This window comes from Nelumbo lutea, chromosome 8 (assembly GCF_056320005.1).
Source record: "Nelumbo lutea isolate HS-2025 chromosome 8, American lotus-T2T, whole genome shotgun sequence".
Taxonomy (NCBI): Eukaryota; Viridiplantae; Streptophyta; class Magnoliopsida; order Proteales; family Nelumbonaceae; genus Nelumbo; species Nelumbo lutea.
This window is the reverse complement of record NC_142691.1, coordinates 23,607,227-23,751,405: the sequence shown is the minus strand read 5'-3', so window position 1 is coordinate 23,751,405 and position 144,179 is coordinate 23,607,227. Positions and strand designations below refer to the sequence as shown.

Genomic DNA, 144,179 nt, shown 5'->3' with positions numbered 1-144,179 from the left:
AGTGGTGTTAAGCAAGCTGAACTGACGATTTGAAGAGTGGATACAAGTGTTATTAGTAGAACCTAGGCCCCGTTTGGCTCGCTGGAATAGGAGTTTAGAATCGGAAATGGAATGAACTACTCTGATTCCAACTATTTGATTGGGTGAAATCAGAACCCATTCCCGTTCCTATTGGAATGGCATTCCCCCATTTGAAGGAATGGCCAATGAAATTTCATTTCTGCTGATTCCAATTCTCATTCTCATTCTTATTTGAAACAAATAGACTATGGGAATAGACCACTCCATTTCCAATTCTGATTTCAACCACAAACCAAATGGATCCTTACAAGAATCTGCAATCTACTTTTTTAGTTGTGCTTTACAGAAAATCAAACCCCACATGCCACAGCTAGGTTGGAAAACAGTGAAGACATGTTCTGTTTCCTTGGATATCTTCTTTTTTGAAAATTGAAACCATATATGAGTTTGTCAATTTCTATTTCAGAAAACAGAATCCCTAATTTGGATCATACAAACAGAAAGTCCTAGAAGCATTTGTTTTTTTCGTTTCTGAAAACTTAGAAATTGGGCTTTCAGAAATGGTAAACAATTTTATGGAATTTGAAAAAGTTGGTATTAAGTTTCAAATTGTCTAAAAACAATATTTATAGATAGAACTTGTTTGCCTGCGTGAAACATTAATTTACCCTGTGTGCAATACATCCAGTGATGTTGTTAAAGTAGGTGTTTGGTTTCATTTTCGTCTTTTCATTCAACATTTGTACTTTATTTGCTTGCAAAATCAATAAAGGTAATAATTACAACCTTATATGACAATTAGGCGCCACTAGGCACAAACATCAGTATAATAGTGAATAAAACGCTTAACCATTGAAAAAGCTTTAAAAAATAATATCCCCAAACGGTAAACATGCACAGAAATCGAAGCTATCTTTTAACTATTCTCAATGTGTACAAAAAAACATGAGAAAAGAACTGCTAAAATGGCACGTGCGTTTATTGAATAAATGCCCATGATTCCTAACACCCTAAAAAAAGAATCTGCATGAACTAATATGACATGTCATACAGGGAGAGCCCTGTTGGCAGTCCAGGCTGTGAAAACCCCTTTCAAATCTTAAAAGAACTTTTTCCAACTTTTTATTTCTTATTTTCTATCAAATCAAACATAGCCTCACTGTAAATTATCAACATTTTGTATGGTTTTCTTTATACTGTTACAGTTGGATTGTATCTTCTCCATGAGATTTCTCCTTTACAACAAATCTTTTTGTGCAGGGGCTCTTTGGTATATCTGAAGGATGAGTAAAAGGAAAGGAAATCTATCAGTGTCTTGTGCTTGGGGCGCATAATTTGTAAGCATGTATGCAAAGGATAAGGAATCGTCACCATTTCATAGGCCTGACGGAAGAGAGCCATCACATAAAATTTCAGCGTGAAGCCACGGACAGAACTTGTAACCATGAGATTTATGCATCACTCTTGGAGCTTTTTAAGAGTTGGTAAGATGTGATTTGTCCATCCTCCCAAATATGGATCAAAAGCTAAAATCAAGGTTTCTGGACAGTGAACCACAAGCATACAGCCCCACCCCCAGAATTTGCCCATTGTGAAATAATGCAATAAGTAGTCAGAACAAATAAATGGCATTATCAAAAGACCTATCTAAGAAGTAAGAACCTCATTCCATGGAGAAGAAAAACCTGTAATTCTTTTTACACATGGTAGGCTGAAGTGGCAGCTCAAATTGGGTTACTGTGATAATTCCTGTGAACCCCATTCTATGCGGCTAGACTCACCTTTTCTCCTTATGCAGTATTCAGTATCATATCATCTTATAAGTATTATATTTATATCTGACACCAGTATGCTAGACATGTGCTGGTCTCAGGGTGTCATAGATATCCAATGTGCTCTTTCCTTTTGATCAGTAAGTGAATAACTCAAACCACATTTTCATTCATTGTAGCTTTACTGTAAAAATATGCCATCACTTTCTAGAGGCATTTCATTATCAATGGTGTCAACATTAAACACCGGAATCTCTTCACTGTTAATGGCACATCAAGCGGTTAAACAATTCTTCAACAGTGTGGTCTTCAGGCATACAAGCAGGACAAACAACAGCAAGATTGCCCTTTCTTCGAGTATTTCTTGTGCTCACAAAGGAAATGGATCTTTCTTTCTTTCTTTTTCTTTTCTTTTTTTTTATTTTTGCCTTGATTAGCTTTGCGATGTAAATGTAATGGGAAATCTCTCTTGCTCACAAAGGAAATCTCTTTCTTTCTTGCCTTGATTAGTTGAACTCACTCTTGTGGGATTTCTGTTTGTTTTTACCATCTACCCCTTGCCATCTTATAGTCATGGTCAGTTTTGCTAGAAAGGAACTCTAATAATTTTGGCCAAAAATGAAAAAAGAAAGGAATTATGGCAGCAAATATCAACATTATAGGAGACTCTTTGGTAATGGATTGTCCAGGGATGTTCCTTCTCCCAATATTTTTGAAACTCTTTGTACATTGGAAGGTTGTAATATGACTGATTATACTTACATCAATACAATCTTTACTTTCTTTTTAAACAGAAAAAGACTTGCAAAGAAAAATGCATCCTGTAAGTTTCTTTTTGCTTAGGATATAGATCATCCTTCTTCACTTTATACACCATTTAGGCCATCCACAACTTTTCTTTTCTTTTTTTAACTTCTTTATATATGTGGTAACAGCAGTGAAAAGAGCCCTGAAATTAATCACAAGTTTCTATCTTTTTCAGATCCTGGCGCATTAAAAAGATGGTCTGAACAGCCCAAAATTTTGTTTATGTCAATCTCAAACTACCCCACCAATAAATGCATCAGGATAATATAGAGAAATATCAAAGGGTTCAATGTCAGCATTCTCAACCACAGAATGATCAGATATCATTTTTTCACTGGAAAATGACCCTAGAATCTTCCTCAAAGTAATATTTCTCAAGTAGTAATGCAATAAGTCCTTTCCTCAGCCCTAAGTGTACGAGAAACATAGAAATTACAGCTTACCATCCCAGCATTTTCCCAAGGTGCATCTAGTTGGACATTGTCCAGAGAACCCTTGCCTGTCCCAATTGTTGATTTACTTGCATGCAATATTGCATTTACCATCCCAGCATTTTCCCAAGGTGCATCTAGTTGGACATTGTCCAGAGAACCCTTGCCTGTCCCAATTGTTGATTTACTTGCATGCAATATTGCATTGAATTTGCTTTTTCCAACAGTTCACTAGCAACTTCATAACAGTAGCAAAAGGATAACCAAAAACAGCTTCTTCTATAATTTCCAACTTCATGTCACATATCCAATAACAGGTTTGCCCATCTATAGTTAGAGCAGAAGAATTGTAGGGCATGTCTATAGTTAGAGCAGAAGAATTGTAGGGCATGAGTACAGATAGGAAAATTAACAAAAATATTGGTTAAGTATCTTGCTTTGGCTCATTAACCAGATTAAAGGGCTAAAGTTAACAAAAATTAACAAGAGAAGTTGCAATAAGGCAGTCAAACAATTAGGGCAATAACTAGTTGCAAGATCTTCTCAATTGTAAAAGGCAATCAAAAACATACAATAACAGAAGACCGCCAGTAAAGAATCTTTTTGCCCTTGAATCCATTTCCAAATCGCATGGATAGATTTCTATCTAGCTTGCATTAGGCACTCATAACACTGAGTATCACCCACCGAGGAAAAGTGAGGAAGTCTCTTCTATTCAAATAAATAAATTTTGAAAACATAATTCTTCTCTCTCTCTTAGGAACAACCTAAATAGGACTATGAATTGCTTCCCAACAAGTCTCTTTGGCTCATCTAGAATCAATTAACCAGTGAACACATTAACAAAATTAATTGACAGAACAAAAAGTCCTACACCATCTGAGGAAGTCCAAAAGTTATTTCTTAGGATGGTATTGTAATAATGGGACACCTCGACTATCGGACCTTCGTTACCTAATAATAGATTATTAGAAATAGGAATTTCCCTAGATATGAATTGCTGGTTAACTGACGCAGCGTGGAAGCAATGAGAAACTGGGATGGCTATGCAAACACCGGGCGATCACTAGCTTCTAGCGAAAAACACCGAATTCTCTAGGAGAGAGAAAAGGTGGCAAAAATAGGAAGAAGAAAACTTGGAGAAATTCTGAAAATATGAGGTATGAATTGATGAATAATTTTGGGAAAATAGCAGTATTTATAATACATTTGAAAATTGTAAAAGAACTAGGAAATAACAACTAGGATAGATCCAAATATCTAATCTGATAGGATCGAGCTCTCCTTGGTTTGATCTCTACCGTCCGATCTCCCTAGATGCATGAATCTTGGATTATCTTGCTAATCTTGATGCTTCTTGGAGTCTTTCTTGATAATCTTGGAAGAGTCTTGCTTTATCTTGCTAATCTTGGAAGAGTCTTGCTTTATCTTGCTAATCTTGGAAGAGTCTTGCTAATCTTGGATTCTTGGATCTTAGTTAGACTTATCCTCATCCTAGGAGCTGCTGCCCCTAGAGGTGAGATGGGCCTTATGATGGGCCTCCATCATTCTCCCCCACTTGGAGAGAACTCGACCCCGAGTCGTGACTAGGATAGCCAAGTGTTATTTCCGGCAGGTACCGATGAAGGTCAGCAACATTGAAGGTCTTAGATATACCCATATGATCTGGTAAATCCACTACATAGGCATTGTCATTAATCTTCTTCACGATCTTATATGGACCATACTTCCGAGGCTTCAACTTGCTGTAAGTACCTACGGGAATCCTTTCCTTCCTTAAGAAGACCATAACCTCATCACCTACATCAAACACTTGAGGTCGGCGGTGCTTGTTTGCGGCCATCTTGTACTTGGCGTTGGATTGCTCTAGCTTCTGCTTCACGGCCTCTTGGACGGACTGGATTCGTTCTGCCATCTGTTCTGCTGAGATACTGGTGCTGGGTACTCTGGGTAGCTTCACTAAATCCAGTGCATGGTTAGGGACCTTCATGTATACGATGGAGAATGGGGACCTACCTGTAGAACTGTGCACTACATTGTCATAGGCGAACTCAACATGAGCAATGGCAAAGTCCCACTGTTTTGGCCTCTCCCGGCATATGCTGCGAATTAAATTCCCTAAGGTCCGGTTTACCACTTCTGTCTGTCCATCTGTCTGCGGATGGGCTGTACTGCTGAAATTAAGTGATGAATCAAACAACCACCACAGGGTCATCCAAAAGTGACTGAGGAACCGTGTGTCACGATCTGATGTAATGGTCTTGGGTACCCCATGCAAGCGGACAATCTCCCTGAAAAATAGCTTCGCTGTTGCAGATGCATCTACTGTTTTTTTGCAGAGGAGATAGTGAGCCATTTTTGAGAATCTATCAACCACCACGAAGACGGAGTCTATGTTTCTTTGAGTCTTTGGCAAGCCTAGCACAAAATCCATTGACAGGTCTTTCCATATAGCAGTAGGAACGGGTAGGGGCATGTAGAGACCAGTATTTTGGGTTTGTCCCTTAGTTGTCTGACAAATATAACATCTGCTTACAATAGTGGACACATCTCTTCTTAATTTCGACCAATAATATCGCCCCTTAACTGCTTCTACTGTTTTATCCCTTCCCAAGTGTCCTGCTAATCCACCCCCATGAAAATCCCTAATGATCTTTTCGCGGAGGGAAGTGCAAGGGATACACAGTTGTTCCCCTTTCATAAGGAACCCATCATAAATAAAGAAGTCCTCTGCTGGCTGCTTATTCACACATTTCTTCCATACCTGTTGGAAGTCTTCATCTTGGGCATATAAGTCTTTTAGGCACTCAAAACCCACAATCTCAACACTGAGGGTCTTGATGAGATCCACACGCCTGCTAAGTGTATCAGCCACCTTATTTTGTTGTCCTATCTTATACACGGTTTTATATGAGAACTTGTCTAGGAAAACAGACCATCTAGCATGTAAATCACTTCTTAATTGCTTTTGTCCACTAAGATATTTTAGGGTCTGGTGGTCAGTATAGAGAACAAATTCTTTTGCAATTAAATAGTGTTCCCATGTTTTCAAGGCTCTAACCACAGCATAGAACTCCTTGTCATAAGTAGACCACTTTCTCTTGGCTTCACATAACTTTTCACTGAAGAAAGCAATGGATCTTTTCTCTTGGGACAATACAGCCCCTATGCCAACTCCACTGGCATCACATTCAACTTCAAATAATTTATTAAAGTCTGGCAAGGCAAGAACAGGAGCAATACATAATTTTTCTTTTATGAGAGCAAAACTTTACTCTTGTTCTTCTCCCCATTGAAATTTACCATTTTTCAAACATTCAGTAATGAGAGCCAATGATACTACTAAAATTTTTAATAAAGCGCCTATAGAAGGTTGCCAATCCATGAAATCGCTTGACATTTGTGACAGTGGATGGGGTCGGCCACTCCCTAATGGCTTTCACTTTTTCCCCATCTACTTTCACACCATCCTTGTTTATAATAAATCACAGGAATAATAAATTATCATAAATAAAGATGCATTTATTCAAATTAGCATATAATTTATTTTCCCTCAATGTTTTCAAGACCTCCCTAGTATGTCCCACATGCTCAGTGATAGATTTGTTGTATATCAAAATATCATCAAAATAGACTACCACAAATTTACTAATGAAGGGGCGCAATACCTGGTTCATCAGCCTCATGAATGTGCTGAGTGCATTGGTTAGTCCAAAGGGCATGACTAACCACTCGAACAAGCCATCTCTAGTCTTGAAGGCTGTCTTCCATTCATCTCTGGGACGGATCCTGATTTGATGATATCCACTCCTGAGATCTATTTTTGAGAAAACTACAGCTCCGCTCAGTTGGTCCAACATGTCGTCGAGCCTAAGAATGGGAAATTTGTACCCAATAGTAATCTTGTTAATAGCCCTGCTGTCGACACACATTTTCCAACTGCCATTCTTCTTAGGTGTAAGTAAGGCAGATACTGCACAAGGACTCATGTTGATCTGAATGTATCCCTTTTTCAATAATTCTTCTACCTTTTCCCGTAAGATTTCATTCTCCTTAAGACTCATCCTATGATGTGGAAAGTTAGATAGACTAGCACATGGAACAAAATCAATATGATGCTGTATATCTTTCATGGGAGGGAGTTCATTTGGTAGAGTTCATTTGATAACTCCTTTGAAACTACATCATTGAATTCATCCAGTAGTTCTTGTATTTCAACTGGAATTTTATTTTCATCATTAACATCTTCTCCTTTTACTACTAACAAATGTATTTCATGAGTATCCTTACATTCTTTAACAAATTCAGCATGATGATGGGTGATGGTAAGGAAATTCTTCTCATGTGCCTTTGGAGTATTTGTAATATTTTTTTCTGCTATGGGTAACAAAGTATAATGTGTAGACTCTTTTTCAAGTTGGTAGGTATTCTTCCTACCTATATGTCTTGCATCTGTATCAAACTGCCAAGGCCTCCCTAACAAAATATGGCAAGCATCCATATATACAATATCACAATATACTTCATCATGGTACTTACCAATAAAAAAAGGTACCTTGCAGCGTTCTTCCACTCGTACGCCGCCTCATTCCTTGATCCACCCAATTGTGTATAGGTTGGGATGTTTTTTAGGGATCAGCTATAATTGTTGGATGACATCCCTGCAAATAATATTTTCTTAACTGGCACTATCAATAATTAAATTAAATAATTTTCCCTTGACAGTACATCTAGTACGAAATAATCTATGCCTTTGAGAAGTATCCTTATTTTTCTAGGACAACATTAATTTTCTTACCACACAAGTATACTCTTCATGTTCATATGGACCCTCTTCATCCTTCCCATTAGGTCCACAGTATATTTCCTCCTCGATATCTTCTTCCTCCTCCCTTTCTATCATATTAACTGCCTTCCTCCTGGGACAGTCACTGGATCTATGTCCCACCTCATTACATTCAAAACATTTAATAGGAGCAGGCCTTGCATAAGGGATACTGGGTTTAGGAGGGTTGGAAGGATTACCTCGAGTATGTCCTCCTGTAGTAGCTATACTGGCGTTACTTGTGCTTGTCGGGTGAGAGGGTGGTACTGTCGGGACTGATTTGTTCCTGTCGATAGTTGTCGGTCTGTTGTCGCTCCCGTTGTACCGGCGGTAATTATCATTGCGTGCCTTGTCTTGGAACATTAATTCTACTTTCAAGGCTATGTTCCTTGCTTCCTGTACACTAAGAACCATCTGTACACCAATTTTGTCCCTAATAGACGGTCTCAACTGGCTCAGATAACGAGCTGCATGCTGGTTATCACTTTCAAACAACTGATTTCTTTCTGTTAATCTTAAAAATTCTGATATGTATTCATTAACACTACGTGAACCCTGCGTATACCGCTGATTAGATTCAAACATATATTGTTCATAGTCAGGAGGTAAAAATCTACCTCTGATTAATTGTTTCATGCGCCTCCAGGTTCGGACAGGACCCCTTCCTTCTCTCATCCGAGTCTCTCTCATCCGTTCCCACTAAACAGATGCGCCTCCCTTTAATCAGAAAGCTACCAATTTTACCCTTCGTTCCTCTAGTATCTCCATGTAATAAAAACACCTATCGACTTCTGTGATCCAATCCAGAAGTCCCTCTATGCCAAGATCTCCACTAAAAGGAATATCTACCTTGAGCTTAAATTCATCATTATTCTTACGGGGATTGAAATTACCTTGATTGTGTCAATTTCTACCATTTCTGTCGTTGTCGGGAAGAACTGAAGCACCACCAAATTCCAGATCATCATCACTGCCGTCGTCCAGGACTAGTCGTCGTAGCACAATATGGACGGGTGGTCTGTCGTGGTCGTCTCCCTCGATTTGCTGTGGATGTTCCCGGTTCCGTGGAGAAACCTCCCGTAACAAGGTTCGCAGTTGTTCAGCCATCTCTGCCAACTGTTACTCGATGTTACGTGTGGCTGTACGCTGCTCTTCGATTGCTCTCCAAATAGCTGGAAACCCATGATCTCCGTTACGGGGTGGGTTGCGACTGCTACCGTCTGGGTTGGACATGACTGGGCGAATTCCCTGCTCTGATACCACCTAACGCAACGTGGAAGCAATGAGAAACTGGGCTAGCTATGCAAGCATCGGGCAATCGCTAACTTCTAGCGTAGAACACCAAATTCTTTAGGAGAGAGAAAAGGTGGCGAAAATAGGAAGAAGAGAACTTTGAGAAATTCTGAAAATATGAAGTATGAATTGATGAATAATTTTGGGAAAATAGCAGTATTTATAATACATTTGGAAATTGTAAAGGAACTAGGAAATGACAACTAGGATAGATCCAAATATCAAATTAAATAGGATCGAACTCTCCTTGGTTTGATCTCCACCGTCCGATCTCCCTAGATGCATGAATCTTGGATTATCTTGCTAATCTTGATGCTTCTTAGAGTCTTTCTTGATAATCTTGGAAGAGTCTTGCTTTATCTTGCTAATCTTGAAAGTGTCTTGCTTTATCTTGCTAATCTTGGATTCTTGGATCTTAGTTAGACTTATCCTCATCGTAGGAGCTGCCGCCCTTAGGGGTGAGATGGGCTTCTATCATTAACCATTGATTCTCATACAATGATTCATTGATCTGTATATATCTAGGATCCGGTAAGCGAGAAAACCCACCTAACTGACTAATGTAAAAACAATCCCACCACTGAATCAACCATTAACCCATGGATCTAAACTGTACAGTGGATTCGAAAATGAATTCTACAACTCCAATATAAGTAAAACCAAATTCCTCAAAACCAGAGATGGTCAAAACAAAAATAAATCTAAGAATAAAAAATCATTGTTGATCATAGTTGTTATTTCTCTTAATTTGGAAATTGGGGCTAAAACAAGAAATATACTGAAATAAAACGATACATGTATTTTAATTAAGAAAGAGCAATAGAGAGTCTGAAATACATTACAGTGAAAACAGCAAGAAGAGAAATGAGACATAGAAAGAAAAGGGGGGTGAGTTAGTTGATGGGTTCCCAATAATCAGCTCTGTACCTATCGTGATCCACCACAACGATCGCATAGATGGCGTATATTATACCTGGTATATAACCTAACATGGTCAAGAGCAAGCAGATGCAGAACTCTACCTGCAGCAACAACAATGGGAAATCAGCAATCATTTTGAAAAATCAATAACAATTCTTTTAGAAGTAAACATGCAGAGAGAGAGGGAAAGGACTATGGAGCTTACACTGCAACAACCATGTCGGAGGAAGACACCCAACGGGGGAAGCAAGATCGCTATCAGGATTTCACAGAACATCTCGGTCCTGGTCGCCATCTCACCGCCACCAGGAGCCTTACAGAAGTCCTCAACCGCAGACGAGAGGTGGAGAACGAAAATACGAAATCTCAAACACGAGATCGGTGACACTTAACGCCCCTCCCTCTCTGACTTTCTCTCTTCAGTGGCTTTGGAGGTTTGCTCATTAATAATTACTTAGCTGGCTTGGCTGTCGGGAAGGGGGAAAGACCAGTCCAGGCTGTTTGGGGAGACAAACTCCGGTTATCCACGTTCGATAGCCCAGGCTGTCAAATTTAGACAGCCAAATGGCATCTGGCCAACCCAGTCAGAGGAGAAAACTTGCGTTATTTTAAAGCTTCATATGCATAACTCATATAGTCATATGCATAAAGTGATAAAACGTTAGCGTGGCTGTGACCTGTGAGGTAAAATAATAATTACGATTAATTTAGTGAACTAAGTCAGATAACTGCAATGGAAAAACGAAAAACTAAAAGGTTGAACCGAATTGATGAAACAAACAGAAAAATCTAGTTAATCAAACATTCAAACCCGTCCATTCAAATTGACCCGTATATATATATATATATATATAGTATTTATATTTTTGTATATATTTTTATATTATAAATCTATAAGACAAACACTATATCTATATCTATATTTTAGTAAAAGTGCAAATTAGTCTTATTTTTTTTAATATTCATTGAATAAAATTTGTTCTTTTTGATCAATTTGGAAGGAGTACAATATAAATACATACAATATAATAAAAAAATATAATATTTCCTTCCAAACAGAGCTTCTATTTCTAGTTCTTTCATAAACAAATTTGTAATTTGATAAAAAAACTTTATTTCAGGCGGTTCAAGTTTGAAATAATGTTAAAGTCACAAATAACACCACCTCATCTTCATCCTCTTATTAATAATATCAGATTAGCACCTCACATACACATCTCAGCATGCATTGAGAACATCCAATCAAACCTTGTCTAAAATCAAACCTTGCAACTTCATTAAAACTAGAAGACGATTGAACTTTTACTAAGTTGCTTTGCTTGTTGGGCGATTCTCTTCATGAGGTGGAACCCACATTATAAAGGCAAATGTAAAGAAAAACAGAAGGAAGAAAATAAAAGAAAAGGGGTTTTTATGTAATACACTTTTTGGCTTTCAATGAATTGGGGTTTTGCTTTCCATCTCTTTTTTTCTTTTTAAGGTTTTTGCAGAAGGAACAAGGTTTTGGTGGAAAAGAATTTGAAAAAGGTTGAATAAGACATGTAAGGATTGTATAAGAAAAAGGAAGAATCTAACGACATCTTTTGGTTCTCTCTTTTGCATTTCATCTTTTCTATTTGTTTATTTTATCCACATAGATGGTGTTTGCTGTTGTCCGAAATCAAGAATTGTTCGCCTGATGTTATCATTTAGTTATTTTTAGATTCTGAGGTTATGATTTTTTTAGGTTGTGAAGAATTTGTTTTAGTCTTACATGCATAGGTACAGATTCGATCATTGACAATGGTGCTTCATTAAAACTAATACAAAACTTTATAACAATTAATAGTTTTACAATTAATTTTTATTAATTCAAAATCAATTTAAGTTCCATTGAAAAAATAAAAAACTTAATATATATATATATATAGTTAATTAAATTTAATAACAATAAATAAAAATAAAAACTAGTAAGAAATTATTAATTTTTAAATATAGTTTAATTAATTTAAATTCCATTTAAAAATAGGGAAATTTATAAAATCCTGCTTGGGTTTTTTAACAATCCTATAGAATTCCCCTATGTTTTGACATTAACAAAAAACTCTTTTGTTGTTTTAAAAAAAATGCGCAAATAACTTGCTTTTGTTGGCATTCCAAATAAAATATGTTAATGTAATGTATTATTTTTTAAATACCAAATTTACCCTTAACCAACTTCATTCATATGTAAATTTACTAAAATACCTTGAAAACAAAAAATAGATTTGCTTCATTTTACATCAACCTTTTTACCCTACTTCATCTAAGAAGAGTTGAGATAATTACTCTTTCAAAGTTGTCTAGCAAAATAAATTAGTAGTGGGTAAAATTGAAACTTTAAATTATGTATGATAATGTCTTTATTATTGAAAAGCTGAGGAAAATGATGTATTTGCACTTTTTTTTTTTTTCAAAACTATAGGGAGATATTTGTTAGGATCAAAACACAAAGATGGTTTGTAAATATGAGAGGATGTTTCTTTATAATATTACCTAAAAATAATAACAAAGCAATAAAAATTAATAAAACATAAACATTAAAATACAAAAAAACAATAAAAATTTATCTAAAACATAATAAATTGGGAACTTTCACAAAATGCACAAATTAGGTTGTAATTGTATAAAAAAATAATACTTTAATTAGACTTAAATGAGAATCACTTAATTTAAAATATCATAAAACTCCGGCCTTAATTTTAATTATAAATAAACCCATGCATCGCATGGATACTGATTGATAGATAAAGATATTCAGACCATGATCATCCATGTATGTCATCCATCCAAAGCTTGGTTTACTGGAAGACTAGAATGCCTTATGCTAACAGACCTTTTAGTAAGTGCTATTTGAAACCATTATGTTTCCAATTTGATGGTTTTGCATAAGATATCAATACACTGGATCTATTTTATCACGATTGGTCTCCATTAAAACACAATGATTTGAACTCTTCTACTTATCACTTGGCGGATGTAACAGTCTAATAGATCAAAGATGAAGACCCCCTCCTCAAAGCCATTAATGTTAACCTAGATTTTGGTGAGAAAATCTCAACCCAACAATTAACACATAGTGTGTCACCTTTCGACATGTCCCCACCAAGCTTGCAAATAAGGGTGAATTTCTTATACTACTTTTATGGTTTAGCAAATTGGTTAACTATATCCCTACTATTTAATTATTATCTTGCACTATCCCTATTATTTATAACAATTGCCATCGACGTTAAATCACAATAGAAAAGATAAAATGATAGTTTTACCCTTAAATAATAATGACGAAATATAAAAACGGGCCAATACACATTACGTATTAATCAAATTTAAATTTTCTCTCTTTTTAAAATCAAATTTAAATTTAATTCATCTCTTCTCTCTCTCATTAATATCAATTTTAATTAAGCCTTTGAATCTGAGACATCATTAAATGCTAATATTATTTAATTAAATGGTCATTTGAGTTACATTTAATTAAGGCATTTCATACGTCATTAAATGTTATTTAAGTCAAAATAACTTGTTAAAAATCACAAACTTAATGTAACAAGTTGGAAACCTTACTCATTTATTTACAACAACAATTAATTGACGAATATGCCAACCTTAATTGCTTATCATAACAACATATTTTTGTGCTAAAAATTATAAAATAATAAGATGAATACAAATTATATTTATTTATTAAAAATTAAGATATATATTAACTTGTATTCATAATAAATATTAACTAATAAATATTAATATACACTCACAAACATACATTTTAGTTGTTCTATTATTTTTCAACTATTACTAATTATATCCAGATACTTTACATAAATCATTAAAGAATGATTTTTATGTTTAAATAAATTAGTTATAATCACATAAAACTCATTTTTATTGTTGTTCATATTTTTTAAGGACTTTTTTATTTTCTACCACAACAATGCGTATCTTGATTTTTCATTTGTATCTATGTGTTTCCAATGCATATGTCGATATGTTTTTTAAAATTACCTTTTTGATACACTTTGTATTTTCGATACTTTGAACCTTGCCTAAGATTAATGGTTTGGATTTGGAACTTGGGAGGCCACTATAGAATGTTCCTGTTTCGTCAATCCTATTCCAGATTGTTCCTATGCAAGGTAATCACCCCAATCATTATTGATTCCAAGAGGGGAATCACATGTGGCTAGAATTCCTAAGTTTGATGGATTAGATTTATTTTTTGTTGGGAATTGGTGATTTAAGCTACAGTATTGAGATCTAGGGTTCACATTATATTTTGATTCCTCTCTAATTCGAGTTTGTTCTCAACATCAAAGTTCTTCCCCAAGGCTTTCACATAATCCATGCTCAATTGCCTTTTCTTCTTGCAGATTTGGCTCTATTATTCACTTCTAAATAGTCTTCTTTGTCTAAGCCATCCAACATGGATTGGAAGCTCCTCCTATATACATGGCTATTTGCTCCCAAGCTGTTCTCTTCTAGAATAAAGAACCAAGAGAGAAATAGAGGTAGAGACTAGAGAGTTTTAGTCATGTCCACGTTAGATCTAATTGCCAAGAATGGGAAAGAGAAAGAGAAAAACATAGAACAAACAAGAAGATGAATGATAATGGATTGAAGCAACTTACACCCAAAAGCAAACCTTAGGCACTATATGTCTGAAATTTGCAACTAGGCCTTCAAAATTTTGAGCTTTACATGTGTAGTGCATGAATTTACTTGCAGATAGGCAGATGGAAATCATAGTACCAAGTGATCCTGAGATGCCAAACTCAAATGAAATGAACCCAAATTCAAGTCAATCAACAATCTCAATTGCTTATTACTGCTTCGCTGAGAAGCTAAGCAATAAACAATCTCTCTCTCTCTCTCTCTCTCTCTCTCTCTCTCTCTCTCACTTCCTCTGTTCTACCACTGCAGCTTGCAATGGCAGACCTCTCTTTCCCTCTAGTGTCCCTATCTCCCGTTTTCTCTTTCCCACTATCTCTCTCTCTCTCATTTTTTCTCTCCCTTCCTCTTTCACTTCCCCTATTCTGCCATCGTAGTTGCAGCAGTGGATTTGGTAGTGCCTCTCTCTCACTTTCCACTACCTCTTTCTCACTCTTGTTGAATTTTCCATCCTCACTCTCTCTAGACTTCTATTAATAGTCCATTTGGTTGCCGAGAAGGGATGGGATGAGAATGGAAAATTTTATTTTCTCAATTAGGGTGCCTATTTTGTTTGCCAAGACCTATTATCCCATAGAATTTGCTTTTCTAATGTTTGATTGATGTGAAAATTTTGTAGGATGTTTGATTTTAGCAACAATGGTATCCAATTCCACAACAAATCCCTACCCTATTTACAACATGACATGGCATAATATGGTTTGATTCTTGCCACATGGCAAGTTGACATAGATATATTAAAAACATGTGTTTTTAAAATACAGCATATCCATACTATTTTAAAGTTAGAAAAAGTAACTCCCAAGATCATTTCAAAGCAAGCAAATACCTGTGGCACCATTTAAGAAAATATAAAACTATCATAACCACCAAACTGACTATCAAAACAAAAATGACTATTGATTGATTGTGAATGGGGTTTTTTCAACGCCTACACCTCCATGTCAATATCCTCTATGTAGATCCTAGAGGTGTTACCAATTGTAGGTTGTTTGGGTGGTGGATGCATATTACGCTGGTATTGCTACAATTTAGATGCGACCTCTTCATAAGTGATATACAAACAAAAAATTGCTCTACTAAATTTGTGTACTTGGGCATTGCACTCTACCCATGTGAAATAAATTCTTGGTTGGTGCCTTTGAACACAACATAATATTTTGCCATTTTAGACCTATAACCATATAAGCACATATTCCATCAAACCCATGTCTAATTAACCTATAATTGAATTTACAAATAAATCAACCACCAAATCCAATATGAAATCAACATATGCTATATATGGAACCACTGAAACCCAAATTCATAAACTCAACTAATAATTAATTTTATCAACATAGGAACCTCTGAACCCTCTATGTTGACTTAAAACCTACCATTCAATGAGTTGAACACCTATTCAAAGTAAATATTTAATCACCCACACTACTCAAGAGAAACATTCATACAAATCTCAATGAAAAAAAAAACATGCTTAAATTCAAAAACTCAACTACTATATCATTCATCAACATGGGAACCTTTTAATCCCATATGTTGATTTAATGTCATCAATTCAACAAAACCAATTATCTACATGAGAACCTCTGAATCCCATATATTGAGTTAAAATCCTTCAATCAAAGAGTCAGAATATCCATTCATCTTAAGTTGGAAAACCCCATATAAATTCATCAATCTAATTATGCCAAATCAGCATTCGCATGGGAACTTGTGAATCCCATATATTGAGTGAAAAAATTTACTTAAAAAATAGATTAACACATGTTCAAACTAAATATTCATCCAGCATTCATGAACCATTAGTATCTTCATTTACCCACTCGGGTAATGTTCAAGACTTTAACAAAAAATGATTGTTTCTATTGACTGGTCAAGACAAAGCTAGTTAAGACATGTTTGAGTCATATGTCAATCTAAGGAATGTTCAAGTTTTCCAAAACATGAAAATGTAGCCAAGGAATAACCCACAAAACATAACAAAAAAGTGGGGTGTTAGTAAACCATACATTCATCAATGTTTCCAAAAAGGGGCTTTACCAAAGTAACTTCAATTAAGTGGGCCCAACTTCAAATCTAACCATGCCTTCCCCAATTTCAGAGCCAAGGCATAAAACTCTATTGCCCGATTTTTAGACTTAGATAATTAATTGCCCTTATGAGGAAGGAGGGGTTGTGATCCCTAAGCTCAACACATCATCATTAATATTTTCCTTCTTCAACAACTCGATTCCTTTCTTAATACTAGAAGCCAATAACTTAATTCTATATGCAATCCCATGCACTTTTTTAGCAACTACAACTGCGTACAATTTTCTCTTCCCTAGACCCCTCCACTTAGTTGAATTACCAACATTGTTTCCATCAACCTCATCAAATATAATCTCTTGCGCTATTACCAAAGTAACTTCATTCATTGATGCTGCCTCACACCTATTTAGTTCCCTTGCAGTGAATGCCCCAATGCCAGTTACTTGATCATTTCCACATACTATAGCTAATTGGTCATAGTTGTGGATGGATTTTCTACTAAACTACTTTGATTCTAGATGTCCTTGTTTAGTTGTAATGGATCAATTGCTACGAGTTCATATCTTATTTGTGTATTATAATATTTAGAGTGAATATTATATTGAAGATTACCTAAATATATTCATTCCACACATGGGGCTCTATATCGATAGTTTTAGTTATGTCATTCTAGGAAAAACCACTAGAGTTGATGATGTGTTATCCTAGAGAATTTTTTCTTTATTATCTTCATTCGATTCCTAATGTGGTTCTATCTACACTCCGTTTCATATTTCAGACTTTATGGCTCTTGTAGTTGTAGTGTATGTCAGAGCCTTAAAGCTCTTGCCAACCTTGTGTCCAATGGTGATTTGCTCCATTAGAGTTTCAACCAATGTGTTATCCATCTCACTTGCCTAGATCATATTCACCTTATTTGCTCTACCATCAGTTTTGATAGATTGAGTATCTATGCCTAATTCTAACCAAACAACAATAACTCAAGTTACATAATGAACATAATAAAATTCATACATCTAGCATGCCACCTCAATTAGTTCATAGTAGTATTTCAACCACTATCAACCAAATTTATACCAAGTTCCATCATTCCAGTCATCTATAAAAAGAAAAAGCACACATAGTACAACTAAAAATAATAATGTCCAACACAAGATAGTTGTGTTCTTAACATAAACCAGTGAAGGAACAAATAATACAAAAGTGCTAAAATAAAGAGTATATGTACATTGTGAAGTCAAACATAGAAAGACATGTGAAGATTAAACAAAGAAAGTTAACATTGATGCCTAGACCGAGCCAATTGATAGTCTGCCCACATTTGATTTGTTATCTCCTCTCTAAGACAATGTCCTCTGACAAACTCATTTCTACTAATGTGTTGAGATACTTGAGTATCATCAATTACATCATCTACCACTTTCCCGTCATCTGCATCAATCTTTGCACCTTTGGCAACACCGTGATCGTATTGAGACATGATTCGGTCATACAGAACGGATCCACACCTATGACATGGTTATGTAATATGCAACATGCAGAGACAATCTTGACTTGTGTTTTGAATGGGTAATGCTGCTTAGAAACAAATAGTGGAAATTGCTTCTTGAGAACCCCAAAAATTCTCCCAACTGCATTTCTTAGTGAAGCATGATGGAGGTTGAATAACTCTTTGGGATTCTCAGGTTGATGTGCGCTCCATTCCTTCAAATGGTATCTTGCGCTTCAATATGGTGTTAAGAAGCCAAACTTTAGAGCAAATCCAACATTTATCAAGTAATATTTAACTATTTCAACATACAAGAAAATGGTTAGATACTAATTTCCACATTTACACCTGAAATGACCTATATGGATATGTATTAGCACCTTATGAGACATGTAGTTTGTGTTCTCTTGCCATTGCGTTACTTAACATATGTGAGTTTGATGCAAAACCCTCCCATCCAAGTAATACATAGGTGAAAAATAAGTCAAAAGAACATGCGACAAGGATATTTTGTGTTGGGTAGGACTTACGACCATGAAATCTAAATACATCTGCTAACGCAACCTTCATAGGTATGTGTGTCCCGTCAATTGCCCCAATACAAGCTTGCCAAGCAAAAGCTTATTAATTGTATTATGTGATTCATTGCCTAAATCAATGCAAATAATTGATATATGTAATATTGACACTTTCCTTACTTGAAAATATGGCTAAAAGTTGTGTTGATTTCTAATCTCTAGTGGTGTGTCAAGACTAATTGGTTGGACCAGGTATCTATCTTCTAAACTCAAAACTACATCTAACATAGTCCTATTCCTAACATTATTTGCTAAAATGAAATCCCATAGTCCTATTCCTAACATTATGTGCTAAACTGTGTAGGAATCTAGCAATTTGTTCTTCTACACTAATCCTCAATGTATCATGAAGTCATCTAGTCTCCTGTAGAATTTTACACAACCTGTAGAAGGATTCCTTCCCCATTCTTAGTTGGATGTAACAATTAATCTGTCATCCCTTATACAACTGATCCAATAGATCTTGTCTTTGTAAGTCTCGATTAACAGAAGGTTCCCTATCAACATAGTCCAACCATTCTTGTACAAGGGTCAATGCAATTCCAACTACATTAGTTGTAGCTCAATCAACATCTCATTATCCATTATGATCTAACTTTGCTTGGTATTTATGTCTTTAATGAAGGGATAGTTTAATCAAACAATGGGGAAAAAGTTAATAATAATCAATTGTCACACAATGTATTTGAGATAATAGCATTAATAGAAATATTTGAAGGTTCACTAGGTACTATGGCCCATTCGGCCCAATCACACACTCTCTCTCCCTCTCCCCCTCCCCTCCTTCACTCTCTCTCCACCTATCTCTACCACTCTCTCCCTTGGAATCCTACAGGAAACCAGCCCAGACACTCCTCTCTCCCTCCCTCTCTACCTATCTCTCTTTACTCTCATCCTCTCTCCCTCCACCTATCTCTCCCATTCTCTTTCCCTTGGAAGCATACAAGAAACCAACCAATAAGAGCATTCAAAAAACAATTAGAATCTTACAGAGCATTCAAAATCTTGCGCAACATCACACTCTCTCTCCCTCTCTATCTCACCCTCTCTCCCACTATTCCTCTCTCTCCCTCTCCCTCTCCCTATGTGCATGTGTGTGTCTCATGCTTTCTATAAGGTTTTACACACAAATCAAACATATTGAATAAAAAACACATTAAATAAACAAAATTCAACAAAATAACAAGACAAATATAACACAAACCAGTTGAAGATATATATGGACACCATTGTTAGGTTTGATTATATGAAGAGAGCCAATGCCAACTATAGAAATGAAGTACTGGAGGACCCTCTTAGCATAAACAAAAATATAGTATTGAATAGTTTACAGATTTAGATTTGGATAAAACATATCAACACACATGGTTTAGATGTTTATATGCATTATCTAGAACAATTGGAGATGTTCATAATATTTGTAGAGTATACAGATAGAGAGTTCTTCTATTACATTTATTAAGGATCATAATAACGTGACTATTTAATAAAGCAATCTACTTGGTTTACTAGGGCAGTAAAAACCAACTCTTTCTAGCCTAATTACAAACTAACTAAGTCGAGCTTGGCCATGGTTAGGGGTGAGCATTATTTAGTTAAAATCAAATAACCAAACTGAAAATTTCGATTTCAGTTTTCTCGGTTTGGTTTTTTTGATCAGTTCGGTTATTTTAGTTTTTGGATCAGTCTTCCATGATCACCTTTAGCCCTTGTTCACTTCAGAATGTTTGTCACTTTTTGCCTTTGTTCTTTGCTTGCTTCTTATCGGAAGAGGGTTGAACAACCACCTTGTCTCCTTTTTGCTTCAGATTTTGCAAAGAAGTCCATCCATTCATCAGTCATTACAAATACAAGTTCTTCCTCTTCTTTCTCTTCTTCTTCTTCTTCCATCAAGTCCTCTTCCCCCTACTTATTAGAAAATACCCATTATAACAGCTCAATGCACCTTACCATTAGTTAGATAAATAAAAATTTTAATTAATAGAAAAAAGTTATAACTTATAATTGAGAAACAAAATCAATTTTTTGAGAAATACCCATTATAACAACTCAATGCACCTTACCATTAGCTATTTTAGGCTTTCAGCTTCTACTTTCTTTGTGTTTCTGACAAGCCCTTTTAACATATATTCCAAATCTACAAAGAAAAAGGTAAGAAAAGCTTCTACCAGGCCATAAGCAATGCAAACTATAAAAAGAGTACTTTCTTTTTCACCTTATGGAAAGGGACCCCTTTTGATGGTCAAGTCTTTCAGGGTTCCTTTGGACTTCTTGTTTAAAAACACTAAGAAGACAAGAAAAGAAATTTTGCAAAAGATTCTATACATATTGCTATGACATCATGCATTCTTAATTCATCAAATATAATACTTAGATACTCAAAAATAATCATCCAAATTCTCTAGATATATTGGCCCCACTTCTCAATGGTACCAACTACTAACCAAAGCCAGGTGGTATTTCACCATCACTTCATCTTCATCTTCGGGAGGTTGTGTTTCATCTACATCTCTAATTTGGGTGTTGGTTGCATTTTCCTCCATGATTCCCCATTGCTCAATGAAAAATTCATCATCATCTAAAGAATGAAAATAGAAAATTAGAATTCAAAAAATAGCTAAAATAATCAAGTATGAAAATGTCGTTTGAGATAATATCAATGATAGTTACCATCAGTCCTAGCTCCTTTTCTGGATGGTGATTCCATTATTGGAAAATGTTGTCTTATCAGTTTTAAACATATCATCTTTCTCATTACCATCAAGTAATAGAGGATCCTCATCATCGTGCACTATCCAATCTTCCACAACATCAATGTGTTCATGCCCAATTAGGTAAAAACTTTCAGTTTTTCTCCTACAAATCAATAAATGATACATTAGATGCAATGCAAGTATAAAAAAAAGCAATCATGAAACATAAAAGTTAAAACACTTATCTATCCATCACATGCAGGTAGAAATGAACATATACTAGGTCATTGAGCCTTTGGTGCTCTAATCTATTCCTTATCTTCGTGTGTATATGTTAAAAAACACTCCAATTGCGTTCACATCCGAATGAGCTACACGTCTAATTAAGGATCCGTACAACAATCCTTTTCAAATTTGGAGTGTCACAACCAAATCTCGACCACCATTCATCTATATACAATGAAATAAAGTTGATTTCATTTATAAAATAAAATAAAAATTTGAATCAATAAACATGTTTATAAGAAAAAAATATTTATTACCTGGAGGCATTGACTTAAATGTCTTCACTAAGAAAGGTCTTCCAAAATTACCACGATAATTTTCAAAAAGAGTAAGCTCTTTGTTTAGCTTTATTTCTACATCATCTGATTTGATTGCAGGTTTTTCAATGATATCAAAAATTGCGAACATAACGGTCGGGGATTCAACTTTTGATTTCAGATCCTATTGGAAGACTGTGTTAAAATAATACCCTACAAGATGAAGCCTCTGACCCATTTGTTTGTTCCATCTTCTATCAATAATGTCCATGATTGGGCCATATTCAACTTTTTATAATTAAAAAACTTTTTCATCGATTCTCTTGCCTTCAACATTGCATGATACATATACCACATAACAAGAGGTGATGTGAAACCCATAATCATTTTGCATTGTGCCCAAAATTCAGAATCCAAAACTATTTGTATTACTTCCTTCCCCTTTACATCTTTTGCATACCTAGAATTAATCCCTCCCCCTTTAAAAGTCTTTTGACAATAAAGACATATCATTGACTTTGATCCATTAAGAGGGTTAGCTTTAAGGGAAACATGCTCCCAAGTAGAATCAGTTTTTCCCCTAACATTTGATGAAATGGACTCTTATGATGGAGCTGGATCAGATGTATTAGCATTTGGACTTTGTGACTCCATCATCTTAGTTCAATTAAAGAAACCTAACTCAAAAATAAATTCTTTCATACAAACATAAAATATAAAATTTAAAATATTGCATTGACTAAAAGAACCAACCAAAATGTAAAATCGTGCCATATAAGCAAAAAATAATTAAGCAAAAAATTAACCAAAATGTAAAAACACTCCATTAAAAATGAGAGTAAATTGCTTGCAAAAATTTAAGCAAAACTTTCACCATCTAATCATCATATGAAAATTAAGCAAAATATGCATATGAAAATTAAAAACAAATTAAGATTAATTAAACAAAGAACTAAGCATCTGATCATCAAATGAAGTTTGAGGATTTAACAAGGCATATAATCAACAAGAAACTGATACATAAATACAAGTAGCAACTTTCTGCTAGTAAATCTATCAACTTATCGTCTACTGCTCCTAATTATAAACTATAAAGTATTCACTAAAAGCCTCTTTGCCTAGCAAGTCCAAAGCAAAATGATGAACCAAATGAAGAACAAACATGGGTTGATGAACCAAATGAATAAAAAAAATTCAAAAAATCAATTAAATCACAAAAAAAAAAATTATACCTTCAGGGTTTCACTGCTGAGTGCCGGTAATGGTGGTGAGACAGTGGATTTGCTATTGGTGGGCTCGAGCAGTCGGGCTTGGTTGCAGGCAAATTTCCATTGCAAGCCTGCAAGTGCCGAGTAACGAGTGGATTCGCTGCTGCTACATGCCTGCAAGTCAGGCTTGGGCTCCCTAATGCCGAGTGTCGAGTGCTGCTGCAAGCTTGCCATCCGCCCATGCAAGTCGCCGTTGCAAGTTTTGGATCTTCTCGCTGTTGGACGTTGCTGCAAGTGCTAGGGTGAGGGTGACTTTTCGCCACTGCAAGCTCACTGATTGCCGTCGGTGTGTATCACCATCGGATGCTGGAGGTGATGGCCGCCGCAAGTGATCGGTTGGTAGGGTGTGAGGGTTGAGAGGACTGAGGAGTGAGGAGGGAACTCGGGAAAATGGGAAATAACCCTAAAACTAAAGGGAAAACCGAAAAGGGATTCAAACTGGTTGGGATATAATAGGTATTTTATTTTTATTTTTATTTTTTTATTTAAAACATTATAAATAAAAATATTAACCACACGAACTGCTGCCCGGGTCAAATGGTTTAGCGGTCCGATCGCCCGGGTCAGCGGTTTTTTGACTTTTCAACTTTTTTTTCAATTTTCCGGTTTCTAGTAAAACTGGACCCCGATGGCTGACCGATTGCCGGTTTTCCGGTCCGACCGTCCGGTCCGATCCGGTTTTGAAAACCATGAAAATAATACTTAAACATTAAGGATATAGTTAACCAATTAATTAAATCATTAAGGGTAATTTAATAAATTTGCCCTATAAGTAATTTGGCCAAACCCACGAGTGACAGGTCCTTCAATGACGACGACAGGGAGAGAGAGGGAGTCTCCACGATTCCCGGCGGTGACATCTCCTTTCATCTTTTAACCAAACGACCGGTTTCTTCCATTCCTCTCTAACTCCTTGTAGTTGCAGGATTCATTTCCTCAAAATTCTCTTTCCCCCTAGAACGATCCTTCTTTCGTTGCTTACACATTAGATCCTTATCTGAGAACACTAACCCTAACCCTAATCAGCACAGAACCTTCCTTACGTCTCTGCATTCGTCATGGAATTCCGGTATCAACCAGTCGAAGACAGGCCTTCGACGTTCTTTTCTTCAACAACTACCAATAGTTACTTCACTGAACAGGCATTGCGCGGTAAATGTTCACAAACCCATCTTTCGTTCTCAATGATTTCGTTTCTTGTTTTCGAAGTTAAATGGTTTTGATTCTTTTTTTTTTTTTTGAGTTGTTGGGTTCAGTGGGATTGATCAGTGACAATAGAAGCAATGAAGTTGTGAGGGATGCGGTCGGTGTTAGAGAAGCGGTTAATAGGGAGCTGGAGAAAGAGAGGATTAGAGCGGAGCTTATCGCCGCAGAGGTGGGGCGTAGACGGGTTCTTGAGGTAGAGGTAAGGATGGAATTACAAATGGAGCGAGAGTTAGCAGCGCTGCGTAGACGAGAAGGGGTTTCCTCTATTCTTTCGGATCCAAGGATCCCGTTGATGCATCACCCCAACGGTGGTAGAGTTGAGGAGAGAATACCCTTAACGTCATTCAGCGAAGTTGACATGCGTTATCCGGAAGGTAGTAGGCTGGAGGAGAGATTGTCTTTTCCGAGCCGCCTAGAAATTGGGAAGATGCATCCAGAGGGTAGTAGGGCAGAAGGTAGCAGGGTTGCTGATAGATTGTATTTCCCGGGTCGCCCTCAAATTGTCGAGGGGTTGCAATTCCAGAGCCATCCCGAGACAACTGAAATTAGTAAGGGAAAAGCTGTTTTCTTGGTGAGTGCCTTACCCCTACATTGCTTGGATTGTTTGATAGGTGGATTCTTTGCTCGATATTGATAGCTTGTATGCATAGCAAATAAAAAAACAGTCTTTTTTGATAGTTTATACTGATAACTATTAGTTTGGGTTGTTATTCTCGTGACTGATCTATGGATTCATATCTTCTGTTCTCTTGTTCTTGCTTTTATGGCCGAGTACAAGTTATCTTTCTTTCTTCTTTTAAATATATTTTCTAATATTAGGTTTTACTGTTCTTAAGTGAAAAAAAATATTAGGTTTTACCGTTAGTTTTAAGCTGTAACACTACTCCATTTAGTGTAGTTGAGTATGAATTGAAGCTCTTTGTTGCTTATGTAGTCTCCTTGAATTCTTTTAGTGGCATTGCTTTGGCTGCTGTCTTTGACTCTTCTCTATTCTATTTCACAACTATAGTACAAGGCATTCTTCTTCCTTGCTCAAAAGAGATGTTGGGAAAATAAAAGATTTCATCATATGTGGACCTTGACTGTATGCTTTTTAAACTTTGGTGTGTTTGACAGTTTGAGTGACTGCATACAAGGTTCAAAGTATTGATTGTATTGGTTTTCAGGGCCACCACAACGCCTAATATAAATATTTATAAGTTTTGATTTTTATTTTTTAAAAGTCTAATGTGTGATGTGACGGGTCACCTGCCAAAACGTTAAGACCAAAAGATAAAAAAATAAGCCAAAACTGTCAATATGCAAATTTTGCATATCAAGAGTATCAATACTTTGAACCATGATTGCATATGTTATAACAGTTCATATTGTTCATCATCCTTGTTTCCTAAATGTGTTAGTTTTTGATTTCTTAGGATAAGCATACCTTTTCTAATCAAGGTCCATTTATCATCAAGCATTCATTGCCCACATTTTTTTTTTGATAATTCATTCATTACCCACATTTCTACTTATACTTTGAATGCATTACTCTTAATGTAGACCCTGTTCTGTTTTATTCACAAATATTACTTCTACTACTTGTCTTCTTTGATTAATCTCATTCTCAGATGGTATATGTTGAGAAGGTAGTTGGCATCAATCAATAAAGACAGTTAACTTTTTAGATGGGTTTTTTTGCAGGCACAACTTAGAGAATGATTAGTAATTTTCTCCCAGAAAAAAGATTAGTTAGAGAGTTGTTTTTGAAGTGGGAAAGCTAGGGTAAGGGCTGGCTATATATAAATGTGGAGGATCCTTTATTAGAAAATAGAAATTGAAAAAAGTCATTACAGAAGGGAATCCCACCTTTAGGAGAAACCTAAATGATTGGGAGGTAGAGCCTTACATGTAGGTCTGCAACTTGGTCTGGATGGATCCAGCCCAAACCTGACCCAGAAAAGTTGGGTTGGGTTGGTTCAATCCAATTTCACTTTGGGTTGTTATAGACAATCTACTTGCAACATGTGCACAAGTGTATTGAATCGTTGGATCATTTTTTACTGCATTATGGGTTTACTAGGAAGATGTGGGCCAGAATGTTGGGCATCTTTGGAGTACAGACCTGTTTCCCAGCAACTAAGGAGGCTTTCCTATGGAGTTAGCAGTTGACGGGGTTGAGCAGAAGAGGGGCAGTGATTTGGAGTGTTATACCTTTGGCCCCGGTATAAAGGCCCTATGGGGCAGGATATTTTCCTGGGTAGCAGTACATAGAAGCATTATGCCATTGGGGATATCTTTTGTTAGTTCCTTACTTTCCTTTACATCCTTTGTTTTTTTGATAGATTTTACATCCTTGTTTATTATGTGTTATGCATATACTTTTTATAACTAACAGACATCATGGTTGATGTATCCTAGGAATTGCATTAAATGCAACCCCTATGGGGAGTAAGTGAGACCTGTTCACCCCTTGCTTAGCTAGTAGGTCTGCCAGTCCATGAGCCGCTATCCCATTGAACTCTTACTTGTTAAATTAGAAGTTAGCCACTTGAATCTTCTCCACACCCCCTGAAAGACCAAGCTACAGTCTCCGGTTCTTTCAAATTCAGCCACCCAGTTACCGCTTTAGAGTCTTCTTCAATGACCAAACTCCTGGAGCTCAACTCTCTAGCAATTTGTGCTCCCTGTAAAACAGCTTGTACCTCTGCACTAGCCACTAACCACATCCCTCATTCCAGTTGGACCAGAGAATGAAGCAACAATCTGGCCCTCTGCATTCCTGAATACACCTCCAATACCAGAAGGCCTAGGATTATCGAGGCTGCTTCCATCAAAGTTTAGTTTTATGAAGCCTTCTCCTGGGGGCTTCTATTTTTAATGTTCTAATTTATACTTTTATATATTCTATCTTGTTACTATTGGTTTAAGTTTTTGGTTCTTAAAATAACTTTTTCTAGACCTCATATTCCAGCATAAACCAACCTTTTGTTTCTTCAAGTGATTAGACCAATCAACCGCTAATTCTTCCTCTTGATTTTTTTCCCTATTAATGATATGACAACATTCAGCAATACGTTGGATTGTTTTGTACTTACGAACTACTTTCTTCTTCAATCATCCTGACATAAATCTTGTATACAATACCTCTCTGTACCTTTAAACTCTCTTACACATGATGCCTGCGAACACCTATTTCAGCCATCTGTGTGTTCCTGTTCAGATATCCTGCAATCCTGTTACAACTAATATTTATCAGGTTTTACTTTTTCAGTAGTACAAGAGTAGTATCTACCTATATCTGCATATTTAGATGATCTCATAGGCCCTAAGTATCTGAATCAGATCATCAGGTGGTTAATTCATTATATTTTAAATAATTTATAAACCATTTCTGTTGGATCGTTAGAGAAGTTCTTTTCTTATTACATAGATAGTGTCAGGGGTTAATATGTTTTAGGACTCTTTTTCATCAATGTGTTGATTCTTAATCCAATTCTTATCTATGTCATCATCATCGCCATCAAGTCTGGAGCAAGGTTTAAAATTTCGACACAATATACCTGATACGGGGTGCACGGTATCATATCTTTGAAGGACCAATATGGGATATGGTGGGAAATAGGTAGTATCATCTTTTTCCACCATATCATACCTGTATTGGCCATGTATTAGGCGTATTGATGGCATGTTGGGCATATTGGTTGAACTGCTAAGTAAAAGATATAGACAAAAAGAAAAAAAGGGGGGAGGGGGAATGAAGGCTTCTTTCCCCCAAAATAAGCCATTTCACCCTCAAACAACTCTAAAACTTGAAATCTCATTCTTTGCAAAAAGGCACAAGAAACAAGTGTGAATCATCAAGGTTTTTGAATAATTTTTCAAGTTTTGGAAAATATTGCAAAAATAGATAAGTTTTTTTCAAATTTTCTCTTAATATCTTGTGATTTATTGTTTTCTTTTTGCTTGAATGCTTGAAAATGTTTAAATGTATGTTGATCTACATTTTTGTGTTGAAAATCATAGTTTTTTTTGGTGTTCTATGGAAATTTTATGAAGAAATTTGGGAGAAGTATAAAATAACAAAAAATGAAAAATGGATGATCTATATTGAAATTTCTTGTTCAAGTTTTTTGTTTTTATTTTTTTTTTGTAATATTTGGAATTAAATAATAAATATTAGTTATTTATATTTTCTTGTGATCTGCCCATAAAGACTATGTATGTTATTGATTTAATGATCTATCATATCCATAGAGCAATTGAAAGTTTTTCTTCAATAATTAGTTTTTTGATTTTTTATAATTTTTAGAGTTAAAAAATAAATAATACTTAATTATATTTTTATGATTTAATCATAAGGGTTGAATATATTGTAGATCTATGGATGATCTATCTTATCCATAGAGTTTTTTTTTCTTCAATAATGTTTTTGAATACATTGTACAATGGTTTTTTATTTTTGATTTTTTGTAATTTTTGGAATTAAAAAATGGATAGTAATTATTTAAATAAGAAATAATTATTCATTATTATTTCACTTAGAAGTTGTGCCAATGTATGCTTTATGGTTGCATAGGATAGTTGGGCTTTTCCCATCCCTTAAAAACGTAAGAATTACAATTTATAAATTATAGTTAAGCATAGTGTTTTTTTAATGAAAATTATAATTGACTATTTACCCATCTTGCTGCTATCTGTGTTATCCAGTAATGAGGACTTCTGTTTATTCATTAAGTGGGTGTTTGACAACACAAATGGTTTTGTTTTTCTAAAACAAATCACTACATCATAAAAAACAATACAGTTTTGCTGATGTGGAAGTTGTTTTTATTTTGAAAACAAAACCATTCACGTTGTCAAGTGTCACCCCCTAAGTAGTCTGTTGAGTTCCATTTTTCGTGTGTTTTGTCAGACAAAACCAGTTTTTTCCCCTTTTCCTTCAAGTACTTTTGTGTGTGTTTGCTGTAGCCTTTGTGGTTTGAATATGGTCTGTCAAAATGGTAATGAATACTCCCAGTAATTCCTACATAGAATGCATTGACAGTACCTCTAGATTTGTGGTAATGAATACTTGGAGTAACTTCCTCCAATAGGAACCATACATTACATTTAGGATGACTTTTCCACCATTTAAGTGCTTTTGTGTGTTTTCTGGAGCCTGTGGACTGAGTAAGTCTGACAGTGGTAATAAATGCTCAGAGTAATTCCAACATAGCATTCATTGACACCACCTCTGTAGTTGTGGTAATGAATACTTGGAGTAATTCCTACAGTGGCCTTTTTTTTCCCTTTTCCATTTAAGTACACTTTTATATGTGTTTACTGGAGCCTTATGGGTGAATACTGTCGGGCAAAGTGGTAATAAATACTTGGAGTAATTCCTATATAGCATGCATTGACACCACCTCTGGATTTGTGTTAATGAATAGTCTTGAGTAATTCCCAGAATAGGGACCATATATGCATTTATGATGACCTTTTGTTCTCTTTTTATCCTTCTCCTTTTAAGTACTTCAGTGTGTGTTTTGCTGGAGCTTTTGTGGATTGAATATGGCCTGGCAAAGTGGTAATGAATACTTGCAGTAATTCCTACATAGCATGCATCGACACCACTGGATTTGTGGTAATTTACAGTTTTATGTCTTTCTGCAATATGGATCCAGTATTTTTTGTTATCCTCCTTGGAATCATGTTTCTACATTTTTTGTTCTAAGCAATATGCCGTGATTGTTGCACATGGACTCGTTTAGATGGTTACATTGTATATATGGATATAGAGGATCTCTCACCAGGACTGAAAAGAAAAGGATCTCCTGTAAGGAAGTAAATCCCTTGACTGTGGTCCTTTGCAGGATGGACAGTCTGGGGAAAGAATCCTACAAGAACATCTAAATTATCTTTTCTAAGGTTTATTTATCATAAAAAATAAATATTTTCTAAGGTTTATTTATCAAAAAAAAAATTATCTTTTCTAAGGTTGTCATTTTTTCAAGGTTAAAACCAGTTGAAAATGTGTTGCTTCACCATTATTGGAAAGAAGGGAGGAAAAAGAAACAGATGATGCAGTCACATGTTGGACGTTGCAATGGCCTTCATCGTCCACCAGAAATAATTAATCTTGGTTTCTTACTGATGGACGGTTTCTGATTTTCCATTGCAGGCTAAGCCCTTGAAAACTAGTCTTGCAGGAATGAGGAGGAAACAAATAGCACTGGCAGCAACAGGTGCTGGTGAGCTTTCTATGGCAGGTTCAAAGAAGAAATCCCAGAAAGAATGAAGCTGTGCTATGTGTCAAGTTAGTACAACAAGTGAACAAGATTTAAATGATCACCTCCAAGGGAGAAAACACAGGGCGATGGAAGCAGAGTTAAAAGCTAAAAATGTAACAGGAAAGAATACTGGCATCTCCACTTCGTTGCCAAAGAAAATGGTGAAGCCCACTAAGCTATTCACTAGTAGTCGGAAAATAAAGCAAGGTAAGCAAAAAGGAGCGAGGAAGCAGCATATCAAGCAAAATGAGAAGATGTTAACGCAGAGAAAACATAAGATAGAGGATTCAAAGAAGCAAAATGGGGACGAACCATTACTAAAGAAGCAAAAGACGGAAGATTCTAAAATGAAAAATGCGGAAGCACCAGTTCCTAAAAAGCGAAAGAGAAAAGCTTCCAAGAAAAAATTTACACTATGGTGTGAAATGTGCAAGGTGGGGGCAAATAATGAATCTGTGATGGCTTCTCACAGAACAGGAAAAAAGCACATGACGCAGCTAATGCAACTTGAGCAAAATGTTGGGGCTGCCTCTGCAACCACCACCGCTACAAGGCCAGAGGCAACTGAAAGAAAAACCAATGTTGAATTGGCAACCAAAGAAACTGATAAAACAAAGGAAAGGGTTAATGGGGAAGAAGAGGTAGGTGGGGTGGAGGCTCATGATGTGGAACCAGTAGAAAATTTGACAGAAGTTGAAGCAACTGGTAGGCCACTGGGGGTTGGAACCAGCAGAGACACCAGTTGATGGTTCAGGGCGGTCTTCATGAGTAATGGAGAGGTGCAGGGAAATTATCAAAGATTATTCTTCACATATAACCAGACAAAAGGGACTGCTATGGTCAGCATGTTCATAATTTGACACCTCGTTTATAGTTTCTTATTTTATTTCATCCAAGATCATCATCGTCGGTGCCAGAATTGATATCTTTACCATTGGAGGGCTCTGGTAGCCTCACTTCACATCCTGAACCCGCGATTAGCGTGGTCTGGTCTCCCATAGTTTCTCAATTTTCTTCCGAATTCACATGTGAGTGAATTTAGGAGGTAGGATTCCAAGGATGCATTTGCCTTTTTTCATTTTTAAGGTTTGACGCGATCAATGCATAAAGTTGATCAAAATAGGATTCTAAGTTTGTTGTCTGAAGTACAAACAACAATTCAAGTATTCAACATATCTCCCTGTTGGCCTAATTAATTAGTGTAAACTCAGTTGCTTGAATGTCAATGCAGTATCCTAAATTTTAATGGGTTATAACTTGATCAGGTAGGCAGTTGTCCTGTCATGGATATAAACTAAATAACAAATAATCTACGGGTCTCGGTGGCCATCTCATATTTTACATTAGGGTACCCTTTATTATTTATTAATTCCTAAAGGCTACGTGAACTCATGCACCGTTGCGTAGGGACCAACGACCAAATGAGAAATGAAACTAATGAATCAAAACCATGTTTCTATCCATAATCCAGTTGAGAAATTTCAAGTCAGCGAAGCTTTATATTTTTATTCCTCTTCTGTTTTTCTGTTTCCCATCTGTAAGGATTGTTCTGCTACTATATATATATATAATGGTGGACGTAGAGATCAATAATCAGACTCCTTGACATGGCAACGCTAACTAGTCTCCTGTATTCTTTGGCCTTCTATGCAACCCTTCTCATCATTCCCACAGCCTGCACCTGCAGCCTGGGTTATGATCTGGGGAAGGCGAAAAATCATGTGCCCTTCTTCATCTTTGGCGATTCCTTCTCGGATGCCGGAAACAACAATTACATCAATACCAGCACTATCGTCCAGGTAAATTACTGGCCATATGGAGAAACCTTATTCTAGTACCCCAGTGGGCGCTTCTCTGATGGTCGCCTATCGGCGGATTTTATTGGTGCAATCCTCTCTCTCTCTCTCTCTCTCTCTCTCTCTCTCGTTGAAGCTGATAAAACTAGTAATAATAAACATGAATAAGTACGTAGTTGTGTTGTGATGATCGATGGTGCTTATATTGCAGCGGAATATGCAAATATACCGTTCATTCCACCATTTCTACATCCTGGCGTTCATCGGTTCAGTGACGGAGCAAACTTCGCCTCTTCTGGAGCTGGTGTTCTTGTTGAAACCTATCGAGGACTGGTAATCAACCTCAAAACGCAGCTGAGCTACTTTAAGAAGGTGGCAAGAGGGTTGAAACAGGAACTGGGGGATGATGAAGCTAAGAAACTGTTGTCAAGAGCAGTTTACTTAATTAGCATTGGAAGCAACGATTACATGTTTCCTTTCTTGACCAACTCCACCATTCCAGCGTCTTCTCAGATACAATATGTGGGCAGGGTGATTGCCAACTTCAGCAGTTTCATACAAGTAAGGGCGAAAGAATTTTGACTCCCTTTAGAAAGGAGAGGGAGTGCTACACTCCTGTTTTTTTTTTTTTGGTTTCTTTCGTTTGCTAATTTGAAAAATCGGTGGCTGCATATGATTTGGCAGGAAATATACAAGATAGGAGGCAGAAAATTTGGTTTCATCATAATAGGGACGTTGGGTTGTCTTCCAGCTCTAAGAATAATCAAACCAGAAAATAAAGGAAGCTGCTTAGAAGAAGTCTTAACACTTTGCAAATTGCATAATAAAGCTCTACCGAAACTCCTCATAAAACTTGAGAGAGAGTTGGCAGAGTTCAAATATTCAAATTACGATTTCTATACATTCCTCAGCCAACTAATGAAGTACCCCTCAAAATATGGTACGTTAGTTCAATCGAAATTTCCCCAAATTTCTTCTCTTCTGTTGAATATATGCTAACATCTGTGCTTAATGAAAATAAAAAGGTTTCAAGGAAGGAGAAAATGCATGTTGCGGTACAGGACGCTTTGGGGGAGTCCCCAGTTGCGGTGGAAGAAGAGCAGTGAAAGAATATCAGTTATGTGATGATCCCAATGACTATGTGTTTTGGGATTCTTTCCATCTTACTGATAGAGCATACCAACAAATGGCAGAGCAGATGTGGAACGGAACCAGTCCTATGGTGGAAGGAAATTACAATATGAAGAGTTTCTTCGAGTCTGTTGCACCATAATCATAGCTCTTAGCTAATCTATTTCTCTCTCTCCGAGATATCAAATTAAAATAATGGTGCATTCCTCTAGGCCAGGTATTACATCAATAAATGAATTGAGCCAAATATGTAATTTCTTCCATCTCTCTATTGTGTGTGTGTGGTATCATCAATGAATTGAGCCAAAAATGTTATTTCTTGTGCAATTGATTTTTGGTGAGTTCTATGTTCAAATTGCATGCTAGTGTGTCATTACTCATTAACACTCTTGTGGGAATCCCAACTTAAATGTGAAATTCGCGTGCGAATCTGGGTGGATTGTGTGAATCCATTTTGGTAGTGAAAAGGTCAAATATACGTAAAATCTCAAATGGTGCGAGCCCCTAAGATACACAGTGTAGAATCACAGGTGCCAAGGCCCAAGACTACAGATTAATTCACAGTGATAAGCCAAAAGAATGCAAAGTCTCGAAGGCAATTCAAAATTAAATAAATTAAGAGATACTAAGAATGAAATAAAAAGGAAGAAAAGTGGACCACACCTGAACCCACCGTTAGCATAGGCTAGCCGGTTGAACCGGCCACAAAAAGAAAAAACAGGACTCAAAAACACTCGGCCCGCATTCCTCCTCATTCTCCCTCTATTTTGCAGAGTTTTGCTGCGTTTCGTCCACCGAACCCTATCCATACACCGGCGACTATACTACACCGGACGGTGATTCGTACCAGCGGCCATCGGCAGCGAAAGCTCCGGCGGTACGCCTTCTAACCTCTTTACCTCTTTTTCTCCTCCTCCTCCTCCTCCTCTTCTTCTTCTTCTTCTTCTTCTTCTTCTTCTAACCTCTTTACCTCTTTTTCTCCTCCTCCTCCTCCTCCTCTTCTTCTTCTTCTTCTTCTTCTTCTTCTTCTAACCTCTTTACCTCTTTTTCTCCTCCTCCTCCTCCTCCTCTTCTTCTTCTTCTTCTTCTTCTTCTTCTTCTTCTTACCCATCTTCTGCGCTACCGTTGCTGGTGGTGGTGGTGATGCTGGACATGTGATATTTCAGTTAGAAGCTTTTCTTTTTTACTGTTTTTTTTTTTTGGCTGAGCAGTTGGAAGCTTTAAGAGCATGGGTTATACTTAAATAGCGGACGACAAGGGCTGTCTTCACAAAATTTTCTGTTACGTCCGCATGCTACGGATGTGGTGATCTAGTTTGCACCTGCACCCTGCACCCTGCAGTTCTGGTTTATTTATTGTTCTCGATCCGGGTTGACTTCGAAAATCAAAATCTCCAACCCGGTAATTAGTTGACTTGCTAGAAGCACAACCGCAGAACAGAAGAAGAGGAAAAGAAGAAGAAGAACGAGGAGGAACGCGCGGGTTGTGTGTAGTCCTGTTTTCTCTTTTTGTGGCCGGTTGAAGCAGTTAACCCATGCTAACGGTGGATTCACGCACTAATGTTTTGAAACAGCGGGGCTGGGCGACGTGGTCGATTAAGATTGGTGGGTTCACGCGTCCAGTGAACCCACCGGTGCACAGAATGCAGACTCCAAAAAAGAGTATTTATAGGAAGCAGGAAATGGACTTTTAGGATAAATTTGGAAGGAATACAAATACAAACGTATAGAATGCAAAAACTTATATTTTGTATTATTTTATATGTATTCCTATTATTTTGTATTTATACAATGCAAATAAATTTGTATTGATGCAAAATTATGGCAGTGCATATGATTTAGTATAAATTCTGATCTAATTTTGTTTCAAACTTTAGCTTATTTTGTTTGATTGTAATACAAATGAAATAAATTAAGATATAAAACAGAATAAAGTAAAACCTAAAATAAAATTAAACGAAAATTTGTATTTTTTCATATGCGTTTCTATGCATTTGTATTAATACAAATAAATTGCATTGCAACCAAACACATAGGAACATAATATAATGAGTCAGCAGATCCTCATGTTGAATATGAATTGGATTCGTACTGCTGCATCCACCACAGATTTCAATCAAAATTTCCTTTTGATTTTTTCCCGATCAAAACATGGAATACATCGCAACAAAAATTCAAGCCACAACATGTAAATGGGTATAAAGTTGGAAGCCAACCCTAAGCCACCCATTTTGATCCACTTAAATATTTAAACTCATGTTGACATTAGAAAAATGGGTTCCACTATGATATGGGAAAAATAACTGACCAATAAACTGGAATCATAAAGGTGGGAGGAAATAAGGTGTTATTTATCGAAATTCATGGATGGGTTTTGATTTATCAAAACTCTTTTCATATCATATCTTTTCTGCATCATAGATTTTCCCAATTATGTTTATTGCCTTATTGGTGAAGTTGATTTATTTGTTTCATTAATTAAAGAATTATAGTTGGTTCAAGTCTCATGGAAGTGATATTAAACTCGGTTTAGCATCACCAAATTGCGTGATTACTGTGTTAACCATGAAGCAACATTGTTAAAACTCTTGCTACATGTCTAGAATAAGCTCCTTTTGATGAAAATTTTTTGGTTGAAATACATAAGCTTTTAGTCCCTAATATCACCAGGAAAATCTCCATATACAAACTACAAAATACGTTATAAGGTTGACACAGATATGTGGAATAAATATATTGTTGATTCAAAAGTTTCCACAAAACCACAAAAATTCATAAAGAAAGCGTCAATCTCTCCTGTTGCCTTGTAAGAGCACTCTATCAAAAATGACAGAAGATTTGTTAAATTCAGTCTTTATAGGTTTCATACAAAAAATAAATTGCTTATGTACCTCTGATATACAAGAGACAACAAAAGAACAATAAGACATAAGCGCAAAAGAACCAACAGCAACCTCACCTTTGTTGAATTCTGATCCTCTTCATACCTGCAATTTATAAATATCCATTTCTTTCTTTCCATGTTTCAGACAAGTCAAATTCCTCCAAGTCTTTCCATATATATTTCTTTTTGGGTAGGTAAATTCTTCTGGGCCTGGGTCATTTAATTGATTAATCTATCTATATCTTACCTCAGTTTTATGACTTTCCTGTGCGTTTATTAGTCCTCAGAGACCTTGGATTCACTCCAACAGTTTCAAAATTTTGAATGTTGAAGACATATATAGCACCAATTTTTACTCATCTAAATATTTATTTATCAACATATTTTCACAATGTATTAACTGATGTTTTCATTTTTCTTACAGTATATTCCATGGAGAAGATATATCAAATTACTAATTATAACTAAACGATATTTTCGTGTACTCTCTTTTAATTCAAGTTTTCCATTTATTCTCCATCTTTCATGAGAAGTATTTGAGTGAGCCGGACAACACAAGTACACAACCCATTACATGACCTCTTAAAATTTGTAGAAAATATAAAAGACCATGGGCCCATGATTTTTTAATATTAAAAGGGTTATTTACTAGAACACCACCTCTAGGTAAGGATGTTAATGGATTGGTTTTGGATTGGAACCTGCCCAATCCAAAATCAATTCGGACGGATTGAACAAACCAACAAGATATATTGGATTGAACCAATTCAGTCTAAAATATTTATTAGATTGGATTGGACATGGCCTATTTGTAACAAATTTATATTGGATTGGATTGGATTAAGTCAATATCTGATCCATTAATATAAGATAAGAATATATTATCAATGGACCGGGTTTGAATTAAAACCAATCTAAATTAAAATGAATTTAATCAAATTGGACGGTCCAGACACCGATCCGAATTGTAATTGCTCCAAAACATTCATTGAACTGGATTGGACCTGGTCCATTTCTAATAGACTTACATTAGACTGGATCAGATTGGAAGCCCTATTAAAAAGGGTGTTTCAATAAAAGACCCTATTAAAAAATTATCCCTTTCATATCAACATTTTAAAAACCAGAATTGGGGCCAAAATCAACATTTTATTTATTTTTTTAACTGATTTGGCCAAATGATAGGGTTAAAAATGTTATTTCCTACTACCAGTGATAAATAAAGCGGTTTCAAACTATAGCGGGTGCCTCAATGATATGCAAAACATAGGGCGGATTTTAGTCAACACGTGAAAATATAGAGGGTGTCTTAATTTTTATTTTTAAATGACCCATATTAAAATGCACGTCTAAGCATTTAATATGAATGTGTGTATGAAGTTGAATGCAAAAAAAAAAAAAATGTACGATGGGGCACAATAGTAAGTTTGCATTCTTATCATATAAAAATGTGGGGCAATTTTAATTAATTTTTAGTTTTCTACTCATATTGTAATGGGCCTCATTTAAATTGTAATATTTTTATTCTAGAAAAACTCCCCTTGAGCTGTCAGAAAATAACCGTGCAGGGCCCTTGCCCCTTCCCTAAGCCAAATTCTTCTAATTGGACAAAACTCATTCCTTGCTACTTACACCAACAACTTGACTGAAATTGGGTATCTACATAAGCTTGGGTACTTATACCTATTAGGTAACCAGTTATCAGGTTCCATACCTCAGTAGATTGGAAACTTGAGATTGTGTTAAGTTAAAATACATCAAATCAACTAACAAGAGAAATTCCTGTGTACCTTGTCCATTCAAGTTCACTTGTAAATGTGAGCAACAATCTGCTTTGAGGCTAGATACCAGTAGGGATTGGAAGGTTGTCGTATCTGAAAATTCTGGATTTATCACAACAGTTCAAGTGATATGATCCAATACAAGGGGATCTTGGGGATTGTCAAGAACTAATATTCTTGAAACTCAATGGAAACAAATTAATTGGGGAGATCCCATACAGGATTGGGAATCAAGTGTTTCTACAAACTGGAGTTAATCTTGATCTATCAAAATGTTCTCACAGGAAGCATATCACCACAGCTTGGGATTCTAAGCTCACTAGATTATTTGAATCTTTCTATTTTCTAACAACAGGTGTGATGGAGGGTGATTTGACCCGACCTCTTAAGAAGGCGACATGTGGACGTGATTCAACGTAAACAACAACTCAGCATGATAGTCTGGATACAATTAAGTAATGAGCTTGTTAAAGTCCTTGTAGGACAGCTTGCTACATTACAGCTCATCACAAAATGAGCTCGTTATAGCGCAAGCTCAAGAACCCCGGTATGTGGAAAGGGAATACTCCAAGCCAAGTCTATCCCAACTCGCGAGTTGAGGGAATCAACTCACTCCAATACTTAGGCCAGAAGACTACCCCAAAGGGGACCTAAGGTGGAATCACCTCGGGATACCTTCAGGAGCTCGCTACAAGGTAACTTGCAATGGGATAGCTCGCTACGAAGCAGCTCGCTGTTAAGCGATGCGACGTTTTCAGGAATCTTCTTTCTAACGAGACCCATCAGACTGCATCACGTCTCCTGACTGACGGCGCAGTCCCTACCAGCCTAGCAGATTGCACCCACGTCTCTTGGCAGGTGGTGGCGTGTCTGTCCTTTCCGGGTCGTGTCTCTCATCCGATTGGGCAGTACTATGCAACAGTTACCTGCACAACCCTAGAAAATAACGACTGCAACAGAGGGCCAGTGGCGGTTATGCCTGAGTTGACAAGAACATCTGCATTTAAAAGCCCCAGGGTCGAAAGGGCAAAGGTATCTTGGTTTATCTGATCTAGCGCTATCTGCACTCTTAGCTTTCTTTGCATCCTTTATAGATCTCTCGAGTGTTCTAACTTAAGCATCGGAGTATTCCCACCGGGTGAGCTCCCCGGGAATACTTCACCATCCTCTCCTCAGGTACTGTCCATCGCCAGTTAGGAGCCAGACATCCACCAGCTAGGACTTCCTTTAATCTCTGCAACTTTCTCTAAGAACTCAACATTCTTGGCTTCCTCTAGCAATGCCGGACATGGTGCCGACTAGAATGCTTATGGGGAGCAACCCCAGCTCCCCATTGTCTGCATTGGACAGTTCACCATCCCCCTCTTTGTGGACAGAGTTCCCAGCCTGAATGTGCCTCCGATAGTGGCACCTGTGAATGCTCCACTCCCTTCCACAGTTGGAGCAACCTTCACTGAACCTTCCATTGTTCCACCCAGTGATCAACCAAAACTAGCTCGAAGACCTGGTGCAGTGCATGCGAGCCATGCAAGCTCAAATGCAACAGTTCCAACAGTTTCAACTCTACCAGCAGCAAGTACTACATCAAGTTTCTCAGTACCAGTACCAACAGCAGTTCCCTTCACTGCCTCAGGCCTAGCAGCCGCTTCCTCCTTAGGATCCGGCCATAAAGCAAGCCAAGCCCTCCCGTCGGAGTGAACGTCCTCACCGAGGAGAGGCCTCTCAAACCTAGAATCCTTCCAAGAGCCAAGCCTCATCCCACGGTAGGAAGGAGAGACCAGTCACCCCCGCCTCACAGCCTGCAAGCAGGTCGAAGGCCTCTCATCCGGTTAAGCCTGCATCGCCTCAACACTCTTAGTTCGAGCTCCTGCTCGCTGAAAACCAGTTTGAGGTCCTATCCGCAGATTACAGGCAGAGCCCTTTGGTTCACAGCTATCATCAGCAGTCCGACCCCATCGAGCTCGGTAATACTGAAGCAAGCAGCACCAACGCCGAGCCGACGAAGAAGCAGCGGAGGTGCCGACGAGCTCGTCGAACTGCTACTCGTGTCCTGCTCGAGATCAAGGGTAAGGAGGAGGTAAGCTCTGATGAGGTAAAATTTACTCCTCTCCTTTCAGTTCCTTCCTCTCTGTTGGCAAAACTTCTTGTTATTCCTATGCCAAAGGACTTCAAGCTTCCTCCCCTGGATAAGTATGACGGATCCTTCGATCCGAACGACCATGTTGATGCCTTCTAGTCCCAAATGCACCTGGTAAGGGCCAGTGAATCCTATATCTGCATGGCTTTCTCCACCACCTTCAAAGGAGTGGCCCGCACATGGTACCAGAATCTTGCACCCGGATCAATAAGAAGCTGGGCGTAGTTTGTGCAAGTCTTCACCTTCCATTTTGTCACCAGCAAGAGGTGTCCAACAACTCAGGAGAGCCTCCTTGGCATAATCCAGAAGGAAGGGCAGCCCATTCGGAGTTATATCAAGCGGTTCAATGACGCTTGTTTGCAAATACCCAATCTGGACCCCGCAATTCGGCTCACTGCGGCTAAGCGAGGCATTACCCATAAAGATTTCAAGTGGCATGTGGTTGTTAACCAGCCCAAGACTGTGACCGAATTCCTCAAGCTCGTGGATCAGTTTATAGGGACGGAGGAGGAGATCAACCAGAAAGGTGAACATGCCCTCGAGAAAAGAAAAAGGAAAACAGAGTCCTCAACTCAGGGTAATAGCAAGGAGAAGAAAGACCCAGCTTGGGGGGCAAAGCCGAGTCAGCCTTTCCGAGCTCCAATAGCAGAGAGGACGAACTACACGCCCCTGAACACGAAGTGGACCGAGATCCTCATGGCGATCAAGGACGCCCCGTATGTGAAGTAGCCATCTCGGTTGAAGGCAGATCCTAGTGTAAGAAATAAAAATTTGTATTGTAATTTCCATAAAGACCATGATCACAACACCGAAAATTGTAAAACCTTCGCGACGAAATAGAGGAGCTCATTCATCGTAGATATTTGAGAAATTTTGTACATAATAATAATAATAATAATAATAATAATAATAATAAAGCAGGTCGGCAGGGGGAGCCGAGTAGAGATGCTCCCAAATCCAGCAGACAGGCAGAGCCACCGCAGAGGCAGCCCCCTGAAGAGAGACCAGTTCGGGGGAGTATCCACGTGATCGTTGGAGGTTCCATTGTTGCGGGTTGCACTTCGGCTGCAACTCAGACATCAGCTCGTGAGGCCACTAGGGAAGATCAGAATCCTCCGAAGTGGCTAAGGATGGAAGACTCGATATTCTTCATAGAGGACGATGCGTGCGGGGTCCACTACCCCCATGATGACGTGCTCGTCATAAAGATAAAGATTAATGACTTTGAAGTTAGGAGTGTCCTCGTTGACTTCGACAGCTCGGCAGATATCCTCTTCAAAGCAACATTCGACCAGCTCCGACTCCAAGAAAGTGACCTGAAGCCCGCGAATACTCCCCTAGTAGGCTTCAGCGAAGAGGAAGTCATGCCCCTAGGAAGGATTATAGTACCTGTGGAAGTTGACACCTGGCCTAGCATAGTGAGGCTCAACCACGACTTCTTAGTGGTCGCAACCCCCTCCCCGTACAATGCCATAGTAGGTCGGCTGATCACCCATGCCCTACGTGATGTGGTCTCCACTTACTACTTGGCAATGAAGTTCTCCACGGATTTTGGAATTGGGATAGCGCGAGGTGACCAGTTTGAGTCTCGCAAGTGCTACGTCACCGCCCTCAAAGGGAAAGCCAAGGTGGCCGACGACCTCGAGCTGGAGCGACCTACGGAGCAGTACGAGGAGCGAACTGCACCCGTAGAAGAGACTGCCTCCATCCCGGCATCGATGGAGAACCCAAGTCGGACACTTCAAATCGGCGCTTCCATTGAGGAGCCCATGCGATCTCAACTGGTACGCCCCTAGCATCATAACTCACAAGCTTAATATTGATCCTGTAGTTAGGCCTGTTAGACAGAAGAAACACAACTTAGCCCCAGAGCGATGGAGGGCAGTCGACGAGAAGGTCGGGAAGCTCCTCGCAACTGACTTTATCAAGGAAGTCCATTATCCGAGGTGGGTGGCCAACCCCGTTCTGGTAAAAAAGGCTAACGATAAATGGCGCATGTGCGTCGTCTACACCGACCTGAACTGAGCTTGTCCAAAGGACTGCTTCCTACTCCCCAGGATCGACCGTCTGGTGGACGCGACCTCAGGGAATGAGTTGTTGAGTTTCCTAGACGCCTATTCGGACTACAACCAGATCAGGATGGACCCAACTGATGAAGAAAGGACTACCTTCATAACCAAGCTTGGCCTGTACTATTACACGGTCATGCCCTTTGAGCTAAAGAATGCCGGGGCAACCTTTCAGAGACTTGTAAATAAATTGTTTGAGCCATTGATTGGTAGAAAAATAGAATGTTATGTAGACGACATGGTCGTCAAAACCCAATTTTTGCATGATTTAATACAAGACTTGCATTCGGTTTTTGAAATTTTGCATAAATTTAACATGAAATTGAACCCAAATAAGTGTGTCTTCAGTGTTACCTTGGGTAAATTCCTAGGGTACATCGTCAACCGGCATGGCATTGCAGGGAGTAGAGACGAGATATCCAAAGATAGAAAAGTTGGCCTATGCACTAGTTATTGTAACCCGGAAGCTTCCTCCGTATTTCCAAGCTCACACTGTCATCGTCATCACCAACAAACCTCTGAGGAAATTTCTGCTCAAGCCCGAGGTCTCTGATAGACTGACAAAGTGGGCCGTTGAGCTCAGTGAGTACGACCTCCAATACAAGCTGTGAACTGCTATCAAGGCCCAAGCCTTGGCAGACTTCGTCGCGGAATGCACTTTTAGCTCCGAAGTCCCTAGGCCAGTCGAGCACGAGTTCCCCAGCTCGGGCGAGCCCAAAGTTCCCAGGCCGGTTGAGCTCGAGCACCGTGAGGTAGCAACCAGTGCGACATCTCTCCTAGTTAGGCCAAGCGCGAACTGGGATGAGGAGCCCTGGATCCTTCACGTTGATGGCTCGTCAAACCAGTAGGGCAGCGGAGCTAGAATCGTTCTGTACGGCCCAAGCGGCACAAAACTGGAGTACACACTATGCTTCGAGTTCGCGGCATCCAGCAATGAAGCAGAGTACGAGGCGTTAATAGCCGTGCTGGCTCTAGCCAAAGAAGTGAAAGCCAAGCATAGCGTCATCTGCAGCGATTCCTAGCTCGTGGTCAATCAAGTCACAAGCGAATACGAAGCTCACGAACCAACCATGATCGCCTACTTAGCCAAAGTAAGAGAGACTTTGCTCAACTTCTAGTCACACTTCATCAAACAAATCCTGAGATTGGAGAACGCTGAGGCCGACGCCCTGTCCCGGTTATCCAGCACCAGTGATAATACCATGAGAACCATGTACATAGAGAACCTGCCTCGGCCTAGCATTCTCGGGGGGGGGGGGGGGTAGAGGAGGTCGCTCCTGTCGTTCAAGCAAAGCCGAGCTGGATTGATCTGCTTGCTAGCTTCCTGCTACACGGGACTCTCCTTGCAGACCACAATGCCGTCAGGAGGGTAGAAGTTATGTGGCTAAATACGTTATGATAGACGAACGACTGTACCGAATATTTTACACGCTCCCCTATCTGCATTGCTTGCGACCTTCTGAAGCCGAGCTCATGCTCCTCGAAATTCATGAGGGCCTGTGCGGCGGACACTTGGGGGGTAGGGACCTCACCCAAAAAGCGCTATGACAAGGATACTACTGGCCAACAATGAAAGCAGATGCGATTGAGCTCGACAAAAAGTGTGACAAGTGCTAGAAGCATGCCAATATCCACCATCAACCTACCGCCGACCTAAAGTATCTCACCAGCCCGTGGCCTTTCGCACATTGGGGGATCGATATACTCGAACCGTTTCCACCAGCGACAGGCTAGAGGAGGTTCTTAGTGGTAGTAGTTGATTATTTCACTAAGTGGGTAGAAGCTGAACCTCTCGTAACAATCACAACTCGAAACGTACAGAACTTCTTTTGGAAAAGTATAGTGTGCCACTTCGGGTTACCTTGGGTACTAATCTCTGACAATGGTAAGAAGTTCGAGGACATTAAATTCCAGAACTGGTGCCAAGACATGGGAATTTGATAGAACTTTACCTCAGTCACACACCCTCAAGCAAACGACCAAGCGGAAGTCACGAATAGAGCTATCCTCTGCGGACTGAAGGCACGCCTGGACCGAGCTAAAGAACTATGAGCAGACGAGCTACCTAGTGTTCAATGGGCTTATCGGACCACAGTGAAGACCGCTACAGACGAGACCCCCTTTAACCTCACCTACGTTCTGAAGTAGTCATCCCAGCCGAGGCCGAGGTTCCCTCGCTACGACTAGAAGCATATGATGACAAGGCAAATGAAGACGAGCTACACACCAACCTCGACCAACTTGATGAAGTACGGGACCTCACATATATTAGCACCGTGGCCTATCAACAAAGAGTAACTCAGTACTATAATGCCAGGGTCAAGAAGCGGAACCTCCACGGTGACCTGGTCCTTCGTAAAGTTATGGTGCTTGAGCCCGGTGTTGGTAAGCTCGGGCCAAATTAGAAAGGACCCTACCTAGTAAAACGGGTGCTTGGGGAAGGAACATACGAGCTTGAAACCTTAGAAGGGAAACAAGTACCTCGGGCATGGAATATTGTCAACTTAAAGCAATATTACCTATAAACTACTAAGTAGACCACGAGTCACTCACAGGGCCTAAGGGCCAAAATGCCAAGCTAACGAAGACCTCGGCGCGATAAGACCCAGTCCCCTCCATGGCATGGGCGAACTCTAAGAGTAGACTATAAGTCACTCCCTCAGCCTAAGGGCCAAAATGCCGAGCTAACAAAGGCCTCGGTGTGATAAGACCCAGTCGCCTCCATGGCATGGGCGAACTCTAATAGTGGACTATAAGTCACTCCCTCAGCCTAAGGGCTAAAACGCCAAGTTAGCTAAGACCTTGGCACTGTGTAAGACTTAACCGTTTCATCGGCAAAGGCTAAGTATTAATACCGAAGGCATAGGCAGTTCGGGCGGGAACCCTATGAAGCGTAGCTCGCCTCGGTTATCAGGCTTACTATGATAACCACCTCAGGGTATACCATAAGACTAGCCCAATACCAGGGAATAGTTCGGGGTAACAAATACCGAAATACCCTACTTCGGATATGTAGCTCTAACAGCTTGAGTGATAAAGTCGCTTTGGCAGAAAGTAAAGAGCACACAACACTTAGCAGGAAAAAACAAAAACTACTAGTTCTTATAAACAAAAAATCGGGCCTAACAGCCCAAGAGAAGTTCATCAAAAACAAAGAAAAAACTGAGCCCAACCGCCTGAGAGAGTTCATCAAAAAAGAAATATTTAAAACTGGGTTCAGACACCTGGGAACAACCACTTTAGAATTCATTCAGAAGAAAGAAAAAAGAGCAGCAACTAGCCTCAAGGTTCCGCCGCCTCCACGTCCTCGTCGTCCTCCAGAGAGTTAGGCTCCTCCTCCTCCGCCAAGTCCACCGTCTCTGGATCCAGACCCTTCATCGTTATGCCCTCAAGGTTGAGCCCGAAGAACTTCTTCCGGACCAACCATCAGTAGAGTTTGAATCCCGAATGATAGAAGCTCGAGCCGTACTCCACCTGGAGGTTGTGGTACTCCTGGGAGTCCTTGAAGTCCCACACCACTTTAGATCGCTCAGCCTCCACCATGGCGTCGAAGTTCTGAGTCCGATCTTGAAGCATGGACTCTAGGTCCTAGACCTGCTAGCGAAGAAGCTCCCTCTCCGCTATCACCCTCGACTCCTCCTCCCAGTAGCGAGTGCTCTCCTCAGACAGCCGGGTGGTCTGTGCTTCCTGGTCCCAGACGAGTAGTTCCTGCCCCTCGCTCCCCTTTTGAGCCTGAAGGATTTCACCTCGGGCCTGGTCGAGCTCGCCCTGGAACTTTTGCACATTTGACCTCTGAGCGAGAGCGTCACCGGAGTGGATGTTGGTCTAGAGGGCCATGGCATGAATGGCGGAGTTCACTTGCTAACAAGAGGCCGAGGTAAAAAAAAAAGGAGAAGGGAAAAGAAGAAAAAAGCAGCCACTTACCACCATGCAGTGAGCTGAGGCCAGCCTGGCGAGTTGCTTAGGGTTCATCCCTCCCCAGCTGGCGACTTCCTTGTGGGTGACTGCCTTTTGGCTCCTTTGCGAAGCCACGGTGAAGTCAATGATGCTTTCCCACTCCCCGGTAGGGAACTGTGTGGAGGCAAAGGGGTGGGACTGCTCAGATGGAGGGTACTGCCCTTGCACCGGGACCTCGCGTTCTTCTGCTTCACCTTCCGTGGCTACTCCCTCGAATGGGACAGGTGGGACCTCAGGCGGTGGTGGAACGAAGGTTGGATCAGCAGCCTCAAACTCAGCGCTCCTGGAAGTGAAAGGTCGGTTAGGGCGCGACCTCTTCGCCCTACGCTTTTTGTTGCTTGATAGAAGGCGGCGTGTGTCTACACCAAACATGTTGGATGCCAAAAATCACAAGGCATTAGTCCAGCAAAAAAAAAATCATAAGGCATTGTGTGACATAAAAGGCAACCTACCGGGGCTCTGGCCGACCTGCACGAGCTTGTTCTCGGTCAAGTAGTCCGAGCAATGGAAGCCAACCGCTGCCCAAGATTGTAGTGTTTCCTGAACTTTTGGATCCAAGTCAACACCTGAATCCTGGATGGCAACCCTCTAGTGGGTTGGGAAGGGCCACCCTTCGGGGTTGCGAACTACAAAATAATCCCGCTTCCAGGCCGGGATCCTGTTCAGCAGCTCGTTTATGAGCTTGAAGCCGAAATGGGGAGAAAAGTAATAGGAATGCCTTTCTGGAGGCGATCCGGGGGAAGCATTCTTGATAGAAAGGATGGTGATAAAGATGTCGAGGTCAAGAGGAAGACAATATTCATAAAACAAAGAAATTGTCCCAACTACATTTCGGATTTAGTTGGGGTGAAGCTGGTCTATGGTAACGTTAAAATGGTTTAAAACCTCCACTATCAAAGGATGTAGAGGAAGACGAAGGCCAGTGATGAGCTGTTCTTGGAAGATCATGATCTCATCATGACCGTGTTCCCAAGGATAGTTATTGGATGAGAGACTGTAGATGAGGTTTTTGGGGAGGTTGAATTGGAGGACCAAGGTCCTGAGTCTCTCCATGGACATGGAGGAAGAACCAAAGTTGTCCGGCTCCCTACCCCGGGAAGTGGAAGCCATTTCACCAGAGGCCTCCTGAGCCTCCGGAGCCTGCCCCCAAGCTCCCCCTGAGCTCGAAGGGGCGTCGTCTTGGTTACCGCCCCGGGGAAATTGTACGGGTAACCAAACATTGCTAACAAAGCGATAAGAGTCACTAGGAAAAAGCTGAACCAAAAAGACGGTGTGAACAGAAGAAGAGCTCGAGCAGCTAGGTGAAGGCACGGCCTAAGAATCCGAAAGCAAGGAAAGTTGGCATAAAGGAAATGAAGCCTGGGGCCCTCCTATTTATAGCCACTGTGCCCACAAATCGATGGCTCAGATTAAGGCGAATCTGATAGTTTGCAGTCAAGTTGACCGTACGTATTCTGAAACCGAAATGTGACTAGTTGCACATCTTCCATGATTAATGTAATGTCGGCTGCACGACTTTCGGAAGTGAGAGCCGTTTTGGCACATTTTTTGGCATTTGAAAAGTCCAGAAATCACTTGACATCCGTGGGTGTATTTAATGCGATCGGTCAATCAAGTTTGAATTTTGAGTCAAATCCACCTGTCACACTCCATGAACTCCTCACGCTAGGGTAGAATCCTTAGCCCAAGGAGTGGGGAGCAATTGGTGGAGGGTGATTTGACCCAACCTCCTAAGAAGGCGACATGTGGACGTGACTCAACGTAAGCAACAACTCAGCATGACAACATGGCTACAAGTAATGAGCTTGTTAAAGTCCTCGCAGGACAGCTCACTATATTACAACTTTCCACAAAATGATCTCGCTACAGTGCGAGCTCAAGGACCCCGGTATGTGGAAAGGGAATACTCCAAGCCAAGTCTACCCCAGTTCGCGAGCTGAGTGAATCAGCTCACTCCAAGGACAGAAGACTGGCCCAAAGGTGACCTAAGGTGGAATCACCTCGGGATACCTTCAGGAGCTCGCTACAAGGCAGCTCGCTACGAAGCAGCTTGCTGTTAAGCAATGCGGCATTTTCAGGAACCTTCTTATTTGACGAGACCGTACCCATCAGACTGCATAACGTCTCCTGACTGACAGTGCAGTCCCTGCTAGTCCAGCAGACTGCACCCACGTCTCTCGGCAGGTGGTGGCGTGTCTGTCCTTTCCGGGTCGTGTCTCATCTGATTGGGCAGTACTATGCAATAGTTACCTACACAGCCCTGGCAAATAACGGTTGCGACAGAGGGCCAGTGGCGGTTATGCCCGATTTGACAAGAACATCTGCATTTAAAGGCCCTAGGGTCGAAGGGGCAAAGGTATCTTGAATTTATCTGATCTAGCGCTATCTGCACTCTTAGCTTTCTTTGCATCCTTTATAGCTTTCTCGAGTTTTCTAATTTAAGCATCGGAGTATTCCCACTGGGTGAGCTCCCCGGTAATCCTTCACCTTCCTCTCCTCAGGTACCATTCGCCACCAATTAGAAGCCAGACGTCTACCAGTTAGGAGTGTCCGGATCGCGCTGCATCAATAGGGTCTTAGGTTTGATAACTTATGCTCTATAGGTTTTACATGCCTTCAAGTTGTTGTAATCATAGAATGGAATGAAGTCGATGCATTTTCACATCCAAATAATAGAAAGCGATAAAAACAGAAGAGACCCTTTTGAGAAAGCATTTTCACAGAATACTAGTTTGAGAAAGCATTACAAGCACATAGACATGCAAATTGTTATTCTTTAATTAATAAGAACAGAAGAGACCCAAGCGTTTCTGAAAAAGAAGGAAACAAAAACCTCCTCTTCGTGATCGGTCGAGAAGAAACAGAGGAATAAAAACAAAACGAGAAGAACAAGGCGTTGTTCTTCGAAGGTGGATTGTTCTTCTTCCTCGGCGGATCTTTAAAGGTACGTTGTTCTTCTTCCTCAGCGGAGATGACCACGAATGTTTTAGGTTGGGTTTAAAACGGGGCATAATGTATCGTTTCCAAAACAATAATATTTCAGACTTCAGATCTCTTAAAAGAGTTATCAAACTCGCCCTTAACCATCTAGGCTTAGGAATGGCAATGTGATGGGGCAGGGACGGGACCACTCTCCATTCCTGTCCCGTGATAAAAACCCATCCCCATTCTCATCCCCGTCCCCACTGAAAAATCATGGAAATGAGGAAAATTGTCATTCCTATATTTGGTGAACGTCAAAGCCTCAGAATCCACCTGAAGCTAGTTACCTACATAAACAACTTTTTGCCTCACCACCAAATGGAGCTTGTTCTACTTTGACTGGCATCATCTTCTCACCCTCTTCCCCTTCTATGTTGGGCTGAGAATCAATTAGAACATGCTAATCAACTATCTTCACCTCTAAATTCTTTCCTTTCATTCTTCAAAATTTTCCTTCTAAACCTTACCAACAACTTAACTTTCTTATTGGAACTTCTTTGAGTCATTCATTTAAATTTGGAACAACCTTTGTTCCCAATTTTTTTTTAATCATTCTAAAATTCATGGATTATTGATCTTTAGTGTTCTCTGGGCCTTGTTAGATGGCACTACAACCTCGAGCCTATCTCATACTGTTGAGACCAGACCTAGTGAATGAATCTGCTCCTTGGGCATTGGTCCACAATTTATCGTATGAACTGACCTTGTACGTAACCTTTAGGCCCATTTGACTCCCTGCTAGACTCAAAATTTGAATGGACTTGGACTGAGGCTCGAATCCAAAATAGTGTAAAGTTAGGCCCGATGGGCCACCCCCACCCGTGAAAAGATCTACTCCCCATGGTCACCCCTAAGCAACTATCCAAGGCAAAACCCACTAAAAGACCCAAATTGCACTCCATGATATCTACGGATAAACACCCTAAAGCACAAAATTCAAATTTGAATTTCTGCCTACGACTACCACACTAGTGCTTTATACCTCCTCTGATGGAACTAGAGCAAGAGATGGGATCTCCTCCCAACAAAAGCTGTCCAAACACGCTTTCAACATGATCTGTGTCTTGTGAGTTCCTTACTTTATTACATTTGTCTGTGACTTTTGTTGGGATTGGCTTTCTGCACACAAAAAAAAAATCCCTCAAGAAGCCACTCAAGTCCTTCCGTCTTCTTAGAACCCAGAATGCCTTCCAAGACTAAAAGAAAACTTGTTCTCATTTTCTCAACATGCTTGAGATAACATCACACGTGTTGGTGGATTCAACGCAATAATCAGCTGATGTGGAGTTACCAATTACCATCATCTACATCTGCGGAGGTCTTTTCTTTTGTCAAACTATGTACCAAGGATCCAAATGCTATTTTTTCCATCTCAAGGAAATTAAAGCATGCAAGCTTTCTCTTCCCCACCCAAAATCTCCAAACTCAACCGTTTACTAACCTCTATGTCATTTTCCACCCTAAGCTCCATATCATCATTGCTAAGTGGTGGATCCATCTTTAGTCTAATATGGAGTTTTAAGTTGTTTGACAAAATTCTTTCGTATATTTTGGGGTGAAATTTTTAATTTGGCTCGTTCATAACTAATTCAAATACCCTCTTAATTCTTTCTTTATTTAATTTTTGTATTAATTCAAAACTCTATAATTTTATATAAAAGTATAAGATTAGATGTATTATAATATAAAAGAGCAAATTTCTTAAATTACTCTTGTGCTTTAACTAATTGATTAACCTTATTCTTACTCTTAATGTTAATTACATGTGACATCATGTGACTAATATATTTTTCAAATAACCTAAAATACCCTAAATCCAAATCTTTGGAAGCCTTTAATTTACTAGAACTGGAGCAGGCGTGAGGAGATGCAGTCAGCGATGACTAGCAGCGACAAGACGGAGATGAAACTAGCAATGAAGTACATGAAGAGAGAATCTTCAGAGCTGGAAGCTGTTAGTGGTGGTTCAGAGGAAGAACAATTTATACTTCTAGGTGAAAGGTTTGCATTTCGGGTACATTAGTTCGCTGGAGGTTTGTGCACATTCCAGGATTAAACAAAGAATTTACATATCGTGAATCCGGTTTAGCGTTGGCAAAACAAACCTGTAGAATACCAAGAGATGCTTCAGTTTTACAATGCAAATTTCTCAAATTTGGATGCTTAGGTGAGAGAGTGCAGAACCATGAAAATGTTATATCATAGACCAACAATAGGAAGAACCACCCCTGTTTTGGCAAGCACAGTGAGAGAGTGTGGAACCCAACAATAGGACGAACTGTGGCAAGCAAATGCCTAAAGAAATCAAGGCTGTGTTTGGAAACGATGTAAATGGAGTGTAAATCCCGGTTCAGGGTATATATATATTCTGGTTCACTTTTGCTTATGTTTGGCAATATTACATTTATGCATTGATAAATGATAGACCAATACATATTTACCTTAATAATAAGATGTAAAATTATATCAATAAAAAAAAAGTAAATTTGTATTCAAGTGGACTTTTGATAAAAAAAAAACATATATTTTATTGGAATTCATGTTTGTATCTGTTACAACTAAAAATTGTAACACAAAACTAACCAAATTTTACAATGTATATAAACCGTTTTACACTATATATTTGCATCATTTCCAAAAGCAGCATCAGAACATTCCATGCCCTAACTTTCTAGTAGGGCTTGCATCTTCTTGAGTGCCAGACTGCAAGGTTGGTGACTGTTGTTACGGAAGGAATCTTCGAGCTTCTTGAGATCACAGTAGCCGAACACAGTCTCTTGCAATGCGTCAGCCTTATGCTCCGGCCAATCAAAGTGCTTCAGGACTTACCTTTCATCCACCAGGTAAGAAAGCTCATCATCGAACCACTTGACGAAGGGGCCACATCTTCGATGTTTATAAACGCGACGTTTTGCTGCTGCGGTTTTCATCCCCGAGGCTACATTCTCTCTTGAATCCCTTCACATCAGGGAGTGATAGAACGCTACCACCTCCGGAACTCGTCTCACCTTTGTTGTTACGGTTTTCAGTCCCTTTGGCCCGTAATGGAGGCAACAGCAGCATGGTGAGGGGGAAGAAGAAAGAAGAGGGAGTGAGAGAGACGAGTTGAGGACGAAAGGGGAAAGAGATTGCAGTTATTCAAAATTTTCATAAGTTGAATTTTATTTTGAAAATTTTAGAAATAGTGAAGGAAAATTTTGATATTTCATTTTTTTCGTTAATATTTAATAGTGATGTAGGAATGGCAATTTTCCCCATAAAACCGGGGGCCCACCCCGAACGGGGTGGGTTTTCCACGACCCTAAACAAGGATGGGGCAGGGACGGGGAAAATAGTTTTTCCCCAAACCGGGTACGGGGCGGGTATGGGTTTTGTATATAATTCCCCGAACTCGCCCAGAATCCGAAGGTAAATTAATAAAATATCTCTAGGTTTAATATTGATATTTAAAATATCTCTAATATTTCACTAAAGTTTTAAAATCTTAGGATCGCATAATTTTATTTTTGAATTATCACTAAAGTATTATAATTCAATTTTAAAATACCCTAAAATTCCTATATCCTATGTATAAATTATCTATAAAATAGATAATTTTTAAGTAATTGTCTTGGAATGGGGAAAATTCGGGAATTCCTCGTCCTAGATGGGGAATGTATGCCCTGCCCCAAACCTGCTCTGCCATCAAGACAAGGCGGGTATGGGGCAAGGTATCGTGACTTTGGGGAGGGGACGGGGAGGGGTGCCCCACCCCAAACCCGCCCCATTGTCATTCCTATAGTAATGTCAATTGTAAAAAAACTTAAAAGTAATTTAAAAGTTAAAACAATAAAGCAATTATTTTAGAAAATTGTTAGCATAGAATCAACAATAAATTTGGCTAATTCATCTCTAATCCAAATATTTAACTTATGGTAACTTTGTTTATCTTTTCATTAGAGAGATGCACATTTTATCCAAAATGAAATATATCCTATATGCTCTCTTACTCTATGTTTGGTTTGAAGGAAAAACAGGGAAAGTTTGGAAAATTTATCTATAGATTTTCCTACTTTTCCCTACTTTTTCCTTCAAATCAAACACAACTTTAAGGAATATAGAACATTTTTAATACCAATCTGGGCATTGCATTGGTATCAATTAATATTTGATTACATGGTTTTCAAAGCCAGACCGGACCGGACGGTTGATCTGGAAAAATCGGGAACCGGTCAATTAACCAGTTCTGTTTTTCTCCAAACCCGTTTTTTTCCCCAAAATTGTTGATTTTGGTCAGCAAACTGCTGAACCAACTGATTAACCGTTTGAACCATCTGAACCATTCGAATGGTTTTGATTGTTTTTCAATTTTTTTTTTTATTTTTTATTTTTTGTTAAAACGGGCCGAACATTTGAGTCAAACAGGCGGACCATTCAAACCGGTAACCAGACCCATGACCGATTCAATCACCAGTTCAGTTTTAAAAACCATGTTTGATTATTCATCAGATACCTAATTTCCCAAAATCCAAAATTCCCCATAGAATTGAACGAAATGGGACCCGTTGAAGTGACAAATCATACATGAGAGCATGAATATACTTGTTATTTTCCCTTATCCAAAATACTCTTAAATAAAAGCTTTTCTGCAAATGAACAAAATGGGATCCACTGAAGATATTACATTGGCGCCCGACAACACATCCCAATCATTTTCCAATAATAAGTATGGGAAATTGATGTAGAACTTCTCAATGGAAGTTGTATATAGGGGTGATGTATATTCTTAAAAAATCGATTAATCGAAATTGATAGTTTTGGTTAACCATTTAAAAAAATGGGCGGTTAACCGAATCGATATATATACATTTATATATATATATATATATATATATATAATATTATATTTTTATTTTTTTGGAAAATCAGCAGTCTTGCCTTTTTCCAGACTGCCCCTTCTCTTTTTATTTTTCTCTTAGTCTCTTTTTCTCTTTGCCTCTCTCACTCTCTCAGATCTCAGTTCTCTTTTTTCTCTCTTACTCTTCTAACTTCTTGTCTTCTTTGACTCTTTTTTTTCCTCACTCCAGACTGCCGCGCAGCCCATGCCAACCAGGCCACCAGCACGGAAACACCAAGCGGCAACATCGGTCACCGTCTCGCTGGCAAGCAAGCACCAACGGTTCAAGTGTCCAATGCCATTTGTATCTCTCTTCTCTCTCACCTCTCCTTTTTGCATCTCTGCCAGGCGCCATTTCTCAAGTCTCAAGCTCTCACTTCAGGCGACACTCGACAGCAACCACCGGTACCAACCAGCCTGGCACCGACAGCAACCACCGAGTCAACAACTGTGATAATTTTATTTTTTATTTTTTGTTTTAAGTGCATAAAAAACTGAAAGACCAAACTATGATTAACTGGTCCACCGATTAATTGATTCATCGATTGCATCGACTCAGTTTCAATTTAAATATTTAAAAAAAATCAGGTCGATTCAATTTGAAAACATACCCCATGGTTCGATTAACCGAACCATGAACACCCCTAGATGTAAGTGTGGAGCGCATCCGGTGAGGCGCAAATGTGAACTTGAATATACATGGGTGTTAGGTTTTGGTTCATTAAGTAGCTTCTTGTGGATTAATTCTCAGTTGCAATGTTGCTTTGGAAGGTAAGGCAGTGGATATCCATTCATTCAACTATACCCAGCGCTTAATGTCAGATAGAAGAACTCGTGCAAGGTGGCAACCAGCGGGTTGGTAAGGTATTCAATATAATAGTGAAACAACACCCGACATGAAATGAAATATATGACAATATTGTGGGATTTCCTGCAAAATGAAATTAAAAAGAAAAAACATAAATAATTGATGAAATATGACATAGTGTCAGTTTTTAAATAAAAATTATTAAAATTAATATTTAATTACCACAAACTGCTGCCCAGATCAGCCTGTTCAACTGCCAGGATCAGCCGCTTTGACTAAATCAACGTTTTTATTTTATAAAAAGGCAGGCCGGGTGATAAATCGAACCAGTAGTATGTTTGGTTCGTGGGCCAAATGGTTATCAACACATTTTCAAAACCTCGCATGAGAGCAATTACTTCCATCACTCTGTTTATAATTAAGCTATCGGAATTTCATGTCCACAAAGTGTTTTTTTTTCTTCTTTTCTTATCCCAAGTCTTGGACCTACTGGATTTCGTCCTTTATACGTTTTCTTAAGAAGCGATTCAGGAAAAATAAATAATTAATTTTAGAGTGGTGATGACACACACGGTAGCGTGCAGTAGAAGGAAGAAATCATATATTTATTTGGCTCAATTCATTTATTGATGAACAACACATAAGCTGGAGGAGTGCCCCATATTGTATTATTATATATCTCTCACGAGAGAGAGAGAGAGAGATGAGCTATGGTGCAAACTCGAAGAAACTCTTCATATTGTAATTTCCTTCTACAACAGGATTGGTTCCGTTCCACATCTGCTCCGCCATTTGTTGATATGCTCTATCAGTAAGATGGAAAGAATCCCAAAATACGTAGTCATTGGGATTATCACATAACTGATATTCTTTCGCTGTTCTTCTTCCACCGCAGCTGGGGACCCCTCTGAAGGGTCCTGTTCCACAACATGCACTTTCTCCATCATTGAAACCTTTATTTTCATTAAGCATGTGCAGATGTTGGCCTATGTATATATATATATATATTCAACGGAAGAAAACAGGAGAAATTTTGATTGGAATAACATACCATATTTTGAGGGGTACTTCATTCGTTGGTCGAGGAATGTATAGAAATCGTAATTTGAATATTTGAACTCCGATAACTGGGTCTCGAGTTTTCTGAAGAGTTCCGATAGAGCTTTATTGTGTAGTTCGCAAAGTGTTAAGATTTCCTTTAAGCAACCTCCTTTAGTTTCTGGTTTGATTATTCTAATTCCTGGCAAACATCCCAACGGCCCCATTCTGATGAAACCAAATTTTCTGCCTCCTATCTTGTATATTTCCTGCCAAATCAAATACAACCACTGATTTTCCAGATTACCCGCTCCCCCCCCCCCCCCCCCACAAAAAAAAAAAAAAAAAAAGGAAAGATGAAAGGGTACTGCTACAGAAGAAGAAATATTAATCCCCTTTTAGAAATTAGAGGGTTCTAAGGGAGCCGAAGTTCTTTCAGTCTTACTTGTATGACACTACTCAAGTTGCCAATCACTTTGCCCACATGTAGTGAGGATTCTGGAATGCTGGAGTTGGTCAAGAAAGGATAAGCGTAATCGTTGCCTCCGATGCTAATTAAGTAAACTGCTCTAGATAACAGTTTCTTGGCTTCATCATCTCCTAGTTCCTGTTTCAAATCCATTGCTACCTTCATAAAGTAGCTCAGCTGCGTTTTGAGGTTGATTACCAGTCCTGGATAGGTTTCAACTAGAACACCAGCTCCAGCAGAGGCGAAGTTTGCTCCGTCACTGAACCGATGAACGCCAGGATGCAAGAACGGTGGAATGAATGGTAAGTTTGCATATTCCGCTGCAATATATATAACAAGTCATCATATTTATTGGTAATTTTATCTGTTTCAACGATCGATCGAGAGAAGGAAAATGAAATGTAAATGGATCATACCAATAAAATCTGCAGATAGGCGACCATCAGAGAAGCGCCCACTGGGGTACTTGAATAAAGTTTCTCCATATGGCCAAAAATTTGCCTGGCCCAAAGAGATGGTGTTGATGTAGTTGTTATTTCCAGCGTCTAAGAAGGAATCGCCAAAGATAAAGAAGGGCACATGATTTTCCGGCTTCCCTAGATTATAACCCAGGCAGCAGATTGTGGGAATGATAAGAAAGATTGTATAGAACTGGAGAGTAGTTAGCGTTGCCATGGAAAGTAGTCTACTGATCTCTCCTGGAACAGTTTCAGTTTGTTATAATTATATATATAGAATATAGTAGAAGAAGTGCAGAGTTGATCGTTGTATAAGAGGGATAAAAAGAAATTCTTCCTTGTATCGATCAGTTTGTCTCTTCATCCTTTTGTTAGTTGAAGTTCTTATTTTCACTTATTAAAAAAGAAAAAGAAAATGCTATGCTTCATTGACTAGAAATTTCTCGTTGTGACGATAGAATTAATATATAGGTTGAATCATTCATTTTATTTCTCTTTCAGTCATTACTCCATACGCAACGGTGCATAATGAGTTCATCGAATCTTTAGGAGATAATATAAAATATGAGATTTTTGCCATCGGGCCTGTAGATTATTTGTTATTTAGTTTATATGCATGACGAGGCAACTCCTGATAATTAAATATAATCCATTAGAAATTGCGATATGCATTGACATTCATGGAAGTGTTTTTACATGCATGTGAACGGCCAGATTTGTTGAATTGTTGAAAACAAACCTGAACGCTTGTTTTAATGGACTTTATGCATTAATTCCGCCGATCTTTAGAAAAGAAAAAGAAAAAGAAAAAACTTGGCAAATGCATCGCTTTTAATTCTACTTCTGAATTCTACTTACTTCTTGATCACGTAATGGTTGTTAATATGGTTTTCAAAACCGGACCGGACCGGACCGGAAAAACCGGGAACCGTGCCACCACGACGGTCACCTGACTGGTTCCGTTTTTCCCCAAAACTGCTTTTCCCCCCCAAACCGTTGATTTTGGTCAGCAAACTGCTGAACCGGCCAGTTAACCGTTCGAGCAATTTTGATTGTTTTTCAATTTTTTTAATTTTTAATTTTTTTTGTTAGAACGGGACAACCATTCGAGTTTGGACCATTTGAACCGGTAACTGGACCCCTGACCGGTTTGGTCACCGGCTCGGTTTTAAAAACCATGGGTTGTTATTCATTATCATAGCTGGAGGTGTAAATTGGGCCGGGCCACCACGACGGTCCATGGGCCATGCCAGGCCCGACATGATTGTGCGGGTCGTGTTGGGCCTAGAGTTTTAGGTCCACGGGTCGGGTCTGCACGGCACAACCGAGCGGGCCATGCTGCCTGTGACCCGCATGCTAGCATGGCCCAGCCCGCAGCCCGACCCAACATGACCCGTATATATATTTTATATATTTATATTAATATTATATAAATTATATATATAATATATAATATATTAATAAAATAAATAATTTTTAATTTTATTATACTAATTTATTTAATTATTGTACATATAAGCAATTTTAAGTTTTTTGTCATATTTTTTAAATAAATGGCTTTAGCCTGATGCACGGCCCAACCTGGCCCAAAGCTCGGCCAACAGGCCAGCCCGGCCTACGACGTAGCATGGGTCCGCACGGACTTGCGCCGTGGGCTGTGTTAGATCGATCCCCCAAGTTTTCCTTGGGGGGGGCACGACCCGAGATGGTCCACGGGCCGCCCACGGGTCGTGCCGTGCCGTCCGGCACGGCCCGTTTTACACCTTTAATTATAACAAAAGAAAAGAAAAGGCAAATACCCATGAACTTTCATTTTGTGACAAATACCCTCTCCACTAAAGTTCTATTAGTTAACTTTGAAAAAGATTCTTGTTCAACTATTTAAAAATTTTTAAATCTCCAAATTATCCATTTTTATTTATTTGAATGATTTATGATTTAATTAGTTTTCGAAATATAATATTGAAATCCTCTTAATTGCTCCAATAGATCATTGTAGATTTCTGGCTAGATCAATATTTAAATGAAATGGTTGAGGTTTTTTTTTTTTTTTGATAGATATAAATTTAAGGTTACATTTGATTTTTCTTGAATATTGGAGAAAATGAGTAGGTAATTTTTATATTTTAAGATGAAGAGAGACATTCATGTTAGTGAAATGAAACAAGAAATTTTAAGAAACTTGTTTTTCTATGAATGAAATGATTCATGTTATTTTAGCTGGTTTTATTTGGAGAAAATAGAGGTATTTTTGGCTCAATTAACGACCAAGGGCTAATTGTCACCGACTTGACCACAAGGGCAAGGAAAAGAAAATAAGAAAAATTCAGGTGGGTTTTGGTAAATTAATGCATTTTGTCATTTGTAGCAAAGTGAAAATTTAGGAGATCTTTGTCACAAATAAGATTCGGGGGGTTAATTATCACTAACCCCATAGTACCAGGAGGTCTTTTTAATTTAGCCCTATACCATAGAAGGGCATATCAATAAAAGTAATAAATTTAAAAAAATTTCAAAAATAGGTTAATTTTTTAAAAATAATATCAATAAAAGGCAAAAACACTGTTCATCTTCTTCTTCTTGCTATTTGTTCACCAGAGCCACCGTTCGCCGCCGCCCGCCACCGCCGCCACCTCTGTCTCCACCCATCTCTGGCAGCGTTGCCGGAGGCAGAGGCGGAGGTGGCGACGGGCGGCAGAGGACAGTGGTGGCGGGTGTTGGCGGGCAACGACTCTGTGGCAAGAAGAAGAAGATGAATAGTGTTTTTGCCTTTTATTGATATTATTTTTAAAAAGTTAATCTATTTTTAATTTTTTTTAAATATATCTTTTATTGATATTAAACCCCAAAAGTTACCCTTATATGCTATTACCCCTAAAGTAGTTGTTCATGCCAGCTTATTCTCTCTTCTTATATTGCTTACCAATTCCCTAGAATTTTATCTTGTCTTTTAAGTTTCACATCCTATAGGTGTGAAACTTTTCTTTTTGACTAAAATACTTATATTTTTGAATTTGTTTCATATTTAATTGTGATGACAAAAAATGTAATTTGAACAACTACTTTTTATATCATTCAATTCCTTCTACCAGGTCCTATATATATTTAATGTATTAACTCTTATTCTCTCATCTAATCCTATATTTAATACCTTTCTCTCACCAATAAATTATATTAATCATATCCATGTCCAATACTTTAACAATATAAAACTCATGTTTTTTTTAAACCAATTCAAGAACAAAACCGTGGTGGTTTAATCAATTGGGTCAAATGGATCACTTGTAATGTTATAGTTACAGGAAAAAACTTAAACAATATAACCTAATACAAAAAATATAAAATATAAAAAAAAATTGTATATCTCTAATATTTCATATTAATCATATTGTAGAAAAATAAAAAATGACAAACAATAACTATTTTTATATTAATGAGTATGCCCGGAGTTTGAATCTGTTCCTCACAGTGCCTGGCTCTGCATAGCAACTGTGCCTTAGAAAACATCCTCGATGAATGATAACATTATGTACAGAAGATATTCTCATTGTATGCCTCCAATGCTCTGTGAGGTTGGTGTGACACCAATTCTGTGAGGAGCAAATCCGATCTCTCTCCACATTGTGAAACAGAGTGGATTATATCATCGCTCGATTGATGGTTAAACTCTAATTAAGGAGGGAGGTTCCTGGAGGATGGACCATTAGCTTAATGAGGCAAGAATTTTGGCTACCACTCTCTCAAGCTTCAACAAGATGGCTTTCTAAGGAACCTAATACACTCACAAACACTTGGGTCAAATCTGATATTAATAGAGAAGATATGAATAACAAATTAAAAATACTTTTTTGTCCTGATTTTTGCAGGGCTTCACGATTATTTTTGCATGTATAAGTTACTCTTTGCCATTGATAAAATAGCATAAATGACATAAACACCTTGAGATTTCACAACATCCCCTTTCAAAATTTTAAACCTGTTATCTCTAATGGATGAAGAAAAAAGACTAATATATAAACCCATTGGTTAAATCTGGGATATTCGATTGATTTGTAATTAATTTGTAGAGAAATAAAATCACATGTCTTCAACCATGGAATAGAGAAAATTTGATACAATGATAAAGTCAACTAATTTAGAAAGGGGCGGGGGAATAGAACCCCACCTAGTTGCAGTTGGTTGAAACTTAAAAAGGCCTTTATTTATTTATTTTTTATTTACTACGTGTTTGTTTTTTGAATTTTGAGAAGGGAAAAGTGCTCAGTGATGGATAAGTGATACTTATCTTCTGGGTAAGGGGGGAAGTTGTCAGTATTTGTATTTGGATAAAACACGATAATATTTTTTGATAATATTTTTTATGATTAAAACAGTCTTTTATCTTATTTATCTTATATATAAAAGAATATGAATAAGTAAAGTTAGCCTAATAAATATTTCTCAAGAAACACTTGTCTAAATAAATATATTTATCGAAGTAAGTAATTTCTTTATTATTTATTTATTTTCTTTAATCAAATAAGAACCTAAACATCAAACTGGTGAAAGTCGGTTTCGATTAGAACAATCCAACACGTGTACCAATTGAGCCACTCAATGGTTGGTCATATCTGAACCGAAGAAACTATAAAAATAAATCATTCTAATATCAATCCAACACGTGTTTGTATCTAATGTCGGTGAAGATGGAAAGGCATCCCAACCGTGTGTTGGCAACATCTCCCCATGACAAGTACGGGAGGTGTTGACATTACACGTTGAGATGTTACATTTAAGTTGACTTTGGATAGTTACACCGACAGGTTGGCCGGTCGGCGGCCCAAGTTTATTTATTCTCTCGCTGATGGACAACCCTTGTGCGGCAATCAGAGAGACGGCCAGAGGAATTCATTTATTTGTAGAGTGCAGGGAGACATGGTAAGCATTTTCTACAATCTACGCCGTGAAAAGCTTATGTGGTTTGTTATGTTAATCTTTCTTTTGGGGACAGAGCGGAGATCCTATCGCGGTGGGGCCATGGGGTGGAGACGGTGGTGGTGGGTGGAGTTGGATGGCCGATGGTGACGGGATTAAGCAGATAATCCTCGGACACGAAGAGGTGATCCGTTCTATCAAGTTCCTGGGCGGCTCTGGAGGCTTTTCAAATGAATTTGGCAGCCCTAGTTCATCAAAAATTGATCAGGTGATTCTCATTCTCTATTCTCTAAAATTTGACAGGGTCACAGAAGCAAATAATCAAGCACCTTACATGCTGTTCTTCATGTATGCAGATTCAGATAACTTGGCCTTACGAGTATCTAACTTCCATAAGCGGGACGTTTGGCCGACGTTGGAAGAATCAAAATGGGCACGTAGTAGTAAGATCAATCCAATTCAATACAAATGTCAGGTCATACGGACCCTACGGTTCTACAGACGGCACGGCTTTCTCTCTTCCTGTGAAACAGGGGAAGATTGTGGGGTTCCATGGACGATGCGGTGCGGATCTTGACTCCATTGGAGTCTATCTAAAGAATTGACTCTCAACAATGAAAATACCAAGTTTGCAACATTGGAATTTCTAAATAAACTACTTTTTCCTTCAGTCGTTTGTGGCTTTGTGTCGTGGAAACCCAATTCCCGGTATTTGATGTATAAGTAGTATCTTATTTTTAGGATATTTAAATAAAATCCAGGGGCGGTTCGTCTTGGTTGCTTTACAAGGCTCCCATACTCTGGTCGGTGTGTGACTGAGAGTGATATAGTGTTGGATTGAGACTTTTCCTTTTGCTCTTTCTGATTATGAGGCTTCTTTGTACGGTTGTATCCACCCTGATGGGCTTGTTTCGTTTTGGGTATTTTGGGCTCATTCCTTAATAATGTTTCTTTCTCACAAGAAATAAAAAAAAAAAAAAAAAATCCACGGAATTTCCACTTGAAATCAATTCTGTTTCCACTCCTACTTCTCAAATGCACTTACCACAATTCACTTTAAGCTTATTTTAAGCCGTGCCATTTGACCCTTGATCTATTTGTTCTTTGCTTGTGATTTGGACATCAATGGAGGTCCTACGAGTTTTTTTTTTAACAATCCTAAGGTGAAATGTTGTCAAAATAGGTGCTGATTCTGCCAAATCTAGAGCTGAGGGCAGCAAAGTAATTTTCGAAGTCCATTGGCTGTGGGTCCCAAAAGGCCCTAAGAGTGTTCTCGGACTCTGATGATCAAGTTACTTGATAGTTCAACCATGCATACCTACCTCAAGTTCACCCAGGTGGGGAGTAATGCACGATGCATAATCATCCCATATATCGTAGTCATGTAGGGGACTAGGGAGATGTCAGCTGACCACGACCCCATGTTGTTGGTTCAGGAATAAATGCATCCAGAACGTGCACCTACATTAACTGCTTCTCAATCGTCAAGGGTGAGAATTACCCGAATGCTCTTACGAAACTGTCGTTAGTTGATAATACCCCTGACTGAATTTGTAATACTTGTTTGTCCTGTGAGGCTGTGAAATTGAATTTTCTCATATAGATACAAACACAAAAGTAGAAGAAAACAATTTGATCGAGGTGTGTGATAGCACTGTCGCTCTCAGGATTCAACGACCAATCGTCTCTCTATTACGCACTCCAGTAGAAAGACTTTCTTTATAGCGTAGAAGCACTTAACTTGCAAAAAAATAGAAGAAGACCTAAGAGTAGAAAACACACTAAGGCTGTGTTTGGTTTGAAGGAAAAAGTGAGGAAAGGTTTCTACCTTTCACTTCCTTTCCCTACCTTTCCATTTAAATAAGACATAATCTAAAAGTATTAAAGTTTTGCGGAAAATTTTACTCAGTAGTCAGAAATAGACATTTGAAAAAAATAGCCCATGGTCAGGAAAAATTGGAAACAAATGTGCCTTGACCCTTTTTTTTTGGCAATAAGAAGTAACCTTCTTCATTTGATTATTGAAAATATTACATGTGAAGATCGTCTAAAGTAGTCATAATGTATATGTAATTGCCCCATGTTGGAAGCTATATTAGTTCTATAATGTTTGTAATTCATATATACTATATATTTCAAATAATAAAATTTTAACTTCATCTTTTTTTATTTTGATAATAATTCCTATATTATCATAATAAGATTTACGTAAAACATCCATATCATATTTTTAGTCTTATAATCTAATATTGTAGTTGAGCAATATAAAGGAGAAATGTTTTTCCAATACTTCTTAAATTTAATTATATTACTTCAATAATATTTCTAAATCTTAAATCATTTTATAATTTACAAATCATTCACTAATTATATACAATTTATTAACTAAAACACAAGAGGTTGGGTAATAAACACTCAAAAATAAATTAGTTGCATCATAAAAAAGTTATAAAACATCTTTTCATTACAAAAATCAGTAACAATTTATTTATAAGAAATATAAATATGTAATTAGCATATGTTGAATTCCACCCATGTTGAATATCTAATACAAATCTTTTATATTTAATCCCATATTTTTTATATAAATATTTAAATTCTTGTTTTCTTTTTCCTAAAGTTTTAATATATACATAAGGCAATTTCTTATGTGAGAAATATGAGGTGAAATAATATCTAAAGATTCATACACATAAACATAAAATGTGACATGCCTATCTAATATAAAATAATTTTCTATTTAAAAATGGTTTAAATTGATATTTTTAAATATTCATAGCACAATCATTATTACTACATTATTTTTTTGAAATCTCATTATTACTACATTATTAAAACCAAGCTTTTAAAAACTGACCCAGAAACGAATATTATTAGGGTTAGTGTTTCAATAGTTTGGGTTGAACAGTTCAAATGGTTTGATATAATTCAACTTTAGATTGGAATATTATTAGGGTAAAAAGGGATCATACATACATTCATTATTCTTTTATGAGATAAGAGAGAAGTAGGTAGTTGTTGATTGAGGTAGGTAGGTGTTGAAATATTTAAATAATATTTTATTTTTTAATGTTAAATTTTTATAATTTGAATAACATTCAAATTGAATAATTCGTAAAATTATAATTTATATTGTTAGTACATAATTTCGTTATAAATTTTGTAAAAATATAAAATTATTGATAATATGAATATTATTGAGTCTATTGTAATTATTTTTTGTTTTTAATAAATATTTTAAAGTTATTATATAATTTCATCATATTATTTTAATAATTCTTAAATTTGTTAATTCAAATTTTCTCTAAATAGATATAGGTAAAAAGTGGGGGAGAGGATAAATAGGAAATAGGGACAATATAGGAGATAAACAATGATAGGAGATAATTTAGTAGAAAGTAGGAGATAGTGGTGCGACTTGGCAAAATGGGGGAGAGGATAAATAAAAATTAGAGATAAGTTGGGAGAAAGTGGAAAATAATTAATGGTGCCACTTGGCTAGACATTAATTAGAAAAGCAATTTCTTGTTTCTCTATCTATTGGTTGTTAGAGATTTCCTTATTAGTTTAATGGGCAATTATGTGGAATTAAAAAAAAATAAAGAAAAGGAAATTAGGAAGGGGATTTTGAGCAAGGAGAGGTGTGGTGACGTGAACAACCTTGAAGGGGCCTGTGCGATGCACAAGATGGGGTATTCCTCCTTGTCCCTCACTCCCGTAAGTCAAGACACTACTCCATCCTTACCTTGATCTCTGTGGTGGAGTGGGTTTAGGGCAAGCCACCCATTCCCCATCGGGGATGAGGAATCCCCAAATTTTCCCCACCCTGAGGCAACCACCTAAAAACATCTAATTTGTGGATATTTTACAAATAGGATTATGGGAATTTGGGGAAGCTTTAGGAATTGGATTATGACAAATTGGGGGTATCTTATAAATGAAAATTTGGGATCCTAGGATTATAAGAATATGAGGAAAACTTAGAAATATTTTAAAAATCAATATTAAATCTATGGATATTTTACTAATTTTTCATTGGGTTTACGAAATTATATGCAAACCCCATCCCTAATTTGGGGAAAAAATATTTTCCCTATGTCCACCCTGTCTCTGCTCGTCCTTGTTTAAGATTTGAGAAAACTTGCCCCGTTCGGGGCACGACACGATAGAGCCCTAATTTTATAGGGAAATTTTCCTTCCTTACAATTCTAATAATTTTATATAACTAATTAACTACAATTAATTAAATAAAAATAAATTACAATATTTTGTGATAATTTCCAAAAAAAATTATTGAAATTGCTATTGATTGGTAGTAATGTATAGTAAATTAATTATTTGCAATAGAAATGAATTGATGTAAATTATTTACTTTATAAGTAAATGTAGTTATAGTAAGTTACACTCTTTTTTAATTAAAAGTAAACCATTTGTTGTTAATTAATGTAAAACCAGGTATGGTCGAAGTCAAGCAAGTGCTCTAGATCAATGTGGATAGACTTAATAATTTTCCTAAACCAAATAGATCTACTATGGGAATAGGCCATTCAAATTATGATTCCAAAGGATTCGTTTTCCGATTCCAATTTTAGCTATGAACCAAATGGACCCTTAATAATTGCTAACTATAATTATTGATTTTAAAGAAATTAGTAAATTATGCTAATTTGTAATATATTTTATCAATAAATTATTATTGTAAAAATTTAATGAAATTTTATTAAATTACAATGATTAGTGTAAATTACACTAAATGTTGAAATTTTGAAAATTTATCCAAAAGTTATTAAATAATGGATTATTTATTAATTTTTGGTAGATTATTAAATTATTTAATATTTGTTAAAGAATGGATTATTTCTTAAATAATTATTTCATAATTTTTGGTAGATTATTTTCCAGAAAATTTTTCATAACTAATGAATTATTTAACAATAATTGAAGATACCATGAATATATAGGAAACATTGGTTTCCCCTTATTCCCCTCTCTTTGCTTGAAATGATGCCTATAGATATAAATATTGTTGGATTTGAAAAACCAAATCTTAATAAATTATGATTCTATTTTTATGGGAAAGTGGAGAGAATAAAGTGGAATTAGAGATAAAAGTGAAGGAGAGAATAAAACATATATTGAACTAATTAAGGAGAGAAGTTAGGTTGTTATAGAAAGTGATAGTCAAGAGTTGTGGGGGGGGGGGGGGGAGAGAACCTGGTAGGAAGGGAGAGGATTGAAGAGAGAAGGTGCTAAGATGGAAAATTGGGAGTGGTGGGAAAGGGAGAGGAGAGAGAGTCAAGGAGAATGCAAGGTTGGGGTAATGGAGCAAGGTGACATCGACCATCGTGCTATATATAGGGGTGAGAAAATGTGTAGGTTCTACCTAGAACCAAATAGAACCAACCTTAAACCAGCCTTGAACCAACTCTACCCGTTCTATTACGGGGTAGGGTCTAGTTCCAAATTCTTGGAACCGACCCCACTCAGGTTGGTTCTAGGGTCTAAGGGTTTACCCTACCTGAAACGACCCGATGAATAGGCCTTAGAACTGAACTTGCCTTTAAATAAATTTCAAAATATTTTTAAGGATTTGTAAATTTGAGCCCATGTACTCATGGTTACAAAAGACACGGTCTCACTTGACCACCAAGTTACTTAAGTGATTTGATCATTTGTTTTCATTTTAATATTTGTATGTGTATAATAAATAATATTAAAGATAATATTTACAAAATTTAAATGATAATGACAAATTTTCAACCATATATTAATATATTATGATACTCTATGTATTAAATTACTCAATTTAATCAATAAAGATTGAATAAGTTTTAAATTATATAGTCATTATTGAAAATCAAATTTTAGAAGGACACTTTTTTTTTTCTTGAAAGGGGAGAGTAAAGAAAGAACTGGTTCCATGGATAGACCCTAGCTAGAACCAACCCCAGAACCGCCAAGGCCAGAAACAGCCTTGGAAATGACCTTCATAGGTAGGTTCCGGTTGCAAAACCTGGAACCGGCCCCTACAAAATAGGTTCCAGATATGAACTGAACCGACCCATGCTTTTAGATGAAATAAACGATCTCAGAGTTCATAGATTTTTTCCTTTCCCCCCCAAAAAAAAACCATGAATTCATAACCCCAAAAGGTATAAAGCTACTCTGAATTAATGTGTTTGGAACTGTAGACGTTTATTCGCTAAATGTTTGTACATGATTTATTTGCAAAACCTAGAAAAACAATAATGAACTTGTTTATTGACACTTATGCGCCATTAGGCACCACATCAGCAAAACAGTGAATAAATGCCAACCAATTAGGGAAAGTGCTTAAATGAAGCTTCCCCAATGGTAGACATACACATAAATCAAGGCATGCTTTTACAATTCTCTATATATACCAATCCACATAATAGGAAAATGCTGAAGTGATGCCTATACGGCAGTGTTTATTTAAAAAACATCCACGGTTCCAAAGTTAGCTTCTATCAGGGCAAGTTGGTACTTGCACTGTTAGAACAGCCCCTTACAAACTTGCATTGCAAATATTTGCCATGAAATAAATCATATAAGCACGGACATGTTCCCAACTTAAGTCTGTAAAGGTTGTTGGGAATGGGCTTTGCTCTGACCGAAGCAGGACTCAACGGTTCCAAACACCGCCTTAACAGGAATGCGTATAAACTTGTATAAAATTTTATAGAATGTTTCTTCTAGATTGATATTGTGGATATATAATCTTTTAATTTATAATGTATTCAAACATATAGTTCAATTAATAAAATATGTAATGTAGTAGGAAACTTGATCAGTCGTACCATCTTTCCCTAAGACTTCCTTGTATCTTATTTAATGAATTAGGAAACTGGAAGTAAATATTGGCATAGGCAGGTCATCTGCTTAATCAATTGATTGAACATTGAGTAATTGAATCCTGACACGAAAGCCCACAGAACATATATAAAACATATATAAACAGTTTTCCACCCACCAGCTAAATTTTTTTAAAACCATCCCATCATACACAACAACTCTTAAACTAAAACACAGAACACAGAAAATAATTGAGTAAGTGACTGTTTATTTTAATGGTTCTCATCTTCTTCACTTGGTTGATTATGGGCTTTCTCCAGGTTGCTATTACTCACTGGAGATTTGATCTTTTATGTGCTTGCTTAAGAAGCGGTTCAGTAAAAATAAACAATTCAAGTCACAGTGGTGGTCATGAGGCAGTAACATGTAATCTGAACTTGGAAGAAATTCATTTATTGATGATCATGAACATGGAGATAGAGGCCGGAGAGAGAGAGAGAGAGAGAGATGAGCTATGGGGCAACACACTCAAAGAAACTCTTCATATTGTAGTTTCCCTCTACAACAGGACTAGTTCCGCTCCACATCTGCTCTGCCATTTGTTGGTATGCTTTATCTGTGAGATGGAAAGCATCCCAAAACACATAGTCATTGGGATTATCACATAACTGATATTCTTTCACTGTTCTTCTTCCACCGCAGCTGGGCACTCCTCTGAAGGGTCCTGTGCCACAACATGCATTTTCTCCTTCCTTGAAACCTTTATTTTCATTAAGCATGTATAGATGTTAGCAAACTAAAATGAATATCCAACAGAAGAAAATAGAGGAAATTGCGATTCAAATAACATACGTACCATATTTTGAGGGGTACTTCATTCGTTGGTCGATGAAAGTATAGAAATCGTAATTTGAATACTTGAACTCTGGCAGCTGGATCTCCAGCTTTCTGAGGAGTTCCGATAGATCTTTGTTGTGTACCTCTGCAAGTGTCAAGGCTTCTTGTAAGCAGGCTCCTTTATTTTCTGGTTTGGTTATTCTCACACCTGGCACACATCCCAATGGACTCATTCTGATGAGACCAAATTTCCTGCCTCCAATCTTGTATATTTCCTACCGAATCAAACACAGCCATCGGTTATCCACACTACCAAAAGAAAAAAGAAGAGATAAAAGACTAAAAGAGCAGACCGCAGAAGAGAGAGAGAGAGAATTCTGCTTTGGAGAGTCAAAGTTGTTTCACCCTTACTTGTATCACACTGCTCAGGTTGCCAATCACTGTGCCGACGTATTGTGCCTGTGAAGACTCTGGAATGCTGGAGTTGTTCAGGAAAGGAAACATGTAATCGTTGCCTCCGATACTAATCAAGTAAACTGCTCTTGAGAATAGTTTCTGCGCTTCACCATCCCCCAGTTCTTCTCTCAACCTAATTGCCACCTTCTTAAAGTAGCTCAGCTGTGTATTGAGGTTTATTACCAGTCCTCGAAAGGTTTCAACTAGAGCACCAGCTCCAACAGACGCGAAGTTTGCTCCGTCACTGAACCGATGAACGCCGGGGTGTAGAAACGGTGGAATGAACGGTATGTCTGCATACTCCGCTGAAATGTTTATCTTTAACATTAATTAATTAAGCATTGCATACGGGGGAGAGAGAGAGACCGAGAGAGAGCGAAAGATGAAAATATAGAGGATCATACCGATAATATCTGGAGACAGGCGGCCATCAGAGAAGCGTCCACTAGGATACTGGAATGAAGTTTCTCCATATGGCCAGAAATTTGCCTGGAAAAGAGTGCTGGTGTTGATGTAGTTGTTGTTTCCGGCATCAACGAGGGAATCGCCAAAGATGAAGAAGGGAACACGATTTTTCGGCTTTCCCAGATCATAACCCAGGCTGCAGACTGTGGGAATGATGAGAAGGGCTGCGTAAAAAACCAGAGAATACCGGAGAATAGTTAGCGTTGCCATGTGAAATAGTCTAACAACTGATCTCTAGCTGCTTCCACCATTTCATTTTGTTATTATATATATAGTAGCCAAACAGATGTACTGACACTGTTATTTAAAGTAAAGGAGAAAAAGAAAACTGCTTTTCGCTGACTTGAAATTTCTCCTTCTCGTTTGATTCAATTAGTCCATACGAAACGAGGTGTATGAGGTCGGGTAATCGTTAGCAGATAATACAAAATATGAGATTGCCATCAGGCCAGGAAGATTATTTGTTAATATTGTTATTATTTTGTTAATTTGTACATCCATAACAAGACAGCTTCAACGTGACTCTCCACCTAAGTTATATATAAAAGGTGTTTTTATTGTTTAAATGGGCTTAATTCATTAATCCGGTCAAACTTAAGAAAAGAAAAAGCTTGTCAAATGCATCTTTCCGAATTTCAATTACTTACAAGCAACGATTTGATAAAAGAAAAACATAGCGGGCAGGACGGAGCTTGCACCACCGGTCTCCTTGTACTGATCACAAGGCACATTAGGGTTTTCTTCTAAAACATGGCTTCCATCCATCCGCCCGAGCTGCTATGCGTTTTGTATGTGTTATTACTAAAACCAAAAGAATCATTTTGAAAATTTGATTCATTTGTTTAACCTAAAATACTCTTATAAATGTCAGGCATACTGTTAGTTAAGAGAGGTTCAACTGTGATGTTGGAAAAATACATGATACGGCCGGGAAAATTTTGTAACCAATCAACTGGCTTCATAAAGATGATAACTCATCTGGTGGTGTTTAATTGTCAAAATTCATGGGGTTTTTGGCTGATCAAAGCCCTTTTGGTATTTTTGCTATAGCTTGTAAGAATTTAGAAATTGTCTGTTGTTGCTAGAAAATTTACAAAGTAATTCGGAAGCAGTACAACCTCAGTGATGGAGCTGACGTGTTGCTATTTGTTTTGTTTACCATTTTCTATAATCATGTCACAATTTCAATGGGGCTCACTCTAAAATGAAAATATAAGATCGAAAATTATCTAAAGCTTTCCTGCACTTGTTCAAAAAATGCAAAATTACTACTCTAAGCCCATTACACGTAGTGTATTTAATTATCCAAAATGAATACATATTGATGTTAGGTTTTGGTGCTTTAAAATCTCTGTAATTATTTGACAACTCAGTTCAATATTTGATAATTTGAGCTAGTGGCGCCCTGTGCGATGCAGGGAAAAATCTGACATGAAATCTGTGTCAATTGGGTCATGTTGATGAAGGTAAATCTAGGCACAGTCCTAAAATATAAATGTAAATATCTAGAGTGCAAAACCTTATAATTTGTATGTATTTATGCTATAGATATTTACATTTATACTGCTTCCAAACTAGCCTTTAAGGTGCAAACCTCAAGGTTAGGTCAAATCCAACATGAGATCAGACCAAAGTTTATCAACCCAGGCCCAATTGAGCTTAGCCCAATAGAATTCAAGCTAGCCTTGGGCTTGGGCATGGCTGCATGCGATTGGTATGGTCAAACGCAAATGGATTGTTGGATATAATTTTATTTGTCCATCTTTTATTAGGCTTAATGGTCCCGCTCCACAGTACATTTGAATAAAAAATATCCACAAATTCTATTTACGAATGTAATATGCATATTTTATACATGTAAGATTAATCATAGGCCAGGCCGGGCTTTGCACTTATAATAAGAGATAGCTTATACATAGGCCCATATTGAAACATGAGCCCAGGCCCAATCTTACACAATCCAAGAATTTTAGGGCTAAGGGTGGACTGGGCATTGCCCCTATATTACATGTATATATAATTTGAAAAAAGATATTCTTATATCAATATAATGCATGCATGTATGCATTTTGTTCGGGTAGGCTTGACTTGGGGTGAGCCCAAGTTGGGTTGGGTCAGGCTTTGTCTACCCAAGGCCTTAACAACCAAAATTTATATCAAGCCCAAGTTGGATTGGGTCGGATCCAAGCTGTGTGAACAGGCCATAGCTGGAGATGTTGCTTAGTGGTGCAGTCTTTGGTCCAGACTCCAGATCAAGGTCGGTTGGTGTTGGAACCTTCTTAGGCGGTGCCCATGCACCCCTTTCGGGTTGTGGGTGACACGGAGTCAGGGCCCCAGTCCTGTGAGGGCCAAGCTAGATTGTTCCACAGTCATCCGGTTAGAGCGAGAGGAGAGAGTTAATTTAAGGGTTGAAAACAATATCAGGGTGCAAACCATCTTGGGACTCTCTTCTGTGGGTGGGGAGGACTTTGTTAGAGAGGCTTTTCGTAGGTTCGAAAGAAAGAGAGAGAGAGAGAGGATTAAAAGAGGGAGGTCAGGTCGAGACCAGACCCGGAGCTAGAGCCTAGAAGAAACGGGGAATGAATCCTTAGATGAAGCCGAAGAAGCCTTCTTTAGATCGGGGGGTTTGCCTTGGGACCGAAAACTGTGAAGGTTATCAGATTGCAGTTAAGGCGGACAAAGAAATTAGAGGCAGGTGATTTGTCTTCTTTTGGAGCCAAGGCAGAAGACATAACCAAAGTTGGCAGTATTATCTCAACATGGTTTGGAGTGAAAAGAAATGATTTAAGGATTCAAAATTAAGAAAAAAAACATAAATTTTGTAATGGATTCACAATTTAACAAACAAAAGACATAAATTTGGTAACCAACACTTTGTTTATTAGTCATCTGAGACCCATTAAGTTGACAGTATTATCTCAACTTATAACCAATAACCAATATCATAAAAAGTGGTCAATCAGGTGATATTCATCAAATCAAAATTTATGGGAGGCTTTTGATCGACCAATGCTCTTTCATTATAATGCCTTTCCAGCATCATAGATTTATCCTAAAAAAAAATCATAACATTTTCTTACGTTGAGTAAGGAGACTTTGACAAGTGGATGAATTCAATGACATATTTCCTTGTATTTTAGTGAATTAATCATTTATGAGGTTCATATAATAGAGGCTGATTGGCATACTTTCACCTTGCATCTCTGTATAAGTTATTTTCTTGGGAGTAAAGGCAGGTGAATTAATTAACTTTGATAATGAATTAGCTATAGGGCCAATATGCTTACTGTAAGCCTGAAATTAAAAGGAGGGCATGTTTGGAATACTTAACAAGAATAAACTCTGAAGGATTTTGTGATTATGAAAATGCTAGAATATGATACCAAAAGAGAACTTGTAACCAATCAATTGGTATATAATCAATCATATGGCATTTATCAAAACCCACGATATGAAATTCCTCAAAGTTTGTTGTATGTGTTAAAATTGTTGGAACTGATTTTTCTTCTTTTTCTTCTTCAATGGGCAGGCAAAGGGAGAGTAGGGTTCAAAACTCAATATGAAAATTGATTCTTTGAAGCTGAAATGTTCAAGTTCAAAAATTAATAAAATTTCAAAAATAGGTTAACTTTTTAAAAATAATATCAAATAAGGGCAAAAGTATTGTCCATCTTCTTCATCTTGCAGATTATTCATCAGTGTCGCTGCCCACCGCCGCCTCTGAAACCTTCGGCAATGCCTCCGCCCACCTCCGCCTTCGCCTCTACCCAACACCGCCACCTCCGCCCAAATGGCTTGAGAGGATAACCTTGGCTTTATGATCCACCAAATACTTGATGGTAGGAACAACAACCCTGACCCTAGTATCATCTGTGATCTTAAGGTTTTCATCCAAAGGAACATTCAGATCTACCCTAATGAAAACCTTCTTCTCCTTCAAATCAGCCTCCTTGAGATCACCAACACTCTTCTTAGTTGCCATTACCAACCCAAAAATAGTGCAGCAGAAGATCGAGATAGAACCCATAGAGATAGATCGAAGATCAATAGATCTGTCAAACTTACAAAATGAAGGCGGTGGAGATTTTTCACACAACGGAGTGACCGAAACAAAGGTGGTCTAAGGCTTAAATAGAGAAAGAAATGACTTTAAACATTTAGGGTCGGATTTAGGGCAGAGGTGGCAGTGTTGGGCAGAGGCGGCAAAGGTAGTGCTGGTGGATGGTAGACTAGAGCCGTCGCCGCCGCTCTGCCTCTGCCCACCTCCGGAGGCAAAGGTGGGTGGAGGTGGGCAGAGGCGTGGGCAGAGGCAGCAGTGAGTGGTAGAGCTGATGAATGATTAGCAAGAGGAAGAAGATGAACAATGGTTTTGCCCTTATTTGATATTATTTTTAAAATGTTCTTATTTTTTAAATATTATTAAAAATATTACTTTTATTGATATTAGGGCCCAAAAGTTGCCCCTATCTTCTCTATAATCCCTTAATGCAATTTTTCATCTTGCCTCCTACCTCCCTTCCAAACAAGTTACTACTGATGTTTATAGGCTAAGCCAGGACAGATATATAAAGCCTAATAACAGTCTTTGGGGCTCCCTAGGCCCAACCCAACCCACACCCTAGTCCTGTTGTTATATGTCCTAGATTAGGGGTCTAGGCTTGCTCGTATTAATTAATAAAATTAATTTTTTATTAAAAATAAATTCTTAACTTAATTTATTATACATACGTTAATTTATTAATATATTATACTTATAACTTGACCATTGACGTTCCTTTACCAACAATCAATGTGCAAGAAAACGTGAACATGCCACCCCCGCCTCTTGCTGTGGATCCCATGGCACCCCCCGCAGCGGTGGATGTATAGTAGTTTAACAATTTAGTACAGTGTGTACACAACATGATTGAGCGGATGCGCTCATGGGAGAATAGGTTTGCCCCTGTTGCTGGGCAACAACAACAACAATAGCAGCAACAATAAGTTCAACAGTCCCAACAACTTCACAACAATCTTAGCAGCAGTGTCAATCACAGCATCCGGTGATGTTCGGACAACTAGTACCAAAGGACAGTCAGCCCCGTAACAGCCAACAACCTTCACAGTCCAACAACTTGAACCAAGGAGGATTGCTCCAATCGCGAATATGTGGCCAAACCCACACACCAAACAGGGGAAATACTACAGTCCCGAATGAGTAGGGACCAGAAGAGAGCTAGGTGGAAGCCCCTACTGAATCTAATGTAGCTAACTCTATCAAAGGCGCCAGAAAAAAGAAAAGAACACACCGCGCAGGGAGGAAAATACCGCTCACCCGAGTAGGGGGTGAAGCTCGTCTACGAGACGGAAGCACGAAAACAAAAGGAATGATCACTTTATCAGAACAGCCCCGTTTGACCAGAGAAACCCCTCTTGTGTCAAAAATCCTTAGAGCTCCATGCCCTAAAAATTTTCAGGCACCTACCCTGAAATCATACCGAGGGAAGTCAGACCCGATAGAACACGCTAACAGTTTCCAAGCTCTCATGCTCCTTCATAGAGCAAATGACACTAGTATGTGCATAGCATTCCCCATTACCTTAAAAGAAGAAGCCTGACTATGGTATTCAGGATAGGCCCCAGGGTCCATAAAAAACTGGGATCAGTTCGCCCGACTCTTCACCAACCAATTTATCACAAGCACACCACATCCGAAGTCAGCTACGTGCTTGTTTAACATAGTCCAGAAGCCCAATGAACCTCTTAGAGAGTACATCCGACGCTTCAACATGGAACGGTTGCAAATTCCTGATTTGGACCCCTCTACAGCTGATAGTAGCCAAAAAGGGTGTCAAGCATCGCAAGTTAAAGTCGGAACTAGAACTCCACCCTCCAGCTACCATGGAGAGATTCCTCACGATTGCCCATGAATTCATCAAAGCGGAACAAGCGGTAGGAGTAGAAATCGAAACAACAGGAAAAAGAAAGCAGACAAATGAAGAGGCATGCACAAGTCAAACCGAGCGAAGGAGCAGGTCACCTCGTAAAAGTAGATCCCCAAGGAGAAGGCATAGTATCTCACCACACAAAAAAGCAGATCGCCAAACAGAAGAGTAGGGCAATGACCGAGAACACCGCCCGCATATAGTAGGGTATTTACACCACTGAACACTCGCAGACATGCATATTCAAACTAGTGATTATGTGAAGTGGCCTCCCAAGATGAAGGGGGACCCCAGCACCAAAAACCCGAACAAATATTGCCATTTCCATAGGGACTTCGGGCATGATACCGAGAATTGCTGTAACCTAAAGAATGAAATCAAAAATCTCATTAAGCAAAATTACTTGAAGCATTTTGTCAAGGAGGAGCAAGCTCAGGAAGCAGAAGCTAATAAGGAAGCATCGCAGAGTAGTAGACAACAGGAACCACTTACTAAAAACCAACAAGAACCAGAGAGACAAGTTAGAGGAATTATCAATGTGATCATAGGGGTTCTATTATAGCAAGATGCACCTCGTCTACTGAGAGGAATGCAATACGTGAGCTGGAACAAGATAACCAGCCACATAAATGACCCCGAACAGAAGAAGTGATTTATTTCACTGAAGATGACATGCAAGGAATCCAATATTCTCATGACAACGCTTTGGTGGTAAAATTGCTCATCAATGATTTCAGGGTAAAGAGGATTTTGGTAGATTTAGGTAGTTTGGTTGATATCTTGTTAGTTGAAGCCTTTAAAAGATTGGAATTAAGTACAGCCGACCTATAGCCCGCTGACATACCACTGGTAGGATTTAGCGGAGAAGTAGTTCACCCGATTGGTAAGATCAAGCTGCTAATTGAAGCAGGATCCCCCCCCCCCCCCGCACACAGCTCGCCTAGAACATGATTTTCTAGTAGTAGCAGCTTCATCACCTTACAATGCGATCCTAGGACAACCAATTCTTCGTGCATTATGAGCTGTAGTGTCCACTTACCACCTAGCACTGAAATTTCCAAAGGACACAAGAGTGGGAGTGCTATGCGGTGATTAGCTAGAGTCTTGAAAATGCTATGTGGACTCACTGAAAGCCAAAGGTAAATTGATAGTAAACATCGACCCGGATCCTCAACTAGAAAACACTGAAGAAAGAGCTCGCCCAACTGAGGATATAGTAGCAGTGCAAGTCTCCAAGATCGACCTTGAGAAAATCCTACGGATAGGAGCTCACTTGAAAGATCCTCTGCGCTCTAAACTGGTAAGCTTTTTATTAAAAAATCTAGATGTTTTTTGCCTGGTCGGCTACTGAAATGCTTGGTATAGACTCTAATCTTATAACTCATAAACTTAATGTGGACTCTACAGTTAGACCAGTCCGGCAAAGGAAGAGAAACCTTGTCCCGGAAAGGTGGAATGTAGTAAATGAAGAAGTAGGGAAGCTACTAGCTGTGAACTTCATAGAGGAAGTCCAGTACTCAAGCTAGGTGGTGAACCTAGTTTTAGTGAAAAAAGCAAACGATAAATGGCGGATGTGTATAGATTTCATAGACTTAAATCGCGCCTGTACAAAAGATAACTTCCCCTACCCAGCATAGACCGCTTGGTAGACATGACCTCAGGATTCAAACTACTTAGCTTTATGGATGCCTATTCAGGCTACAACCAGATTTTAATGGACCTTGAAGATCGGGAAAAGACTGCATTTACCACTTAGACAGGCCTATATTGTTACAATGTCATGCCATTCGGTTTAAAAAATGCTGGAGTGACCTACCAACAATTAGTGAATTTTGTTTTCTCATATTTAATTGGCAATAAAGTTGAATGCTATGTTGATGACATGGTTGTAAAAACTCTATTTTCAAAAGAATTAGTTTCTGATTTAAACCTTGTACTTGAAGTCTTGTGAAAACACTAACCTAAATCTGAACCCAAACAAGTGTGCTTTCGGTGTGACCTCAGGAAAGTTCCTGGGTTACATCATCAGCTAGCAAGGTATAGAGGCTAACCCAGAAAAAATCCAAGCAATCTTAGACATGAGACCACCTAGAATGGTTAAGGAAACCTAGAGATTAACAGGACGGATAGCGGCCTTGAACCGGTTCATGTCCAAATTAGTTCTTCAAAGCCATAAAAAATAACCAGACCTTTGAATGGACCAAGGAATATCATCTTGCCTTCGACGAACTAAAACAATACCTCAGCTCGCCTCCTCTGTTGATCAGGCCGAAGGTGGGATACGAGCTCAAACTCCACCTCTCTGCAAACGACAAAATGGTAAGCTCAGTCCTTTTCAGAGAGGTAAACAAAACGCAGTTACCAGTATACTAGGTTAGTAAAATACTTTACGTCGCGGAAACAAGGTATCCAAACATTGAGAAGCTCGCCTTCACCTTGGTATTAGCCGCCCGAAAGTTGAGACCCTACTTTCAAGCGCACTCCATAGTGGTGCTAACAGATCATCCATTAAAACAAATTCTCCTGAAACCCGAGATCTCGGGAAGACTCACCAAATGGGCAATTGAGCTCAACAAATATGATATCCAGTTTGAGCCGCACACAGCAATTAAAGCGCAAGTCCTGGCAGATTTCATTGCGACGAGGAACCTTGGATACTTCATGTAGATGGCTCATCTCACCGGGGCGGAAGTGGAGTTAGGTTAATACTATATGGACCTTGTGGAACAAAGCTGGAATACACACTCCGGTTTCTAATCTGAGCATCAAACAACGAAGCTGAATATGAGGCCCTGCTAGCAGGATTGACATTATCAAAGGAAGTAGGAGCCAGGCACATAGTCATATGCAGCAACTCACATCTTGTTGTAAACTAGGTAAATGTAAGGCTCGGGACTCCTCCATGATGGCGTATCTCACCAAAGTTAGAGGATTCCTACTAATTTTTGAGTCATGGTATCTCCAACAAATTCCGAGATCGGAAAGTATGGAGGTTGATGCCCTGTCCAAATTAGCGAGCACGATTGACTCGACAAAATGAACCATCTACATAGAAGAATTACCACGACCTTCGATAGAAAAATCGAGAGAGGAGGTCGCCAACATCATTTTCACTGAGCCAAACAGGATCTACCCACTCTACAATTACTTGAAACACGGCACGCTACCAACGGAAAAAAATGCAGCTTGGCGAATAGAGTGACAGGCAACCCGCTACGTGATAGTAGGCAAACAACTGTAAAGAAGACATTACCACAAACAGCTTGCTACGTGATAGTAGGTGAACAGCTTTACAGAAGATATTACTACAAACAGCTCGCTACGTGATAGTAGGCGAGCAGCTCTACAAAAGATAGTACTACAAACAGCTTGCTACGTGGTAATAGGCGAGCAGTTGTACAAAAGATATTACAACAAACAGCTTGCTACGTGATAGTAGATGAGTTGCTCTACAGAAGATATTACGACATATGGCTTCCGGATGACACCTCAGCGCTAAGTCAGCGAACTAGCTCAGTGAAATTAGCTCGGAGCATCTCAACCAGCTGAACCATCTATGAGAGCAGACCAAGCTGAATCGACGGTCAAAGCAAGCTGACCCAAAATGCCCTAAGCAGTGACTCGAGAGTGGGGGGTAATTGATGAGGGGCATTTTGGTCACTCCACACAATTATCAGCACGTGAACGTTGGTGATAACGCAGTGTCCAACATAGTAGAGTAGATCGGCAAAGTGACACGTGGCAGTCAACATCAGGTACGCGACCGAGCTAGAGCAAGCTCGGCCCACAACGTCCAACATAGCTGAGCAGCTCGCCAAAGTGACATGTGGCAATCAGCATAAGGTATGCAACTGAGCTAGAGCGAGATCGCCCCACCAGCTCATCTGAAACCATCCCGCACACCGCACCCACTCGAAGACTATTATCGCGACTATAGTAACAGCTCGCTGAACCGTATGTCGCAGGACTCATGGGCGACCTGTAACTGCCACGAAAATCTAGCAACTAACACCTTAATGCGCTTGAAAATAAGGAAACGGCTCCACAAAGAGCTCAAGATAGTTACCTAAGTCCAGGAGCCTATATAAGACATTTATATCCACCCAGAAAGGTATGCACACATTAACTCTCACTCTCTCCAAATTCTTTTGACATAACCACTCACTAACTTAAGCATTGGAGTGTCCTCCTAGGTAAAATTTACCCAGGCACTCTAACCTCTCTTTCACTTCAGCAACACTCTGCTCGGACTCTCAGCTTGGTTTCACAGGTCAGCACAACAGCCCGACTCATCGCAAACTGAACCTAGTCTAAGCCACCTCATCCAACACAAGGGCATGGACGGATTCTATGTTGCATATATTGGTGGGCACATTTTGTGCTTCATCATCAACTAAAGGTAGGGGTAGATGTGGCTAAGGAAGGAACATGGCCTGATTTGTTCTTTTTAATGAATCGTCCATTGTCTTGTGTTTTGGAAGTGCTTATTTGTGATTACATCTTTAGTTGTTAAGGATGTGGGGAATGGTTAAGTAATGTCTACCTTTTCTTAGGAGCATCACCCTATGGGATCGTTCTTTTTTCGGATTTTGAGAGGGGGGAAAGTTGGTCGATAGGATTTTGGTTCCCATTGACTAAGAATCTCATGTTCTTTTTTCAGATTTATTTGGGGAACAGGGAAAGTTTATTTTCCTAGGTATCACTTCTCCTAGGTGGGTAAATAACTTTCCCACTTAGTGGAAAAGTTTCCAACACTTGAATGGGACAAAATATCCCCTTTTAGTAGTGGATTTTTATAGCTAAAAATGGTCATTGCTTTATTTACATGATAAATAAAAGAAAATGGGTAAATGCGCTTACCCAAGTAAGTGTTTCCCAGGAATAACTTATCAATGTTGCATTTATATGGGTAAGTAAATTACTGAAAAGCAAACAGGGCCTAAGTTTTTGTTTTGAGTCCTGTTTTTATTTCTTATATCTTATTATCTTTTTTTCTTTTAATACGATATTTTTTATGAAAAAGAAAACTTTGAAGTTTGAACCATGTGTTTAAATTGAGTCTCATTTTGTATATTCTGATTGAAACAACAGTGGAGATGTGGAATTACAAAAAATCTAAAAAACCATTTTTCAAATATTTACATAAATTTAAATTTAAATAATTAAGCAGGGTTTTTAAATCATCATTGACCCAGATAGTCAGATCGCTCGGCCCAGAATCCAGTCACGGTACCGGTTCCATTGCACCCACGAACAACTATTTTTTCTAAAACTTGTTGAATTGGTCAATAATCCACCGACCTATTTAACCTAGACAACGGTTTTCAAGCCAAAACTTTATTTTAATTTTTCAAAATGTCATTAGATAATCCATTTGAATCGTACAGTCAAATCGTTGACTCAAAAAACCAATGGTTGGTTCCAAATTGATTCTTAAAACATTGTACTTAAATGGATCAACATGGATGGATTAGGTTGGGTGTAGATTAAGTTGGGTTCCAAGCCATATACATTTGAGAAATGTGGGTCATAGTATCATGGATGGATGAGAGTGGTTGGTGGAGGTGTTGGTTTCCAACCCAAAACATTTGCCACCTCCCGCACAATGTTGATATATGCCCCTGGCCTTATTTCAAATGTTGCACGTGCCATTAATAAGTATTATATAAACATGTAAAAAATTAAAAGAAATGTACATTTCTTCTAAGAGTAGGATCTATTGTGGGTGATGGTTTAATTATGTGGAGTTTTCAATCATCTATTTTTTTTCAATGTAATGTATAGTAGGAAACTGAAAAGTTAATTAGTATTAGCATAGGCAGGTAATCTCTATCTTTATACTCTCAATCAATTGATTGATCATTGACTAATTAAACCCTAAAAATTCAGTAGATCAAACAATATCTACCAAATAACTTTTCCATTTTAAATGATTACTGTACACTTTGATAAGGATAGGAAGCGTCCGGTTACAAGTCAGCCAAGTAACTCACAAATGAACAAATAACTATAGTTTGAACTAATCTTCTAAAAGTTCTCACTCCATAGGATTATCTATCTGTTTTACTCTCTAATGCTTATCTTGTATAGTTGTTCAACATTTTCTGTATCTTGTGATCTGTACGCATTATACTGAATTCATTCATAGAAATTTAGCTTTTATTTTATGGTATCAGAGTTAGCCTTCACCATCTCAAGATCCATTTCAACATTTTCTACTGCATCCCTACCAACTAGCACTATTTTGAATCTGAATCTCCCATCTACGGTAAATCATTTGGTTTCTTTTAAGTTAGATCGCACTAACTATTTGTTGTGGCGAACTCAATTTGTTATTGTGCTCAAAGGTTTTAAGGTTATGAGTCATATAGATGGAACCATTACCCCAACCACTAAGACTTACTGAGAATGGTCAAACTGTTAGCAATCTTGATTTCATATTGTGGGAACAACAGGGTCAACTCTTTTTGTGTTGGATCCTCTCCTCTCTTACTGAAGAAGTTTTAGCCTAGGTAATAGGGTATACTACTTCAAAGGGTGTATGGGATGCCCTTGCTCGCCTGTTTGCTTCAAAATCACAGATGGTGGGTTATCTATAAAAACCTAGGCTCATAAATTAAAAACCTAGTCACCAATGGTTGTTCAGGTGGGTGGTTTTTGTTGACACAAGAAGCCTCCTATAAGAAGAAGAAGAAGAACAAGAACAAGAACAAGATCAAGAAGAACAAGAAGAAGAAGAAAAAGAAGAAGAGGAGGAGGAGGCTAGAAATGTACCATCAGAGCTCTCATCGTCACCGTCGATGGCCACTAGTTCAAGTCACTCGCTATGGTATGGCCACTAGTGTGTGGGTAGGATTTGGTGGAGGGAGGGAAATTATAGAGGGGAAATGCAAAATGCGACCAGGGCTTCCTCTTCATTAACCTTTTGTCATTTTGTGGTCGATTTTTGTCCGGTTGAACCATCAAGCCCTTGTTAACGTGCTTTTGACCATTAACGTTATGTTTGATTCCCTCGGTCGACGTGATCAAATGTGATTCGTGGGTGCACTAAACACGAAGTGTGGTGATTCACTATTTAAATGGCTCGTATGGAGGATTCAGGCACACCAAAACACCCAAAAAAAAGTTGATGGGATTGTAATAGGAAAGAAAGTAATTATGATTTTTTATATTTATATTTTTTATTTTATTTTTTTAGGCCACAAAAATGTTGTATGAGAATGGAGAAGAGTCCATGTGAAGCGTGTGGATGAGAAGACCCTTGGCCTCCATAAACTCGTCTTTTTATTAATATACTAAGCAACTACTATTTTTTAGTCTTTTAGTAGTTTTTTTTTTTTTACTTTTTCTTATAGTGCTTAAATAGTTATGAGTTGCAAGAAGCGGAAGAAATGATGATATATAATTAATAATATTTATATTAAAATAAACATAAATTCCAAAAGGAAAGATAAAAATTGACTAGAGGCTGAACCATTTTTGCCTCCGAGTGTGTTATATATATATATATATATATATATATATATATATATATATATTAAAGGAAGGTCTTCAAGGCTACAGTCTTCACCGTTCAGACACGTAGCATTCTCATTTTTTTGAAAATCTAAACACATGGTATTAGCATCTAATTTTTGCTTGGTCCGCTGCCTGAACCTACAATTTTCCCTAAACACCCTATCAAACCCTTTTGACCTCTCTGAAACACCAAAAAACCCAGGAATTCCAACTTTCAGCCCCAAAGCCCTCAAATTCATCGTTAAACCTACTTGATACCTATTCAATTACCCCAAACGACCCCCACTTACACCTCAACCATTAGATCAGACATAACCATCATATCCAGGACCTCCTAAAATACCTACCTATAAAATTTGAACTCAATATTACCCCATTTATCTTTCACCAAACCAATATTTCGTTTCTAAACATCCCATTGACCCAAATTCCTACAATCTTACCCCTCTAAGACTGATCAGACCTCACCATTAGATCTCAAACACCCCCAAATACAAACATGTGAATTCTCAACCCAAAATGCCTCTGTTCACACTTCAATCGTGCCAAGATTCTATTTTTAGGTCTCAAATTGACCAAATTACAAATCTAACCAATCCAGTCACAGTTGGTTTAATCTAACCTTACCAATCACCTCATACTACCCAAAAATCCTTCCCTATGAAATTTCACCCAAAACTGCATTTGTTTGCCCCTCAATCACACATAGATTTCGTTTTGAGATTCTAGATTAACTAAATCAAACTTTTCCAGATCTTCCCAATCTAGGCCCAATTGGTCCAATCTGCCCCTAAGTCTCTATTCCTATCTCTTTCAATAGTCGTATCTTCGACTATTATCATGGCTGTTGGATGTCAGTTTAAACCAAAATATCACAAATAACCAAAAAAAAATTGGTTCAGTTTATTCGGTTTTCCCATATTCTAGTTTCAGTTCAGTTTACCATATAATTAAATTGGTTTTTAAAACTTTGGTCTTTTCGTTTCGATTTTTAACCGAAAAAACCGAATGCTCACCCCTAATTGCAGCGGCGATTTGAACCAACCAGCAGCGATGACATTCTCTCCTCCAAATCAGAACCTCTGTCTCCCAACTAATGTTTCCGCGACAACCTCCTTGATGTGCACGGGGGCTTCCTTCTGACCCTTCAGTTAGGTTGCCTCTAAGCCATTTGAACACATCTGGAGTTTTTACCCAACGATTCAATCGCCCCTGATTGTTCCAGGATCAAGGTAGTAGAGGATCATAACCTTCCCTTTCACTTGAATCAGTCACAAAACCCAGAGGTTAGGAAGCGGCATCACCAATCGTGCGATTGTCGCCATCTGATGAGCACAAACTTCCGAGTCGCCTTAGATGCAGAGAGATAGCAGCAACACCACTACAGTTATCACACTCTTTTGAGGCCCAGCAGTTATTTCTTCTTTCCAACTCTCCCAGTTGCAGCAAACTTTCCAATTTCAGGCCAAATCTGAATCAAGTAACCACCTTTTTTCTCCTCTATAATCAACTCCATATTCTCTTATTGTTTAACTGTAATCGGGAGTTATGAGTGGGGAAGAGCCGATGAAACTAGTTTGACGAGTTTCTGTAAGCTTTGTACCCTCATTGATTCTATCCTCGGTTTTCTTAAGTTCATTTTCTATTATGGTTGTTGCCTTCTAATTGCTTATTTCTTCAATAGATGATGGATACAAGTAGAGTAGATTTTTATTTCTTAGCCTTGCGGATTGATTGGTAGAACAATATTTGCTAAGACAGAAAACTTTTATGTTGATCTTGAATCATTTCATTTGTCTCTGCTATGCCAAAATAATCTAAACATATCAGTACATCCAATCCACTAATGCATGTTTCCCCTCTTCCTATCTTCACTTCTTTCTTATCTTGATATGGATAACATGTTTACCCTCTCCTTTAGTCGAAATCCAATCAACTAAAATTTATGCTCTTTTTACTTCTATTTTTATTATGTTGGATGCTTTAGATTCTATTTTATTTTATCCTTTTTTTAATCAATTATGTTTGTTTGATTTGATAAATGGATTTGTTTCTAATCTGCCCAACATGGTGAATGATAGTTAAGATGAAAGATTCTCTAGGGAAACGATTAGACATTGTTTCTCTTGCACTTTATTTCGTTTAATAATGTAATTGTGGTCCGTGAATATTTTGGGCTTGTTAGGAGAGCTTACTTGCATTTACTTTTAGAACCCTATGTGGGCCCCACCTATTGGACCTAGGAGAGGGATGTCTAACCCAGTCCCTCTCCCATCCAAGTCTTACCAAGCTAGTTAGTTGGTGCCTTGGGCTATTTGAGTCGCTATTGGAGTCACTATTGAACTAAAATGATTTTAATGCCATTCTCAGAAGTCTCATCATCTCCATTTCCTTAATTGATGGGTGGCGACTCCATTTTCAACCCAAGTGGCAAGTGAGCAATTTTTCAACATACACAAACTTATATTCTGCCCCTCTTTGTTATGAGGTAAGAAACTATGAAACAACAAAGACCAAAAAGAAGCACAATGATGCAAAGGGCAGGCTTGGATGAGGGGCAAGACATTGAAGGAGGATTGAGACCAAAAGGAGTTCCTGTGCAGCATCGTTTCATCATGTTCATGCCATTTTATTCTTGGCAAAGTTACGCTTCCAAGGTATCAAGAACCTTCAGAATCAGGGTACATTTGTCGTAAAGAAAAGCATTAAAAACAACAAGTATTGGATGATATTTTGGAGTAGGGGTGTTCATGGGTCGGGTTGGGTCAGTTTGAGTCATTTTCTTTAACCGACCTGACCTAGTCGGTTTACTTATTGACTAAACCGAAACTGATTGTCCCTGAAGCAAAACCAACCCAAACATGAAGGGTTGGTTTGGGTCAGTTTAGTTGGTTTTTATATATATTTTAAACTAAAATATCTATTTATATTTAAGTTAATTTATTTTTAATCTTTATGCAAAATCAAAATATATATTTAAATCGATTAGTTTTTTATGCAAAACTGATTTTTTTGTCAATGTATATTTAAATTTATACAAAAACTAAATTAAATATTGTACCATTGTATTATATTTGTATTGGTTTTACATTTTTAGTTTTTACCATAAATAAGAAATTTTTTTCAAAGATCAAACAAAACACAAATAAAATATATCAACATTTAGCATATAAGGTAGAGACTGATAAATAATTACTTAAACATATAGGATTGATTCAGCTCGGTTTGGTTTCGGTTTTCATTCATACATGAAAACCAAAACCAAACCGAGTTGTTGGTTTGTTTTCTCGTACAAACTAAAATCGACTGATGATTTTACAAAACTGACCAACTCAGGTTGGGTCAGGCCGGTTTGGTCGATTTGACATTTAATGTGAACACCGCTATTGGGGAGTGAGGTCAATTATTTGTCGTGAGGTGAGAAAGCATAAGATCGAAATCAATAATGTGCCATGTAGCAATGAAAACAATGATAAAACCTTGACTAAAATTGTGAAGTGTTAGTGTAGCAGAAAATACTCAAGTGCTATAAAGCGAAAAAATCAGTGATTTATGATGTGTCAAAGTGGCGAAAGGAAAACTATGTGCTATGTAGCAGAACTCATGTGCTATGAAGTGAGAAAATCGGTGATTTATGATGTATTAGATGGCGAAAAATTCATGTGCTATGCAGCGGAAAAAATCTTATTTACGATGTGCCGGATGATGAAAAGCATATGTGCTATGTAGCAGAAAATTTGATTTATAATGTGCCAGAAATTGGAAAATCTATGTGCTTTAAATCAGAAAATCAATGATTTATGATGTGCCAAAGTGGTGAAAAACCATGATTCTTGATGTGTTGAAGGCAGAAAAGCTTATGTGCTATAAAGCAGAAAAACATGTGCCATAATGCGGAAAATCTTGATTTGAAATGTGCCTAAAGGTGGAAATTCCAAGTGCTATTTAGTGAGAAAACCATTTGCTATTCAGTGGAAGAAATTCATATGCTATGCAATGACATTCATTATGTGCTAGATGGGCAATGCAGTGGGAAACTCAGAATTTTGATCTACCAAAGGGTGAAATATCCATGTGCTGTGTAGCAGAAAAACTCATGTGCTAAAAATTGGGAAAATATGTGTTAAAAGAAGCAGAAAATTCAGGCTTGTTATATGCGAAAAGGCAGAATATTCATATATTGTGCAACGGAAAAACCCGTGCTATAAAGCGAGGAAACATGTGCTATAAAGCACAAAAACATGTGTTAAAAAAGCAGAAGATTCTGATTTGTAATGCGGCAAAGGGTGGAATATCCATGTGCTATGCGGTGGGAAAGTCATGTGCTATTCAGCAGAAAATCCATGTGTTATGCAGTAGAAATCATTATGTGCTAGAGGAGCGGATACTCTATGTGCTATTTAGTAGAAAATCTGGATTCCTATTGTGCCAAAGGGCAGAATATCTGTACAGTGGAATTCTCATGTGTTGTAAAGCGGAAAAGCATGTGCCATAGTGCGGAGAAACATGTGCTATGAAGCGGAAAATTTTGATTTGCAATGTGTTAAAAGACGGAAATTCCATGTGCTATTTAGCTGAAAAACCATGTGTTATTCAGCGAAAAAATCTATGTGCTATGCAGCTGAAATCATTATATGCTAGAGGGTAAGAATGTCAATGTACTGTGCAATAGAAAAACTCATGTGCTATAAAGTGGGAAAACATGTGCTATAAAGCGGAAAAACATGTGCCATAAAGCGGAAAATTCTGATTTGTGATGTGCAAGAGGGTGAAATAGCCATGTGTTGTGTAGTGGAAAAACTTATATGCTATTCAACGGAAATAACTCATGGGCAATAGGGCAGAGAAACATGTGCTACTAGTAAAAAACACTGATTTGTGATATGACAAAGGGCAGAATGTTCATGTGCTATGCAACGAAATAACTCATGTGCTATAAAGCGGGAAAACATATACTATAGTGTGGAGAAACATGTGCTACTTGCGAAAAACACAGATTTGTGATGTGCCAAAGGGTGGAATATTCATGTGTTGTGTAGTAGGAAAACTCGTGTTATTCAACAGAAAAAACTCATGTGCAATAAGGCAGAGAAACATGTGCTACTAGTAGAAAACACAAATTTGTGATGTGCCAATGGGTGGAATGTTCATGTGTTGTGCAGCGGAAAAACTCATGTGCTATAAAGCACATGAGTCGGCCTACTCATTTCTTTGAGGACCAACAACCTTGTCAGAGCCTTTTGAGTCTAGGTGTCAAACCTCCCCTCATGCATCACCCTCCATGTTTCAACCTAGTCATTTAGGATGTCAGCCACCCAGCTTTGTTTGTTTACATACCCCTTGTGGGGCCCACATCAAAATAATAACATAAATAAAAAAAAAGTATATAGAAACAAAAAAAAAGATAAAATGTCAAGAGTCCAATGAAAATAAAATCGGAATAGGATAAAATATATCTAGATAAAAAACTAAAAAATAATAAATTCAAAAATTCAAAAAAAGGATAGGAAGGTTAGGCATAAATACACCTGAAGAAAATAAAAAAAATAAAAAATTTAAAACAATCAAAATCCCAAAAAAATTAATTAGAAATCAAATTAAAAAAAATATACAATCATAAATAAAAAAACGAAAAAATATAAAAGGGGCAAGTTTAAAGAAAAAGAAGAAAAAAAGAGAAAAATAGGAAAATAAAAAGAGAGATGAAAAAAGGGTAAAATAATTAAGATAAAAGGGTGTAGTAAAGTTTAGTTAAGCATAAATATACAAAAAATAATAATAATAATTAAAAAAGTCCAAAAGAAATTAAAAAGAGTAAAAATATAAAATAAAAGAAAAAATAGACAAAAAGGTAAAAAAAGAGAAGTTAAAACCAAATTTAAAAAATATAAAATAATTAAAATTATCAAAAAAAAAACAAAAAAATCAAATAAAAAGTAAAAAATGAAATAAATAAATCTAAAAAAAAATCATTAAAGTGAGAAAATTAAAAGGGAAAATTTTAAATTGGAAAAAGAAAAAGAATAAATACATAAAAAATGTGAAGAAAACAAAATATACAAAAAATTCTGAAAAATCCAAAAAAAAATAAAGTGTCAATTGTTATTTCTATTTGTAATTTATTTTATTTACAACTGTTGTATTTTGTTTTGTTGACACTTTATTATATTTTTGTATTTTTTGTTTTCTTTACATTTTTTATATATTTATTCTTTTTCCAATTTAAAATTCTCCCTTTTAATTTTCTCACTTTAATAGTTTTTTTGGATTTTTTTATTTCTTTTTTTACTTTTATTTGATTTTTTGTGTGTTTTGAGAATTTTAATTATTTTATATATTTTTTATTTCATTTTTCTTTCTCTTTTTTCACTTTTTTTCGATTTTGTCTTTTATTTTCTATTTTTAATTTTTGTATTTTATTTTGGACATTTTTTTAATTATGATTATTTTTTTTGTATATTTATTCTTAACTAAACTTTACTACCCCCTTTTATATCATTTTTTGTTTTACCCTTTTTTTCTTCTCTCTTTTTTTTTTTTATTTTCCTATTTTTCTATTTTTTTCCTTTTTTCTTTAAACTTGCCCTTTTTATATTTTTCTTTTTATTTTTTATTTATGATTATATAATGTTTTTCTGACTTTTAATTTGATTTATAATAAAAATTTTTCGGGATCTTGATTGTTTTAAATTTTTCAGTTTTTTTTATTTTCTTTAGGTGTATTTATGCCTAACATTCCTATCCTTTTTTCTGAATTTTTTTCTTTTTATGATTTTTTGAATTTTTTATTTTAGTATTTTTTAGTTTTTTATCTACATATCTTTTATCCTATTCCGATTTTATTTTTATTCGACTCTTGACATTTTATCTACTTTCTTTCTTTTTATGACACAGGAGCATGTAATTATAAAGACATCAGACATCAATATTAACAATGACAGGAATAAAGAGGGGAGGGAAACCCTTAAACCCTAACCCTAAATCCTAAGGTTGTGTTTGGTTTATAGGAAAAAATAGTTAAGGAAAGAGAAATGTAAGGAAACCTTTACAAGCCTCATGTAGATTTTTTATGTTTTCCTTCATTTCCCTATTTTTTTCCTTCAAACCAAATACCTAAACCCTAAATTTAAACCCCTTAAGCCCTAAAATTGCATGTTCTCCAACTAGATAAGAGCCAATTATTTTTTATTTGGGTCTAACGTGTAAAGAAAGTATTTGGTCGGATGCATGTCGTCCGCATAGGAGCCAAATAATTTTCAGAGTTATCACCCTCAAAAATTCAAATTCAGGACCACAATAGTAAGTTTCATGGAATTTGCTAATGATTATACAAATTAGGCTTCTCCTATTTCAAGAGATATTGTCTAGATGTTGTGATTCTGTTATATCTCTATTATCGATGAACCTTCCTGGTAGTTTCATTGATCAGGCTTCTAATTACCAACACAAGGCTTGCTGCTCTCAAAATGGGATGGTAGTTCTTCGAAGCATCGTCATAATAAGAAATTGAATATTCACAAATCACAACACTTAGAAAGGTGTGAATTGTGGGGTGTGTACCATTTTGTTATTGCATCTGTTGAATTTGTCAGTTTTAAGACTTCAATCAAGGTTTTTAAAAACGAATCGGACGGTTTTCAAACTTCAAACATCAAACGGTTTAAATGGATGGCCCATTTTGATAAAATAAATTAAAAAAATAAAAAATAACTAAAATATATTAAATGGTTCAACCACCCGAATCAGCGATTTATTGATCAAATCAACGGGTTTTGACCAAAAGACAATTCTAGAGTAAAATGGGTGATCAGTTCTCGGTTTTTCCAATCCGGTCCAATTTTGAAAACATTGATTTCAATCGGTCCATTTTAAGAGATTGGATTGGTTGGAGAAAAGAACCATGCACATTGGGCTGAGCTATCTATCACAAGTGAACACACTAATGTTCAATGTGGGTGCCGTTTATAGTGAATACTGGCGTGCTCACTCATGATAGATAATTCAGCCCGGTGTACATGATTTTGCCTCCGGCTCATCTGATTCGATCTTTATGAAGGATATTAATTATTAAATATTAATCATGGCCTTTCCTCCTATATCTCAGTATTTGAATACATATATAGTGATATTTTGATATTTTGAACTTTGGTTAAGACCCAAAATTTTTCAAATGTTTTACACATAAAATGTGTATGACATATTAAATATATACATGCATAAAAATATAATTATTTTTTAATTTAGAAATGTATATAAAATTAAAATTTCTCAGTTTTCTAATCCCATGGGCCATGATTAAAAAAATGTATTATTTAGAATTTTTATTTGTTTAAATTACTCATATATTTGAGTCCAACAATACATATCATTAGATATGCATCCATACATTGTGATATTTTGAAATCGATTAAGACCCAAAATTTTGATATGTTTTATACAAAAAATGTATTATTTAAATTTAAAATGTATATAAAATAAAAATATCTCAAATTTTTAATCTCATAATTAAAAAAAAAAACACTGTTTTATTTGCAATTTTTAATTACTCATATATTTGAAATTTTCTAACTATGCCCAGTCCATTTTCCCCAACCAATTCATCTTGACCCAGACAACCTTTGAATTAAAATATTAAGCACATACAAATTTCACCAACCTTCCATAATTAAAAACGGTCTCTGGTGGTTAGTTAGTTTTCTCTGGTCAACCAAACTTGTTCTCTATAAGAGAATGTAGAAGCAAAGCCTCCGCCTACTACACATACAAAATAAAAAACTTATAAAAAATCAAAATAGTAATAACTAACAACCGACATTTATGTAGCAGATAAAGTCAAATTAAACTACCATTTAAAAAACACGTGGGACGTGCATATATTATTTATTTCTCACTTCCTATAACCAAAATGGGTCGCTTTCCTACTCCACCCGCTTATTTATCACTGTCTTATTAGGACTAATCGACCACATTATGACCCGGTTTCGTAAATCGGGTATGGTTTGGGATAGATGGACCGGTTCTAACCCAATTATGCAAAACTAAAAACCAAGACCGAACCAATTAATTTGAGAGGATCAGGTCTTACCTGTAATATGAAATAATTGGTATGTCCGTATGTATAAATTAAATTACCTGTAATATGATTACTTGAAACATCATTTTTTATTATATAAATTTAATTAAAATGAAAAATTAAGTTTATATTAATATGATTAATATGATTATCGAAGGGCATTAACCTATCAAAAACCCCTGTAAATGGAGATCAGCTTCAGTCAGTGCAAGGCCCATGTTCCCACAGTCTTTACAGCCTTGCATCGGGAACATTTTTATACTTCTGTGTTTTTTATAGAGAGATATTCTCAATGCAAGGTTATAATGATTGTTAAAATGGGTTTTGCACTGATTTAATCCGGTTTCCTGTAAATTTTGATAAAACCACTTTATTAGTTACCAAATAGATTTTTGTGATATCATGTCTTTTGATCATGGTCAAATTTTAATAAAATAAAAGTAAATGGTGAACTGCTTATATGTTAAACATAAAAATATTATAAAATTTAAAAAAACATAATATCGTTATATAGAATTAATTGTGTAATTGGTTCAGGTCTTAACTAGTTCTAAATGGCAAAAATCGGTCCAACCCAATTCTAGTTGAGACACAAAACTCAGAACCAGGCTGGTATAATCGGTTCGATTCTATCGGGTTAAACCCGACCCATTGACAGTTCTATACTTATAAACCCAAACTCAACTGGATAGGCAGATCCGACACGAAACCTTACTTATTAGGGCTATAAATTTGGAATTAAGAATTTAAGATAACTTATAATAGTAAAAGGCTAAAATCCAGGTGGTCAGTCTATTATTAGACTCTATACTCGCAATTCCTCGAACAATGCGCTCGGCTTTCACCCAATCCAATTATCCATTCTGACGTCCTTATCCATATTTTAACCCAAAAAGATAAATAAAAAATAAAAAGTATAGCAATTAGTACCAGAAGCATCGGTGTCTCCTTGCCATCCACACGACGACAATCCACGAGAGATCTACGTGTATTCGCACGCGAAACCATACGAGCCCACGTGTCTGTCTGCGTGCGTGGATCCAGCAAATGATTCCGGACATATTAAATTTTACCTCCCAAAATTTAACTGAAATAGAAACGTGGAGCGATCAGAGCAACAGCTTTGGATAAGCACCGTCCGTCTCTCCATCCCTTCCCACCTCTCGCTTTCTCTTTATAAATACAATGGATGACTTGTCGAACCAGGCAACTTTGATATTGAATCATTGGAACCAGACAAACAGCGCACAGCGGATACATCAAATTAATTACAGAAATCTGGGAAGTAGAGAGAAGGGGAGAAGGACCTATTTTTCTTGGCGTATAGATTGATTCATTCGGAAAACCAGAGGAAGAGGAGGGAAGATTGAAATTTGAGAGTGTTTGTTTGGTGGGTTTGGTGATCTGATTTTGGTTTCGTGTGGTTTGAGATCAGAAGGAGATGGCTATGGCTACTGCTAGTGCTGGGTTGGTGAATGGTGGGTCCTGCTCTTGGATTCAGAGCGATTGCTTGAGGAAGAATGCGAAGACAAAGAGGAGAGTCCTCTGTTCTTCCTCTGTAGCCTCGGCCAGCTTGACGGAACAGTACAGAACGCTCAGAATCCAACCTGGGGCTTCTGAGTCGGAGGTCAAGAAAGCTTTCAGGCAGCTCGCTTTGAAGGTTGGTTTCTTTCTTTTCCAATTTCAATTTGGGATTTATCGAGCTTCATCAGTCATTGGTCCTTCTTTTCTGGTTCATGTTCTTCTTCTTTGATTTTCTGAAATCTTACTCCTCGTTATTTTCTTCTGTTTTCAGTATCATCCGGATGTATGCAAAGGAAGCAATTGTGGGGTCCAATTTCACCAGATCAACGAAGCCTATGATGTAAGTGATCCAAGCTCTCTCTCTCTCTCTCTCTATGATCTTTAGATTCGATGGATGGGAATGAACGGTCGATGATCCATCTGTGTTGGTGCATGTGTTATTGCAGATTGTGATGAGCGCTTTGAAGGGGGAAGCGGACTCCATGAGTTTGCACGAGTCATCATCATACGTTTATGACGAGGACGAGCCGATGAGGGGAATGTGCGACTCGGAGTGGGACCTGTGGGAAGAGTGGATGGGCTGGGAGGGTGCAGGGATTCGCGATTACTCATCCCACATCAATCCCTACATCTGAGCCTTCAATGTATCTCTAGCGTCCATTCAGTATATCACGGAGATTTGGGCCCCATTAGAGCATATTCTGTACATAATAATTAATAACGTTGATACAAATTTTACAAGATTCGGGCTTGTACATATTTCCTGAAGTTTTAAATTTTAAGTAAGAGAAGCCCCAGAAGGAGGCTTTGCTTGTAATTTCTTAATAATCAAACGACTTGACGTTAATTGTTAATAAAATTTTAAGTAAATTACTGAGAAGATGGGACTTGTGGGCCTTGTGGCTATGGTTTTTTATTGATTGGGCCACCTTTTGTGGGCTACAACCACAAAGGGGCCCACCGTGGTGATGTCTGATGATTCTCTGACTGCTTTTGTGTTTGGGCTAATTATCATACACCGCGTCAATTTCGTCAAACTTGATTGGCCCTACGACTTTACTCGTATTACTGGGCCAAAGTATATACCACGCCAGCTCCTCTTATCTATTCAAACTTGAATGATTCTCTGCTGTTAACCTTGACAAGTTGACAGGAATGGTATTATTAAAAAGGGGGGTGTTCTTTTCGTAATTATATTTGTGCTTCATCTGCTCAATGACACAATAGTTTTTTATATGGTTTTGAAAATTGGACCGGATTAGACAGTCGGACCAGTTAACCCAAGAATCAGACATGGATTTGCGTCGTCTGGCTTTGGATCCAAAACTATTTGACTCATAAAATTAGTGGCTGAAACGGCTTTGTTTCTGATTTGATTTTAAAAATTTTTTTTGAACAAAATAACATGGTTCAAAATCAATGTTCATGTGGCAAAGTGATTTTATATATATCAATTCATACTCCTATACTGTATAAAATGCAATATATATTATACATGTGAAAAATATATAATTATTTATACTTTTTCTTTTTTTTTTTTTGAAAGAAATCCCTTAGGCAAAATCATTCATTGAACTCAACATTCAAGCGCGCGCAAGCGGCTGCAAAGCCGGCTGCGCGTTAGCGCAACGGCTTGAGCGCTAGCGCACAATCTGTTGCTCTAACGCAGTAGCATCATAAGGAGAACCTCCCTTTCGAGGTGAACGAGTATACTAGGGCGATTCTATAGTTCCTTCCCGCGTCAATTGCCAATTCCCTAGGACTGCTATAACTTGCATGATATAGACCACGAAAAATATGAAGGTGAACCACAATGAGAAACATACTTGCCCCATTAGCATGCATATAACGGAGCAACCAGCCCCCTTCAACATCTCTCATAACGTGTTCTACACTGTTGAAAGCTAGATCCACATGAGGTGTGTAATGCATAGCTAAAAAAACGCCGGTCACTATCTGAATGACTAAACAATTACCAGCTAACGAACCGAACCCCCACCAATAACTAAGATTGCTCGGAGTTGGATAATCTATCAAATGCTGATTAAGTGTGGAGGATATAGGTTGTTTAAGAAGAGAGAATCGTTGGTTCCTTATAGTCATTTCTCTTTCCTATACCGCTCTGTCCTTAAGCTGGCATGCGGAAAGCAACAGCGATATCAGCTTCTTCGCTCCATACGGGCGCAGCAGGCGTTCCTATTCGGCCTAACCAAAGCGTCACGACATAATCCAATTACCTATTTGAATCTTAAGTAGGGGGCTTAGCCCGCCCGCCTACCAATCAAAGAGGCTGAGAGTAAGCGTAAGCTCACCCGTAAGCTCGAAGAGCTTTCTCCGCCAGAGAGAGTGGAGAAGGGGAGAAGCGACTCGTCGTAGAAAAGGTAGCTTCCGGGACGGCCTAAAAGATCGACTTGGCGCAGGAGGCCATGCATTCTGGGCTGGAAGGAGGCAAGCAAATGAAGGGAGGCATTACGGGCCGACTACAAGACTACGACTACAAGAAGCAAAGCTTCGTAGACTCGACAAGTCGCTTATAGAAGGCCGACGACTACATAAGTTCAGTAAGGGGGGAGGGAAGCGAAGCTTAGCGAGCTTTAGTTGGCCGACCACTACATAAGCCGCCGCGGTAATCGGTTTGGAAAGCTTCGAGCTTCCCTTCATTCGCTACGCGGGAGCCGCACAGCACATAGCTGGAAGTCAGAGGGCCCGTACTACCTGCCTAACCCTTCGCTCCGAGGGACCGTAGATCGGAAAGCGCCTTCTAAACCACTCGGCAGAAGGGAAGGGGCCTATGTATTTGCATGACCCCTGCAGATTTGACCCTACCTACACCCGGTAGCCAATCCCCCAGCGGTCCTGCCACCACGCCGCAGAACGGTTGCTCATGTGGAACCTTTTATTTCTGGCGTAACAGCGGTGGAACGTAACAAAATATTACGGCCGCGTAGCGTCCAGGCCAAAGTAGGCCAGGACAAGCCTTTATGTGCTTAGAGGCTAGGAGTTGTTCGATGAGATGGCTCCACCAAGGTCAGTAGCTCTGGATCATGACCTCAAGTCGCATGGCCGGGGCACTCGGCTGGCTCGGACCGATTCATGGGAGGCGCCGCTTACGTGCTAAAGGGGGACGACCATAATGCAAGGCAGTTGTACGCCGATGAGGTGACTTGGCACCGAGGTGAGGGGTCTCCTGTATGCCGATGATGATGGGCACCCATGTGCCATGATGATAGGCAATCGCTGGGCCGAAACACACCCGTGCGTTAGGGACAACGGGATAGCTCAATCAGCTTGGGCAAGGGGCTGGCGAGGTGAAGGGTCATGCTTGAGCCAGGCCCGCACGCCAAGCCTCCCTTGAGCATCGGCAACGCAGTGCCGACCCATGCACTGTCCCCATGAGCATGTGTGCGCCCAAGAGGAACCCTGGTAGCCATGCTAGCCATTAACCAAGGCTGCCCCGCAAGGGAAGATGGTCTAGGAGTGCCAAGGTCAAGCACCCAAGGAGGTCGACCACCCCTCCTCAAAGAGTACGTTAAGCTTTTGGTGGTCTGCCTGAAGATAACATCAATTCTCCCAAAAATCTTATAGGCGAAAATGATAGTGATGTCCCTTAACGTAAACCTGCCAAGCGTAGGCAAGGCTAAGCCTGTGTTAGACCGTAACTGGCTCCCCCACTCAATCCATTGTCGTCCTCGACAATGGTCTTCTTGTGAATGGGTGTTTGTGTCCCGCATCATCCACTTGTCTGTCAGTTCCAGGGCTCGTCTAGCTAGCTTGGGTCTTGCCTATGTTGGTGTCCATTTATGGGGACGGAACCATTTCACCATGCCGGCCTGCCTAGACTTCACCCCCTGTGTTGAGGTTACTTAAACCGCGCAATGGATATGCCATGAACTGTGTGAAAGAAGGGCCTTTGAAGAAATTGGATGTGTGTGTTTCGCGGAGATCTGCCCCATGTATCATCTTACCTCAAGGCTCGACCGTCTTCTAGGTAGCTTTTCAGTGGTGCTACCGAACACGCTGATAGGTCTACTCCTCATGTTGGCGATGTGTCCTGGGTACCCTTTCACCATGCTAGCCTACAGACTTCACCTCGTTGGTTCGGGTTACTCAAACCTAGCCATGGCTTATGCTCTCTTGGCCCTCAAAACTACACTTCGCCTCTTCGAGTCGGGCTACCTCTTTGCTCCGAGGGGGCCCCACTGTTCTGCTGCCTCAAGGAGACCTAACCGCAATGTGTGCAAGTGTGGCAACTTTTACCCATGATGTTGTCGAACATGCACTCGCCTTGTGATGAGTTGTTGCTGCTGCAAGTGTTCTGCCTTGTTGAACTAAGCATGTCCTCCGATGCATTGCCGGTGTAGGGCCGCCATGCTCCAACGGTTAGTGTACCCACATTCCTATCATTCCAATATATTGTGGCTTCAACTGAGGAACCATTCTGAGCAAAACTGTCACTTCAATGATATTCCTTGACCAACCGTCAACACTGACCAATTTTGGACTGTTGTCCCCGCCTTAGTAGTGCCTCAAACAAAGCTACGGAACAATGGCTCATCTGTTGTGAAACCAAGATGTAGGTGCACTGCCCAACACCTCACTAAAATGAACAACAACTAAGTCTGTGAGGAAGCATGCCAATCCCCCACTCAAACTGCCACAATATGCCTTCCAGAAAAGGCTCACGCGTCTACCCCCGCATGAGCCCAGCAACCGGTGTGTCTGCCCCTACAAGGGAAGCTGTTTCAGGGTCATTGGAATGGGAACACGAACAATGAATGGCCTCTTGCCAGGCCTGATCTGAAATCTGTTCGATCCTGGGTGGAAGTGCCTAGGGACCGCACCCCACAATGTGCTGCTTGTCGAGATTACTGCGTCAACTGGTTCTGGGCTAATCTGCTTGACACCAACTACGGCTGCAATTGGCTAGCTTGCTCTGATACCAACTGTCACAGGGGTAGTTCTACAGCGGAAGAAACCCGTGCGGCGTCCAGACCAAGGTAGGCCAGGACAAGCCTTTACGTGCTTAGAGGCTAGGAGTTGCCCAATTAGATGGCCCACCAAGGTCAGTAGCACTGGATCATGACCTCAAGTCGCATGGTCGGGGCACTTGGTTGGCTTAGACCGGTCCATGGGAGGCGCCGCTTACATGCTAAAGGGGGACTACCATAATGCAAGGCGACTGTGCGCCGATGAGGTGACTTGGCACCGAGGTGAGGGGTCTCCTGTATGTTGATGATGATGAGCACCTGTGTACCATGATGATAGGCAACCGCTGGGTTGAAACACACCCGTGCGCTAGGGGCAACAGGATAGCTCAATCAGCTTGGGCAAGGGGCTGGCGGGGTGAAGGGTCACGCTTGAGCCAGGCTCGCATGCCAAGCCTCCCTTGAGTATCGGCAGCGCAGTGCCGGTCCATGCACTGTCCCCATGAGCATGTGTGCGTCCATGAGGAACCCTGGTAGCCATGCTGGCCATTAACCAAGGCCGCCCCGCAAGGGAAGATGGTCTAAGAGTGCCAAGGTCAGGCACCCAAGGAGGTCGACCACCCCTCTTCAAAGAGTACGTTAAGCTTTTGGTGGTCTGCCTGAAAATGACATCAATTCTCCCAAAAATCTTACAGGAAAAAATGACGGTGATGTCCCTTAACGCAAGCCTGCCAAGCATAGGCAAGGCTAAGCCTGCATCAGACCGTAACACTACAGTACGAGGAACTCGGCCAAAATATGACACCCGAAGGGCCCGCACAATCCTATCCTATCCGAGTCCGAGTTTACCCCTTGCACATCGGACAGTCGTCCGTAGGAGGCATCCGCCCTAGATAAACTACCCACCTCGCAGTGTCCCACCCTCCCCCCCTCCCGAATGATCGGTGCGGCGGTTAGGCATCCTTAGACGAAAGAGTGGTCTTTTAGGATTGGTCATTGTGTGTCACCACCTCCCACCTATCCTACACATTCGATCAATGTTGTCACTGCGAAGCTATAGTCAAGGTGCACGGGGTCTTACCGTCTAGCCGTTGGTACTCCACATCTTCACGGAGAATTCAATTTCACCGGGTCCATGTTGGAGACAACAGGGCAGTCGTTACACCATTCGTGCAGGTCACTACTTATGCAACAAGGAATTTCGCTACCTTAGGACAGTTAGAGTTACTGTCGTTGTTTACCGGGACTTCCATTCAAAGCTTATAATACTTCTCCTTTCGACCTTCCAGCACCGGGCGGGTGTCAGTCTCTATACATCGTGTTACCACTTAGCAGAGTCATGTGTTTTTAATAAACAGTTGCTACCCCCCTGGTATGTGCCGCTTTCCTAATCAAAAGATAGGAGAGCACCCCTTCTCCCGAAGTTACAGGGTCATTTTTCCGAGTTCCTTCGACATGGTTCTCTCAAGCGCCCTGTATACTCTACCTGTGTCGGTTTGGGGTACGGTCAGTTCACCAGGAGTATCGCCCTCCCAATTCGAAGTTTTTTCCTGAAGCTTCAACCTTGTTGACTATGACAACAGTCGCGACTATAAACAGACTTGCGACTATGGCAGGGCAGTACGCTCTGCTCTCTCGCGACCCCTACTCTAATCAAAATACTAAAGGCCCCTACTGAAGCGATCACTGAAATGAGAAAGGCTTGTAGACTCGTGACGCAGCAAGAAAACGCCGCGCAACAGTATTCGCGCCATTCCGTTGCTTGCTTCGGTTCATACTAAAAAGTGCTTCGAAAGGTGTCAGCAGGTGCGCGGAGCCGGAGCCCGGCATGTTCGCCCGGTGGGCCGAGTATTCGCCCAAACATGCGAAGCCACCTTGGTGTATATTTTGGCTTTAGCGCGCCCAGCAAGAAAACGGCCACTTTTTGTTATCTAAAGGCGAAGAAGCTCAGAAAGAAGCAACCCTTGATAGTTGCGCCTAGCCCAAACTCTTCTGCTTTTTTTCTCAAACTCCCTTCCCAATGTCCTCCGCCATTTTCTTTCTGATCTCTCGTGTCCCAACTCGCAAAAGCGAGAAGGAGATGGCAGTAGAACGAATGCGGGCTGTGATGTCCATTTATTAGAGAGAGACGACAAGAATATTTCTTTAAAAGATTGTGACGGGTCCCGTTCAGAGGACGAAAAATCCTCCACCTTCAACCAGTCCGACATGCTCGATCAACTCGTTGAAACTAGGGTTGTGCTTGGATGTTTTTGGTAGGTTGGTGTACATTAGATTAGAAAACCCAGTGAAAAATGCTTGTGGTCTGGTGCTTGAAGGTTTTCTAGAGCTTGAAGAAGTTGTTTACCTCTCTTTCATTTTTTTAGAGAAAGAAGATGATGAACGGTGTCTAAGGGTAATTTTGACATTTTAAAAATCTTAAATCTTATATGAAGTCACATGGTATATGATGAGGGCGGATTTGGCCCTCCAATGACATTGTGACACCTGACACCTTATGACAATTAAGTGTAGCCTCTTGACAACTAAACAGCTCGAGCTCGCCACTTACAATCAGCTCACCACCAGGCATCTCACCCTCATGTAGCCTGGCACCTCAGAACAACTAGGTGACACCCAAGGCTACTTTGGCAACAACTTACCTTTGCTAAATTGGTGTCCCACTAAGCGTAGCCTGGCACAGGCGCGGCCTAGCGCAAGCGAGACCTGGTGGCCTGGCCTTGGCGCGGCCTGGCCCTGGCGCGACTTGGCCCTGGCATGAGCTGGCCGCCTGACACAGGCGCCAACCTGACAACCCCGAGGAGCTCACCACCATACCCCGCATTTCATGGGATTGTGGCTTGTAACGACTATATTAGCTCACCCACTCCCCGAGTCAGGCAGAAATGGACAACCTTACCAGTTGTGGCTTTATGCCCACCTAACACGAAAGCAGGTCCCATCATAGCGGGAATCCAGCAACTGCTCCACCCCTGCTCTCTAGCTCTCTCATTCTCTAATATCATTCTCAGCTCTCCACTAAGTGCTAACTCAACCATCGGAGTGACCTCGTCGGGTAAACACTCCCGAGTTCTCTGATTCAGTTCGTGCAGGTCCCTCAGTTCCCGCCGTCTACAAAGATGAGCAAATCATCTCCAGCAGGAAGTAGCCAGTTCAGTTCTCGCTGCTGCTGGTATCTAGATCACCTCCTGCAGGGAGCAACTGGGTTGCACTACGCCAAGGAGCTCCACTTCAGCCCCTGAGTCACAGGCCACTTGGGAGCAGACGAGATGACAAGGTACTTAGCCAAAAAAAATGATACGTGGCCAGAAACGGTTACATCAATATACATAATTGATGGTTCATTAACGTTAGGTACTAGATTGTTGCAAATTGAAAGTTCAAGTCCTAGATTGCCGCGTTTTAAAGCTTGGGTACTAAATTGGCACTTGGCCTAAAGTACAAGGTACTTATTGGGAATTTTCCCTTTATTAAAGCACCCCTATAGTTTGCAACCTGTTTATTTAATGGACCTTTGTTTTGCCATCTAAATAGTAATATGATCACCTAAATTAAGTGGAAAATGTTCAAGGGTATAGGCCTGTGTGAATGTGATTGCTTATTTCAAAAGTATCCCTAATATTTCTTCATATAAAAAACAAAATTGACCAAAATAGAGTGATTACTGGTGTAGGCAAAAATGATATTTTCATTTTTATTTCTTTGATAAAATTTATTCAAATGGATATTAAAGTCAGAAACTATGATTTTCTAATATTGAAAGGTATATTAAGTAAGCAAATCGATTGCAAATTATAGGGAGTGTTTTAGTAAATGACATAAAGAAAATGTAACTTTCCCCTTAAACACGGGAACAAATTCTTATATTTTTTTACAGCATATTAAGGTATTTGTCTTGTAATAGAAGCTTCGTGTTCCCAAGACTTTTGCTTGTGATTTGTGAAACTTATTAAGTGCCTGTTTGGGAGGAGCGGCTTCAGAGTTCTGACTTTGCAAGGTGGAGCTCACATGGAAAGCTTAAAATCTATATTTGACGAAAAACCTGGAAAGCCTCAACTTTTTGGAGAAAGTAAAACTAATTTTAGTGGCTTCTTCCCAAATGGGCTTAATGCAGGTGGAACTGTGGAGTGTGGAATAAAGTTTTTGCCCCACTCTCAACCGGATTGAATGGTTGAACCGGTGGTTAATGACCCAGCGGTCTTTTTTTTCCCTAATTAACTGAGGGTTTTTATGGTTTGAATGGGCTAACTGGCCCGACAGTGACCCAATGAACATTCTGGTCTTCTGCCTGATACCAATGATAACATTGGTTTTCACCAAGGTTATAAAAATCGGATTCGACATGGAACCATTTCGACCATCAGGTTTGAATCGACAGTCTGTTCTGATCTAAAAAATAAAAAATAATTGAAAGGCCAAAAATCATTGCCCAGGTCAACGGTTTGACCACCTAGTTCAGCAGGTCACTGACCAAATCACTAGCTTTTGGTCCAGGAATTGGTTTTAGGGTGAAACAAAATTAGTTTCCGGACTGGTTCCCAGATCAACCGGTCCGGACCGATTTTGAAAACCATGATTTTCACCCTGTCAAATTCTCATATTAAACTAAATTACCTATCGACAGTCTGTTCTGATCTAAAAAATAAAAAATAATTGAAAGGCCAAAAACCATTGCCCAGGTCAACGGTTTGACCACCTAGGTCAGTAGGTCACTGACCAAATCACTAGTTTTTGGTCCAGGAATTGGTTTTAGGGTGAAACAAAACTAGTTTCCTGACTGGTTCCCAGATCAACCGGTCCAGACCGATTTTGAAAACCATGATTTTCACCCTATCAAATTCTCATATTAAACTAAATTACCTATCACTATTAAAGTTATTTATTAAATTTTGAAAACCATGATTTTCACTCCACCAAGCTGCTACCTACATCCATACCCACAGAACACCATCACCATGTATTGGAAACATCTCTCCATGAATAACAAGGGAGATATTCCCAATGTTCAATTGTCATGTTATTGAATAGAGATGTGGGTAACAGATCTGAGCTCTCAAAATAATATGGTCAATGTAATGAGACTAAGGAAGTAGAAGACCAACAAATATTTGGCTGCATGTATAACAAATTTTGCCATTTCATGTGTAGCCGAAACAACTATAAATTACAAAGGATATCCGAGCATCATTTTTTGTTTTGTTTTGTTTTATTTTATTTTATTTTTCTGAGTTCAAAAGGAATATATTTCATTCAACTCAAGCGAAGCTGAACACTGGGCAATCATTCGAGGCTTAAGGCTCAGCAATCCTTTTTTCGGATGCAAAATCGGTGCTTGAAGGCATTAGAGGAACCAAAAGAAACATCACATGGAATGATCAACATAGTACTTCATCTAGTTCATGTAAGCAGAAGTGATACTGCTGTAGCCCATATCTTGGCTAGGGAAGCCAGACTAAGTAACTCTTCATGTTTTTAATGGTTCCTCTGCATTAAAAAGAGAAAAAAAAAATCAAGGAAAAGTGACCAGGAGAACTGAACGTCCTCAACTCAAGGAAAACCAATAATTCAGCTTCCAGAGGAGAACAGGAGACAAATGATTTGGCTCACCCCCTTAACAGGAATTCACCACCATTGTCTTTATGACCACCATTAATCCATTCACTCAAAATGGATAGAAAACTCCCGCTTTTTCTCTTTCAGAGTGCTTCTTTTCCGGAGTGGGAGACTCGAGACCAAATTTATAACTTATAAGTTGTAATAAAAGAAGCACAATAATTTAAACTACAGAAAGCACAAGAAAGACATTGACCCTCTCTCTCTCTCTCTCTGGTTAAAGATTTGAATAGGCACGAAGAATCACAAGCTAGGCCATCTCCTCGTCATAAATTTCTTAAAGTCAGATGACGTTGGACGCACAAAAATATTAGGAAGTCAAAATTATTAGTTTATTACTATTCTGCCATATGAACCAAAGCACTGTGACGACTCACAGGAGGACAAACAATTGTTAGCTTGCCCAATTGCCAAAATTACTAGCTTCCCTGGCATTCTTCAGAATACAGGATAGGGATCTGCATATCGATTTGGTGTTTTCAGTTGTTTAAGTAATTTTAATTGCGGTTAATTTAGGGGCTGTTTAGTTCTTTTTCTATTTATTTAATAAATATTTTTTTCAATAACTCTATTGAAAAATGAGAAAAAATGTTGAAATATGTTTTTCAACATATTTTACAATTAAATGGGACGTCATTTTTTATTGGGTATTTAACACAAGTCTGGATCTCCTGTTCATGAGAATTCTGCCCGCATCTAACCACATAATATCGCAATCATACATGGAGAATATCTCATCCTCCTACATTCGCAGGGGATAGTGTGCTGTGGGTAGACATGTATAGGAGATTCGGATTCATTTAACACAACACATTGAAACTCTTGTAAAGGTAGGTGGTAATAGGTAGGTGGTAATTCATTTAACACAACCATACATACCAACTAACTGAGCCACAAAATTCCATCATGCATTTACATTTACACATTTGTTTTCAGTGTTTTTACGCATAAATCAATGTAAACCTTTCCATCGACAACTGATGTAAATAATGCATCGATTTTATTGATGTACATTTACATAGATTATCACATAAAAAGGATCCTTCAGATGAATTTCCCATCAAAAACAAACAGCCTAAATTTCAAATAAAACTGCAAGGAACCATACACCATCTTAATAGAGGGCTCTGTACACAAAGGTTATGTTTGATTTGAAGGAAAATGAAGGGAAAGGTAGAGAAACTTATACAAACCTTGTATTAATTTCTCTGTCTTTTCCTTCCTTTCCCTATCTTTTCTTTCAAACCAAACATGGCCAAAAAGTTTCAATGGAGGAAAAAGTTGTGAAAAGAGTTCAATTTCCCTACATAGTTCTTACTTCAGGCATCCCATTCTTAGAGAAAAAACTTTAACTGTTTGAGGGCAAATAGCCTATACTGTTGAGAGATTTTCTGAAAATGCCACGTTACATTACATCTTAATTTATTTTGACTAAAAACTATTAAAGAAAGAGAGGACCAGGCATCATATTAACCCCTCAACAGATCAAAGTCTAGAAAAATTCACCCGTGAATTTTATACATACTAAAACTAGATATCGCGCGAGTCATCAGAGTCTATCTGCCTCATCCTATTAGGGGCTACAGCTACTGTTGTTCAACAATGCTCATTTAAAAAGTCATAAACAGTAACCTAATCAATGAATGACAGTCATTTGTTCTTTATTCCACAATTTCCATCGATAGAAAGCAGTAAATTCAGTATTTCCCTCTAGAACTGGGCGCTGTTCCAACAAGCTTCTTCAAGGGGAGATGTTCAGCAAACAATAATATGATTTCTTTATAGTGGGCATAATTTTTTCCTTTTTATTCCATCAATAAAAGCACATCAAGCAGTAACTTAATTCATTTGGAACTGTTTTCCCCAACATTTTCCAAGTATAATGGATGGAAAGAGAAATTTTAATAGCCGGATTAGTAGACACTCCTGTGTATAGTGGGTGCTTCCTTTAATTCACAGTTGTCATCAACATAGCAGAGAGATCAACATTTAAATACATAATCTAATCAAGTAATAATCTGAACTGTGTGGAACTATGTGATTAATTAACCTTCACCCATATATTACAGTTCAAAGAAAGCAATGAAGAATGAACAACTTCATATCTATCAGAATAATGGGAATCGTTTTCCACAACTTTCATGTATGCTAACAATTGTAATTCCTTTACAAAGTAAAAGGGTAAAAAAAAGCTGTAAAAGGATGTTAATTAACCTTCAAGGCATGACAAGCACCCTTTTCTTCCAAGAGAAGATCACTTCTACAATTTGATCAATTTAAACCCTCAAAGCCACCTGATCTTGCCATGAAATCTTCCTCTTCCCAGACCGATTAGAACCATTCCCCATATCTCTACATACTGATAATTTCAGATCGTTTGGTTGCTCATCTACCTTCTTTGCCTTCTTCTCCACTTTCATGGGTTCCCAAGCAACCTGGAATTCTCCTTCATCTTCGCCCCTCTACAACAGACATAATAATCAAATTAAAAATTCAGAAAATCATGCTAAAACCCATCAAACAATTAGCATATTTCATGGAATTCTGAAGTTAAATAATCCAAAAGTTCTAATTATTTACCGAAATCTGATTCAGATCCAAAACTGGAGCTGGGTTCTTCAAGGCAACTTCTTTCTGCTTGTAAGTCCTTTCCTTAGAAAGGATTTCGCTTCGGATTTCTGGATTTTGGATCCGAACAGGGTTACGTTCTTGTTGGGGATTTGGAATTTGATTTTTCATCAGATACTTGTATCTTCCCCTCAAGAACCTGAAATCAAAGGAAGAAGTAAAGTGTAAAACTCAAGGCCCAAGCATTAAAATCTTTCCCCTATTTTTTAACTGTCAAAAGAAACTCTGCAAACCCATCAGAAATTAAAACAGGCAACATACTTGACTTCAGCTAACAGGGTTAGCTTCCTTTCTTTGGCTCTCTGCAAATTATTCTTCATGGCCTGTACATCCTGTAAAAGCCCTACTGTTAGAAACCCTTCTGTGCATTGCCAAAGAAACCAAATCATTTAAACAACATTGGAACAGAGAAAAAAATCTGAACTTTTCTTCAACAAGAAGGCGAATTTTTTTATGAAAAGAACCCAGAAAAGGGAATTTTTCGGGAAAACAAAGAAAATAAAAGAGATCAAAATCTAAAAACAATGGAAGGAAGCCCTAAACGATCTGATTACGAGAGAACCCCCAGAGTCTTCCTTAATAAATATAAAACATGGAAAAAAGTCGCAAAATCGAAGAAACCCATAAAGCAGATGAGAATTCTCGAACAAATCCGAAAGAAAACCTAGATCTCCGTAGATATAAATATAAACAAAAAAGAGGAGAAAAAGGATTTACCTTCACCAGTTCTTCATACTCTTGCATTAGATTTTGATGCCTCATTCTGCTCCTGGCGTCCTCATCAACAACATACGAAGGAGAAGGAGAAGGAGAAGGATCCATTGAAACCACCCTCTTCATTTTCTTCAACATGGCATCTCCCGCAACAAATCCCAGAAGAAGATGAACAAAAATAAAACGCAGCCCTAGACCGAAAACCTCGAAACCAAGAATCTCGAAGAAGAAGAGATGGGTCTCGAATTAAATACAGACCGACAAAGAGATAGGGTCGAGATGTTAAGAGGTAACAGAGAGAAAGCAATGAAATAAAAGTAAAGGGGAGAGAGAGGTAGAAAGAGAGAGAGAGAGAGGCAAAGTTCCTTGTTTCCTCTTTTCTCTCTGAAACTCTGACCGAGACAACCAGGAAAGAAAGCCCACATAAATCGGAAAAATAATTTTTTTGGGCTGTGATGAAGATGGATTTTTTTGGGCGTTGCAGAAGGGTATTTCAGGGAAGTTGTTTTTATGGCGGTTTGGTTGCAATACGTTTGAAGACACCTTTCCTTCTTTCCTTCCATCTTCTCTTTATCTTTCCTTCTTTCTTTTTTGTTTTTCTTCTACATAAATTTTGGTCCAGCTGGGCCATTAGGAAGAGAGAGAAAGACTGAAAGAGAGGATGGCTGTTTTGTGTGGACTCCTTGTTTTTGGAGGGTGGGTGACTGGGTGACTTCTGTTGTTTCTTTGTTTCGTCTCTCCTCCCCTTTCCCTTCTCTTTCTTGGTGTATTTGCTTGGGTTTTGGTGAATAGAGAGAGAGAGGAGAGAGAGAAAGAAAGGAAGTATGAGAATATGAGAGAGAGACGGGGTGCTGAAAAAAAGCAGTAGATGAATGGCTGCTGTTTTCTGATGCGTTACAGTTGCTGCCTTGTACCTTGTTAGACTTTGTATTTGATGGCCTCATTCTGATAATGGAGGTGAATGGCTGAATGAGATGTTTTTTATATTAAATTTTATAAAATTAAGTTTAAATTTACTAATATACCCTTAATCACTGCAGATCTGTTCTTGTTGGTTATTGCTAAATAAAGTATTTTGATTTCAAATTGGATGGTTAGGTAGTTGGTCTTCTCCTCCACTAAAAACCCACATTAATTCTGTCTTTTTCTTTCGTTTTCCTTTCCATTCATACCCTGTACTACATCTATAGAGATTTTATTATATTTCCTGTAACTTGTGAAATAACCGGAAACCACCCAGAACTTACAGGTTGGTAATCTGTGAATCTCTGAGCCCAGAATATTTTTTGAACTCTTCTGTAATTGTCTTCTTCTTCAATTGTAAATTAAACGACTGTAGATGATGTAACAGAGAACAGTTCTAAGGAATACCAGACGGTCCAGACCCCTCAACCGAATTAATATACACGGTGATTGATGAACCAAATCAAATCTCATCAAACTGAGAAATCCATAACTAAGAGGGGCATATCTGTAAAACAGTATTACACCCGAAAGCACCCACCATCCCAGATCCATCCAAGAAACAGCAGAAATGTCTCTCTTAACCATGAGAGAGATTGAGTTTTTCTCAAGGCAAAATTGTTTCACACACAGAGAGAGCGCTTGAGTTAGAGTGTTGGGGTGTAACTTGGAAAGTGGAAAGAAAAGCTGATAAGACTTTGGTTTTGTTTCTGTAAAATTTGTCGGTTGCAGGTCTCCAACATGGAAGGCACAGAGAGTCAGAGAGAAGGGGAGAGAGAGAGAGAGAATCTCAAATCTCAATTATTATTATTTTACTTTTTAATTGCTTTTTTACTTTCTTTCGGTTCCTCCTTGCCTCCCTACGAAAATTCGTGCACGAGACCCGTTTTTAACGGGTTTGTTTCGAACCCAGAACCGGTCTGATTTTATGCAAATAAACCTACCCGGATATTTTCGGACCGGATTGGTACAAAAGTAGAATCAGGGCTAAACGGGTCAACCATATTTGAGCCGAACAGACAACGACCAGACTACACAGATCATTTCCTGCTAGGTCAGAACTGGGGTGATAAAATGGTTTTGGAGTCATGCAAGGACATTTGAAAGCTGAAAGATGAACCTGCCCTAACTGATCGGGCAAGGTAAGCAAAGTCAAATGTGATACTACATATGTGGGCCCATGAATTTTATTTAGCTTGGATGGTTAAGATTACACTCTTTAACGGAGGAGGACCTATCAGATCGTTGATATGTGTCATGAGCCATTGGTGTATTATACGTGCATCTTACACTTGCAGCACACATCTGGAATATTATGTAGTGATCCATCTTGTCTCAAATAAGTGTATGATCCCCTTGCATCTAATATGCGATTAGACGTAGGGTGTAAGCGTGTTTTTTAGAAAGCTTTAAGGGTTAAGGCTACGTTTGGTTGCACCGCAATTGTACTTTTACTGGTAACAATGTATGGGAGTTCAAACGAAAATAATGCAAATTTTGTTTTGGGTTATTGATGGAGCGCCATCTGAAAGCTCCTAGCTGGCGGGCAGCTCGGATGTTGGTTTGCTCTGTTGGCCGGTCAAACTGCAAGAGAAGGGATACTCAGAGGACCCGGGGTGACTCACTTCGTGTGGTCGCTCTGATGCTTAAGTCAGTATATATACGGTAGTAATCTAGTGAGCAAGTAATCGTGCGTACCTTATGTCATTAGGGTAGATGCCTTTATATAGGTGAGCTGTCGTAGGTCTCATGAAACACCTCCAAGATCTTTGGCCTGTGTTGTTAAGAGTCTGTTCCGCACCAGGAGGTGGACTTTGTGCTAGATGATAAGGCTTATCGTGTCTGTCCGATCCGGGCGGGATGAGGATAAGACCTACAGCCGTGCGGCATGATCCCGAAAAGCTTGGAGACAGCCGACTTACTTCTAAAAATCTTCTACGTGTCGCCTCGGCAAGTCGGGCCATCACAAGCTACTCGGACCTTGGTCCTGGTCAAGGTGCCCAAGGTACCCGAGGTGACCTGGCCTACTGAGGTGGCAGAAAATGCCAAGTCACTATCCGGTCAGCAGGTCACATCCACGTGTCCTCTAATTAATAGGTCGGGCCAAATCACCCCTCATCAGGTTTTACTTTATTCTGTTTTAGGTCTTATTTTATATTATTTGTAGATTTGTTCATGGGGCGGGCTTCAAGCCTGATTTGCACTATCGGGTTTAGGCTTTTGGGTCAGGTCCATTCTAATTATTTGTACTGAAATCAAAGAAAATAAGATAAAATTTGAAACATTGCAATTATCATAGTTTTGCATCTGTTTAAATAAATTTGCACTACAACCACACCCGGCCTACAATTCACTCATTACACCAAATCATTGAAGAGTAAAGGAATAAAAAGTTTGGAGTTTTTTTTTTTTTATTTTGTAAAAGCCCTTGTGCAAACTTACTCAACGAATTGATCTTAATTACACACCAGGTGTTTGAAGAAATAAGAGGAAACTTATATGTTTGGCATCAATGATGAAAATACAACACCGTTTTCTTTGTCTTTTTTTTTTTTTTTGGAAATGTTGCTATCGAATAGGACGTTTCTTGTAGCAACAACAATGTTTTCTCAGGTCTGTTTAGTACAAATTCTCCAAGAAATGTTTTCATCACTGGAACCTATTATCCAGTGCCACGTCATCTCTCTGTCACTACCACCTCATGTCTCTATTGGAAGCAACGAGCTGCAGCTCTAGGAAACGCCAAATTTGGCTTTGCTCCAAGCCATGCCTTCTCGATTTCCAAGGTGTGGCTTGGAGCACCGTTTATATGGAAAAACAGTTCTAAACAAATAGGCATTTCCTGGAGCACCATTTTTTCCGATGTGGCACTGATGTGTCATCGTTTTCTAGAGCAACGACATCGATGTCAAATAGATGCTTAGTTTGTGAGTAGCTCGGTTACAAGATTTAGGGGTACAAGTAACTAAGGTGACTTTGAGGTGAGATAAGAGACTCTTCTAATTCACAATGAGTGTGAGAACACTCCAAGGTGATTGAGAACAATTCTCCAACAAGAGTTGAATTAAGACTATAGTATCGCCTTCAACAAGGGAAAAAAGAGATTTCTAAGGATAGCAAAGTAGAGGCTTTGTAGTAGAGCGATAGCTTCAATGACTAAGGTTGATTGAGGCTCAATGGGAATGACTCTAGCAAAAGCCATGAGACCTTGATGATTGTAGAGAGGGCAAATTTCTTAAATTACTCTTATGGTTTAGCTAATTGACTAACTCTACCCTTATTGTTTACCAAGAAAATCAATTAATGAAGGCGTTTATGACACATAGGCGCCATTAGACACCACATTGCAAACATCGATATGTACGGATGCACATAATGAGGCCTTTGTTGATGAGGAGCCTATGTGACAACGTTTACTCAATAAACGTAAATGAAACCAAACACCCTCATTGTCTTAGAGTATTACTATTGTTTTTGACAATTGACTAGTTCTATCTCTACTGTTAGCGTCCGCTAATATTCCATGGCAAACGTTATGTATAATTTTTTTTTAAAACCCAATATTACCTTCTGTTCATCTTGTAAATCCGATAGGAGTCTGTCTAGAAGCTTCTTCGCTCTTATACAAGGACTTGCCTCAAAGGTTGACTGACATACAGGGACATCACTCCCCCTCTTTCATGGCAAACGTGAACCCTCATTGCCATGGAGATATGCTTAGCCCTCCTCTGTCTCCAATACAATGGACTTCACAATGTTGTACACGGGGATTTTAAGCTCCCCAATACCTTATTTCTTTTTCTTCTCCTTCTTCCTCCACCCCCTTCTCTATTTTTGTCACCATCAACACTTTCAACCGCTCTACTAGCGAACTCAAGACTTGCAGGGGTATTCCAGAAATGGACCCCATCATCGAGCAAACTAGTAGTGGCTCCTTCTTCTTCGATTTCCTCTCTCTCTCTCATTTTCCCTTTCTTTCTCTATTCTCTCCATTATAATCTTCTTCCTCTTCTTTTCTTTGTTGCAACTACCTCCCCTACTTTCGTTCTTCTCTATCAAGATTGCAGCTCCGCTACCTCTATCTCATATCTTTCACTTGCTCTTGGTCTCTCTCCTTCACTCTCTTTTTTCATCTTCATTTTCTCAGTCTGTCAACAAAAACTCAACCCCCTATTCCATTCCATCTACCTTCCTCTATTCTTACTCACCGCTACAACCTTCATCTGTTTTTCCATCATGTGCTAATAACTTCTCATCTCTTGGATCGTCTTTGCAATGGCATGAATCATTAGCACAAGTCCATTCTCTAGTTACTAGTCATATGGTCTCAACATTTGAACTAGCATTGAAGGAAACACAATAATATTTTACCGCTAATAAGAAGAAAATTAAATCATCTGATTTCTAACGGAATAACTCTCTTTATTAGTTGAAGATCCATCGCCAAACTTGCACATGAAGCATCCCTGTTGTCCCATTTGATTTGATTGTAGTTGAAGATCCTTCCTAATCAACAGTTGTTCAACTCCATTGGAGATTAGTCAGTTACCGTCTAGTTGTATTTTGTTAGACAACTGGACAGTTAGTCAAGTTGTTGTAGATTGTTAGTCAACATCTGCTCCAAGACTCATCGCAGATGATATCTCATCGCAAAATACAGTTGTATGTGTGTGTGTGTACCCATCACCCTGAATCAATGAATATAGAGAATTCCTTTTCTATGCTCTCTGTTTTAATATGATATCAGAGCATTAATCAAGTTCTACATCGATCAAACTCTACGTCGCAACAATGTCACCGTCGTCAGCCATGTTTGATCTTGATCCAACATCACCCTACTACCTGCATTCATCTAACAATCCTAGTGCAGTCTTGGTTTTGTCTCCGCTTACAGGGGAGAATTACCCAACATGGCAGAGAGCGATGCGGATTGCATTAGAAGCCAAAAATAAGTTTGGCTTTGTCAATGGGACAATATTGAAACCTGAAGAACCTCCAACAGAAGTAAGAGCATGGATCAAATGCAATAGCATGGTCACTTCGTGGATCTTTAACTCTCTTGCACGAGAATTCCAAAAAAGTGTTGCATATGCATCTTTTGTAGGGGAGATTTGGTTCGACCCTGAAGAAAGGTTTTCCTAGGGCCACGATCACCAGTTATATCAACTGAAGCGGGATCTTTCCCTGTTACACCAAGGAACCATACCAGTAACCTCTTATTTCACATAGATGAAGGGTCTTTGGGACTAAATTGCAATTCTATCTAAAATATCGGAATGCTCTTGTGGATCTACAAGAAAGTTGATTGCAGAAAAAGAGAAAGACAAAGTTCTATAGTTGTTTATGGGCCTTGTGGACACCTTCAATAATGTCCGATTTGCCATCCTCGCCATGGAGCCAATTCCAAATGTGAGCCGCGGCTATTCCATGGTCATACAAGAAGAGTGTCACCAAGCCATGGTCTCTTAAAAGGCACCACTAATTGGCATTGTATTCAGAGTAATGGAAATCCGACCAACCCAAAATCAAATGTGAGTATTATAAAAGAGCAGAACATACCAGAGACAGGTGTTTTGAACTCCTCGAATATCCTAAAGGTTGGGACAAAGGTCGATCAACCAAAAATTCTAAGAACGGAAAATCAGGCCATGTAGCTTGTGTGAAAGGTGAATCATATAGATCTCAAGAAGTCTCACCTATATCTCTCACTATAGACCAATATAATCAGTTGCTGAGGTTACTAATTGGTGATAATCATGATCCGTTGGCTACTTCGACCATGACTGGTATGGATCCTTTCACTTCTTCAATACATTTGAACATTCGGATTTTGGACAATGGGGTTTCAAATCACATGACCCTTAACAGAACCTTGTTCATTCACTATGAAGCCTTAATAACTCATTTCTCTATTAGATTACCAAATAATTCTCTTATGTGCCACTCATATAGGAATAGTTACATTTAGACCTGATCTTGTAATTCAAAATGTATTGTATGTGTCTAACTTCAAGTATATTCTCTTGTGTATAAGAAGACTTACAACATAATTAAACTGTGTTGCTCTCTTTTCCTCCACATCCAGTGTATTACAGGACAAACTCTTGAAGGCGATTGGCAAGGGACATATGTTTGATGGAGTCTACTACTTAGAATTTGGTGCTTCAATGGCAGATTCTACCACATCACATATAGATAGTGATGGATATACTTCATGGCATAATAGGCTTAGGCATGCTCCTGCTCATTAGTTGTCTTTACTATTAAAAGGGCATATCATAGATGACAATAATGGGGTTTATGAGGCTTGTGGATGAGTAAAACATACTAGAGTTCCATTTCTAATAAGATCATCAAGAGCAACTTCAGCTTTTGCTTTGATACATGTTGACATATGGAGTCTTTATCACATTGCTTCTCATTCAGGCGCAAGATATTTTTTTACCATTGTAGATGATTACGACAGATGCATCTGGTTGTACTTGATGAAATTTAAGTCAAAAACATTTTCTTGTCTCATTCTATAACATGGTGAGAACTCAGTTCAAATGTAATGTTCAACAAGTCAGATCTAGTAATGGGAAAGAGTCTCTCTAATCCCATTCAATCATTCTTTGCTCAAAATGGAATTGTGCATCATAGAACCAGTGTTAATTCCCCACAAAAAAATGAGAGAGGTGAGAGAAAACATAGGCACTTGTTAGAAGTTGCCCGTGCTTTGCTATTTTAAGCTTTACTAGTAATTAGCTTTTGGAGTGAATGCGTGCTCACTTCATCATACATAATCAACTATTTTTCAACCCCTATTTCACCTGGTGCGAGACATGTTTAACTGAAGGGTGTCCAAATAGGTAGCGGTGGCAATTGGGCGGGTTGGGTTGGGTTGGATTTGGTTTAGGTTGAGCTTCAACCCAATCCATCTAACCCACAAACCCATTAATGACCCAATTATATAAAATTAAATGGGTTGAGTTCAACCCAAACTCACTTTAACCCAATCCAACCGGCCCAAACCCATTAATCTTATATTTATGGACTTAAAAAGCAAATTAGTACTCCCTTTACAAATAAGTTGGTCATACCTTGATGATAATAATTGTTACTATTTGCACAAGGGGTGAAGATTCAAATCAAATTACATGCATATTATTTTTAGATAAGCGGTGAAGCCATTTTACTATGTTTGGATTTCGGGTAATAGCCGAGCTCTTTCATTGAAGGTTCATATCGGACTGTATCTTGGCTCACTCTTCTTTTTTTCTTTTAAGTTTTTTCTTTAAAACTTGTTCACGGGGTTGGTTTAAAGCCTGTTTACCCCCTGAAATAGGTGGGGCCCTGGTGCAATCCATTTGACGCTGCTAAGCTTCCTTCTCTCCCTTCTCTGTTTCTATCTATCCCTTACCGCTATTTCTCATGAAATCAAATACAGTGAACCATAAATCTTATCATTTCACACTTTTTTGTCCATAAACCGATCTTCCGACCAAATTTCTACATTAATTCGCTGGATTTCATTGAAAGAAAACTTCAAATTCCGGCCGACCTCGACCAACAAAATGATTCAAGTATCAAACTCCTCTGAACCAGTGAACAAGAAAAAGACGGAAAAAATCTCAGCTTTTACTTGTTCTCTCTACTTCCGCCTCTCCTCCTCCGCTCTCGCCCTCTCTCCCTCTCCCTTTCTGGCTCTCTGATTTTCTTGTCTTGCTTTTCAGCTTGCTCTCTAATCTTATCTCCTTATGGTTTTTCACTTTTCGCGAGCGGCCAAGATCACTTGCTTCCGTCGTCAAGATTTAATCTTAGCCGTTGAGATCACGAGAAAACCTACGGTTGTGGTTGGCTAGATAGTGGTTCACTAGATTCTTAATTCTCTCCCATCTATCTCCCTTTTCACGTGCATTCTTGATCGCCGGTTGGACGCTTCAGGGCATTTTGATGTTTTGAAAAGTTATAACGAGTTTAAGAGAATTCATAGAAAATGACGTGGGTTTTAGGCAATTACCCTTAATATAAATTTGACAAAAAGTGAATCTAAAAAAAGTAAATTATTATTAACAAATAAAACGCCACTCAATCTCTTAAATCAAATAAAAATCTTACATATGCCAGTAATAACTGCCCAGTATTTAGTAGGGTTATAGTCCCTTGTTTCAAACAAATAAGGCAAGAGCGAGCACTCCTTAAAAAAACTTCCATGACTATTACACCACCAAACTTCCATAACATACGTAAATCCAGCCGAGCACTCCTTAAAAAAACGGTACAGTAGAAACACGTTCACTATTACACCACCAAACTTCCCGCTTTCGTGCCGAAAACCTCTGTAGCCAACCCACCCCCACAGACAACTCAGCGACATCCTTGCCCACAGAGCACCACCACCGTCTATTGGAAACATCTCCTGGATAGCAGATCCGAGCCCCACCAGACCCCAGTAATCGTCCTGGAAACCGAAGGGGAGACCTCAATTCCACTTCCAAATTTGCGACAGAGACCAGAACGAACCATCAACAATTTAAAAAAGGCAGGAGCCAAAGAAAAATGGGTCCCCAATAAACCGCCGGCCGAAACCTACTAGGGAAATCAGTAGGACGATCAACATTAATTGGATAAATCTCAGAATAAAAGATCCACGTTCACCACTGCCTGGAAGGAGGAGAAACTGCTGATAGCAACTTCTTCCTCAAACAAGGAATAGCTGCTCACCTACGCACCCTTCCCCATTAGACACCGAGAGTAAAAGATAGATAAACGTCTCTCTCTTTCGTTAATGTTGAAGACCACTATCACCAAGACTCCCAGACTCTCATGACTAGTTTTCGAATGTTTAGTCTGTTAATTCTTCTTTGAAGTTGAAGAGTTCAGAGTGTGACGCTGAGGATTGTCCGGAGGATGATTCTCACTCTATTCTATTCCAAAAGGTATTGTTCAGAGGAGTTGCAGAATATCTAAAAGAGAAGTAATTTTTTTTTTTTTAAATTTTCAGTGAATGACGTTTCGTATTCGAATATGACTTCTGTTGCGTTTTCTACAAGCAAAGTTTGTGCTGGGAGGTCGTGACATCGTTTGTTTACAGGAATTTTGTGTCAGTATTTGGACCAGACAAAGTTTTAAGTGCAGTGGCGAGTGGTGACGGTGGCTTCAAATCAGAGGATTAAGATCTTATATCAGCAGGTATTGATTTTTGGGTTATACTTTTTCTTTTTGTTTTTGTCTTAAAGCATTCTGATATAATCAAAGAGCCAAGAGGCTTGAAGTCTTGAACCTGCGCCCTCAAAGAACGAATTAGGCCACAGCAATGCATTGAAATGTGAAGAACAGGAGTCTAAAAACAGCAAAGAAAAAGATAGTTAAAGCTCCCTATGTTCATGCTTGAGCACGAAGTGACCAAGCAATTGACAATCAAAGTTGTCTCTCTCCATAAACTTAAATCTTAAGTAATTGTTCATTTTTCTTTTCTTTTTTTTTTTTTTTTACATCAATTTAGATTTCGAGGAGTCCAAAGGCAGTATCGTAATACCCTTGAAGTGGATGGTGCTGATACAATTAACCTATGACAGTAGAAAATTTCAGGTCTGTGAAGCCCTATTCGGGCAAGGAAGATAGCTCAATTAAGGTTTTTATTGTCCTGTTTTTGCCCCAGTAAGCCAGGTTGATGGGTCGGGTTGGCCTAAGCCCATAAATTAAGGCAAGCTTAAACCACTTAACATTTCCCGGCTCATTCCTAACCCCAACTAAACCCATAATTGATCTATATCTGATTGAAATGGATCTGAAACAAACGGCCAAACTGGACCCTGTACTAATATTAGATTATATTTTATACTAATTAATTCAATACAAAGCAAATATGATTAATATAAATATTATAATAATATTAGTATTTAGTGAAAATAATAATAATAATTATTTATAACTTTGGGTAAATTTAAAATCAATTTAATTATTATAAATAAGTTAAAGTAAATTACATGATATCTAACACTAACTAATAATTAAATTAGTAAAACTAAAATTTAAAGTTAATTAATAAAGAAGAAATAATCAATTATAATTGTTAGTTACTTTTATAACGTTATATTGTATTAATTAATATTTTAAATATAATTAATAAAAAATATAAGTTAAAAATATATTGATGTCATGCGACCTGGCTGCTCCCTCCTGTCTGATGACTTGGACTCTGATTTGGATATTTCCTAATCAGGGCCGAGCTGCGCTAGGCTGAGCTGAAAGGTGGTCGAGTTGATATGTGCTGCGAGAAGAAGAGAGTTAGAGTGCCCAGGTGTCTTTTACTCGGGAATGACACTCCAATGCTTAAGTCAGTAAGTATTTGGAAGTTCTTTGGGATATTGAGAGAGCTTGAGAATGTATTATTGTGCATACCTTCCTCCCTGTGAGGTTGGAGGTGAGGCCTATATATAGGCGTTGTTTGGTGTGGGCTTCACGCATCGCGTCTGAGATCTCTGAGAGGTCGTGCCTATCTGGGCCGAAGTCCTCGGAGGTAGCCGTGCACGTAGACCGATCTTTGCACCTTGTTCAGTTTCCTCCAGAACATTCGGTGAGGGGGCCAACTTTGGAGAAACCTCGGAGTGACAGGATATGCATGCAGAATTGCTCGGTGAGCACGTCTTGCAGGTCGCCACTTGGACCTCAATCAAGTCGGCAAGCCCTTGAGGGGGGTTGCTCCTCATCGAGGTCGCTTCGACCGTATTGATGAGGTACCACAGGTCGGCCCTAGATGAGGTACCACAGCTAGATTTCCACCAGGTCGCTAGGTCGGACTCCATCACTTTGGCTAAGGAAAGTCATCACCTAGGTGGTGTCGAGGTGTCATCTAGCTGTTTTGAGATGCCACGTGTCATGTTGTCATTGGACAGCCAAATCCGCCCTCATCAATTGCCCCCACTCCCGAGTTGAGATCAGCTTAGGGAAGGGAGTAGCTTGTTTCTTTGGTCTGGAGTGACTAATTTGATGAGCTCGTAGTCATAGGCATTGGTCTAGTTTGCTCCCCAGGTCGAAAGAGTCTAAGTGTTGAATGCAGCCTTAAGTAGGACATCATCGTCTTGATTCTTGAGGCGCAAGAGCGAATTCATCTGCTCGAGGAGAGGCAAAGCAAGCACTCCAAGGAGTTTTGCAATTTAGCTCAATACTTTAAGAGCGAAGTTTGTCATGGCGTCCTCAAGAGGGGCTTTTAGCTATATGACCGCCTCGTCAGGTCACTACACTCAGGTAGACTACAACACAATGTCCCTCGAGCCTATTCTCAAAAGAGTAGCCGATGAGGTCGATGTGGAGCCTGAAACCAAGGTGGAGGTCGGTTGTGAAGAGATCGGCCAAGTTTGCATGTCTGCCACGGTGCTAAAAGCAAACTAGCCTTCCCTTCCTTTGTTTCTTTTTCTTATGCTGAAAGCGAGCTAGTCTTCCCTTCCTTCGTTTCTTTTTTTCTCTCTGCTTTTTTTTTTTTTTAAGTTGGAGGTGAGACACCAACGTCCTTTTAAATCAATTTACACTTGTTGCCGAGCTAGATAAACAGGGGGCGATTTGCTTAGATTGGTCTACCTGTTGTTGTTGTGTTTTCGAAGTTGGCTTGAGGGCGCCTTAGCTAGAAAGCGGTATGGATTTCCCTTAGAACTCAATTTGACCAGGTTGCCAAAGCAGATGGCCATTCCATAGTAGCTTTAAATGTGACTGCTTCCATGCCATCGTGTGGGATTGGCTTCCCTGGATAGATGCTTGCTAGACCATGGCGTACATGTATTGTACTTGATCCTGGAACTGCTAACCGCCCTCTCCTATTGGAGCTATGGGAGGCTTACCTCGAGGGGGTGGCTCTACTATCTGCGGTCGCCTACTCTCACGGGAACCATGAAGGGCTCGACCTATGAGGCCGGTTCCACATTCAATTCGCTTCCAACTCTTAGGGGATCCATACAAAGTTCGATCAGTAGTGAGGCTTCGCAGTTCGGGCTAGGAGGCAATTTGGGCCAGATCCCTGAAGCTCACCCAGACTAGTTGTTCATATTCCCCCCCCCCTTGTGATGGCTCTGTTTATACGTATGTTGCTGTTGGCGTTGGGTGGTAGGTCGGTGCCACGGCTACACTACATCAGCCCCTTGGTGACGCTAGTCGTCTACTCCTACGAGAAGCCATAGGGAGCTCGACTTGTAGGGGCAGCTCTACTAATCGTAAGTCGATGATTCGCACGAGAGCCTTGGAAGGCTCGACTTGCAAGGGCGACCACACAATCCGTTGGTTGTTGACTCCCACGGGAGCTACGAAGGGATCGACCTGTAGAGGTGACATTGTGAACAGAGCTTATGAGGTTCATTCGGGCTGAATTGAGGTCGGTAGAGCTGCTCAATCTGTTAGCCGTCAACTCTTGCGGGAACCACAAAGGGCTCGACCTGCGGGGGCGGCCTTACTATGAGGTGCTTGTTGCCGAACTGCTGGTTGTTGAGATTGTTCTACTGTTGATTATCCTACAGTGACATGAATGCACCGAACTTCTCCTCCCATGTCCACATCTAAAGGCTCATGCTTCAGCTCATAAAACTGCCACGTTTCAATCCCGACGGGAACCACTGACAACTCAACTACGGGGAGAGGGGTGTCCACATGAGGTAGCAGTGTATTTGTCTAGGGTGATGGGAGTGTTGGGTACATCATAGTTTCTACTCCGAGATGTGCTAGGGGCACCGAACTTACTTGATTGTCACATAGAGGTTCTCAAGGTTCATCACGGATTCTCTTGCCCCCAGTAACTGATACTTTGTTCTTGATGTTGGTGCTACTCAAAAATGTCATTGGGTTGAAAAAGGTGAAAACTAAATGATGAGAACTTAGCAAACTAGAAGGTGAGAACTTAGCTTTTTGTTGTGTTTCTCACAGATGGCGCCAATTGATGCCACACGATCTGGCTGCTCCCTTGTGTCTCATGACTTGGACTTTGATTTGGATATTTCCTGATCAGGGCCGAGCTACGCTAGGCCGAGCTGATATGTGCTGCGAGAAGAAGAGAGTTAGGGTTCCCGGGCATCTTTTACCCGCGGAGGACACTCTGATGCTTAAGTTAGTAAGTATTTGAAAGTTTTTTGGGATATTGAGAGAGCTTGAGAATGTATGATTGTGTGTACCTTTCTCCCTGTGAAGTTGAAGGTGAGGCCTATATATAGGCGTTGTTTGGCATGGGCTTCATGCATCGCATCCGAGATCTTTGAGAGGTCGTGCCTAATCGACCCAAAGTCCTCGGAGGTAGCCATGCACATAGACTAGTCTTTGCACCTTGTTTAGTTTCCTTTGAAACATTTGGTGCAGGGGCCAACTTCCGAGAAACCCGGGAGTGACAGGATATGTATGCAGAGTTGGTTGGCGAGCACGTCTCGCAGGTCACCACTTGGACCTCAATTAGGTCGACAAGCTCTCGAGAGGGATCGCAACTCATTGAGGTCACTTCGACCGTACTGACGAGGTACCACAGGTCAGCCCTGGACAAGGTGTTGCAAGCCGCCCTGAGTTGTGGACGAGGTCGCCAAATAGATTTCCACCAGGTCGGCAGAGGCAGGTTGCCAGGTTGGACTCCGTCCTTCACTTTGGCTAAGGCAAATTATCGTCTAGGTGGTGTCTGGGTGTCATCCAACTGTTATGAGATGTCACGTGTCATGATATCACTGGAGGGCCAAATCCACCCTCATATATGATCAATGCTAATGATATATTTAAGCTAATTAATTAATATTAAATATTTAATATATTAGAAACTAATTACTACTTAATTACTACAGTTATAATCAATAGTTAGGATATGATCCAGTCATACATAGAGAACTAATTTAGGATTAAAATGTGGACTATTGTCCAAGTCAAACGGATTTGGTAGTTAGATTGTTAGGTGATCAACAGGGCCAAAATGGTGATCGGTTTTTAAGTCAAATGGTTCAACTGCTCGAGTTAACATTGAAGAATGTCGCAGGGCTCCCATCTATTTCAAATTTGTTTGAAATAATTAGCAACATAGTTAAAAAAGCTATCTTCTTTCTCCCTCCCCTTCAGCTTTACTTTGTAGTAGGAAAAAAAAGGAACACCTTCAATAAGGAAACATTATAACAAAATGCATGCAATTGGAGAAAAAAAAAGAAAACTACGATTATTCCAAGAATAATAATAGAAACTAAACCTAACCAAATCCAATGCAAATAAACCATCTGCTTTCTTTCCTATATTCATGTTTTCCTAGTATTTGTTTCCTTCATACTTCTTATTTCCTTATTTTATGTTGCTTGGAGTGTTCTTACTTTTATTTTTTTTTTTCAGATATCCTTGATGTTTTGAATCAAGCTATATATTTGTGGCCTTTGCTGGATCTTCTTCCTCTTATTCAGCCATGACTGTTGGGAGGTTTGTCCGAACTTTCATCAGTACTACTCCTTGTAGATGGGGATTCACTCATTCCCGGCATTTCCTTCCAATTTTTTGAAGCAGTAGGTCATTGCAATTCCAACCATACCAGTGCAGATGGAGGAGTTTTTCTACTTCCTCTGGAGTAGGAAGTCAGGATGCATCTGTTGAACAAACAAGTGTTACAGTGGCTCAAAATGTCGAAACTCCTGTAGTTGTTGTTACCGGTGCTTCCAAAGGAATTGGAAGAGCAATTGCATTGACAATGGGTAAAGCTGGTTGTAAGGTCCTTGTGAATTATTTGAAGTCTTCTAAGAATGATGAAGAAGTTTCTGAAGAGATTGAGGCATATGGTGGCCAAGCTCTTCCCTTTCAGGCAGATGCTTCAAAGGAAGCAGATGTAAGATCACTGATCAAAGCTGCAGTCGATTCATGGGGTACAATCGACGTACTAATAAATAATGCAGGGATTGTTCATGATGGTTTGCTGGTGAGAATGAACAATTCAGAGGGGCGTCAGGTGTTTGATGTTAACTTCTTTGGTAAGCGCCTCTGCACAAAGGCAGCAACTGAAATTATGATGACAAAGAACAAAGGAAGAATAATTAATATAACATCTGTTGTTGGTTTGATTGGCAATGTTGGGCAAGCTGATTACAGTGCTTCTGCTGCAGCCATTAAAGGATTTACCAGGAATACTGCAAAGGAATATGCAAGGAGAAATATTACTGTGAATGCTGTTGCTCCTGGTTTCATATCAACTGACATGACTGCTACACTCAGTGAAGATTATAAGAAGAAGATCTTAGACACAATCCCCTTGGGGAGATTTGGACAACCAGAAGAAGTTGCTGGACTGGTGAAGTTCTTGGCCCTTCATCCTGCGGCTAGTTACATGACTGGTGGGGTATACCCCATTGATGGAGGCCTTCCGTTGTCCTCAATCTTGTAACAGCAAGAACTTTATCAAAAGATTATGGGGTTTCAGATTTACAAGTGTTGATGCAATCTCTGTACAGCCAAGGATTCTTTTTTCTCAATCTCATCAGCATGCAGCACCAAGATGAGAGCTCAATCGTGTTGGATCTGAGGCCCCTAAAACTTACCACTTCAATGGTCGTTCCCAGATTAATTATTGGGTACAACTGTACCAAAATTCAATATTCTTGCATGGTTTTTAATCGTCTGAATTGAATATTACTTACACATTTCTATTGGAAGCTAAATAAATGTAAATGACTCTCACTCTCTAAAATGATTTTAGTGGTGTCGGACTGCAAGTCCAGAGCATAACTAGTTGGGTGGGCAATGATCCATTTCCCTTTTCATCTTCATCCATAATGAAAATTTCACCACCAAATTAAAGCTATGCCAAAGCTCTGTCTCTCCGGTGATCATCAGTGCAGATGTTATGGTCACACCATCTGGCAGCGCACTGCGGCGCAGTCATAGGCAGCAGCACGCACAGCAGCAGGCACCACCTGGCAGCGCTGCACAGCGGCACGCACCGCCAGGCAGCAGCACGCACCGCACGGCAGCACGCACTGCGCACACGCCTGGCACCGCACGGCAGTGGCACCATGGCGCGCAGCATGCACCACTAGGCAGCAGCATGCACCGCACGCACTGCACGGCAGCACGCACCGCGCACACGCCCGGCACTGCACGATAGCGGCACCATGAGGCGTGCGCACGCACTGCGCGATAGCAGCACTGCGCGCACGCACCGCGCGGCAGCGGCACCATGAGCCGCGCACACGCACCCGGCAACAATAGCAGAGCGGGGCCCACACAACAGCTCATAGGGGTGGGCCCACCCTTATCTAGACACATCAAGCCAACTCGCCGCCAGCTTACCTTATCCTTATCTTATCCCTTATCCCTTATCTTTATCTTATCTTATCTTTATCTTATCTTAAGTAAGAGTGAGTTACCATTAGAAGTAGGTAATTAGGAGTTTGAGTTCAAGTTGGAGTTTGAGTTTAATTAGGAATTTCCTTTTGTAATCTCCTATTTAAGGAGCTACGAATTGAAATAAAGCATTCAGTTTTCAGCCAAGAAAAGAGTGAGGAGAGTTCGGGTGGTCTCTTGAACAAATCACCCATTCAGTTTCCGCAATAGGGTCTGCCCGCAAGGGCAAGGCGCAAGGGAAAGCAGGGCTTTCGCTCCGTAGACCGACTCGTGACGGGATCCTACGCGCGGGACCATAACAAATTGGTATCAGAGCCAAACGTCATGGGTGATATGGAGCAGCTGTCTTCCAAGGTCCACGAACTGGAACACCAACTTGCAGAAACCAGCATGGAGGTTCGTGAAGTCAGGGAAGACGTTCGGGAGATGCGACGCCTACTGGAAGCATTCCTCTCCAACAAAGAAATGAGTTCGGAGGGAATCGCCAACACGAAAAGACATCGTCTAGACTGGGCAGAGGCATGCAGCGAAGAACAGATCGCTGCCCCTATAGCCGCAGTTATTTCCAAGGATCAGCGCACAGAGGATGAAACTGTAAAGTCTCCTCCTTTGGCCGGGGATGATGTCACGAACATTATAGTAGAACCTACAGAATGCGCTCCTTTGACGAAGACAGGTGGGCTTGGCGATGTTGTTGGGGCTTTACCGAAGGCCTTGGCTCAGCGTGGACATAAAGTTATGGTTGCGGCACCACCGTATGGTAACTATACAGAAATCCAAGAAACAGGAGTGCGCAAGAGATGTAAGGTGGAGGGGCAGGATATAGAGGTAATTTTCTTCCCAGCTTATATTGATGGCATAGATTTTGTGTTCATGGACAACCCTATGTTTCGTAATATTGAGGAAAATATATATGGGGAAGGCCGAGAGGATATTTTAAAACGCATGGTTCTCTTCGGTAAGGCCGCTCTTGAGGTCCTCTACGGTAAGCATACCCGGTGCATTCTTATGATCCACAACATAGCACACCGGGGTCGTGGTCCAGTACGTGATTTCTGTTATGTGGATCTCCCACAAAACTGCTTCAAACTATATGACCCAGGAGGTAGGGAACACTTCAATGTCCTTGCGGCTGGCCTGAGTGCAGTAGAGCGTGTAGTCACTGTAAGGCATGGTTACGCCTGGGAGCTGGAAACTAAAGAAAGTGGCTGGGGTCTGCATCAAATAGTCCAGCGTTATGCACTGAGAGATGGGGCAGTCCCTGTTGTTCATACTGTTGGTGGACTGAGAAATATTGTGCAGCCGTTTGAGCCATTCGCAGAGTCCCAAGCCATGTATCCGGAACACAAGCTTGAGGACAAGCTCGTAGTCCAGGAGGGGTGTAATGTTATGGTCACACCATATGGCAGCGCATTGCGGCGTAGTCATAGGCAGTAGCACGCATAGCAGCAGGCACCGCCTGGCAGCGCTGCACAGCAGCACGCACTGCCAATAGCCCGCAGCACGCACCGTACGACAGCACGCACCGCGCACACACCCAGCATCACACGGTAGCGGCACCATGGCGCGCAGCACGCACCGCCAGGCAGTAGCGCGCACCGCACGCACTGCACGGAAGCACGCACCGCGCACATGCCCGGCACCGCATGACAGCAGCACCATGAGGCGCACGCACGCACTGCGCGGCAGCGGCACCATGAGCCGCGCAACGCACCTGGCAGCAACAGCAGAGCGGGGCCCACACGATAGCTCATAGGGGTGGGCCCACCCTTATCTGGACACATCAAGCCAACTCGCCGCCAGCTTACCTTATCCTTATCTTATCCCTTATCCCATATCTTTATATTATCTTATCTTTATCTTATCATAAGTAAGAGTGAGTTACCATTAGGAGTAGGTAATTAGGAGTTTGAGTTCAAGTTGGAGTTTGAGTTTAATTAGGAATTTCCTTCTGTAATCTCCTATTTAAGGAGCTACGAATTGAAATAAAGCATTCAGTTTTCCAGCCAAGAAAAGAGTGAGGAGAGTTCAGGTGGTCTCTTGAACAAATCACCCATTCAGTTTCCGCAATAGGGTCTGCCCGCAAGGGCAAGATGCAAGGGAAAGCAGGGCTTTCGCTCCGTAGATCAACCCATGACAGGATCCTACGCGCGGGACCATAACAGCATATTCTTAAGTTTAGAAGATATTTTGCATCGTAATTCCTTTCGGTCATTGTTCCCGAAACGGAGACTTGGGATTTACTAAATGTCCCTAGACTTCACTCTAGCCTTTATTTAAAATATCAGTAGACTTCACTCTAGCCATGAATTAACAAAGTAAAATTATTTTACTCTTTTTTATTTGACCATGGGACCTTTTTTAGCTAGAAGTTAAAAGTTCTTCTGGGGGTATTTTAGTAAAATATGTGTATTTTAAAATTTAATACATTAGGCCAACTATTTTTGTAGGACAATGAGGGAAGGGAGATAACTACAATTTTTTTTTTCTCCGGGGAAGGTTTTTATGATTGTTAGAAATAGGGCTGCAAAAGGATAGAATAGAATCCTATCTGAATTTGATTTGCTTACATTCAATTTCAAATCGGATCATATCCATCTGATATCTATCAGATTTAAATCGAATTCAGATTATAATTGGATATTAAATAACAGTCCACGTCACCATGTTTGCTCTAAATCCTCCATCCTAATTTCCTCTTTTTTTTTCCATTTTTTTAATTTCACATAATTACCCGTTAAACCAATAAGGAAATAACGTAGGTTTAATTATTTCTAACAACCATAAAGAAAGAGAGATTTGTTTTTTCTAATTTTTAGCTAAGTCTCACCACTCTCCCCCACTTTCTCCAAAATTCTTTCAAATTCCTATTTATCTCCTAAATTATCTCTAACTCCTATTTATCTCTTAAATTATCTCCAATTTAATAGAGAGATTCCCTCCAAAACTATCTCTAATTCCAATTTATCCTCTCCCCCACATTTTATCAACATCAATCTAAAGAAACTTTCAATTAAAAAATTTCAGAATTATTTAAATATTATAACGAAATTATATACTAACTTTAAAATATTTATTCAAAACACAAAAATTAATTATAAAATATTTAATAATACTCATATTATTAATAATTCTATGTTTTTGCAAAATTAATCATAAAATTATGTAGTAACAGTATAAATTATAATTTTATGAATTATTCAATTTAAATTTTATAAAAATAATAAAAATTTAACATTAAAATATAAAACATTATTTAAATATTTCACTAAGTAAATATCTTAAATAAAAAATATTAAAAATAGATAAATAATTATATAGAAAAATATTTCATATTACATAACAACATTGAAATAAATATTTTAACTAGTTAAAATAACAAAATTATGTAATCAGTTTAAAATAATTCTTAAAAGTAGAAAATAATCATAATAGATTCCATAATATTCATATTAATAATAATTAATTATTTAAAGAAATTAATGGAAAATTATGTAATAATATTACTAATTATAATTTTATGGATTATTAAATTCAATAAATAATTAATATTTTAAAAATTAAATAACAACATTATTTAAATAACTAATTTCACTTATATCAATGAATAATTATAGAAAATAGCGTTCAAAAAAATTATATTTATGAATAATAATTTTAAAATAATAGTGTACATTAATTATATATTTATATATACTAAAATTAATAGTTATTTTATTTTTTGCAATTATTTATTGTATTTTTGATAAATATGTTTTCAATAATCATTTATAAATCTATTTGTGTTTTGTTATTTAACATTAAATTGTTAATAATTATTGGAGATTTAAAAAACTATTATTTAACTTTTGAATTTTAATTTATTGTATTTTTGTTATAAATTTAGTTTCAGTAATTATGCATTTTTTATAATTTATTGATTAATATTTATTAGAGATTAAACAATTATTTGAGATTACACTATTTATTAACTAATTTAATGTATTTTAGTATTTATTATATTTTTATTATATATCTATTGTATTTTTATTATAAATTTATTTTGAATAATTGTGTATTTTTGCTATAAAATTTCAATAATTATAGGAGATTAAACTATTGTTATTTATTAGAGATTAGAATGTTAATTTAATTGAAATTAGGCGTGTTCAAGGATTGGTTCAATTTGGTTGTAGGCTGTTTCGCCAACCAAATTGACATAGTTAGGTTGAGAGTTTGTCACCTGAAATAATTTACCATTAGTGAAAACATGCCAACTCGGATTAAATTAGTTTGGGTCTATTTTCGATTTGGTTTGTTGGTTCAAAAGATTTAAACTTAAAAAAATAAATTTAAATTTAATAAATTACAATGGTTTTATCAAAAAATTAATTTGATGACATAAAATATCTTAGGCTAAGAAATATGGGAATTTCTCACTCTTCTAAATTAAAAAATTATATTTAAAACATAAAATATTAATATATCTATGGTCTGGTCATTTCAGTTTTGGTCGGTTTACTAATGGACAAATCAAAACTAACCTAACTTGGTCGAGTTGGAAAATTACTAAACCAAAGCCGATTGGAAACACTAGAAAACCGACCAACTCAGATCGAGTTAGATTGGATTGGTTATTAAAAAATTAAAGTATAAAACAATAATAGTGTACATTCATTATATATATATACTAGAATTATTAGTTATTTTATTTATTTTTTGATAAAAATATTTTATTTTTTATTTAATAGAGAATTGTGAATAGTTATTGTAGATTAAACAACTATTATTTAACTTTTGAAATTTAATTTATTGTATTTTTGTTAAAAAATTTATTTTTAGTAATTATATTTTTTTAACTTATTGTTTAATATTAATTAGAGATTAAACTATTATTTGAGTTTGCACTATTTATTAACTACTTTAATATTTTTCCAGTATTTATTATATATTTTTAATTGTTGTATTTTGATTATAAATTTATTTTCAATAATTGTGCACTTTTTAATATAAATTTTCAATAATTATTGGAGATCAAACTGTTGTTATTTATTAGACATTAGGCTATTAACTTAGCTGAAATTAGGAGTGTTCAAGGATTAGTTCAGGTTGTAGGTTATTTCGCAAATCAAATCGACATGGTCTGGTCGAGAGTTTGTCACCCGAAACCGACTGGCCATTAGTGAAAATCCACCAACTTGGGTATATTTTCAGATTGGTTTGTTTGTTCAAAATATTTAAACTTAAAAGTTAAATTTAAATTTAATAAATTATAGTGGTATTATTAAAAAATTAAATTTATGATTTAAAATATCTTAGACTAAGAAACATGGGAATTTCCCACTTTTTCTGTATTAAAAATAAATATATTTAAAATATAAAACATTAATATATATCTACAATCGGGTTAGTTCAGTTTTGATCGATTTACATGCTAAGCCAAAACTGACCTAATTTGGTCGAGTTAAAAAATTGTTGAACCATAGTCGATCGGAAATAGTAGAAAACTGACCAAGTAGGGTCAATTTCAATCGAATTGGTTATTAAAAAATTAAAATATAAAACAATTATATACTCTTATGAATTTTTGTTGTTTAGTTTTCAAATAATAAAGCCCATGATTCACATGGGTCCCTGCTAGTACATTATAACTAAAATGAGCTAAACATGACTTTAATATTATATTTTATGAACAAAATGAATTAAAAATAAATTATAATAAGAACTTGAACCTATGACAATTTAGTGAAAATACAACTTCAATGATAGATATAATATAACTTTTAAGTACATATGAACATATATTTAAATCGAATCAAATTAGATTATATCAGATCGGATAGGGTGAGATCCATATTTGATCTAATTATAAATGAATCGAATCCAGATCACCCTTTAATGGGATCGAATTTGAAAACGAATTTGGATAATCGAATACCTTTTGCAGCCCTATCCAGAAACCTCAGGTGAGGGTTTTGTATTTTACCCATTGAGTAATTTCATTGCTGAACTGTCTGCATTTCATTTGGAGGTTCACAAAGTGCTGCGACCAGAGGTGCTGTTATGTTGGTATAACCTGGGTTTTGGAGCGGTTGAAGATATACAGTCCCTGTATGCTGTATCCACATTCATTCTCACGCTTGTTAGGTAAAGAATTTAGCATCACACCAAGCAATGGCCTCTAAGAGAGGTTTAAGTACATTAATTTGTTCTATTCTTTTCTTGTTTATGCTTCTTCTTTTTTTATTTTGCTTTGGTTGGAAGAATTTAATCTATTCTAAGCTATAAATTAGGATTAAGTTAAGTGAAGAGGCGTAAACAAATCATATCGAAGAGTTCTTTTCTCGTAACTCGTTCTGCAATAACACTGTGCATGCATGTTTTAAAGCTCAAATTCGCATTCTTCTGCTGTTAATAAATTACAAGTTTTGGATACTTTTAGCAGCAAATATGACCCGAGAAGAAGAAAGTAAGTTCCTTGCACTAAATACGATAATTCATTTGATTTCATGTGCTCACATGTAAAAAAAACTTTTTCCATATTTATTTTCAGGAATTCAAAGATCTTTTAGGAAGGAAAAACCAGCACATTATACAGTTAAGATTAAATCATTCTCCTCAGTTTTAAATTCTTCGTTGGAAAAATATGTGTGTGGCGATTTTGAAGCTGGAGGTTACAAATGGTAGGCTTCCAGTTTAATCTTTATGATTTTTTATTGTAACTTATTTAGGTAGAATTAATTAGTATTGCACTGAACCCGGATCAGTACAGTTACATACTTGTATATATATCATGGTTTTGAAAACCAAACTGGACCGGACAGTCAGACCGGTTGGTTCAGGAACTGATCAGGTAACCAATTCTGTTTTACTCTAAAATTGCTCATGGGCCAAAAACCGTTGATTTGGTCAGTGACCCGCTAGCTCGGGCGGTTGAACCATTGACCTGTAAATCAGGACAATGGTTTTTTGCCAATTTTTTATAATGTTTTATTTTATTTTTTAAATCAGAACAGGCCTGACCATTTGACCCAGAATCTGGTGACCAGAATGGTTCTGTGTCCAGTGCTGTTTTTAAAACCTTGATATATGTATATAGGGTCCATTCGATTTGCAGTTGGAATCGGAATTGGAATCAATATCAAAATCCTTTGGAACCAGAATTGAAATGGTCTATTCCCATAGTCTGTCTGTTTGGTTCAGATAAGAATGTGTATAGGATTTAGAATTAGCAGGAATGGGACTTTATTCCCAAGGAAAAGATAAGGAATAACCATTCCCTCAAATGAGGAAATGTCATTCTAGCAAGAATGGAGATGTGATTCTAATTTCACCCAACCAAAGAGTTAGAATCAGAATAGCCCATTCCAATTCCGATTCTGAATCCTTATTCCTGCGAAACAATCGGATCCATAATATATTATCAATCAATGGAGTTTGAATTGACTCCCCCCACAGGCTGTATGCCCCACGGCATATTCCCAAGGACCCCAACCATGCATTGGGCCCATGACAATGAATGGATGGTGGGGATACATTATTTGGGCTTGTGCTGTGGGGAACATTATTGTCTCTCATTCATGGTGCGACTTGGGTCTGGGTTTCGCATTAAAGCCCAAATTAAAAATCTATAGATTGGGCCTGGATCCAATACTTAAGTCTGACCTGATTCGAGCCTGTGTATAAAAATTTCAAACCTGGGATGTGGGCTGAGTTGGCTTAAAATTCACATGTCAAGATGAGGAATCAGAACCAAACCATTACATGGATCCCGATTTAAAGAATTATTACACCAAATTTAAATAAAAATTATTTAATTAAGGGTAATTAATGGAAGAGGATGATAGCATATATAAGATTAGGGGTTGCAATTGGGTGGATTTGGGTTGAACTTCAATCCAACCCATCTGACCTTATATACTATTAATGATCCATTTAAATAAAATTAATCAATCTAAACTGTCTTTATGCGGCCCATTACCCTCATCATAAGGCCATGTTTGGGAGTGCTTAAAAATAAGTGTTTATTTGGTCCAATAAGCACCTATTGGTATTTGGAAAATAAGCCCGAAATAAGTATTTATTTTAAAAATAAGGACTTATATTTTAAGCCTAAATTTCCAGCTTTTTTTTTTTAAGTGCATATACAATAAGCACTTATTCAATTTTTTCTTCTAAAATTATCCATAGTTGAATTTTAAAATACCACTTATAAAATTATCCCTAATTGAATTTTATAAAAGTATTTTTATAAAAGTACTTTTATGAAAGCATTTTTATGAAAACACTTTTACAAAAGCATTTTTATAAAAGTACTTCTATAAAAGTACTTTTATGAAAGTTTTTATAAAAGCACTTTTAAGAAAGTACCTTTATGAAAGCTATTTTACGAAAGTACTTTTACAAAAGCACTTTAAGAAAGCACATTTGTGAAAGCACTTTTTGTGAAAGTACTTTTATGAAAGCACTTCTATGAAAGTACTTAAAGAAAGCACTTCTACAAAAGTACTTTTATGAAAGCACTTTTACGAAAGCACTTAATGAAAGCACCTTTACGAAAGCACTTTTGTGAAAGCACTTGTATGAAAGTACTTTTAAAAAAGCACTTTATGTTCATAAAAGTACTTTCATACAAGTGCTTTCACAAAAGTGCTTTCTTAAAAGTATTTTCGTAAAAGTGCTTTCATAAAAGTGCTTTCAAAGGATATATTTTGAAAATTTAAAAGAAAATGAAGGACAAAATAGTCACAAATGCTTATTTAAGTGCTTATTAGAAAAAAAGACTACCAAACACCCAATATAAAATAAGGGCTTATTTCAAAAAATAAGCACTAGAAAAAGTTGGGTGCCAAATGCAAGTAAGTGCTTATTGGAATAAGCATTTGTTTTTAAGCACTTATTCAAAAAATACTTATTTTTAACTTAAGCACCTCCAAACATGACCTAAGTTATAATAAATTTGAGTTTTGTGAAAATTACTAAAGTAACTACTAATTCTCTTTTGATAACTTAAGTAAACATGGCTTAGGCTGCATTTGGCATTCCTTATTTTAAAGACTTATCTCATTTTTACAATTAAAAATTCAGTATTCATAGGAGGATTTTAAGGAATGAAAAGGAGATAAATCCATGCCAAATGCAGCCTTAATGGTAAAGGCTTGGGTATGAAATTGCCAAACCCTATATGAGAATCACTAGATTACTCGACAGCAACGATAACAACAATTGTTGTTAGTATTGCAACAACTTACAATTTACAGAATTAGACACCATCCAATGGTTGAAAAGCTATTATTAGAATATCAAAGACAGTATACAAATCAGATGGCAAACAATTGTTTGATCCTGATGAGTTTAGCTGAAATCTTAAGCTAATCTAGTGGCTTCTTAAGATTATGAACTTGTCTCAATCATTTTGGTGATGTAGCAAAATTTCAATTAGTCTGGATTGTCCAAATAATGAAATAAATAGATCATCTAAAAAATTTAGGTCATAATAGTGGGCTCCCAAGAAAGGAAAAATAAAAAGAAAGCGATAGTTGATTATCGAAGCTATATTTCAACTGATGACAAATTCTTTTGCAAATTAAAACCAATTTTATGAAAACATTTTAGATTATGAAATGCTGAAGGATGATTCATTTAAGTTCTTCCCCTTGCAACTTTTGAATTATGATCAAACCCAAATGAATTGTTTTGATTGTAGGAGAATAACTATTTATCCAAAAGGAAATGTGGAAAGAAATGGGAAAGATCATCTCTCTCTCTATTTGGCAATGTCTGAGGCAGATTCTCTGCCTGCTGGTTGGGAACTTTATGTGATACTCAGATTATTTATCTATGAGCAATTTCTAGATAAATTCTTGATGGTGCAAGGTAATTTCTTCTCTTCTTCTAATCATGCATGATGCTCATTTAAATGTGTTATAAAAGAATAATAATATCATCATCATCATTATCACCTCTGACTTGTTTCATCATCTTTTATATCCATTCAAGGTTCTTGTCTTGAGTCAAATTTACTTACCAATTTACAGCCTGATCCAATACATTAAAACCTTAACCCCAATCCACTCTGCAACCTGATGTATTGATTGAAACCCAACTAGTTCAACCGGCAAAAAGAGTGGCCTTTAACCTGAAAACCATCTAGGCAATCAGTTCTATTCAACCTTAACCTTGTCCTTGGCCAAAATCTTTTGACTTGGTCAGTAATTTGCTGACCTGGGCAGTTAAACCATTAACCCATTCGACTTGGACAATGATTTTTGACCATTTTTATTTTAATTATTATTTTATTTTTAAAGTTAGAACAGACCATCCAAATGAACTAAACATTAACCGCTGACCTAGAAACAGATGACCAAAGCGGTTTTGGTTCCGAGTAGATTTTTAAAACCTTGTTACATCCTGCTTTCATCTTCCTCTCAACCCCTTCTACATTTGTTTCTCTACTTACAAGTTAACATATTACTGTGCCTAGATTCCCATGGCAAGACAAGGCGCTTTCATTCCATGAAGACAGAATGGGGTCTCCCCCAATTCATGTCCCTTAATACTTTCAATGACCCTTCTCGTGGATACCTAGTTGAGGACACTTGCTACTTTGGGGCTGAGATCTTCATTTGTGGGAAGAATAATTGTGCAGAAGGAAAAGCAAAAGCTGGGGAATGTTTGACAACGGTCAATGAACCCTTGAAATATATCCATACCTGGAAGATCATGAAGTTCTCCAGGCTGGTTGATAAAAAATATTTCTCTCAAGTTTTTACTGCTGGAGGTTATCAATGGTAATTTTTGCCCTTTCAAAATGTTTTTTTAAATAGTTCTTTCTAACATGTTATATTTGTGGGTTCGACCATGATACGGAAAAGATATAATATCTGAAAAACAACTGACCAATAAACCAGAATCATAAATGTGATAGGGAACATGATGTTATTTATCAAAATTCATGGGTGGGTTTGGATTACTCAAAACTTTTTCCATACCATATCCTTTTTGCATCATAGATTTTCTCTAAATTTGTAGTATCATCGGTGCTTTAAAAACCTACCTAACTCATTTTTCCCTGTGTCGTGAATCAGCAATTCAACCAGGACAATAACGCTATCATCATATAATATTAACAGAGACCCATGCAATGCACAGGACTTGTTAAGTGAAAGCTAAACAATATAAATGCATAAGAGTAGACAATTTTTTTATGTTTTAAATTTTAAATAACTAATATTATTTATATTTTATATACTATTAATATTTTTTTATAATACAAAAATAACAATAATTAATTGCAGCTAAATTAATAGTCAAATCTCTTACAAATAACAATAGTTCAATCGCTAATAATTATTGAAAATTTATAATAAATATACAATAAATAACTAATAAATATGCAATAAACACAATAATTATGAAAATTACAATAAATAGCAAAAACATATTAGATTAATCAATAAATAGTGTAATCTCCAATAATAGCTTAATCTATAATAAATATTAATCAATAAATTATAACAAAAAAAAGATAATTACTGAAAATAAATTTATAATAATATGCAATAAATCCAATCAATTAAAAAATTAAATTTCAAAAAATTAAATAGCAATAGTTTAAACTCCAATAATTATTGATAATTTATTATTAAATAAAAAAATGAGAATAGATTGATACACAATTTTTGAAAAAATATTTATCACAAAAATTCAATAAATAATTATTAAAATTAAATTAAATATTAATTTTAATATATATATATAATAGATATAGATAAAGATTTTAAAACTATTATTAATAAATATTAATTTTTCTAAAAAATATTTTATAGAATTAAAAATTGATATAAGTGAAATAATGTTTTTAATATTAGTAAATTAATAATTTAAATTATTATTCTATTTTTATTATTATAAAATATATTTTTGAAAGCTATTACATATTTTTGTTATTTGGAAGCTTCAATACATCTAAATTATATAATCTATTTTAATTATTTAAATAACATTTAAAATCTTTTAAATTATTTATATTTTATATTCTTATTATCAAACATTATTAAATCTATTATAATTTTTTTTTGTTTTTGATAAATTTTTTAAAGTTATTAAATAATTCCGTTCTTTAATCTATTTTTTTAAATATTGAAAATATAATTTGGTTATTAAATTTTGCAATATTTCAACTATTTAAAATTTAATTATCTACAATATTATTTAGCTATTTAATTAATTTTATTGTTTAAAATTTTAAAATATTGAATTCTAATATTGTGAAATATATTATAATTATTTTTCAATTTTTAAGAAAAACTTTAAGTTTATTACTTTACTTTGTTATTATAACTATTTAAAACTTTGTTATGTTAAATATTTCATTATTTATAATATTTAGTTATTTATTTATTGAAATAATATATAAAATATTTAAAAGTTGTTGTCATTTAAATTTTATTTATTTTATAGTTGTGATATAATATTAAATATTTTGTTATTGAAATATTTAAATAATATTTTTATTGTTTAAATAATTTTATTATTAAATTGAATAATCCATAAAATTATAATTTATACTTTTATTATATAGTTTTGTTATAGTATTTAGATAATTCTTAAATTTTTTAGTTCAAATATTTCTTTAGATAGATAGGAATGAAAAATGGGACAATGGATTAATACAATTAGAGATAATTTAGAAGAGAAACTCTCTCTTATGTTGTAGCTAATTTAGGAGATAAATAGAAATTAAAAATAATTAGAGACAATAGTGTCATGTGGCTAGACATCATTTGAACAACTGTCTTTGAAAAGGAATAAGGGGTTTTTGTAGTTCAGTCTACCCTTAGGGTGGAGATAAGATTTATAGGAGTGGACTGAATCCTGCCTGTGGATTGATGCCAAATTCATGGATAGGATGTGGTTTATAGGGCGGGGGCTACTAATAGACTAGGAGTGGCCTGCAAATCGGATTTTTGATGTGGATGCAGTCCACTTATCCCCCCTCAACTCTCCAATTCACATTTGTGCCCAATATAGCATGCCCAAAAAAGCCCCACAGGACATCCCAATCATACATTGAAAACATCTCCCATTGATGAATAGGGGATATGTTCCCAATGCACACTGAGATGTGCAAGTGGGAAGTTTCTAGGGTAAAAACGCAGATGTGAATTCCCGCCCTCCCAACCCACTTTAGGTTTTGACCCCTTCAAACAAATTCCTCACTCCACTTATAATATTAAGTATTCATTTTTCAGCTGGGCCATTGGTGTGCTTGTCCGCTCACAACTGCATTTGTGTGAACTTCAGGAAAATATTAGTCTTCCCAAATGGTTTTGGATCGGACGAGAACAGAAGCCTTTCTTTGTACTTGATTATGGCTGACAAAGAAACCCTTCAGCAACAGACGGTGCAAATTGAATTTGTCTTACGTGTTAGGGACCAAGTCAGTGGCAAACACTCTGAAAAGAAAGGTGATTTAAGGCTTTATGATTGTTTGTTTTATAAATGTACTCGAAAACAAATTTGCTTCTTTCTTTGTCTTCTTGTGAGATAGTTTTTGACATTTCTTTTGCAGCTAATCATGGATTTAATTCTTGGGGCCATGTATGCGGATGGATAAGCTTCATGCCACTCAGTGATCTCAACGACCTATCAAATGGCTTCCTAGTGGACGACGTTTGCATCATTGAAGCACAACTCACTTTACCCGCAGTGGTTACTAATTCATCTCAAAATTAGATTAGGACTTCTTCACTCATCTTGATTATTTTCTCCTATCCTTTGCGTGACAAGTCTCCTGTTGTAAATATATTTAATAACAATAATGCTGGTTTGACAGTACAGTTGTAAATATATATTATGCTTAAAATATAATAATTTATGTTATTTGAATTATAACATTTATTACATATTAAACATAAGGTGTTTAAATAGGTTTAAAGCCCGGCCTGACCCATGACGCAGATGCAGATTCGATTCCTTCAACCATTGATTCTAGGAAAAGGAGGGTTATTAGTGATGAGTATCACCAAATACCAATTAACCAATATAACAACATGAAAAACCGCATTAATTAGCTTGGGTAATGCAAAGTTGAAAACTTAATGCGGGATGCTCCAAAGATATGATTGATCAATCAAACCCTCTTCAATTTTGACCAATCAAAGAAATATCACTTTTATGATATCGGTTGATTAGTTTACAAGTTTTTCCAATATCATGTCTCTCCGATTGAATCGTCTCAAATCTTGATTGGAGTAGACGGAAAAAAACTCTTATTGAATGGACAATTTTCAAAAAAGTGGTAATAGATCAGGTGACATGTATCATTTAATTGGTCAAAACTCTTCCAATATCATATTTTTTTGGGAGCATAGATTTTCAGAAACATCCAAATCCAGTTTTCAAACTATTAGGCTTGACAAGTTTTGAGCCTGATCCTGAAATATTGGGCTAGCTCGACAAAGATCCACTAATAAATAAGCATCAATCCAATATAACCCTGCACTGAAAAGTAGTCCATGCTCGACCTAATCGATTTCAGATTTTTTTGAAAACTATTGGGAGGTTTTTATTAAAGTAAAACCTTAGGAGAGGTTTTTATATGATTGTTAGAAACTTGAGATTTTTATATTTTACTCTTAATTAATTCAAAATTTATAGAGTGCAAATACATATAAAATTTTATACTCTACGTATTTGTATTTATACTCCTTTCAATTGAGCCTTACGTGAATTGCTTTCATTTCCATCATTGGCACACCTATGTATCATTTCAGAGTCACAAGGGAATGCTGTGACCACAGTCACAACAGATGTGAACTCTACCAACGTTGGCTGAATGTCTGAATGCTACAATTAAGTACGTTGGCTGAATGTCTGAATGCTACAATTAAGTACGTTGGCTGAATTTCTGAATGCTACAATTAAGTGCGTTGTCTAAAAGATGTACGTGACATGTTAGTACTTCCACGTGTTCACCCAAAGTTGAGGAATCCCGCATGGTGAGACGAACTAACTGCGCTCGGCCTAGCGCGCCTCCTGCGCGAACTGCGCACGGCCTGCCCGAGTTGCGCGACCTGGCCAACCTGGACCAGCCTAGCGCATGATCCGGCCAAGGCGCCCACCGACAAACCTGGCCTAAACACTGACCCGCCGACTAACACAGGCGTCAGCTTGACGACCTGGTCTAGACACTGACCCGCCGACTGACACAGGCGCCGACCTGACGACTTGGCCTAGACACCGACCTGGCCGCCTGACACAAGCACCAGCCTGACGACCTCGAGGAGTTCACCATCGTACCCTGGTTCTGACAGGATGCGACGAGTCTTACCGTTTGGAGGCTTTTCACCCACCTAACCCGCGAGGACTCCGGTATATAAAGACCTCACCCCCCAAAGGGGAGGGGGATGGAAAAAAGGGAAGTAATACATGCTCTCTAACTCTCTCATATTATCTTCAAAGCTCTCTACAATAAGAGTGCTAACTTAAGCGTCAGAGAGCCCCCACCGGGAAAATACCCCCGGGACCTCTGATTCAATTCTCGTAGGTCCTTCAACTCCCGCCGCTTACAAAGAGGAGGAAAAGATGGAGTTCTCGCAGGTCTTTCAGCTCCCGCCACCTACAAAGAAGAGGAAAAGATGAAGTTCTCGCAGGTCCCTCAGCTCCCGCAGCCTACAAAGGAAAGAAGACCACCTCATGCTGAGGGCAGTCGGATTGCGCCGCACCAGGGAGCTCCAGCATTCTCTAAGTCATCGGCTGCCTAGTAGGCAGTCCGCCACCAGGCAGTTCGCCACCGAGCAGCTCGCCACTGGGCAGTTCACCACCAAGCGACTCGCCACCGGGCAGTTCGCCACCAGGCAGTTCACCACCGAGCAACTCACCACCGAGCAGCTCACCACCAGGCAATTCGCCACCGAGCGGATTGCCACCGGGCAGTTCACCACCAAGCAGTTCACCACCGAGCAGCTCGCCACCGGGCAGTTCACCACCAGGAAATTCGCCACCGAGCAGATTGCCACCGGGCAGTTCGCCACCAAGCAGTTCGCCACCAAGTAGTTCGCCATCAGGCAGCTCACCACCAGGCAGTTCGCCACTAGGCAGTTCACCCCCAGGCAGTTCTCCACCGAGCCGTTCGCCAGTAGGCAGTTCACTACCAAGTAGCTCATCACTATGGCACGCCACCACCGGGTCAAATAACGGGGTACTTAGCCAAAAAATTTTACATCACAAAACATTGGCACGTGGCCAAAAACGGTTACATCAATTGGCGTCGTCTGCGGGAACACGCTACAAAAAGCTAAGTTCTCATCCTACAAAAGCTAAGTTCTCATCTTGCCAAAACTAAGTCCTCACTTTTTAGAAATTGAAGCTATCGCTTAATAGTTTACATTTTTTATGAACTCAGAGACTATGCAAGGAGCTAACGGACTAAGTAGCTCTACCAACCTTACTTTCAATTCAGATAATGTCACATCAGTCCTCTCCGCAAGGTCCCCCCTACAAAGATGAGCTCTTCGTGGCTTCCGCGGGAGTTGGCGGCCAACTGACTAGATAGGCGCCCTTACTGGTCAAGCCTTCCAAGGCTCCCATGTGAGCTGGCAACCTAAAGTTAGTAGTGCTGCCCCCAAAGGTCGAGCCCCTAGTAGCTTCTTGTAGGAGTAGGTGACCGGCATTACGAAGCTGATGCAGGCCAAGCCTACGGGCCACATTACTACTTAAGACCCGGTCACCTCTCCGATACGGGCAAAGTTAGAAAAGAGTAGACCACTGGTCACTCCCAAAGCCTATGGGCCACATTACCACTAAAGACCCGGTCGCCTCTCCGGCACGGGCAAAAGTCAAAGAAGAGTAGACTACGAGTGGCTCCCAAAGCATACGGGCCACACTAGTAATTGGATCAGCACTTACTAGCTCATCGACTTACGGGCCAAAAGAAATCTACTCCCTTCGCTGAGTTACTATCAGCTCGGGAGTGGGGGGCTATTGATGAGGGCATATTTGGCCCTCCAGTGAAATTGTGACACATGGCACCTCGTGACAACTAGGAAAACACCCAGCCAACAAACTTACGAAGTTGGTGACCCACCCGAGCACCAGTCTGGCCAGCCTAGCGCGACCTGCGCGCTGCCTGCGCGAACTGCGCTCGGCCTAGCACGCCTCCTGCGCGAACTGCGCACGGCCTGCGCGAGTTGCGCAACCTGGCCAACATGGACCAGCCTAGCGCATGATCCGGCCAAGGTGCCCACCGACAAACCTGGCCTAAACACTGACCCGCCAACTGACACAGGCGCCAGCTTGATGACCTGGTCTAGACACTGACTCGCCGACTGACACAGGCGCCGACTTGACGACCTGGCCTAGACACCGACCCGGCCGCCTGACACAAGCGCCAGCCTGACGACCTCGAGAAGTTCACCACCGTACCCCGGTTCTGACAGGATGCAACGAATCTTACCGTTTGGAGGCTTTTCACCCACCTAACCCGCGAGGACTCCGGTATATAAAGACCTCACCCCCCAAAGGGGAGGGAGATGGAAAAAAGGGAAGTAACCCATGCTCTCTAACTCTCTCATATTATCTTCAAAGCTCTCTACAATAAGAGTGCTAACTTAAACATCGGAGAGCCCCCACCGGGAAAATACCCCCGGGACCTCTGATTCAGTTCTCGCAGGTCCTTCAGCTCCCGCCGCCTACAAAGAGGAGGAAAAGATGGAGTTCTCGCAGGTCTCTCATCTCCCACCACCTACAAAGAGGAGGAAAAGATGAAGTTCTCGCAGGTCCCTCAGCTCCCGCAGCCTACAAAGGAAAGAAGACCACCTCATGCTGAGGGCAGTCGGATTGCGCCGCACCAGGGAGCTCAAGCATTCTCTAAGTCATCGGTCGCCTAGTAGGCAGTCTGCCACCAGGCAGTTCACCAGTGAGCAGCTCGCCACCGAGCAGCTCGCCATCGGGCAATTCGCCACCAGGCAGTTCACCACCGAGCGGCTCACCACCGGGCAGTTCGCCACCAGGCAGTTCACCACCGAGCGGCTCACCACCGGGCAGTTCGCCACCAGGCAGTTCACCACCAAGCGACTCACCACCGGGCAGTTCGCCACCGAGCAGCTGCCATCGAGCAGCTCGCCACCGGGCAGTTCGCCACCAGGCAATTCGCCACCGAGCGGATCGCCACCGGGCAGTTCGCCACCAGGCAGCTCGCCACCAGGCAGTTCGCCACCAGGCAGTTCGCCATCGGGCAGTTTGCCACCAGGCAGTTCACCCTCAGGCAGTTCTCCACCGAGCAATTCGCCAGTAGGCAGTTCACTACCAAGTAGCTC

At 38.6% G+C, this 144,179-nt stretch overlaps 9 protein-coding genes and 1 pseudogene across 9 annotated transcripts; 6 read left to right on the top strand and 4 right to left on the bottom strand.

Moving 5' to 3' along the window:
- Nucleotides 1-9,925: 9,925 nt before the first annotated feature.
- On the bottom strand, nucleotides 9,926-10,500 carry LOC148843374 (hydrophobic protein RCI2A-like). The gene is made up of 2 exons (XM_088958098.1): nucleotides 10,276-10,500; nucleotides 9,926-10,171 (listed from the first exon to the last, which is right to left on the bottom strand). The coding sequence occupies exons 1-2, from the start codon at nucleotides 10,363-10,365 to the stop codon at nucleotides 10,043-10,045; spliced, it is 219 nt and encodes a 72-aa protein (XP_088814224.1). The 5' UTR covers nucleotides 10,366-10,500; the 3' UTR covers nucleotides 9,926-10,042.
- A 13,628-nt stretch (nucleotides 10,501-24,128) lies between these two features.
- Nucleotides 24,129-32,043, top strand: LOC148843373 (uncharacterized). Its single transcript, XM_088959198.1, has 3 exons — nucleotides 24,129-24,512; nucleotides 24,617-25,137; nucleotides 30,709-32,043. Exons 1-3 carry the CDS (start codon nucleotides 24,419-24,421, stop codon nucleotides 30,823-30,825), a joined length of 732 nt encoding a protein of 243 aa, XP_088815324.1. The 5' UTR covers nucleotides 24,129-24,418; the 3' UTR covers nucleotides 30,826-32,043.
- A 756-nt stretch (nucleotides 32,044-32,799) lies between these two features.
- LOC148843372 (GDSL esterase/lipase 5-like) lies at nucleotides 32,800-33,981 on the top strand. The gene is made up of 3 exons (XM_088959403.1): nucleotides 32,800-33,174; nucleotides 33,298-33,553; nucleotides 33,639-33,981. The coding sequence occupies exons 1-3, from the start codon at nucleotides 32,800-32,802 to the stop codon at nucleotides 33,884-33,886; spliced, it is 879 nt and encodes a 292-aa protein (XP_088815529.1). The 3' UTR covers nucleotides 33,887-33,981.
- Nucleotides 33,982-55,822: 21,841 nt separating this feature from the next.
- Nucleotides 55,823-57,612, bottom strand: LOC148843371 (GDSL esterase/lipase 5-like). Its single transcript, XM_088957053.1, has 4 exons — nucleotides 57,161-57,612; nucleotides 56,721-57,064; nucleotides 56,289-56,544; nucleotides 55,823-56,190 (listed from the first exon to the last, which is right to left on the bottom strand). The coding sequence occupies exons 1-4, from the start codon at nucleotides 57,417-57,419 to the stop codon at nucleotides 55,946-55,948; spliced, it is 1,104 nt and encodes a 367-aa protein (XP_088813179.1). The 5' UTR covers nucleotides 57,420-57,612; the 3' UTR covers nucleotides 55,823-55,945.
- Nucleotides 57,613-61,967: 4,355 nt separating this feature from the next.
- LOC148843370 (mannose/glucose-specific lectin-like) lies at nucleotides 61,968-63,126 on the top strand. The gene is made up of 3 exons (XM_088959158.1): nucleotides 61,968-62,119; nucleotides 62,193-62,384; nucleotides 62,473-63,126. The coding sequence occupies exons 1-3, from the start codon at nucleotides 62,117-62,119 to the stop codon at nucleotides 62,719-62,721; spliced, it is 444 nt and encodes a 147-aa protein (XP_088815284.1). The 5' UTR covers nucleotides 61,968-62,116; the 3' UTR covers nucleotides 62,722-63,126.
- A 6,233-nt stretch (nucleotides 63,127-69,359) lies between these two features.
- On the bottom strand, nucleotides 69,360-71,055 carry LOC148843369 (GDSL esterase/lipase 5-like). The gene is made up of 4 exons (XM_088959072.1): nucleotides 70,630-71,055; nucleotides 70,181-70,530; nucleotides 69,789-70,044; nucleotides 69,360-69,692 (listed from the first exon to the last, which is right to left on the bottom strand). The coding sequence occupies exons 1-4, from the start codon at nucleotides 70,898-70,900 to the stop codon at nucleotides 69,445-69,447; spliced, it is 1,125 nt and encodes a 374-aa protein (XP_088815198.1). The 5' UTR covers nucleotides 70,901-71,055; the 3' UTR covers nucleotides 69,360-69,444.
- A 23,270-nt stretch (nucleotides 71,056-94,325) lies between these two features.
- Nucleotides 94,326-95,609, top strand: LOC148843368 (chaperone protein dnaJ 8, chloroplastic-like). The gene is made up of 3 exons (XM_088956584.1): nucleotides 94,326-94,865; nucleotides 95,001-95,069; nucleotides 95,176-95,609. Exons 1-3 carry the CDS (start codon nucleotides 94,647-94,649, stop codon nucleotides 95,362-95,364), a joined length of 477 nt encoding a protein of 158 aa, XP_088812710.1. The 5' UTR covers nucleotides 94,326-94,646; the 3' UTR covers nucleotides 95,365-95,609.
- Nucleotides 95,610-107,281: 11,672 nt separating this feature from the next.
- LOC148843367 (uncharacterized) lies at nucleotides 107,282-109,567 on the bottom strand. The gene is made up of 4 exons (XM_088958578.1): nucleotides 108,613-109,567; nucleotides 108,157-108,227; nucleotides 107,848-108,034; nucleotides 107,282-107,729 (listed from the first exon to the last, which is right to left on the bottom strand). The coding sequence occupies exons 1-4, from the start codon at nucleotides 108,745-108,747 to the stop codon at nucleotides 107,544-107,546; spliced, it is 579 nt and encodes a 192-aa protein (XP_088814704.1). The 5' UTR covers nucleotides 108,748-109,567; the 3' UTR covers nucleotides 107,282-107,543.
- A 14,388-nt stretch (nucleotides 109,568-123,955) lies between these two features.
- LOC148843366 (3-oxoacyl-[acyl-carrier-protein] reductase 4 pseudogene) lies at nucleotides 123,956-125,131 on the top strand (annotated as a pseudogene).
- Nucleotides 125,132-132,179: 7,048 nt separating this feature from the next.
- Nucleotides 132,180-139,755, top strand: LOC148843365 (uncharacterized). The gene is made up of 6 exons (XM_088960020.1): nucleotides 132,180-132,328; nucleotides 132,413-132,542; nucleotides 135,566-135,735; nucleotides 136,343-136,649; nucleotides 139,165-139,328; nucleotides 139,433-139,755. The coding sequence occupies exons 1-6, from the start codon at nucleotides 132,310-132,312 to the stop codon at nucleotides 139,594-139,596; spliced, it is 954 nt and encodes a 317-aa protein (XP_088816146.1). The 5' UTR covers nucleotides 132,180-132,309; the 3' UTR covers nucleotides 139,597-139,755.
- Nucleotides 139,756-144,179: the final 4,424 nt, after the last annotated feature.

Coding starts and splice junctions, on each gene's coding strand:
- LOC148843374 (XM_088958098.1), bottom strand. CDS start 10,365: ATGGCGACCAGGACCGAGATGTTCTGTGAAATCCTGATAGCGATCTTG. Junction 10,172..10,275: donor TCCGACATGGTTGTTGCAGT/GTAAGCTCCATA, acceptor TTGTTGCTGCAG/GTAGAGTTCTGCATCTGCTT.
- LOC148843373 (XM_088959198.1), top strand. CDS start 24,419: ATGGAATTCCGGTATCAACCAGTCGAAGACAGGCCTTCGACGTTCTTT. Junction 24,513..24,616: donor CACTGAACAGGCATTGCGCG/GTAAATGTTCAC, acceptor TGTTGGGTTCAG/TGGGATTGATCAGTGACAAT. Junction 25,138..30,708: donor AGGGAAAAGCTGTTTTCTTG/GTGAGTGCCTTA, acceptor TTTCCATTGCAG/GCTAAGCCCTTGAAAACTAG.
- LOC148843372 (XM_088959403.1), top strand. CDS start 32,800: ATGATCGATGGTGCTTATATTGCAGCGGAATATGCAAATATACCGTTC. Junction 33,175..33,297: donor ACTTCAGCAGTTTCATACAA/GTAAGGGCGAAA, acceptor ATGATTTGGCAG/GAAATATACAAGATAGGAGG. Junction 33,554..33,638: donor GAAGTACCCCTCAAAATATG/GTACGTTAGTTC, acceptor GAAAATAAAAAG/GTTTCAAGGAAGGAGAAAAT.
- LOC148843371 (XM_088957053.1), bottom strand. CDS start 57,419: ATGGCAACGCTAACTACTCTCCAGTTCTATACAATCTTTCTTATCATT. Junction 57,065..57,160: donor CCTATCTGCAGATTTTATTG/GTATGATCCATT, acceptor TATATATTGCAG/CGGAATATGCAAACTTACCA. Junction 56,545..56,720: donor ACTTGAGTAGTGTCATACAA/GTAAGACTGAAA, acceptor TTGATTTGGCAG/GAAATATACAAGATAGGAGG.
- LOC148843370 (XM_088959158.1), top strand. Junction 62,385..62,472: donor GTTCATCAAAAATTGATCAG/GTGATTCTCATT, acceptor TCATGTATGCAG/ATTCAGATAACTTGGCCTTA.
- LOC148843369 (XM_088959072.1), bottom strand. CDS start 70,900: ATGGCAACGCTAACTATTCTCCGGTATTCTCTGGTTTTTTACGCAGCC. Junction 70,531..70,629: donor CCTGTCTCCAGATATTATCG/GTATGATCCTCT, acceptor TAAACATTTCAG/CGGAGTATGCAGACATACCG. Junction 70,045..70,180: donor ACCTGAGCAGTGTGATACAA/GTAAGGGTGAAA, acceptor TTGATTCGGTAG/GAAATATACAAGATTGGAGG.
- LOC148843368 (XM_088956584.1), top strand. CDS start 94,647: ATGGCTATGGCTACTGCTAGTGCTGGGTTGGTGAATGGTGGGTCCTGC. Junction 94,866..95,000: donor TCAGGCAGCTCGCTTTGAAG/GTTGGTTTCTTT, acceptor TTCTGTTTTCAG/TATCATCCGGATGTATGCAA. Junction 95,070..95,175: donor AGATCAACGAAGCCTATGAT/GTAAGTGATCCA, acceptor GTGTTATTGCAG/ATTGTGATGAGCGCTTTGAA.
- LOC148843367 (XM_088958578.1), bottom strand. CDS start 108,747: ATGTTGAAGAAAATGAAGAGGGTGGTTTCAATGGATCCTTCTCCTTCT. Junction 108,228..108,612: donor AGTATGAAGAACTGGTGAAG/GTAAATCCTTTT, acceptor GGGCTTTTACAG/GATGTACAGGCCATGAAGAA. Junction 108,035..108,156: donor ACCCTGTTAGCTGAAGTCAA/GTATGTTGCCTG, acceptor CTTTGATTTCAG/GTTCTTGAGGGGAAGATACA.
- LOC148843365 (XM_088960020.1), top strand. Junction 136,650..139,164: donor ACTGCTGGAGGTTATCAATG/GTAATTTTTGCC, acceptor TGTGAACTTCAG/GAAAATATTAGTCTTCCCAA. Junction 139,329..139,432: donor CAAACACTCTGAAAAGAAAG/GTGATTTAAGGC, acceptor TTTCTTTTGCAG/CTAATCATGGATTTAATTCT.